Here is a 133078-nt window from a genome sequence, read left to right as displayed (position 1 = left end):
CATCTTGATTGAGGGATTGCATGGTGGTCTCTGTCCCTGCCAGGCTGAGAGGTGGAGGGGCCCCACCCCCTTTTCCGGGGGTGGGTGCGGGTGTGGGGCAGCCTTGGTAAAGCCCTGAAAGCTGATTACCCAATTTGGTAAACGTGCTACTGTTTCAGGTAAGAGAGAGGCCTGCTTTTGGAAGTACGCCTGGTCGTGTTTGGGATAAAGGGGCGTGGGGGCAGTAACGTTGCCTGAAATTCCACACAGACACAGAGAGAGAGCAAAAAATGTCAACCACTGGGGCGTCTGGGTCAAGGACGCCCGGGTCAATAATACCCTTTGTATTATTCTTGAAACTTTTCTGCAAGTTAGAAATTGTTTAAAGTAACAACTTTTGAGCAGCGCTCAAGGGACATTCATCAGGAGAGAGAATGGAGGCATCCATCTTCCCCACTGGCTTCCCCGTCCCTGTTCTGACGGCTTATTCCTGAAAGATTCTTTGAGCAGCTAGAAATGAAGGAAGTTTGATCTAACATGATGGTGACTACCCTCCTGGGGAATAGCTTGGGGAATATCGGAGGTTCTGGGGCTGCAGGGTCCTGGGTCCTGGTCTGGGTATGGGTGACTCAGGGGTCCACGTCAGGCCATTTGAACAGAACTCTGAGGAATTACTGTGTGTTTATATCTCCAAACCAACAAATAAAAAACAAAGTTAAAAAACAAACCCATTCCACAAACTAAAACATATGAATTAAAAAGTGGGGCTTCCCTGGTGGCGCAGTGGTTGAGAGTCCGCCTGCCGATGCAGGGGATGCAGGTTCATGCCCTGGTCCGGGAGGATCCCACATGCCACGGAGCGGCTGGGCCCGTGAGCCATGGCCGCTGAGCCTGCGCGTCCGGAGCCTGTGCTCCGCAACGGGAGAGGCCACAGCAGTGAGAGGCCCGCGTACCGCAAAAAAAACCCCAAAAAAGTGAAAAAAAGGAAAAAGCACAACTCAAAAAGTATCAACAGAAATCAAAATCAAACAAACAAAAAAGCAAATGGGGCTTCCCTGGCGGCGCAGTGGTTAAGAATCTGCCTGCCAATGCAGGGAACACAGGTTCGCACCCTGGTCCGGGAAGATCCCACATGCCGCGGACCAACTAAGCCCGTGCGCTTGCACTCTAGAGCCTGCGAGCCACAACTACTGAAGCCCGCGCACCTAGAGCCTGTGCTCCGCAACAAGAGAAGCCACCGCAATGAGAGGCCTGCGCACCACAACAGAGTAGCCTCCGCTCGCCGCAACTAGAGAAAGCCCGCGTGCAGCAACGAAGACCGAATGCAGCCAAAAATAAATTAATTTTTAAAAAGCAAATGAAAAATAGAAATAAAAAACACAAACCAACAAATATAAAGGAAAAAAGGACATAAGAAAATATTTAAATAAAAGAATAGAAAGCAAACCCCCAAATGCATGAGCAGATAGCAGTGTACTCATACCTGTTGAAATAATGCTTGGTGGAGCGGTGGCCTGCCTGCAAGGTGGGTAACAGCACTGCTTTCTCCAGCTCCAAAGCCTCCAAAGGTCCCTCCCAGAGGCTTGATTTGAACCCAAGTCAGTGACTTGGGCGGGGGGTGTGTGTGACATGGTTCTGTCCTGAGGGGTTACCTCATAATCCACTTTCAAAGACTTTTCAAGAAAATGCTGAGAACCCATCAGGAGGCACCTGTGTCTCACTGCACCCCGCAATCAGAGAGCCCTGGGGTGGCCAGGGCACCCCTCACAAGTCTGTCCCATCAGTGGCAGCAGCAAGGTGGCCACCAGTCACAAATGGATGCCTGAGGCCCAAGAACCTCAGGAACACTGGATCACATGCAGACAGTGGCCCGATTTCTTGAAATCAAATGCCCCAGTCCCAGGGTGACCAGCAGGGCAAGTAGCCCAGACCCAGAGGTCCAATGGTGGAGTCTGCTATATGACCATGTTTGAGCCTCAGTCACCTCATCTGTAAAATGGGAGTCTTCATTTTTCCCACATCATGGTGCTTGTGTGAGGATTAAACTTCAGGCCTGGCACATCCTGAGCTCTTAGTTTTATTATATACAAAACCCCATATTCTTGTTCCCACTGTATCCCCAGCACCCTGTGCAGGCCTGGCGCTGAGGTGCTTTTGAGCACCTACTATATGCAGGGTATTGGCTTCACATATTGGGAGACACCACTGATAACTCCTGGATCCAGGAGTGGCCGTGGCAGGGGGAGAGGGAAGAAGGCACTGGGCAGCCGGGTGCAGCAGGAGATGTGGGCTCCCCCAGGATAGGGTAGGGGCAGCCTCATGAGAAGCAGGTAAAGAGAAGGGAAGGTAGGAATGGCACTCCCAGCAGAGGGCATGACCAGGCAAATGCCCTGAGGTGGGATACAGATTGGCCTACCCATGGGGGCCAATGAGACTGGGCTGGGGAGGGGTGGGAGAGGGGCAGATAAACTCAGGGCAGGCAGCAGGGCCCAGTGAGGAGGTGTTTTGGGTACCCACAGGTGCCCCAAGCCTAATCCAATCTCACAACCCTGAGAGGCAGTTTCTGCCGCCTGCCCAGAGAGGTTAAGCGAGTTGCCCAGGACCACAGAGCCAGTGTGACTTGGTGGGATTTGAACGCATGCCCGCTAACTCCAAGGCCTCTTGGGCAGTACCTCATAAACTTCTGCAGGATGGGGAATGCCCTGGCAGTCTAGTGGTTAGGACTATGTGCTCTCACTGCCGAGGGCCCAGGGTTCAATCCCTGGTTGGGGAGTTAAGACTCCACAAGCTGCGCGGCAAAACAAACAAACAAACAAACAAACAAGAAAACCCACACTAAAAAAACAAACTTCTTTAGGATGAATGAATGAATATATGTCTTCGGTGCGAAAAAAGCCCAGGGCTAGGCATTAACGGCCTGAGGCAAAAGGCCCATCCTGGGGGGCGGGGCAGGGGTGGGTGGGTGTTGCCTGGTTTCCCAGCAACAGGGTTGGGGCGCTCTCTGGTGGTCAGAGCAGGAATGGCTTGGAATCACTGAGCCTTGAGGGGTACAAAATGGTGGCTGGCAGACAAGTCCCTGTTCCTAGTCTCTTGACATTCAAAATCGTTTATACACAGGCTCCAATTTGTAATTCCTTGACACTCGTGCTCCAATGCTCCCTTCAGCAGGAAGCGCAACTCCAACCAACTCCTATTCGTTCTTCAAAGCCCTGGCTCCAATGTCCTCTCCCCTGGGAAGTCCTGTCTGTCTCCCCAGGCTGAACCAAGTCTACTCTAGGGACTCATCCTCCGGCTCAACCTCACGGGGCTGGAGGGTATCTGCAACCAGCTCTGTCTCCTCTAGACATGGAGTACTTCAGAAAACCGCTTTTATTGCCTGTTGAGTCTGTGATTGCCCCTGCTGTGTCCTTGCACCCAGCAAAGGGTCTGGCATACTACAGGAGCTCAATGAAAGTTTGTCGAGTGGATAAAGAAATAAGTGCATGATTGGCCTAGAACTAACCTCAGAAATGACCCTGGCCTGCTGATTAATTTTTTGGGGGGTTTAGGTTTTCTGCCCTCTTCTCACCCGAAGACATCATGGAAACAAGGCCATACCTGGCAGGCCTCAGACTCTCTTATCCCATGTGCCACACTGAGACATGGGAGGGCAGCTCTCCTTGATTCAGGAATGGGTCTCCTGTCTGTATGCATTCAACGAATGTTTATGGATTGCCTGTGTGCCAGGCACTGTTCTGAGTCCAGCTGGGAACAAGATACAAAAATCCCTTCTGTTGTGGCGCTGACCCTACAGTTTATCAGGCGGAAATGAGTGCTATTGCGGAGGGCGCCTCAATAGATGGACATTTGAGCAAAGACTTGAAACGTGTGGGTTAGGAAGCCACGCAGGTGTCTTGGGAACGGTGCACCGGGTAGGGGCACAGCCAGTGCAAAGGCCCGGAGGTGAGAGCGCTCAAGAGCGTCCCAGGTACAGTGAGGACAGAAAGGTAAGAGAAAGGTGGGACTTGGCAATAAGAGCAATAATGAGGGAAGCGGGGACCTTTGTAGATTTGTAGAAGAGGAGGGGCTCGGACCCGCCCAAGACCCGCCTTCGGCCTTCCCCGCAGCCTTCGGCCCCGCCCCCAACCCCACCCCGGGCCCTGATCCAGGTTTGCCAAGGGTACTCGGCCTCGCCCCCTCAGGACCCGCCCCCCTGCCATCCCCACAGCCTGGCCCCGCCCCGGCCCTGCGCCCGCTCCTAGTTTGCCCCTCGGCAGCCACCGTCGCCCGGGCCACCGCCCGCCGCGTGCGCCGCCTGCTCCGCTTCCGCCGCCCTTCCCTGTCTCACGCCGTGCGTGCCCTGCGTGCCTTGCGTGAGCGTGCGCGGGAGCGTCGGCCGGCGAGGGAGCAGCAAACGGCCGGCGGCGGGCGGCGAGTGCCGCGCGGGGGGCGGGCGGCGCGGAGGAGGCGGCGGTGGCCATGGCCGAGGCGTCACCGCAGCCCGGACGGTACTTCTGTCACTGCTGCTCGGTCGAGATCGTGCCGCGCCTGCCGGTGAGGCCCAGGCCAGGCGGGCGGGGGCCTTTGCCTCAGCCCGAGGCGAGCTGGCTCGGACGGGGAAACTGAGGTCCCCGCGGAGGGCCCGGAAGCGGGCGGCCCTGGTGGCGCAGCTGGGCCGGCGGCCGGGAGGGAACGGGGCCGGCCCCGAGCGCGGTCGGCGCCGCGGCCGCCTCGTGGGAGGGAGTCGCCGCTCTCCCGGGCCCGACGGCGGCCCAATCCTGCGTTCTTCTGCCTCCCGGGGGTGGGGGCCTGCACCCAGGTGGGCCCTGCGCCCTCGCCCGGGTGGAGGCCGCGGGAGGGCTGCTCGTGAAAGGCTCGGTTTCCAGACCTCTCAGCCCGGAAGTTCCGAGTCGGTAGGTCCAGGATGGGATCAGTGCCCCAGCTCCCGGCCGACCCTCCCCCGCTGCACGGGTGGAAGACTGAAGGCACGGCGGCCCCGCTCCCGGCATTTGCCGCTCGGCTAGCTCCCGGGGAGCAAGAAGCGGGCGGTGCGGTTGACCAGGGGAAGGAGCTGCAGGTGGCAACGATTGATAGAGTACCAGCTCTCCTTGGTCACCTGGTTGATTTTAGAGCCAGGCTCTTAGTCCTGCCTTTGCAGCTGTGGGCTTTCGTGGGGGAGGCAGGAGGAGTTGGTGGACATAATCCCAGCTTCAGAGGAGACTGAGCTAGAGTCAGGGTTTGGAGGGGAGAGGAGTGCCTGGGCCCAGGAGGAGAGAAAGGGTAGAGGTGGTGTGGCTTCCAGAGGCAAGGGGCTTGGCGGGGGTGCATAAATCGAAACCCTGGGTGCATGAGCAGACTTGAGGAGCTGAGACTTGCCCCACTCCCCCACTCCAGCGTCCCGGAAGAAGTCCTCCTTCTGCGTCTTCCGGCTCCCTGCACGCCCCAGCAATGGGTCTGGTTTCCTCGACTGGCAGGAAGGGGCTGGTCGCAGGACAGTCCCCAGCCTGGAGGAGCTGCACGCAGCCCCTCGCAGCTGTTGTGAGCCCTGGACAGGCCCTGGGTCTCAGGCTTACCCCAGAGTGGCCTGTCCAGAGCCATCGGAAGCCTGGGGCCGAGCAGTCTGTGTTGCTAGCTGTTTTGGCCTCCCCTCCTGGGGCCAGCCTGGGGCCCGGGTCCTGGCCCCGAAGGACCCTGATCTTTTCCGACTGTCACTGGGCTAGCGAGGTTTTTCCTAGTCACAGGATCCAGTGGTGACAAGGTAGCCATGACCTTTGCCCTCCCAGTTTATAGGGAGCCAACGCTGAACAAGCGATTGGCAAATATTTGATCGGGAACTTGGTAAATTCTGTTAAGCGCAAATAATGGCAGGGAGGGGACCGGCGTGGAGTTTGGGACGGGATTGGAAGAGGCCCAGTAGAGTGGGTGTCTGTTTATGAGTAAGGGGCGCACTTGGTGTTCTCGGGGGCAGGAAGGTGGGCTCTTAACGTGGTGACGTTGGAAGTGCCCCACCAGCAATTGCGCTCCCCGCCACCACCACCACCCCTGCCCCCCAGCCCCGGCCGCCCGCCAGCACGGACCTCTGTTCACGGGAAACCGGCCCGAGGTTGGTGTGCAGTGAGACGCTGGCTGGTGTTGAGCTGCTCCTCCTGACCTGCTGTCGCGGCCCTCTGCCTGCAGGCTTCCTCCCAGCAGCCCAGACGCCCTGGGCCTCGGTCTCCTCGCCTGTCAGACGGGTTGGCGGGGGCACCCCTGTGCTTGACGGGCACGCGTGGGCAGGGGGGGCCCGGGAAGCCGGGGAGGGGCTGGTGCCTGCCTGGAGCGGGCGTGTGGGAGCAGGAACCGGACCGGCTGGCCGATCCGGAGGCCTCTGCGCAGGTGCGCAGGCCCAGACTCGATTCCCCCAGGAAACGGGAGCACCAGGGACGAGGTGGACATGGGGCGTCCGCGGGCGGGCCCCGCGGGTGGGCGGACCAGGTGGTGTTTGGGGTTTGGCCCACCACCACGGGTGGCCTTGTTGAGGCCTGCTGTCCTGTGGATGACCCCTGTCTTCCTCTCAGAAGTGTCCCTGAGCAGGGTCGGAGGACGGGGACAGGACCTGGCAGCTGCCTCGGAGGGCCATCAGGGTGAGGAGAGAAGGCCCGTGTGTGTCCCCAGCCTTGTGCACCCGCACCTTGTCCTCCACACAGAGCCGCTGGGGAGCAGGCTGGGCCCCCACCCACCCGGCGTGCTGTGCTGCTGCCGAGGGCGCCCATTTCCCCCGCTGCTGCCGAGGCCCAGGGAGGCTCAGCCCTGCGCCTGGAGTTGAGACCCAGGGGCCCAGAGATGAGGGCTGCCCCACAGGGCGGGAGTCTGGGGGTGCAGCAGGGGGCTGAGCCCCGGAGGGGCGGCTGGACGAGGGGTGCCAGACAGTGCCACACTGTGGGGCTCCCCGGCTGCACCTCCAAGCCTCCCGGCGCCGTTGGAGGCTGAAGTGAGGCGCACCCCCGGCAGGGTGGGCCCATGTGTCACGTCGATGGGCGCTTGCCGGCACTTAGCGGGCCCCAGGTGATGCGAGGCCCCGGGACGGTGCTGCACCCCGGCATTCAGCAGCATGCGTGGGGCTCACGGACGCTGGGGAGGACAGAGGGGCGTGAATGCGCTTTGTGTGGCAGCTGCTAAGACGCAGAAGAGAGTGCTGCGGGGCAGGGGCACTTGCCCACGGGGTCTGGGTGGGCCCAGTGACATCTGAGGAGGGTTGCCCCTGGGGTCTGTGGGCTGGTGAGGTCAGGCTGGGAGCACGAGGGGCTGCAGGGGCGTGGGGAGTCTCGTCAGGTCTGTATCTGGACCTGAGCTCACATACCCCCCGCAGCTCTGCGCCCCAACCCTTTCTGGGGGCCCTGGGCCCGCCGAGGCCAGCATCTCTCCAGCTCCCACCTCAGCGTCCCCGGCTTCACCACACGCGCCTGGCCGGGGACCCTGGGTCTGCACGTGGTGTGAAAGGGCGCGTGAAGGGTGAGGCCTGTCTCTGAGGGCCCCAGCTGGCCGAGCACAGGGAGCAAACGCTCAGTAAACATAGCACTGTAGCACTCGTCTGCCGGTCCGGCGGCTGTTGCCGTGGTGATGATGACTGGATGGCCCTCTTGCCTGCCATCTCCTCAAGATGAGGAGTCTTCGGCTAGGAACAGGTGCTCACGAGCTAGGGTTCTGCGAGGGAGACAGGCCCTGCCCTGTGGGGGGCGAGCACTCCATCCCAGGGTTTCCACCGCTTTTATTACACAGTGATGTAATAAAAATCTCAGGGACACGCCCTTGGAGGAGAGCATTGGAAGATCAGGGTCTGGGCCTTCCCCACCGCCTGCGAGCAGAGCCCGGGGCCCTGCCTGAATCCCTGGGTGCGGGGCGAGCACTGCTCAGCCAGGCCACTCAGTCTCAGGGCGTGGGGCTCTCCAAGGATGGAGGGCGCAGAGCAGGGCCTGACCACAGCCAGCACTGAGCTGCAGGACAGCTGCGGCTGCCGGATTCCAGAGCCTGGGGTTGAGGCCACCCTCCATTTGCAGATGGGGAGACCGAGGCTTGCAGCCGGGAGGTGATGTTTGAGCAGACCCAGCTTCCAAGAGGGAGCAAGCCAGGTAGATATCTGCTCGGATCGAGGGGACACAGGGGACAGGGGATGGCAGAGGCCCAGAGATGGGCGGAGCTGGGAGTGGGCGTGGCCGGGCTGGGTTGTTCTGGGGCTGCAAGGTGAGGTGGGGAGCACTTGGGCTCAGGGAGACACAGGGACTCCAGAGAATGGCGAGGTGACAGGCTCTCAGGCACCCAGGAGCAGTGGCGAGCCTCAAGAGTGGAAGAGGGGGTGCCCGATCTCCAGCAGGGTGTGGCGCCGGCCCCGCCCTGGCTCTTCCAGGCGCACCCTGGGGCAGGGTGCGGGCCTGGGGCAGGCAGGGTCCCCAGGAGAGAGAGAGAGATGCTTCTCACGGAGGTTCTGCCAGGCTCCAGTGAGGTTCTGGACCTGCCTGCTGACCTAGATCAGACCCTGGTGGTGTGGGCAGGCCAGAGTCCTAGCTTGCCTGTGAGCTTGTGTTCAGGGGCCGTCTGGTTCCCAGCTTCCTAACCTCGGTCACCACAGACTCACCTGCAGCCACGTTTGCCTGTGTCCATTGCCCTCCCCCCGGGGGCTGGGCAGAGGGGGTGAGAACCCTGGTCACCCATCACAAAGCCTCCTGTGGCCACGTTTTGCACCCTGTGAAACGTTGAAATAAACAACAGGTTGAAGGCTGGCTGGGGGGCCTTAGGAGGAGCCCCTGAGTGATGTCCCCGCCGGCCCTGGAAATCCCACGCCAGTGACTACTGTCATGGCCACTCACTGTGTAGGGGAGCCTCCCCTGAGCCCCTCGCCCTTGCTCAGGAGGGCAGAGCACTGCCATCCCTGTTGTTTCTGGCTCAGCATTATTGCGATACACCACCCACTTAAAGCATACACGTTGGTGTGTTCAGTCCACTCAGAGTCCTGAAGCCAGCAGTCACCTCTGTCCAAGTCCAGAACATTCCATCACCCCAAACAGAAGCCCTGTGCCCATCAGCTGTCACCACGGCCCCTGACAACCACTAGTCCACTCTCTGTGTCTGTGGATTGGCCTGTTCTGGACGTTTCCCATCAATAGATCACACACTGTGTGTCCTTCTGTGTCTGGCTTCTCTCACTGAGCATCCTGTTGTCAGGGTCCATCCACGTGGTAGTGAGTGTCGAGGCTTCACCCCTTTACGTGGCCGAGTGATGCTCCCGTGTGTGGAGGGACCATGTGGTGTTTGTCCGTCATCCGCTGGTGGACACTTAGGTTGTGTCCACCTTTGGCTGCTGTGGACGTGCGTCTCCGTTGCCTCTGGTGGGCACCTGGCTGTGGAATCAGGGTCGTGGGGTGACTGTGGCTGTTTTCCGAGGACGCTGCCCCGTTTCACGCCCCCACCGGCCATGTAGGGGCTCCGATTCCTCCAGCTCCTCCCCGCACTGGTCCCTGCTGGCTTTGTGGGTCCAGCCGTCCGGGGCGGGTGTGAAGTGTGTCCTGCTGGTTTCGGGTTGCGTTTCCCTGTTGCCTGTGTTGTGTGTCTGTTCTTGGCTTGTTGCCACTTGTCTATCTTGGGAGAAACGTCTGTTCTGATCCTCTGTCCGGTTTTTGTGTTTGTTTTGAAGTTTTGAATTTTATTTTTATTTTTTTATGCAGCAGGTTCCTATCAGTTATCCATTTTATACATGTTAGTGTACGTATGTCAATCCCGATCTTCCAGTTCATCACACTGCCATTCTGTCTGGCCGTTTTTTAACCAGGGTGTTTGTCTTTTCGTTGTTGAATTGTGAGAGTTCTGTAGGTATTCTGGATACAAGTCCCCATCACCTGTGCAGCTCCAGCCGCCCTCCCCGTGGCTCAGACAGCGTCCTCTGATCCTCGACCTTCCTTTGCTTTCTGGAGCGGGGCACGTGGGGGGACACGGTATGCACCGTGATGGTCCCGCCGTCCGCAGGGTGGGCCGTGCCCGCTGCACCCCGGCGTCGCTCCCTGCAGAGGGTGGCAAGGCCAGCGGTGCCCTCTGCCCCCAGGAACCGCGCCTCTCCCCGTGGGTACGCGGCTGGCCTCGGGTGGAAGGAGGCCACGCTCGCGGCTCAGCGCCCTGTTTGCGTGGCTTTGGGACACGTGTGGCCTGGGCCCGGTTCTGGGCCAGAGTGGCGGCTTTGGTGCTCAGACGTCTTGCTGTCCCTGGGGCAGGTCCCCCTCTCCGCTGCCTTGGAACATCATGGTCTCTGCCCGCTGGCTGTCCGGCCTGGGGAAAGCAAGGGCTGGGAGGGCAGGTGGCCGGTGTGGATGGAGTCGAGCTCCAGCCTGGTGTCATGGGCTGCATGCTGGGGCTGCCAGAATGTTCCGCAGGCCGGTCCCTCTGCCTGGGTGGTGCCTCCCGCCCTTGGTGGCCACCTTCCTGGGAGCAGATCTGCTCCGAGGCCCAGATAGTCCTGGAGCCCCGCTAGTCACTCTCCCCGCCCTCCTTTTTGTGCGAGTGTGGGTGAGGGTGTCACAGAACACTCTCGTGTCCCCCAAGTTGGGAGAGTTTGCTGAACCCACGTCAACTAGCTTGTTGATGGATGCGGCTGCCTGGAGGCCCTGAAACTGTGACTTCTGTCACTGTGGGGAGCACCGGCTGATGGACTCGGGGACATGGGAGGTCGAGGAGGCCACCTGCGAGGGGAGCATCGGAGGCCGTAGCCAAGGGCAAGGGCGTCTGTGCGCCAGCCCTGCCCGGGGCGGCCCGGCCGGACCTGGCGGGTTCACACCCAGGGCCTTGAGATGACGCCCATGCTGGCCCTACCACAGCCCAGAGATCACGCTCGCTGCCCTCTCCTCCTGCAGGATTACATCTGCCCAAGATGCGAGTCTGGCTTTATCGAGGAGCTTCCAGAAGAGACCAGGTAAGGCTGCCCCCGGCACAGACCCCTGGCCCGAGGGTGCGCTGGCCGAACCTGGTAGGGGGGACGGGGGGGGGGGGGGCCGTGACGAGGGCCAGCGGCTGGACCTGGGTGGGGGTTGGGCTGGACCTCCGCCCTTAGGTTCCTCAGCCTCCTGCCTCGGGCCCTGGGCAGGGGCTGTGGAAGGCGGCCTGAGGCCCATGGGTAGGGGGGGTCCTGCTTTTGTCCCACTGCTGACGGCGCCTGTCCTCCCAGGAGTGCAGAGAATGGCTCGGCCCCCTCCACAGCCCCCACGGACCAGAGCCGGCAGCCGTTCGAGGTGAGCGGTGAGCAGTGGCCTCTCTCCCTGCCCCCGCCCCCTCCGCGCCCCCATCCACGCGGTCACGGCCCTCCTCTCCGCAGAACGTGGACCAGCCCCTGTTCACGCTGCCGCAGGGCTACGGGCACTTTGCTTTCGGCATCTTTGATGACAGCTTCGAGATTCCCACCTTCCCCCCCGGGGCACAGGCCGACGACGGCAGGGACCCCGAGAGCCGGCGGGAGAGAGAGCAGCACTCCCGGCACCGGTACGGCGCCCGGCAGCCCCGCGCCCGCCTCACCGCGAGGCGGACCACCGGCCGGCACGAAGGCGTCCCCACGCTGGAAGGGTGAGGGGGCCCGGGGGCGGCCGCGGGCGGGACGCTCGGGGCTTCGAGCCCGCCCCACCCCGCTCAGGCAGAGCAGCCAGCTATCCTTCCAGGAGGTTCTGTGGGCACGGAGGTGTGGGTGCTGGCTCAGGGGCTGTCCCCTGGGCAGGGCAGTTCCCCGGTGGGTCCGGCTGGCCCGAGGAGCTGTGTGCCCACTGCCTGCCTGCCCTCCCCCACCGCCCCCGCCCCCAATCGTCCTTCTCAGAGGGGCCTCCGCCCCATGGGCATCTTCATCTGCTGAGATGCGCTGGTCCACGCCCAGACGAGCCCTCCCGGGTGCAGGCGAGCAGTGGTATGCGGTGTCCGGTGTCCCTGCCCCTCCCGCGTGCGGGGTCATGAGGACAGGAGGACCTAGTAGGCCCGTCCCAGCCCTGCAGGAGTCGGGGCTGAGCTTTCGTGGGTCTTTGTAGATGGAACTTGACTGCAGGTAGGCCGAGGCCTGTCCAGCTCAGGACACAGCCTTGGCTCACTGTGACCTCAGCCGGCACGTTTCAGGGCCGCCGCGAACAGCCGGGCTGATCCCACGGTTCCTCAAGCCCCTGGGATCCCCCACGGTGCTTTCCCCAGGTTGCAAAATGAGAGTTGGATGCAGTCGTGCATTGACAGGTGCCATGCAGCCCTCAAGGAGACACTGCCTTTGGGCGCCTTTCGTGTTTGGTTCTTATTATTACCAGTTGAAAAGCCAGCCCCTTGACGCTGGCCCCTCCCTGGGAGGGCGCTAACCTTGGGCCTGGCTGCTCTGTTCCAGGATCATCCAGCAGCTGGTCAACGGCATCATCACCCCGGCCACCATCCCCAACCTGGGCCTGGGCCCCTGGTGAGTAGGTGGGGGGGTCCCCCTGTGCCCTGTCCGGCCCCTCTGCCACTTGAACCCCAGACTTCTTTGCCCAGGGGCGTCCTGCATTCAAACCCAATGGACTACGCCTGGGGGGCCAACGGCCTGGATGCGATCATCACGCAGGTACAGGGGCCTCCCTGGGGCTGGCACTGGGCACGACGACTTTATAGGCCCGTGCTCCCTGGAGGACGGGGTGTCGTCTCCCACGTCCGCGTCCCTGGTGGCACTTGTGAGGTGGGGACGTGACCACCTTGGGGCCTTCCACTGAGCATTTTTGTCACTGGCGCCTGGTCCCCTGGTTGTAGCCGTGCGAGGATTTGGGGAGGTGCCTCGGCCGTGGGAGGTGCCTGCCGGCCCCGGCTGTGAAGTGACGCTCACTAGATGAGAAGAGTGGGCAGAAGCCTGGGGCTGGGCCTCCTGGGGGCAGCTGACCTCTGACCCCTGAGGGGGTCGGGCCAGGACAAACGGGGCCTCGGTGCTTTTGCAGGTAACCCAGACTTGCATTTCAGAGCCCCGTGGGGCGAGGGCCCTGCCCGCCCGCCAACAAGCTCCCGGCACTCTGGCCTCTTGTGTTTCAGCTCCTCAATCAGTTTGAAAACACGGGTCCCCCACCCGCAGACAAAGAGAAAATCCAGGCCCTCCCCACCATCCCCGTGACCGAGGAGCACGTAGGTACGTGCCTGTGCCCAGCCTTCTCAGTGGTCCGGAGGCCAGTGTGCCCTCCATCCCCTGGGACACCTCTGGCGGGGGCTGCAGAGAAGCCCCCCTGAGAGCCCCATGGCCTGCCCGCTCCCACAGGCTCCGGGCTGGAGTGCCCCGTGTGCAAGGACGACTACGGGTTGGGCGAGCGCGTGCGGCAGCTGCCCTGCAACCACCTCTTCCACGACGGCTGCATCGTGCCCTGGCTGGAGCAGGTGAGCGGCGGGCCGGCCCGGGACCCTCCCCGCCCCGCCCACCTCTGAACAGCTCCCCTCTCCCCTCTGTTCCCACAAAGCACGACAGCTGCCCCGTCTGCCGAAAGAGCCTCACAGGACAGAACACGGCCACCGACCCCCCGGGCCTGGCGGGCGTGAGCTTCTCCTCCTCCTCGTCGTCCTCCTCCAGCTCGCCCGGTAACGAGAACCCAGCCAGCAGCTCCTGAGCGTCCCAGCCGACCCCCAGGGCGAGCACCGGGCTGCGGGTCGGGACTGCGGATGCCGCGGACTCCCGCACCCCTCGCGCCCACGGACTGCGGTGCCGCCGGGGGGCCCCCCCCGCGGCACAGGCTTGGAGGACCCGCCCCTCCCGGCTGCTGAGGGAGCCCGGCCTCCCCAGGGCCGGGCGGGCCAGGCTAGGCACATGCCGCCTGGGGCGTCTGACTCCCTTCCTGTTTGTCTCTGACCTCACCCTCTACGTGTTCGACGGCAGAAAGGTTTTTATAATTTTAAATTATTACTGCTTTGAAATAAATGGACGTTTGAGCTCACTCGCGGCCCTGCATGATCTGTGGAGAGACAGGGTGGAGTCGCTCGGCTGGGGTCCCAACCGCGTGGACAGGCCGTTGCGCCCCACTCCAAGCTCGGGGCCCCGGGACCACCAGGATGACCAGCAAAACAAGGACGAAACTGCTCTGACAGACGTTTTTTAAAGGAGAAAATATGTGTATCTTGAAAGCTATTTAAAAATACATCTACTTAGAAAGAAAAGCAGGTGGTTGGCGTGTTACTTGTGTGCGTCGGGGGGCGCAGCCCCGGGCCGGGGAGGTGAGCCGGCCGAGCCCCCGCAGCTGGCGTGTCATCCACAGGCTGTCCCCCATCAGGGTCACACGGCTGCCTCGGCCGGTGAGTGTCCAGCCTGCGCCCTGGGAAGTGCCCCCCATATTGGTCTTCTGTCTCTGAAGTGGAAGCTGGCTGCTGGGAGGGGTGGGAGCCTCCCCTGCACCCTCTTGGCTCCACCCCTGCAACTCGGAGGAAGATCAACCCCCAGGAGGCTGATCACGCCCCATCCCCACCCCAGCCTGTACACCCTGCCGGATCTGAGGGGCTCTGAGGACACTGTGTTCGCGTCTCCAAGGGCAGCTGTGACAACTCACCAAAACTTGGTGACTTAAAACAACACGCTTATCATATCAGTCCTGGGGTCACAATTTGCATCTTAGGGGCTAAATGCAGGCGTGGGCAGGGCTGGTTCCTCCAGAGGCTCCAGGGCAGCATCGGTTCCGCCTTTTCCAGCTTCTAGAGGCGCCGCACCCCTGGCTCGCGGCCCCTCCTGCATCCTCACAGCCAGCAGCGCAGCATCTCCCGTCTCTCTCTGCCTCTGACCCTCCAGCCAGCCTCCCTCTAATAAGGACCCTGGGATGATGCTGGGCCCCTCAGGGAATCCAGGGTCGTCCCCATCTCAGGGGCCTTAACTTAATCCCACCTGCGAAGTCCCCTCTGCCTCATGAGGTGACACGTGCTCGGTGGCCCAGGACCAGGCCCTGCCAGTCTGTGGCGGGTCGGTGTTCCCCAGGCTCCCTCACCTCCTCGCTGCCCCAGGCACCCCAATGAGTTCCCAGGTCCGAGCCTTTGCTTGGCTGTGCCCAGCCTGCAGTGCCCTCCCAGACCCGGCCCCCGCGTGGCCGAGTCCCCGTCTCCCGCCTGGCAGGTGCTTTTGTCGAAGCCTCCCTGACCCCAGCTTGTGACTGGACTCCTATGGCCCCTGCTCAGCTCAGTGTCCCCTCAGACTCAGGGGCTCCCTGAGGGCCGGCCGCGTCTGTGGGGTCCGGCGGTGTCCCCAGTGCCCAGCACAGCAGGCGCTCAACGCATGTGAAACCACTGAGTAACCAGACACGGGCTCGCCCGGATCGGGCCTTCCCCGGCCACGGTCTTCAGCTGCCCGCCCGGCTCGCGCGCCTCCTGGAATCTCGGTCCAGGCGTCACTCATGGATCCTGGGCCTCAGGAGACCAGGACGGGCAGGAAGTGCGTGGACGGGTGGTGTCGCTGCGTGCGGACCCCGCGCCCCGGGGCCCCCCGCCCGTCCAACGCCAGGAACATGGGCCGGCCGCGGTGGCGCCAGGGCACGGACTCGTAGGTGTAGCCCTTCTCCTCGATGCGCTCCCGGAACTTAGCGCAGACCCGCTCACAGCGGCCCTGGCCACGCCCCTGGCCACGCCCCCACTCGGGCGCGCCCCACGCACCCCAGCCCGCCCCGCGCACTTGCACTCACCGACCCGGAGTGGCGGCCGCGGCGGTTCATGGCCACATAAAAGCCGGTGTTCACGGCCTTGAGCGCCACGACGCCCACGCGGATGGAGCGCATCTCGAAGAAGACGCCTGCGGGGAGGGGCTGGGTCAGGGCCCGCCCACCACCCACTTGCCCACCCACCCCGCTCTTCATTCATTCATTCGTGTGGGGAACATTCCCCAAGTACCTACCGTGCTCCTGGTCCTGTGCTGGGCGTGGGGATGCACCAGGGACCACGCAGGTCCGTGGGAGTGGCCGTGGCCGTGGGAGTGACAGGGTGGGGGAGGAAGGACACCAGGCCAGGGGGAAGGCCTGAGGCAGGACTGGCCCTGATGGGTCGGGGGAAGTCATTGGGGAGAGCTCAGGGTTTTCTCTGGAGGGCAACGGGGAGCCCAGGGGAGGGCCCCGTTAGTCAGGGATGAGAAAACCAAGCCAGAGGAGGTGAGTGCCTGCCAGGTGAGCTGCTGCTATCAGATGTAGACCCCCGGCAACGACCCTGACAGCTCGGCTAGCCACGGCCGTGGCCGGTTATGGGGGAGACAATTCCAGACAGGAGGTATGGCCCAGGCAACGGCCTGGGGGTGGGACACAGGGTGTTTAAAGCACAGTGTGTTCGCATCCATGATACCCGCTAACACTGCTTGAGTGCCAACTGTATGCCAGGCATTGTATCCCACCAAGCCCACACAGCAGCCCCTGGAGGGAGGTGTGGACCGTGCCCACAGGGGAAAACTGAGGCCTGAGAAGTGGCAGAGCCAGTTTCTCGGGCCCTGTCTGTGGATGGATGACCCTGGGCGAGCCCTGCCCCATCTGAGCTGATGTTTCCTATCCAGTGAAGCAGAGCTGGGGGACAAGCCCCAGCCCACACTCTCTGAGCCACACCCAGGCACTGGGGCCTAATCTGGAGTCAAGGCCTTGCCCTCTGGTGTTCACTCTGGACTTGGATGCCTCAGGTGACGGGCAGCTCAGCTCATGTCCCACAGGACATTTGCACCTGCTATTTCCTGGGTCAGGCACTCAGCTCCTCTTGTGCATGGCCAGCTCCTTCTTTATGAGGCTCAACTCAAGCCCACCTCCTCATTGTCACCCTTATCGCTGCCCAGATGGGGAAACCGAGGCTCAGAGAGAAGCACTGACTGTCCCAGGTCACCCAGCAGAGCCAGACCTCACCCCCAGCCCGAGGCCACCCTTCCTGGCCAGGCCCAGCACTGAGCAACCGGCCCAGCCACTCCCCCTGACCTTGCCCTCGTCCAGTTAGCCTAATGAGGGCCTTGAGAGCCCCAGATGAAAGCAGGTGGGAAGGGCAGGGGTGATTATCTGCCCTAATGGTGGTGATTCAGGCAGTGGCCGGCAATGGCTCAGCTCCCCCGCTCCCCTGCCCAGCCTCAAAAATGTGGGGAGACTGAGACAAGCCTGGGGTCACCGACCGCCCTGGTCTCCCACTTATCACCAACCTCCTCCTCCTTCTTTGTCCCTTCATCTCCTCTTGCCTCATACATTCCACAAACACTTATTGAGCACCTACTGCTTGCTGGGCAGGGCAGCAGGGATATGACTCCAACTCGATGAGGTTCTGGGCACTTTGGAGCCCTAGCTCCATGCCCCCACCTCCCACCTCAGGCAGGTCATTTGCCCTCTCTGTGCCTCAGTTTCCTCATCTGCCAAATGGGTGTCTAGGAAGACATAGAGGGGTCCCCAACTCTGGCAGGTCCTGAGTTTTGTTTTGCAGGGTGGGGAGTTCAGAGTTCAAACCCAGCTCTGCCCCCATCTCATTATGTACTGGGCCCACGGGGGCCCTTCCGGGAGCCTCAGCTTCCCCTCTGTAAATGGGTCCTGTGACCCCAACGTCAATTATCTCACAGAGACCCTTCTGCTGAGCCAGGACCAGAGCTGGGAGCTTCCCCTGTGACCTTCACCCCAACTGTCCAACCCTCCTTCCAAGTGAGTTGGACCCCATTTTACAGTTGAGGAAACTGAGGCCCCAGTCAGGAAATGACTTGGCTGACGCCACACGGCCAGAGAAGCCTCCGGACCCTCCCTCAAGTGAGAGAGGGCCCAGTTCACTGCTGCTACTACTGCTGCCTTTGCTGTTATTGTCCGCCTATCTGCCCTGTACCCCTGCCCCCGCGCAGCGCCCCCGGCTACTCACTGTCAGGGCTGTCGCGCCAGCGGGTGCCCTGCACGTGGCCGCTGGGGTCCACACACAGGAAGAAGTGGGTGGAAGAGAAGAGGCGCCGTCAGCGCACGTCGCCCTCCAGATGCATGTAGCTGCGTGGTCTCCGCGGACTGTTTGGGGTCCCCGCGGCGCCGGGCGCCCGTGCCAGCAGTAGCCACGCCAGGCCCAGCCACAGGCGGCCGCGTATGGCCCCGCGCCCCGCTCGCCGCCGCCTGGTCTTGACTCCCCGCGCGCGTCCGCGGCTCTGCCATTGCGAGATGGGGGGCAGAGTGCCCGACGGGGCCAATAGGGCGCCTCGGGGGCGGGGCCAGAGCCACAGTGGGTGGGCCAGGATGCGGGGCGGGGCCGTGGTCAGGGCGGCCTGACCGCCCTGCAGAGTCTGGGACAGGCCAATGCGGCTCCTGGGGGGCGGGGCCAGAGCCGCAGGGGGCGGGATGAATCCCCACGGGGGTGGGGCCAGTACAAGGGCGGGGCCCATTCGGGAAAACACTCCGGCCTCCACGCGTGTTTGTTTGCCTTGCGGGGCGGGGAGGGCGGTGCTTGTCCGTGAGTAGCCAGATTGGCCTGCAGGGGCTGCGGGAGTGTGAGAGAGGCGGGCCACAGAGACACGGCGGGAGTCAGAGCCAAAGAGAGGGAGAGACAGAGCCAGAGACAGAGAGATATAAAGACAGAGCCAGTGGGCTTCCCTGGTGGCGCAGTAGTTGAGAGTCCGCCTGCCGATGCAGGGGACACGGCTTCGTGCCCCGGTCCGGGAGGATCCCACACGCCGCGGAGCGGCTGGGCCCGTGAGTCGTGGCCGCGGAGCCTGCGCGTCTGGAGCCTGTGCTCCACAGCGGGAGAGGCCACAACAGTGAGAGGCCCGTGTACCGCAAAAAAAAAAAAAAAAAAAAAAGAGCCAGGTGTACAGCACAGGCCTTGTAATAACCTATAATGGAAAAGAATCCAAAACAGAATAGTATATATGTATAACTGAATCACTTTGCGGTATGCCTGAAACTAACACAACATTGTAAATTAACTACACATCATTTTTTTAAAAGGGTAAAAAAAAAAAAGAGCCAGAAACAGAGAAAGACAGAGACAAGAGACTGAGAGGCAGAGATAGACAGAGACTAAGATGGAGGGACAGAGTCTATGAGACTGCACAGGCAGAGATGGCTGAGACAGAGACAGAGACAGACAGATGTGTGAGAGACAGAGAGACAGGGAGAGACGGAACTGCCCAGGGGTCAGAGGTTGGGATGGAAGTTCTGGCCCGAGTGCCTGTCCTTGCCAGCCAGGCCCCTGAACAGGGAATGCCCCGGGGGGCTTGTCTACCCTTCCAACTAGAGCTTCCTGAGAGCCAGGTCCAGGGGGCATGCGGCTTTGCTGAGGGGTGGGCCTGGGGGAAAGTGTGGGTGGAGGGGCAGGGGAACTGTTGGAGCATATGCTGTGCACACAGGTGTTGGGCAGCAAGGTGGCCGATGGGAGGATGGACAGTTGGGCATGTCCGAGGCCAGCTGATGGGGACCGGGTTGATGACCAAGGCCAGCACCCTGTCCCCAGCATCCGTCCCTGCATGTCCAAGGTGGTAGGAATGGGGCCACCCTGTTACAGACACACCCACCCAGTGCCCTGGGCCCTGCGAGGTGAGTGCAGTAAACCTTCACAGACTCAGAGCCAAGCGACATCATTGACAGGTGGGGGAGCCAAGGCCCAGGAGGGGCAGGGATTTCCCCAAGGCCCCACACAGGACACATCCCAGGCTCCCTGCCTTTTGGCTCCTGGTGGCTCAATTCTACAGCCATGGATACAGGTGGCACCTTTAAGTAACACCGGGGTGAGGACAAGGTGACAACCCTGCCCTGATGGACTGCTGGGGGGCCAATCGGTCCAGCCAGACGGTGTCGCTGGGATGCCTTCCTGGTGGCTCCAGGGATTCCCCGATCCCTCTTCCTGGCCCCAGGAGGGCCACGCAGGGGGTGTGGCAGACATCCAAGCCCAGGACCCCAGGACTGAGATAGGGATCCAGCCCGGACTGTCTCCCCACACTCAGAGCCCTGAGGCCAGCACCCAGGGGACTGGCCTGCAGGCATCACCTCCCCAAGCCTTGCCTCCTCCTGTGGAAAATAGGCCAGGAGAGGGAAGGCTGGAAGGATGCAATGAGATAATCCACAACCTCACTGGGTACTCGGAATAACACCTCCACTCCCACCAGCTAGAAGCTTGGTCTTCCCTTCATAGACTGTCCCCACCCCACCTGCCAGGAGGACAAGATCCAGGGCCCTGTATGACCGGAGGGGACCCACGCCTGAGGAGAGAGCTGCGCCCCAGGTGCTTTTCGCAACAGCTTCACTGAAATATAATTCACATGCCACCCAGTTCACCCAGGAAATTGTGCAATTAATGCTTTCAGTACAGAGTTGTCAATGCTTACCTCTGTCTAGTTCCAGAACATTCCATCACCCCAAAGAGAAGCCCCGTCCCCATCAGCAGTTACCCTCATCCCTTCCCCAGCCCCTGACAACCACGAATCTACTCTCTGTCTCCGTGGATTTGCCTGTTCTGGACGTTTCCCATCAATGGACTCACACCCTTTGTGTCCTTCTGTGTCTGGCTTCTCTCACTGAGCATTGTGTTCAACTTCCATCCACATTGTATCAAGTGTCAATGCTTCACCCCTTCGCATGACTGAGTGATGCTCCCATGTGTGGAGGGACCATATTCTGTTTACCCATCATCCATTGCTGGACACGTGGTTGTTGCTGCCTTTTGGCTGTCGTGAATCATGCTACTGCGGACGTGTACGAGTTTAAGTGTGAACATAAGTCGCCATTTCTCTCATGTATATACCCAAGAGTGGAACTGCTGGGTCACATAGTGATTCTATGGTTGGCTTTTTTTTTTTTTTTTTTTTTTTGCGGTAAGCGGGCCTCTCACTGTTGTGGTCTCTCCCGTTGCGGAGCACAGGCTCCGGATACGCAGGCTCAGTGGCCATGGCTCACGGGCCCAGCCGCTCCGCGGCATGTGGGATCCTCCCGGACCGGGGCACTAACCCGTGTCCCCTGCATCGGCAGGCAGACTCCCAACCACTGTGCCCCAGGGAAGCCCGGTTGGCTTTTTGAGGAGCTGCCAGAACGTCTTCCACAACAGCTGCCCCATCTCACATTCTCACCAGCTGTGCACGAGTGCTCCAGTGTTCCCACCTCTTCACCAGCAGCTGTGATTGGCCATCGTTTTGACTGCAGCCATCCTAGTTGGGTACAGAGGTATCTCCCTGTGGTTTTCTGGAAGACGTCAAGCCTACAGACAAGTTTTGAGAACAGCACAATTAACGCCCTGTTGCGGGAGTCCCCAGTTCTACATATTATTTTTGATTTCTGTCAGCTGGAGGATGGGTAAATACACTGCAGCAAACTCACCGGGGAGTACTATGCAGCCATGAAAAAGAGTAACCCACTGAATACACAACAATGTGGATGACTGAGACAGAATGAGGAGAAGCAGTCAGACACAATAGATGTCCATCTATGGGACATTCTGGAAAACCAACCCATGGTGTGAACTGTCCGATGGGTGTCGCCCTCAGGGGCAATGATAGGAGACATGAGGGGGTTTCAGGGGCTGGGTGTTCTTTGGAACACTCCTGTGTCCTGGAAAATTAATTGAACTGTATTCTTTCTTTCTTTTTTTTTTGGCCGCGCCCACGCGGCCTTGTGGGATCTTAGTTCCCTGACCAGGGATGGAACCGCGCCCCCTGCATTGGATATGCAGAGTCTTAACCACTGGACCGCCAGGGAAGTCCCGTGAACTGTATTCTTGATGTGTGCACTGTTCATGTTCTACCTGAAAAATACACACGTGTGGTCTTTTTATGTATGTGAGTATTTGAGAGGCAGCCTCAGAAATGGTCGGACTAGTTTTTTTTTTTCTTTGGCTGTGCCATGCGGCTGGGGATCACATTTCACCGACCAGGGATCGAACCCGGACCCTTGGCAGTGAAATCGAGGGGTCTTAACCACTGGACCGCCAGGGAATTCCCGGACGAATCTTCTAATGTCAAGGTCCTCCGTCATAGCCAAGCGGCAACCTCATTCCTCATCCACGCTCAAATGCCCCCTCTTGTCACCGTTATGTCCTTGAATACATTTTTTTCTCATGCCAAACCTGGGTAGGGCACATGCAGTGCCTTCTGTTCTCCCTTTGTCTCTGTGATTGGCTGAATAAAGACCCACAAACATGTGTCCACGTTCTAATCCCCAGAACCTGTGAATCTGACCTTATTTGGATAAAGAGTCTTGGCAGCGGCCATTACATTAAGATTTTCAAATGAGATCATCCTAGGGGCCCTAAATGCAGTCACAAGTACCCTTATGAGAGACACAGACACGGAGGAGAGGCCACGTGAAGGCGAAGGCAGAGACGGGAGGGACATGGCCACAAGCCCAGGACGCCTGGAGCCCCAGAAGCTGGAAGAGGCAGTAAGGACCCTCCCTGGGAGCCTCCAGATGGGGCACGGCTCTGTGCACACCCTGATTTCATCCTAGTGATACTAATTTTGGATGTCTTGTCTCCAGAAATATGAGAGGATTAATTTCTGTTGTTAGGCACCAAGTTTGTGGTCGTTTGTTACGGCGGCCCCCAGAATCTGATGCCGTGTCTTTCCATTTAGAGAGCATTCCTTGCCTTCCTCAACACGTCTCCTTTTTTTTATTATTATTAATTTTTTCTTGGAGTATAATTGATTTACAATGCTGTGTTAGTTTCAGGTGTAGAGCAAACTGAATCAGCTATACATATATATATATCCACTCTTTTCTAGATTCTTTTCCCGTATAGGTCATTACAGAGTACTGAGTAGAGTTCCCTGTGCTACATGGTAGGTCCTTACTAGTTTTCTGTTTTATGTATGGTAGTGTGTGTATGTCCATCCCAGTCTCCCAGTTTATCCCTCCCCTCCCCCCAACATTTCTGAAGTCTCACAGAATGTCTAAGTTCACCCGATCGTCTCTTGGTTCAATTTGGGTGAAAAGTTTTGGGGAAGAACCCAGCACACGCGAACAGCTTCTGAAACACAGTCTTGCCCAAACCCCAACGTCTCGATGCCATGACCCCCTCTTAAGGACATCTGTCTCCACTTGTCTCGTGTGTTATTCGTATTTTCATGCTTAAGTTTTACAAGGAAATTTGATATCCCCATCAGGAGTGGAAAACCAGTGCCATACGTTGACACATTGACAATAAGCTGCAAGAAGAAATACAAAGAGAAGAGACCATGTGACAAAAGTCTCCGATTGGCAGGACCCCAGCCCGGGAGCTGAAACGGGGTAACACGCAGGTGGCACCAATTGAGACCGCCTGTGTTTGAGCAGGGACTGAAAGGAGAATGGCTTCCTCACCGTCAAGATCCAGGATCCAGCTCTTGGGAGATACTGGTTTAGGGAATCTGATGTCCCAGAGAGTAAAAGAGGAAACTGAGGCAAAAGAATTCAGAAGTCTTGGCTTCCAGTCCAGGCTCCTGGCTCCGCCAGACTGCAGGGATACGAGGGGATGTCTCTAGGTCTTGGGGGAGCCAGGGCCAGCTGATTCAGTGACCCCCTCCCCCACCAGGAAGGAAACCCTAGATATGAGCCAGGTCTGAGGTCACGGCCCCCCGGGGCATCTTGGGGTGGATTGGGGCGGTTTCGGGAGGATGCTGCTGTCTGTTGAAAACATTCCCAGCTCGTGGCATCACAGTGCACAGGCCCGCGTGGGCAGCTGCATCTGGAATGTGCTGGCGAGAGGCGTCCAGACCTAGGAGTCTGGCCCTTCCAGAGTACAGGTCCGGCCTCCACTCTGGGTAGTGGGGAGACTGAAGTCTGAGCAACTGGGGACAGGTGGCAGCTTGAGCTGAGGCCCCTAAGGCCCGCCGTGGTCTGGCCCCTGAGCACCCTTCCACCTTTGTCTCTGCTTCCTCTCTCCCAAACACTGCTCCAATTCCAACTTTCCTGTCTCTCAGGCCTTTGTACTCACTTTGATTGCTGCCTGGAGCGCAGTTACATCATGCGTGCCTATTCTCACCCTTCACATACCAGCCGATCCCAGAGAAGACGCTCCCTCCCCTGACCTCAGTTTCCCCAACTGAACGATAAGGTGAGGCATGCCTTCCAGGTCTGATTCTAAAGTTCTGGCCCTGCTTACTCCTGAGTGGGATCTCCCTGGAGACCAGGGCTGAGATGCTCCAGGCATTATTTCATTCCATTTGTCATCAAGTCAACTTAGTTAGAGGTGAGTCTTCGCTCTCTGCCCCACTCCGTCCCTGGCCTTGGGAACTAGTGGGTAAACTGAGGCCAGAAAGAGTGAATGAGGGAAATGTCCAGGAAACACAATGATCCAGCTGACCGTTGGCTCTGCGGCTTTGAGTCAGACGGATGTGGGCCTTCATTCCAGTCTCTCTGACATTCGTGCTGTGTGTCTTTGGGGAACCTGATTGACCTCTCTGAACCTCAGCTTCCTCCACAATAAACCGGAGATAGTAATAGTTCCCTCCCCAGAGCTATCTTTGGATCAATGAAGATCGCGGATAGGAATCTCTAAATTGCAGAACGCTGTCCTAATTATTTGGCGACTATTCCTTAAACAACAACAACAACAAAACCCAGGTTCCGGGTCCTCCCAAAGATGGCTTAGATTCTCGCAGTGTTGCCCAAGCAACGGCTCTGTCCCGCCCCACCTCGACAGGGAACAGCCAATCAACGGGCACCACCGGCGCATGCCTCCCGCCTCCGGCGCCCCGATGCCCCCTGGGAATTGTGGTTCCTCCTGCGCTCTCCAGGCGCGTGGTCCCTTCGCGGCCGCCGTAGGCCATAGGACTACAACTCCCGGCGGGCGCGGGCGGCGCATGTGCGTTGCGGCGGCGCGGTGGTTCCGCGTGCTGGCGGCATGTCAGCTGTACGCTGGGGCCGCGGCGCGGCGGGGTTCGGGAGGGCCCTGTGGCCGGCGGGAACCCCCGGCCTCCTGGCCGAGGAAGGTAATGAAGGGGAGTCCCGGAACCGCTGCCCTGCCCCCCCCACCCGCGGCCGTGACCTCTGGCTTCTCGACCCTCGGGATCCAGCTTCCTCCGACACTTGCCCTTTGATCTTGGGAGTTCTGGGGAACCCAGTGACTCGACCCCGCTTTCACGCGCCCTTGGCCCACTCTCCGGACAGGGGTCGGCGGGGCACTTTGATCTTCGACCCTTGATTTCTTTTGGAGCCCCATGACCCATTATTTACGGTTTAGGGTTTTTAACCTTTGAATTGTCTGTGCCTTAGTTCGACGAACCTTTTATCCTCTACCCCACGCCCCACTTTTCTTTTTTCCTTTGCCCGTGGTGTCCCCTTCACTTTTGTCCTGTTAGTTTCTTTCCAGTGTGAGACCGGTGACCACTGACAGTTCCCACTGCCTTTAGGGTTCCTTTGCCCCTGTCAGGGCCCTCCCTCCCCCACCCCTGATGCCCGCCTCCTTCAGCCTCCCTGGTCTCTCCTGCAGGGGCTCTTGGTGGCGTCTGGGGCCGTAAGAGGAGCTCGACTGCCAGCCCTTGTGAGCAGGACCGCCGGAAGGACTGGGGCCATGCCGAGCTGCTGGAGGGTGAGCCTGACCCCCGAGGTTTGGGGCCTGAAGCCCCTTCCTCGCTGTCCCCCCGTCGGCAGCGCTGCTGGGAGCCGCCTCCCTGGTTCCCCACAGGGACCCCGGTGAGAAGGGATGTCAGTCTGTAAGGTGGGGTGACTCATGGGGTCCCGCTCTCTGGTGGTCCGAGGGCTCCCACGGTGAAGCGAGTGCTGTACACAGCGAGCTCTTGTAGTTCCCTCGTCCCAGCAGGGGCTCCCCCTTTCCAGATGAGACAGTCGAGGCCCAGATCTGTGGCTGGAGAGACTGGCTCAAGGCCACCCACCACTGCACGTGCAGAGCTGGGCTTTGAGCTGTGACATGACCAAGCTCAGTGGTCCTGGCTCAGCTTCCTGGGCTTGGGCGCACGATGGGGTCTACTCGTGGTCCTTGTCACCTGGGATGGACAGCCAGGTCCTGGCGGCCTCTGTAGCAAGTGGGGGGGCATCTGTCCTTCTCGCCGCCTCACTGTCCTCTCCCTCCCAGACGTCCAGTGCCTCCTGCTTCCCCTCCTGTCCCTTGTCCAGTGTGTGTCCAGCAGCCAGGAGTGGGGTGGGGGAGGCTTTGAAAAACAACACCTAATTTCAGAAAACCCCAAACATGCAGATCTGAAGCCACAGGTCCCATGGGCTTCAAGAGCAACCTTCTTTCGTTTCTCACCCATCTCATTATTTTAAAGCTAAGCCCAGGGTCTGGAAATCTGAATCACTTCACCTCACTCCCCAGCCTTGAACCATCCAACTGTTTCCTCTCTCACAGAATAATCTCCAGACCCCCACTGAGGGCCGTAGACCTCCAGGCCTTTGCCTACCTCCTCGGCTTCTGGCATCAGGAGCTTTGCACCTGCCTGTCCTGGGTCAGCCCCCAGGTGGCTTGGATGCGGCCGCCTCCAAGGGAAACCTGTGCCCACATCCTGCTTCTGCCTCGTGTCCTGCCCGACGCTTTGCCGCCGGCCACTGTCCCACACGTGCAGAAAGGGTCTGCTGAGTCTCCGGACACGGAGGCTAGGGCTGCGCCTGTGTTTCTGCTCTGGGCCAGCTCTCTCTGGGGCCGATGTTGTAGTGAGACAGGTGCAGGCAGGAGATGGATACCCTTGGTCCTCACATTCGCGGATTCTGTGTTTGCAAAGTCTCCTACCAGCTGAACTTGTAACCCCAAAGCCGATGCACACCTTCCCAGCTGAGGTGGAGCCGGGCGAAGCCCTGTCAACAGGCATCCTTTTCAGGGTGTATCTGGTGCCACGTTTTTGCATTTTGTGCTGTTCGTTGGTGTTTCTGCAGTTTAAAATGGCCCCAGACCTGGTGCTGGGGTGCTGTCTAGTTTCCTCAGCTCAACGGGGCTGTGACGTGCCTTTTGTAGAAAATCTGCATGTTCGACAAGCTTTGTTGAGGGGTGAGATGTAGGAGTGTTGGCTGTGAGTTCAATGTTAGTGAATTAGCAATACATAGGAAATAAGATATCTCAGATGAGAACTCACAAAACAGTGTTATGTGTGGACCTGTTGGTGGAAATATGACCACGGGCTCTCAGGAGCCCCGTGTTTGCCTGGGAGTGGTGGTTCCCTGTTCACCAGCTCAGTGGCCTGAAACTCTGTAGAACAGAACTGCCCCAGGTCCTGAGAGCTGACTGTCCTTGAAGTGGCGCAGGGCGGCGGCGGGCTGTGAATTGTCTGTGTGTGGGGTGGTGGGGTGTGGGGGTAATGGCACGTGCAAAGGCCTGAGGCCATTACGGATGGAGTGGGGGTGGGAGGGGCAGGGAGGCGCCGGCACCCGGGTGGATTTTGAAGGCAGAGCCCTGAGGAGGCGCTCACGGGCTGCATGTAGAGGGGGAGAGTCACAGACGACCTGTGACTTTTGTTCAGGCTGGGAAGGACAGAGCTTGGCGGGGGTGGGGGATGACGCAGAGAGGCAGGTTGTGGGCAACACCGGGAGCCTGTTCCGGACGTTGGGTTTGAGTGGCTCGGGTGGATGGGTGCTGGTTGGGTGGGTGGGGCGTGCGTGGCCAACGAGGTAAGTCTAGGGACGTTGTCGGTGGTCAGCAGACACACGGGGCTGAGGTCTGTCGCCTCCTGGGCAGCGGGGTCCCCTGACGTCTCGCCCTCTGCCCCACAGTGCTCAAGGCGCGGGTGCGGCAGCTGCAGGCCGAGGGCATGGCAGAGGTGACGGTGAAGAGGGTGGCCAAGAGGGTGGCCGTGGCTCGAGCCCCGGAGGCTGGCGGCGCCCAGCCACCCAGGCAGGCCCCGGCCGGGGCCAAGGGGGCCGGGGCCAAGGGCGCCGCCGCCACACTCAGCAGCCGCTGGGCGCAGAAACTGGACAGCGATCAGCAGCTGATGGAGAAGCGCAAGCAGCGGCTGGAGGGGAAGCTGCAGAAGCGTGTGGAGAAGGGGGCCTGGCAAAAGCAGCTGCGCCTGGAGCCCCGGCTGCTGAGCAGGAAGCTGGCGAGCCAGCTGCAGCACTGGGAGCAGGGGGCACCCCGGAGCCCGTGGGAGGAGCAGCTGGCACAGCTGCTGCAGGAGGCCCCACACAGGCTGAGCAGCGAGGCGGCGGCGGCTCCGGCGGACAGAGGCCCCGAGTCGCGGCTGGAGGGCCAGCAGCAGAGGCTCCTGTCCTTCTTTGAGTGCTGCCTGCTCACGGGCCACCTGCCCCTGGCCCACCACGTGCTGGTCACCCACCACAGCAAGTCCCAGCAGCAGCGGCTGCTCACGCTCTCCATGTACAACATGGTCATGCTCGGCTGGGCTCGCCAGGTGAGTGACTGGGCCCAGGGAGCGAGTGCCCCAGGGTCGGAGGCAGAAGCCAACTTGAGGGCACTTAGATTCGAACCCTTGTCTTTTAGCTCCAGGGCTCAGGCCTTTGTCTTTTATTGTTTTAATAATTCTTTAGGCTTGTTGATTATGAGTCACACGTGGCCTTCAAAGCAAAGTGTGAAAATGACCAAAAGGGCAGGAAGAAGCTGTGCTCTGGTTCAGAGCATTTCCTTCTGGTTACTTGACCACGGCTCTAGTGCGAGGGGCGCTGCAGACCCTCCCTGGGGCTGCGACCTCAGTGCTTTCCATCTGGCTTGTTCTCGTCTCGAGTTTCCTAGGTGGGCTCCTTCTTTTTAATGCAGACATTCACAGCTATGAATTTCCCTCTGCGAACAACTTTAGCTGCTTCCTTCTCCCACGTCTTCTGTTTTCACCTGCGACTTCTCCTCTGACCTGTGGCTGCTTAGGAGTGTTGCTTAAGCGCCCTTGCTGTGAAAACTTCCCCAACGCCCTCCCTCCCGTGGGTCTGCGACCTCATTTGAGGAGCAGCAGGGAAAGCGTTAGTGCCGGGCAATCAAGGGAAACAGTTGTGTGGAGACACAGGTGCAACTCACTAAGGCAGGTTGGCGGCAGGGACTTCGCTGTGCTGACTCACGCACAGAACGCGGCCCAGAGCTGCCTGATAGCGCTGGGAGGCTCCCAAGGCCTCCACAGCGACAGTCACGGGGGGCTTCTTGCCTGCATTGTCTTTGCAGGAGGGCACTCAGTTCCAGGAGTTAGTCTGCCTTCCCAGGTCTCTGGCCTCTGCCGTCCCCCCCACAAAGCGTCCTGTTACAGCAGCATATTTCTGATTAGATGAGCTTCCTGGGGCTGCCGAACAAATGAACAAACTGGGAGGCTTAAAGTAGCAGAAGTTTGTTTTCTTTTAGTCCCAGCGGCCAGACGTCCGAGGTCAGGGCGTGGCAGGGCCCCACTCCCTCTGGAGGCTCCAGGGGAGGGCGCTTCGTGCCTCTGCCAGCTCCTGGGTCTGCGATGTCCCTTGGGCTGTGACCGCGTCCCTCTGATCTCTGCCTCAGTGCTCACACGGCCTCCTCCAGTGTGACCTCATCCTAACTGCACCTGACCTCATCTAACTGACCTCATCCTAACTGCACCCTGCACCTGCAGGGACCTGGCTTCCAAATAAGGCCCTTTTCTGAGGTTCCAGGTGGATGTGAGTTTGGGGGGCCCTAGGCAGCCAGCCTATGTCGGGCAGGCCTGGCTGCCACCCAGACCTGAGTTTAGTCCCGTTCTGCCACGTGCTCCCTGTGGCCACACCCCCCCCTTCCCTCTGAGCCTTGGGTTTCCCATCTTGGGAGGAGTGAGGGCTGTAATCCAGGGCTCCAACCTCATGTATGTGTGTGCTTAACACTGTGAAGGTTCGAATGCATGTTTTCATGGTGGTGGTGACGTTACTGTGAGTTTTTTTCTTTTTTTTAATAAAAGTTGTTTCCACTTTTTATTTATTTATTGGGCTGCATCAGGTCTTAGTTGTGGCTTGCGGGATCTAGAGCGCAGGCTCAGTAGTTGTGGTGCACAGGCTTAGTTGCTCCGCGGCACGTGGGATCCTCTCGGACCAGGGCTCGAACCCATGTCCCCTGCGTTGGCAGGAGGATCCTTAACCACTGCGCCACCAGGGAAGTCCTCCTACTGTGAGCGTTTAGAGGTAGGATAGATGGGCTGAATCTGGACCAGCAGCGTCCGGTAGGCCTTTCTGTGACTTTGCCAGTGTTCCTCACCTGCTCCAGCGTCCTGTCGCTGCTGAAGCGAGTGTTTAATTTAAACTAAGCTAAGTGGCCGCTGTGGTTGGTGACTACCGGACTGAGCAGCCCCCGCTTCCTGCCCCCCACCCCGGGCCGTGCAGGCAGGCACCTAGGACCCAGTTGCTGGCACGTGGTCTGGGCTGGCAGCACCTGTCAGACAGGGTGCAGGACACATGGCGGGGTGCTGGGAATGCCTCTCTCTGGAAGGGTCTGTGCCATCTCTCCTGAGCCACCGGTGGGCTGGAGGAGAAACCACAGGGGAAGTTAGCGGCGAGGCCTGTGTGGGGGGAGGCCCGGTCGCCGGGAAACTGGGTAGAGGAGTGGGCGGGCGGCAGGGAGCACTGTGGGCCGAGCTGGGGCCTCCCTTCTGTCCACACCCGGCCCCCCCGCAGGCCCTCACCCCGCTTGGTTCCCCCAGGGCTCCTTCAAAGAGCTGACGTACGTGTTCTTCATGCTGAAAGACGCCGGCCTCGCCCCGGACCTGCAGTCCTACGCGGCTGCCCTGCAGTGCATGGGGCGCCTGGACCAGGATGCTGGTACCATCCGAAGGTGGGTGGATCGGTGTAGGGTGGCCTGGCTGAGCTGGGGGCTGGGATCCCTGGGGCTCCCCGGGCACTGGCGCTGTGAGCCGGGTGTGTGTGCCCTGCAGGTGCCTGAAGCAGATGGCGCAGGACGGGCTACAGCTGCAGGGGCTCTTCACGGCTGTGCCGCTGAGCGCCGAGGAGCGGGCTGAGCTCCTGCGGGCCGTGCGCAAGGCCAAGCCCGCCTTCACCCCCCCGCGGCCGCCCGTGCCCCCGCCCCAGGTCAACACCTCGCCGCTGCTCCGGGAGATATACGCCAAGGTGAGCTGGGGCCTGTGGCCTGGCACCTGCCGGGGGCGGGGGGCGGGGGGGGGGTTGTCATCTCCGGGTGCCTTGGCCCCTTCCCGTCTCTCCTGGCGGGATCGGCCCCACCCACCCCCATGCTGGCGGGAGGGAGGCTGCTGTGGGGGGCCCATGCCGCACCGTCCTCGGTTTCCACGTGGCGATGCAGCTGTGGGCCGAGTGTCGGGGTGTCGCAGGGCCTGTGTGCCCTCTCTAAGACTGGACAGCTACCTCCGCAGGCGGCAGGCAGCGGGCAAGGCCACACCTACCTCCCAGGGTGGAGTAGGGCATGACATCTTGAGGCACTGGGTTTTTTATTTTTACTGGGACATAGTTCTCCTATTCTACAGTTCACCTTTTAAAGTGTAATTCAGTATTTTTTTTTTTTTTACTATATTGATCTCTATGTAATTCCAGAACATTCCATTATCCCAAAAGGAAGCCCGTCCCCATCAGCAGTCAGTGCCCATTCCCCCCGCCAACCCCTGACAACCACTAACCACTAACTCTCTGTGGATCGGCCTGTTCTGGACGTTTCCCATCAGTGGAATCACACACCGTATGTCCTTCTGTGTCTGGCTTCTCTCACTGAGCATCGTGTTCTCAGGGTCCGTCCACGCTGTAGCGAGTGTCAGGGCTTTCACCCCTTCTCAGGGTTGAGTGATGTTCCCGTGTGTGGAGGGACCACATTGTGTTTATCTATCATCTGTTGACGGACACTTTGGTCGTTTCTAGCTTTTAAGCATCGTGAACCGCGTTGCTGTGGCTGTGGACAGGTCTTTGTGCAGATGTATGTTTTGGATTCTCAGTGTGTGTGTTGGGTTTCGCTATTTTTAATTTGTCTATTTTGGGAAGGGTCACACGCTCACACAGTGGCGAGTTTACAGAGAAAACGGCAGCACCCGGGGACTCGCACTGGCTTCCTGGGCACCCTGCCCGCCTGGCAAGGCCAGCAGATGCTGTTACACCAGCATCGTTGTCTTACTGTCCTGGGCCCTGCTCCCCCCGCAGCGTTAAGGATGGATGGTTTTCAGAAGACTTGGGAAAATGACTGTGATTCTGCCGGGGGGGCGGGCGGGGTCCTGGCATGTGTACGGTGGACAGCTGCTCTTCTTGACCTCGGGTGTGGATGGAACCCTGGGGGACTCAGGTCGAGAGGTCAGGCACCGGCACCTCACCACCAGCCTGTTGCCACCAGCAGGATCCCGCTGTGTCCTACCCGAGGCTGCACTTGTCCCTGAAGGAGCTGCAGGGCCTCTTCCAACAGCAGCTTCGCGTGGAGATGGCCACCACCATCACCGTGGAGTCCGTGGAGAAGGTTCCACTGCTGACCAAGGAGGTCCTGCATGCGGTAAGGGGCTGGGGGGTGGTCCGCTCCGGCTGAGCTGGGCGTCCCCTGCCTGGGCAGGGTCGCGTGGGGGAGGCCGGCTGCACGGCAACCACCCCCCCCACCCCCCCACTGAGCCAGGCACTGCCAGGCATAGGGCTGGGGCCTCGCGGGCTGCAGGGTTGGGTGGGCACGGTGATGACTCCTTGTGTACCCCCTCCCCCCAGCGGAAGACCCTGGCAGGCCTGCGCACCCGATGGAGGACGGCGCTGTACCGGGAGCTGCAAGAGACCAAGGAGAGCGAGGCCCACGCTGCTCGAGAAGGCCGCCTCTCACTCTTCCCGTACCTGTGCCTGCTCAGTGAGAAGGAGGTTGTGAGGATGCTGCTGCAGGTGCGCGCGGGGCCGGGGGGAGGGGCTGCTGCGGGTGTGCCTGCGGGTTCCACACGGAGCGCGGGGCTCATGGCGCTCGCTGCCCTCCAGACCCTCCAGGCGCTGCCCGCGCAGGGAGAGTCACTTCTCTTCTTGGCACACGAGCTGGGTCTGCGTGTCTTCAAGAGGAAGCAGCTCAGAAACGAGGTGCAGGAACTGGAGCAGCGCTACTCCAAGTACCTGCACCTGCTGGCCTCCGACACCCAGGTGAGGCCCAGGGAGCCCGGGTGGGGAAACCCAGGCGTTGAGCGGAGGTCCCCTCCCCTCTCTCCTCTCCCCTTTCCTGAGGCGGCTGGATTTGCCCCCAGTCTCCACCTCATTTTCCTCACCTAACCCTGGGATAGCAGTCAGCTCACCCCTCCCTGGGGGTGGGTGGGGGTCTCCAGCTCTGCACCCAGACTCTCCTCCCCCTGAGCCACCCTCCCGCTCGCAGGTGGCGGAACCGTGCCTGCCACGGCAGCATTGGGAGGCACTGGGGGTGCCTGAGGCCCCCCACGAGCAGCCCTGGCCCATGTCAGTGGTGGTGCAGCTGGGCAAGCAGCTGGCGGAGGTGCTGGTGCGGGCCGCGCAGATGCCCAGCAGCCTGGCAGCGCCCCGGAGCCCCGGCACGCTCATCCCTGTGCTCTACCATGTGTACTCCTTCCGCAGCTTCCGCCAGGTGGGCCACTGTGGGGACGGGCGTGCGAGGAGGCCGTGGGCTCTGGGTGGTGCAGGGCCCCTGGGCCACGGTGGGATCCTGCCAGAATTGTGCTGTGGCCCCAGACCTGGTCTCAGGGTCAGGGCGTCTGAGGGGACCCCGGGGCCCTCCTCCACGGCCTTTGGGGCAGCCCCCTGACCTTCTCTGCCTGCCCCGCCCCCAGATCGGCATCCTGAAGCCTCACCCCGCCTTCACGCAGCTGCTGGAGACGGCGGCAGAGCGCACACTGACCTTTGAGTCGACGGACGTGCCCATGCTGTGCCCACCGCTGCCCTGGACGTCGCCCCACTCGGGCGCGTTTCTGCTGAGCCCCACCAAGATGATGCGCTCAGTGGAGGGCAGCCAGCAGCACCAGCTCCTGCTGGAGCGCTGCCCGCCTGCCGAGCTGCACGGTGCCCTGGATGCCCTCACCCAGCTGGGCAACTGTGCCTGGCGGGTCAACGGGCGCGTGCTGGACCTGGTGCTGCAGCTCTTCGCTGACAAGGGCTGCCCTCGCCTGGGTGTGCCCGCCCCGCCCTCCGAGGCCCCCCGGCCACCCGAGGGCCGTCGGGCTCCCAACCGCTGCTTGCTGCCCGAGGTCTCGCCTGCTGAAAAGGCTGAGATGCGGCGGGAGCTGGCCCGGCGCCTCAAGGTGGCACGGGAGATGCAGAGCCTGCGCGCCGATGCGCTGTACCGCCTGTCGCTGGCCCGGCACCTGCGGCACCGTGTCTTCTGGCTGCCGCACAACATGGACTTCCGCGGCCGGACCTATCCCTGCTCACCGCATTTCAACCACCTGGGCAGCGACCTGGCCCGCGCACTGCTGGAGTTCGCCCAGGGCCGCCCGCTCGGCCCGCACGGCCTCAACTGGCTCAAGATCCATCTGGTCAACCTCACGGGGCTCAAGAAGCGCGAGTCGCTGCAGGCACGCCGGGACTATGCGGACGAGCTGATGGAGGACATCCTGGACTCGGCGGACCGGCCCATGACGGTGGGTGGCGTGGGGAGGACAGCAGCTGGGCCCTGACCCCTGACCCCTGACCGTCTGGCTCTCCTGGCCGCCGCGGCACCCACCTCAGACCCATGCAGGCACCCCCCGCCCCCTACTTCTTCCCAGGCACCCCTCTGCTTGTCTTTCCCTCTGTCCTGGGCCATCAGCAGCCTCCCATGCCGCAATAGGCCTCCCTCCAGGCTGGCCCCTCCCTGGTCTGTCACTCCTGTTCTCTGTCCACACCTGTCCCCACGACACCTGGACCCGCCCGGGAGGTGCCCCCAGGCTGGCTCTGACCCCGCCGGGGCTGGCCTCACCCAGCCCGCTGCTTCCTGCAGGGCCGCAAGTGGTGGATGGAGGCGGATGAGCCCTGGCAAGCCCTGGCCTGCTGCATGGAGGTCGCCCGGGCGGTGCGCGCCCCCGACCCCGCCGCCTACGTCTCCCACTTCCCAGTTCACCAGGTGAGCCAGGGGACTCTGGTGTGGAGCACCCTGCCCTTGCGGGCCCCTGCCCGGGCTGAGGCACCGCGGGGTGGCCCGGGTGTCTGGCACCTGGCCATCCCACTGCACAGGCTGGTGCTCCCACGGCGAGCGGCTTGTGCAGGCACGCCGCCCCCCTTCTGCGCCTCGGTTCCGCTTTGTGGGAGGTCCAGGGAGCTCGCCGTGAGCGGAGCTGGGGAAGCCTGGAGCTCGCCGTGCCCCGCCCCTCGCTCCCTGCGCCTCACTCTTCCCCCCTCGCCCAGGACGGCTCCTGTAACGGCCTGCAGCACTACGCCGCCCTGGGCCGGGACAGCGTGGGGGCCGCCTCCGTCAACCTGTTGCCCTCGGACCTGCCGCAGGACGTGTACAGTGAGGTGGCGGCACAGGTGCGCACCCACCCCGACCCCGCTTGCTCTTATCCCCCAGCCCCACCCGGGTCTGTCTGTCTGTCGAACATCTGGGTGCTGTGGACCCCACTGCCACGGCCGCCAACTGTCAGGTGACCCGGCAGTCAGGCAGGGTTCCTGGGGGACGTGTCAGAGGGGGCAATGGTGAGGTCCAGGGGAAGAGAAGGAGCCTCGGGGTGGGAGGCTTCTGGGTGGGCAGGGCCCCGCCCACTGATGCCCCGCCCACTGACCCCTGCTCCAACAGGTGGAGGTGTTCCGCAGGCAGGACGCCAAACAGGGTGTGCAGGTGGCCCAGGTGCTGGAGGGTTTCATCAGCCGCAAGGTGGTCAAGCAGACGGTGATGACTGTAGTGTACGGGGTCACCCGCTACGGGGGCCGCCTGCAGATCGAGAAGCGCCTCCGGGAGATCCACGACTTCCCCCAGGTGCGCGGGGCCGAGACTCCAGATCCTGCCGGCCACTGTCCTGTAGCAGGTGGCCGCTGGGCAGCAGGCGGTCCTGACACAGGGTCTTGTCTCTGCCCACCGTGGGGTCCTCCAGCGGGGCCCATGGGAGCGAGCCCACCCCCTCAAGAGTGCGCGAGGTCACTGGCCCAGGGCCATCAGGCGTTGTAGAGGGAACCTGGGCCCCGCCCACGCCCTCCCCTCACCCTCTCCCCAGGACTTCGTGTGGGAGGCTTCTCACTACCTCGTGCGCCAGGTGTTCAACAGCCTGCAGGAGATGTTCTCGGGCACCCGGTCCATCCAGGTGAGGCCTCATCCTCCCCTTGCCCCCCGTCGGCCGTGGCTCCCCAGACCCGGCCCCCCTGAGCCCGGTGTCCGTCCCTGCAGCGCTGGCTGACCGAGAGCGCCCGGCTCATCTCCCACACGGGCTCGGCCGTGGAGTGGGTCACGCCCCTGGGCATCCCCATCATCCAGCCCTACCACCGTGACTCCAAGGTCATGGTATGTGCAGCCCCCCCGCCCCCCTCGCCCCCCGCCGCTGCCGCGCCAGGCAGGACTCAACGCCCCTGCCCCTACCGCCCCTACCCTGCAGATCAAAGGCGGGCTCCAGAGCCTCACCTTCAGCAGCAGCGTGGACACCAGCCAGTGAGTGCACAGGGTGGGGGGGCGGGGCCGGGGCGCCTGGGCCGGGAGGCCACTGGGGTTGGGCCGGGCCGGGCTGAGGCTCCAGAGTCCCCCACCTTGCACCCCGCCCCCAGGAAGCCCAACACGCTGAAGCAGAAGAACGGCTTCCCGCCCAACTTCATCCACTCACTGGACTCCTCGCACATGATGCTCACGGCCCTGCACTGCTACAGGTGCACCAGGGCTGGGGACGCCGCGGTGGGTGCCGCCCGCTGGGGATGGGGTCAGGCGAGGACCGAAGCTGTGGGGGTCTGGGGGACCTGGTGCCCCAGAGGCGACAGGCCTCGAGGCAGGGAGGGGTTGGGATGTGGCTGACTGGGCAGGGGAGGGACTCCAAGTGTGCAGCTGGCCGTCGGAGGGTCCGCGGGCCCAGCCTGCTGTGTGGCCTGCTCTTGACGTGTGTGCACCTGCCAGGGCAGGCAGAGGGTGTCTAGTTTCTCACGGTTCTGTTAGAAACGGCTGCTCCTGTGGGGGGGGGGGGTGTGTGTGGCCGCACTGAGCCAGACTGCTGTGGGAATTCTGTGTTCTTCCTGTGTCCCCCTGGGGTGGCTCGGGGACCCCTGGGATGGAGCCCTGTGGTGGAAGGGGGCCCAGCCTCAGCCATCCCCTACAGGAAGCTGAGAATCAGTTGGGTGGCAGCTGGGGGTAGGGTGGCAAAGAGGCTTCTTCCTAAGAGGAGAACTTGTCACTTGCCTGCTGAGGGGCACGTGTGGCGCACAGACAGCTGCTGGAGTGTGCGGGGGTGAGGGGCGAGAGGAGAGTGGGCGTCACTGGACAGTGGGCCCCCCGGCTGAGCGGTGGGGAGGGGCTTGAGGTGAGAGCTGGGCCAGTGCTGGGCAGCGGTGGGGTGTGGATTGTGAGGGAGGGGACCTCAAGGCGTGGCCTCTCCACGGGGGCCCCTCACTGCTGCCGCAGGAAGGGCCTGACCTTCGTCTCGGTGCACGACTGCTTCTGGACCCACGCCGCTGACGTTGCGGTCATGAACCAGGTGCAGGCCCACCCCCACTAGGGCGGACACCCCCGGCTCTCGCGCCCCCGACCTCATCCCCTCCTGACCTGGGAAGCCCGGTCCCCCTGCCCCTTGGGCCTGGCTCCTGGCTGCTGACGCCCCCCCACCTCCCCCACCCATCGCAGGTCTGTCGCGAGCAGTTCGTCCGTCTGCACAGCCAGCCCATTCTCCACAACCTGTCCAGGTTCCTGATTGAGCGGTTCTGCTCCGACCCCAGGTGACGCACCCCCCAGCCCAGCACCGCAGAGGCCGCTCCCTCCCCAGGCCGCCCCAGCCTTACCCCCACCCGGCCTTTGCCCTCAGGACCTCCAAGAGCATCTGGGTCTCCAGGCTGATGGACACACTGCTGTCTGTGCCCAAGACAGGTGAGGCCCAGGGCTGGACGGCCCCTCACCGGGCTGGGGCGGGGCCTTCCCCAGGGCCCGCCCCCAGCCTTCTGCTCTGCTCCGCAGGGACATTCAACCTGGAGCAGGTGAAGCACTCCACGTACTTCTTCAGCTGACGGCCCGTGCTGCCTCCCTGTACCTTAGTGTGAATAAAGGTCTGTCACCACGTGGGGGCCGCTTGCCTCGGGGAGGGGCGGGCTGCGCGCTGGGTCCAGGCAGAGCGATCATACGCGGCAGGCTGGGCGCCAATGCTGTCGTTTATTGCGCGGAATGGGGGCGTGGGGCTTAGTGGGGCGTGGGGGGCGCAGTGGGCGCTGCTGCCTCGGCTCGTCAGTACATTCACCATGACGGCAGGGACCCCCCCCCCCAGCCTCGCCCCTACGCTGGGGTGCTGGAGGGAGTGGTATGTGCCCACTCCGGGGCGGTCACCGCGGACGCACGTGGACAGGGACCAGGCTGGTTATTGCGTGAGCGCGATGGGGGCAGCGGGAAGCCGGCGGGCTAAGTATTGCACTTAAAAACAGATCCTCATTGGAGGGCGAGGGCGGGCGCGGGCGGGGCTCCACGGCCCTCTTCCCCTTGGCCCCGGCCGGCCTGTCCCCGCTTCACAGTTGGGGGAACTGAGGCACCGAGGTGAAGGGAGCCCCCTCGCCCGCGCGTGCGCGGGGCCGCCGGGGGCAGGGGCAATGTGGGTGGGCTCAGGGCGATGGGTGGCTTGGCGGGGGTGTCCCGCCGGCCCGGGTCGCCCGTCCGACTACGACTACCTACGTCTCCTCTATGGCTTCTGGGGCGGGCGGCCCGGGCTGCGCAATGGCATGGCTTTGGTCTGAGTGACAGCCCCGCCCCGGCCTGGCTGGGCCACAGGGCGGCGCGCAAGGGTCACAAGTTGGACGAGAGACGTGAGCGCGCGGAGTCCAGCGGGTCGGGTCCGCCGGTGGCGCCAGGTGAGGGTGAGGGCGAGGCCGAGTCCCTGCGGTCCGGGCTGGGCCCTGCGGCCCGGGCGGCGGGCGCAGGCCCCAGGCGCGGCGTGGAGCTGCTGGCCGGGCGCACCGAGGCTCCGGGGCCGGGGCCAGGGCCGGGTGCGCCGTGGGGCAGCGAGGGCTGCGAGGCGGACAGCGGGCGCGAGGCGCGGCTCAGGCGGCGCGCGGGCAGCGCGGGCCCGGCGCAGGGCGCAGCAGGTGAGCCAGGCACGCCGCCATAGGGCGAGGTCCGCGGTGCCCGGGGGCTGGAGGGCGCGCCCGGGGGGCTGGCAGCAGGCCCGGGCCCGGGCGAGGCGGCCGTGGGCGCTGGCCCGGGGGGCAAGCGGTGCACGAGGCGCGGCGAACCGAGCGCCAGGGGCCCGACGAGCGGGTGCGCCACCTGCGGGCAGAAGCTCATGGCCACGGCCTGCTGCAGCGTGGCAATGGCCGAGGCGCCCTGCGGCGGCGGCGGCGGCGGCGGTGGCGGGAAGAGGCCGACGCGCTGGCCCAGCTCGGCCTGCTGCACCATCTCGCGGTCGTACTTGACGATCTCCTGGATGATGGCGTTCTCCTGGTTGTTGAACACGCCCGAGTTGAGGTCGTGCTGCACCTTGTGCAGCAGGATCGAGTTCTTCTTGCCTGGTTTAGGGGAGGGGGGCGCGTCAGAGTTGCCTGCTGCCGTGCGCTGCACACACGTGTGGAGCGCCTTCTGCGTGCAGTAGGCCTGCATCTGAGTGCCTGCCCTGAACAGCCAGCACGAATGGAGCCCCTCCTGCACACAGCAAACATGCCAAGTGTCTGCTGTGTATAGGAAGCTGAACTAGTACACCTACCGTATACAGCAAGCATGAATCAAGCACCTTTGTGTGTAGCAAACAAACACGTCAAGCACCTGCTTCACACACAAAGCAAGTATGAGACACCCGAATCCTGCTGGCATGCAGGGAGCACTTCCTGTATACAGCAAGCATGTATCGTGCACCTGCTGTGTACACCACGCAGGTATCAGACACTTACTGTGCACAGCAGCCCACGCAGACTCCTGCCTGTACACGGCCGGCATGCTGAATGCCTGCCGTGTACGTAGCAAGCATGGGTTGAGTGCTTACTGTATATAGCAAACACATCGAGCAAATACTGTACAGAGCAAAAATTGAAGCGCCTCTTATAACATAAACACGTTGAGTGCTTTCTGCGTACTGGGAAGTCTTAACAACTCTTCCCTACCGCACCCCATTTTGCTTCTACAGCCGTTCGCTGTCTTTATTCCCACACATAGCACCAAGGGCCTCTACCTCTCTGAATCCTGCTCTAGTCTTCAGCAAGTCCTTGGCCATTTCTAAGGTTCCCCCTGCCCGGCCACCTCTCCCTTTACCCAAAGCCACCCCCCCACACACACACAGGCCAGGCCACCAGATTCCTCCATATGCCCACCCTCATAAAGTGCACAGGTCCTGATCAGGTCCTCCCCTGCCTGGGATCATCCATGGCTCCCCAATGCTTCTGACCTACAGCCCAAGCGCCTTCCTCTACAGCCCTGTGGCCTCATGTGCCTGGTGCCCGCCTCCCTCCCAGCTTCCCTGAGTCCCTGGACTCCAGGCCTCTTTCCCACCTCAGGGCCTTGGCACATGCTGTCTCCACTCCCAGAACATGCCTCTGTCTTTCTACCGGCAACGCCTACCCATCTGGGTCTCCACTTGGAGTCACAAGGACATCCCCTCCTCTGTGACGAGCCTGAGGGCAGCCACCCCGTCAGCCTCATGGGCCACATCTACACCTCCCGGCACACAGCAGGTGCTCAAACATTTGCCTAGGGAGCAGAAACACCCATTTCCCCATCCTTGGGAAACCGGGGCCGTGTCTGGCCAAGGGAGAGAGTGGGTCAAGGAATCTGGTCCGGGGGTCAGAAGGGGCCCTGAGGGTCAGCTGGGCCATGCCACCCCACTCCTCAGGCGGCCCCCCGACAGCCACTGAGGCTGACCGCTGGGCCCACTCACCGATGCGGTCCAGGCGGTCGATGGCGACCGTCTCGAAGGCCCGCCGCATCATGGGGTACTCCTCCAGCACCTCGTTGAAGTTGTCCACGCTCAGCGAGTAGAGGCGGCAGTAGGTGTCAGCCCGCACGCTCGCCGTGCGCCGGCCCCGCGTCAGCAGGCAGATCTCTGCGTGCAGCCGGGGCAGCGTCCTCACTGCTGGGCCACACCCAGCGGCCCAAGCCAGCTGTCCCCAGGGCCCTCCCAGCCAGCAGAGCAGTCCAGCCCCGCCCCCCACCGCCCCAGGGCCTTCCTGCTGCTCGGGTTCCCCACCCTGACCTCCGTCCGCCGCCAGCGCCCCTGCCCACAGACACTCACCCCCGAAGTAGGAGCCGTCGGACAGCTTCATCTCCTTGTTGCCCTTGGTGAGCACACTGACCACCCCATGCTGGATGAAGTACATCTTCTTGCCAACGGTGCCCTCACGGATGATGTAGTCACCCGGCTGGAAGACCTCGAACTTGAGCTTGGTCAGCATGGCCGTGACGAAGTTGGGGTCGGCGTTGGCAAACAGCGGCATCGAGGCCACCAGCTTCCGGCAGTTGAAGTTGACGATCTCCTGTAGGGGTGGGAGGCGGGGGTGACGGCAGGGCGCACACCCGATCCTCCATCGCACCCTACCTTTGGGACCGTTGCACCTCTCAGACCTTCGGTTTGTGAAAGGGATTTAACACGTTAGCCTGAAAGCCAGCATCTTAATAGGCAAACACTGGAGGTTTTGCCACCAAAGACAGGATCAAGAAAAGATTCCCAAGATCCTCTACTGTTGAACTCTGTGTTGGCAATACTGGCCGATGCAGTTAGACACGAAGAGCATTCAGAGACGTAAGAATTGGAAAGGAAAAAGTAAAACTATCTCTTTACTATCTGTATTAATGGGATTGCCTGAAAAACCCGGAAGAGTCAACGGAAAACTGTAACAAGGGAAATTTGTCAAAATAGCAAGTGGTTAAAAAAACCAACATGAAAACCAAGAGCCTTAAAACGAATCCACGGGGGTAGAAGTCAGGATGACGGTTATCCTTGGCAAAGAAGCCTCTGCGGGATGGAAATGCTCCGTATTTGATCTGGGTGGGGGTCATGGGCGGATTTCACCTGACGGAGCATCCATCGGGTGTGCCCTAATGACGGGGCACTTTGCTTACCTTACAAAGAAAATCGGGCTTCCCTGATGGCGCAGTGGTTAAGAGTCCGCTTGCCAATGCAGGGGACACGGGTTCGTGCCCCGGTCCGGGAGGATCCCACATGCCGCGGAGCAGCTAAGCCCGTGCGCCACAACTACTGAGCCTGTGCGCTAGAGCCCGCGAGCCACAACTACTGAGCCCGCATGCCACAACTACTGAAGCCTGCGCGCCCTAGAGCCCATGCTCCGCAACAAGAGAAGCCACTGCAATGAGAAGCCTGCGCACTGCACAGAGTAGACCCCGCTTGCCTCAACTAGAGAAAGTCCGCGTGCAGCAACAAAGACCCAACACAGCCAAAAATAATTAATTAAAAAAAAAATCCACAGCTTTTGTACAGGCAAACGAAAGGCACTTCGAAGAAGACGTAATGGATGAGAAGACCCCATTTCCACCCACATAAAGAGCTAAGTGAGATGCCATGGCACGAGTTTACCAAGACATGGCCAAATCTATATGAGGAAACGTTGAAAACCCTCCCAGAGGCACAGAAGAGCCTTGAACACATTGCGTCCTTAGAGAGCGCTGCTCACCATCTTCGAGACGGAAGACACCCGTTCTCCCCGGGCAGGGATACAGGACACAGAGCCCTGTGGAAATGCCGCCCGGCTCGCTTCTCGATAACCGGGGCTAGTCAAGTGCATTTAGAACAAATGAGCAGAAGTAGCAGGAAGCCCGTGACAAAAGACAAGCAGGGAGGGGGAACTCACCCTCTAAGACACCGAAGCACATCGCAAACCTCTGCGATGCAGAGTGGGTTTGGCGCGCACAGAGCAGACAGGCCGATGGGACAGATGAAAAGTCCAGAAATAGACCCAAGCAGGAGGGAACTTCAGCCTAAGGTGCCCCTCGCCCACCAAGTCTCGGGGCAGAGCCAGATGGTTCAGCCCCACACAGCAGATAAGACTGGATCCCTTCCTCACGCCAGATTCCACGATAAATTCCAAAGGCATAGGGGGTCTACATGCCAATAATGAAACCCTACAAGTATGAGAAGAAAACGTGGGCAAATTCCTCTAAAGCCTGGGTGTGTACAGCAAGCAGGTATTGGGCACCTGCTGTATACAGCGAGCATGTATTGTGTGCCTGATGTCTGCAGAGAGTAGATATTGACCTACTGTGTACAGCAGTCAGGTGTTGAGCACCTGCTGCGTACAGAAGGCAAACACTGAACACTGTAACACTCGCTCTGTTACACAAGCACACATTGAACACTTACTGTGTACAGCAAGCATACATGCAGCACCTGACGTACAGGGCATAAAAATTCCACACGTGGGGGAATAAAACCACAGTAAGCAAGTTTTAAAGATAAAATGGCCAGGGACCTCCCTGGTGGTGCAGTCGTTAAGAGTCCGCCTGCCAATGCAGGGGACACGGGTTCGAGCCCTGGTCCGGCAAGATCCCACAGGCCACGGAGCAGCTAAACCCGAGAGCCACAACTACTGAAGCCCGCGTGCCTAGAGCCCATGCTCTGCAACAAGAGAAGCCACTGCAAGGAGAAGCCCGCGCACCGCAACGAAGAGCAGCCCCCCGCTCGCCGCAACTAGAGAAAGTCCGCATGCAGCATCGAAGACCCAACGCAGCCAAAAATAAATAAATGAATAAATAAATAAATAAATCGCTCCCAATTTTCAAAAAATAATAAAAACAACAAAAAGACCAAAAGTTCTGTAGGAAAACAAGCAAAAGTTATAAACAGTTTACAGAAAGAAATGCAAATAAGCCCCTGATGGCAGGAAAATAAGAGAATCGCACCTGAGGGGTGCACCTCTCACCTGGGCGTTTTGGGACCGTCTCCCTCGTGGCGCCCTCGGAGGGGAATCTGGACAGACCGGCAGGGCCCCGACCCCACCCTCGCCTCTGCCCTGTGCCGCGAGCTCCTCCCACAAAGCATAACAGGACCCAGAGAGGGAGCGCCAGGCACGGACACCCCGGAGGCCTGCCCGCCTTTGTTTTGTTAAAAAGGCAGAAAATGGACGGAGAGAGCAGGAGGAAACCGGGCAGAGGGACAGGACAGAAGACGGCCATTTTCTGAATATATCTGGTTTTGTAAATTTGACTTTATGTAAACACCTAAGTAATGATCAAACACAGGTCGCCAGGGGCTGGCGGGAGGGGAATGGGGAGTGAGGGCCGGGTGTCCTGAGCAGCCGGGGAGGCCAGGCCGCGGGATTAGGCGGCAGTGGTGGCACCACTCTGAATACACTCGACACGGCATTTCATGCATGTTGTGGTCTGTGACGTGTTTGTCTGTAAATGAGTGAATGAATGAAAATAATTACCCAGCGAATATTTTCATTGCAGGTAGCCACAGTGCTTGCCTGCTGGGAGGCACCTCCACCCTCGGGAGAAATCCTAGCGCCCGTTCCTGTCCCTCCTCAGGGCCACGCAGGCTCACACTTGCCTCTGTGAGTCGCCCCAAGCCCCTCCCCACTCCGTCCCTCCCAGAGCTTCCCCTCTGGCACCACCTCCCTGGAAACAGGGCAGGGTACACGGCTGGCGCCCAGTAACTGCTTGCTGAGGGTCACGGGTTGAACTGTCCGCCCACGACCGTCATACGCTGAAGTCCTGAGCCCTGGTACGTGTGAACGGGGCCAGATGTGGAAACAGGGTCTTTGCAGGTGTGATTGGTTAAGATGAGGTCGTGCTGAACCCAGTGGCTGGTGTCCTTACAGAGGAGGGGACACAGAGACACAGGAACAGGCCACGTGAAGATGAAGGAAGAGGCCAGGGTGACGTGTCCACAAGCCAAGGACACCGAGAACCATGGGCCACAACAGGAGCTGGGAGGGGCAGGAAGGACCCTCCCTGGAGCCTCTGGAGTGGGCACCCCGCCCCTCACCTCCTGCAGGGGCCCGTGGGGCTCCCCCAGGACCCTCCTCCGCACGCGGACCCCCACCTCACCTCCCGCAGGGGCCCATTGAGCTCGCCCAGGATGCTGTCCTCGTCGAACATCTTGCCCTGGTAGCGGTGCTCGTAGTAGTCATGGATCTTCTGGCGGAAGTCAGCAGGCAGCTTGTGGAAGGACATGTACTGCTCCACCTGCTTGTACTGTAACAGGGCAGGGGGGGACCCGGGTCAGTGGCCGCCGCTCCCGAGCCCCCGCCCCGAGTGGGCCTCGACTTAACAGTAACACAATACGAGATGCCCAGGGCGATCTGAACTTCAGATAAACGACCAAAATGCCCCAGATAAGGATATCCTGGGCAGGGGACTTCCCTGGTGGTGCAGTGGTCAAGAATCCGCCTGCCAGTGCAGGGGACACGGGTTCGAGCCCTGGTCCTGGAAGATCCCATGTGCCGTGGAGCAGCTAAGCCTGGGGCAGCTAAGCCTGTGCGCCACAACTACTGAGCCTGTGCTCTAGAGCCCGTGCGCCACAACTACTGAGCCCGCGCTGCACAGCAAGAGAAGCCACTGCAATGAGAAGCCCACGCACCGCAACTAGAGAAAGCCCACGCGTAGCAGCGAAGACCCAACGCAGCCAGAAATGAATGAATGAATTAAAAAAAAAAAGTTATTGCTATGTCCTGAATTTCCTTTTTTTTGGCCATACCACACGGCATGCAGAACTTCCCCTACCAGGGGTGGAACCCGTGTCCCCTACAGTGGCAGTGTGGAGTCCCTGGACCACTGGGGAGTCCCGTCCTGAATTTCATCTGGCAACCCTTTCCCGCCACCAGCACCCCACCCCCAGCCCTTAGAGGGGGCTGTACTGGCCCCCGCCCCAGAGGTCCCAGACCCTTTGGTGGCCCTGGCTCCCCTCCCCAATGATCTTTCTAGAAATCAGCCCAGCCCCGCCTGGCCACAGCTGCCCTGAGCTCAGCGGAACCCGTGACGGCAGGCGGGTGGCGGCACCAGTTCATGTTTGGGTAGGAGGCTGGTGGCTTCCGGACAGCCGGGGTGCCTGGCACCAGGCCCAGCTGACCCAGCCGACCCGACTGCTGGGCACTGCTTGGGGGCTTGCAGCTGCCTGGCCAGGGCCAGCCACCGGATAGCAGTGCAGGGCCAATGGGGCGATGTCCCAGGGACCAGGCCCCCCTTGGCCTTAGGGAGGGGAGACTGAGGCTGACCTCCAGAAAGGGCTGGCCTGTGGGGTCGCACCCGCCCTCTCTCGGTCCTTCCCGGCCCACAGCCCTTGGATTGGCTCCACGGAGGCTCCCCCACCAAGGCCAAGTGCCAGGACATCCTTGCTCCCCCAGAGGCTTCCCCCGTGTCCTTGAGCGACCCTAGGACCCCAGCCCCTCCCGAGACGGCCCAGAGACCTTCCCCCCCGCCTGGAGCCCCCTGATGCCCCTTGGACTGGCCCTGTCCTGTTCGGACCCCTCTGGCTCCCGTCCCCTCCCTTGGCCTGTGTCTCCCTCAACCCCTCCTGCCCTGTCCCCCTCCAGGCTCCAGACTTCCTTCCTCCACAGAGCTGGGGGGATGTGGGGTGCCGCCCCCTCTCACCTTCTCCTGGTACTGGCGCCGCGAGGAGTCCAGCGACTGAATGAGGGCAGTGGCGTGGCCGATGAACATGGCGTAGCAGGTGGCGCCCACGATCATGCTCAGCATCGTCAGCCAGATGTCCGTCATGCTCTCCGGTGCCTGCCGCCCGTACCCGATGCACAGCATGTGGCTCATGGCCTTGAAGAGCGCGAAGGAGTAGAGCTCACTCCACGAGTGGTTCTGCAAGGCCACGGGTGGGGGGGCGGGTGGGTGGGCGCTCGTGGCCCCCAGGGAGCCCCTTGACGCACACCACCCCCCCAGGGCCCCGCCTGCCCGTCCTCCCCCAGGCATCCAGGTGGTGAGCTCCGTGTCTTCCAGAGGTAACCAAGGGACACTGAGACTCAGGCAGCTGACATGGCTGTGCGCACACGTCACAGCCACTCAGCAGCAGGTGCGGGTCTGAAGCCGCCTCCCCACTTCAGTCCTGGGAAACTGAGGCTCGGAGGGGCCAGAGTCTAGCCTTGGGGGCTCAGGAGCCCCCACCACTTTTCAGCCTCTGATGAGAGTGTCTGTGAGGCCAAGAGAATGGGAAAGTTCCGGGGACCCCGGAGACAGTGAGTTGGGGACACTGGCATCTGATCAGAGGGGCGGAGAGGGGGGAGGCATCAGGCAGGACCAGGAGCCCTTCCCAGTCCTCAGCTGACCCGGCTAGGGGAGGGGGCAGCGGGCCCCGTTCAGGAAACAGGACCACATGCCTGGGTGTCCGGCCAGACAGTGAGCTGCCTCAGCCAGGCAGCTGTGCCAGGCGCCGGCTGGGCACCCACGGGTTTTCCCTCCGCTGCTCCCGCCCGTCAATGCCCACCTGCCCTGTGCCCCACGTGCAGGAGGAAAGCTTTTAACACTCAGCGTCTCAGCCAGGAAGTAATAGGTGCTTGTGAGTCTCCAATTTTTATCTCTCACGGCCCATGATACCACTTTTCCATTTGAGGACTATGATATAAAACTGTCTTTTAAATACATGTATGCAAATTAAAAAGTGGAATGCATCGCAAAGCACAGTAAGCAGATGATGCGATCCCTGGGGGGCAGAAACTATCCTATAGCCCTCAAACGGTCAAAGATCTCCATGGTCCCGGGGTCTGCAAGGCAAGGCTCGAAGTCGGATAGCAGCCCACAGGGGCGCTCACCCCCAGAGGAGTGTTTCAGGCGCCGTGCGCTCCGGGAGCGGATGTGGGGCGGGGGGCTCGGGGCTCACCACCATGCCGTTGATGGAGACCCAGCAGTTGCGCGGGAAGTCCTGCAGCATCGGCACTAGGAACTGCAGGCAGCCGTCCCAGTGGCACAGGAGCAGCATCATGCTGATGAGGTTGCAGATGCGCATGACCGCGCTGGCCAGGTCATAGGTCATGTGGAAGATCTGGCGGGTGGGGCGGCGTCCGTGAGAGTCCCGCAGACGGTGTGCGAGGGAGAGGCCTCCGCCCACGGCCTCTTGCGACCCGGGCAGTGGGAGGACGAAGCCCTCCGCAGGGCCCACTCCCCTTGGGAGCCGCCCCACCTCACCACGCCCCCCACGCGGCCGGTGGGGCCCCCGCTCCTGTGAGACCCGTTGCCTTTCAAGGTAATGCAGCACCCTAGACTAGAGCACATGGCCCCCTGCTCGGCCTGCCGCCCCGGGCGCCCAAATCTCTCTGCCTGGTCGCCTGCCCACTGCCCTCTCCCAGGACCACGGCCTCGTTCCGCAGCCTTGTCCCCACCCACTCCCCGCCTCGGAGCCTAGCTGCTGTCCTGGACAGTGGCGGCGACTCTGAGCCCGCGTGGTGGCCGCGGGCTTCAGGAATCAGGTCACACTCAGTCCAGAGGCGGGTCTGAACTTGGGGGAGAGGGGCGTGATTTCGCTTCTCGGAGCCTCAGTTTCCCCGTTGCCACCGGGGCTGTGGAGTATGCCTCTTACAGGGTAGAAGGAAGGAGAGCGGTGCGGATGCGTTAAGCGTCCATGCTGCGCTCCCTGTGACCCCCCGACCCTCCACCGGGTACAAGCTCCTGTGACCGCGCCCCGTGCCCCCCGCCCCCGCCCAGAGGCCCAGGTTCCACCCCTAAGGTTCCTAGGCCCCTCACTGCAGTCCCTGTAACTCCGCCCAGTGCCCCACCCAATGACCCCGCTCGTTTGCCTGTATCCCCACCTGTCCTCTCACTGTGACCATGTCCCTGGACCCCGGTAGCCCCGCCCAGAGTCTCCCATCATGGCCCCGCCTTTTTGTTCCTGGTGCCTCCTTGCCCCCCTCCTGCAGCCAATGGCCGGGTCCCATCACGGCATCCTCACCCATCACCACCCCCTCGCTCATCACAACCCCGCGCCCCTACATCCTAGCCCCGCTCCAGCCCATCACGACCCCACAGACCCCACGCCTGCATCCGCATCACCACTCCTCCTCGCTCATCACGACCCTGCCCACGCCCATGACCCCGCCCCTGCGCCAACGTGCAGCCGTGCTCACCTCCTCCCATTGGTGGATGTAGCGGATGAGGCGCGACAGGCGGAGCAGGCGCAGCAGGCTGAGGATCTTGGTGAAGCGCACGATGCGCAGGGCGCGCGCCGTCTTGTAGACCTCGGAGTCGATGCCCTTCTCTACGATGAGGAAGATGTAGTCCACGGGGATGGAGGACACGAAGTCTACCACGAACCACGTGCGCAGGTACTTCTTCTTGATCTTCTCGGGGTCCAGGATGATCTCCGTGTTGTCCTCGATCACGATGCCCGTGCGGAAGTTCAGCACCAGGTCCATGAGGAAGAATGTGTCCGAGACCACGTTGAACACAATCCACGGGGCCGTGGTCTCGTCCTTGAAGAAGGTGATGCCCACGGGGATGATGATGAGGTTTCCCACCATGAAGAGCAGCATGGTGAAGTCCCAGTAGAACCTGGGGGCGAGGTGCAGCCGGTCACGCGGTCACACCTCCACCTTTGCGCGGGGCCCTGCGCGGGGCCCTCCGCGGAGCCTGCCTGCCCCACCACACGCGCATGCGCCTTTGAAGACCAGCCCAGCGCTCGCCTCCTCCGGCAAAGCTGAGACTTTGGCCCCGGCTACTGTGGACCCCGCCTCCAGGAAGCCCTCCCAAGCCCCAGACAGCACTGCTGGGCTCCCCCAGCCCAGGTCCCTCTCTCTGGCCCAGCCTGACCTTCTCTCCTTGAAGAAGCCGGAGACCTGGAAGAGTCCAAGAGGCCGCTCAAAAATTGACTAAATGTTTCCCAGGACCAAGAAGGCCCAACGTGCCTGGCACAAGGCTGCCGTCCAAAAAGCACTAGGGCCGAGCCAGGAGGGGAAGACAGACAAGCGGAGGAGCTGGAGGGGCGGGGGGGTGGGGGGTGGGAACTGCAGCCAGGAGGGTTGAGTGGCTGGGCGGCCGGGGGCTGCAGGTGCCGGGTGGGCACCGGACACCCACAGTTTGACATCCAGGTGCAGGACCCCCACCCTGGCCAGACTTCCCAGTGGGGCACCGGAAGGCTGAACAGGGGGCACTGGCTGTCCATCCATTTCAGGTAGCAGCCGGGGGGGCTGGGGACCGGACAGAGGCCAGGGTGCCAGGCCGTCTGGGAAAAAAGGAGAAGCCAAGGCCTGCCCGGCAGAGCGCAGGGCCAGGTGGCAGAAGAGCCTGAGGGACGGGACTTGGCCACGGCTCGGATGTTTCATGTGATAAGTACACCTGAAAAAGGGATGACTGGCCAAACATGCCCAGGACCGATACAAGTCCTGGAGGTCCATTCCAAAACTCCACCCGGGAATTCTGTGCTCCCAGAAAAAGGCCCGTCCATCTGAGGAATATTAACGGCCAGGCACAGTGTCCTGAGTCCAGCATTTACCCACGAGGACAGACAGATGCAGCAAAGGCCACATGGAGAGATGCCCAGCCCTGCGGCAATCGACAAAATAGGAAAGAAAACCACTCCAAGAGAAACCTGTTGGTTCCTGAGAAAGTTAGAGTCACCATGTGGCCCCGCAATTCCACTCCTGGGCCTTCACCCAAGGACTCAAAAGCAGGGACTCAAAGAGACACTTGTGCACCAGTGTCCACGGCAGCACGATTCACAATGGCCAGAGTGTGGGAGCAACCCGAGTGTCCACCAGCGGATGGACACACAAACACATGTGTCCCTCCACACACAGGGCGTCACGCAGCCACGGAAAGGAGAGAAGCCCCGACACCCGCTACCACGTCGGTGGACCCTGAGACCACGATGCTCAGTGAGAGAAGCCGCACACAGAAGGACCCACGGTGTGTGACTCCACGGATGGGAAACGTCCAGGACAGGCCGATCCACAGACACAGAGTGGGTTTGTGGCTGTAGGGGCTGGGGAGTTTCTGTTTGGGAAGATGAAGCAGCTCTGGTGAGTGATAAGGGGGATGGATGGCTGCACCACGCTGTGAACGTACTTAATGTCACTTGGCGGTACACTTTTAAATGGTTAAAGGCTAACTGTTATGTTATATTTCTGTTAACACGTATACATAAAGAGAAAACCTCGGAGGCCCGGGGTCTCAGTGATGAGTAGATGCCCCAGATGGGGGTCTAAGCCCACAGCCCCTGTCTAGATTCGCACGAAGGAGGGTCTCAAATTCTGAACAGAGTCATGCGTCTGATTTTGCCCCTCACGGTGCAGGGAGAAACGCCCACCCCGCGGTGGGTTTCCAGGGCTCTCCCGTAGGCCCGGCGCCCTCCCCATCATGGCCGGAGTCCCCATGTCCTCTTGGAGAAGGCTCTAGCATGTGTAGGCAGGACAGGCCTGGGGGACCCTCAAAGCCTTCCACTCTCTGGGCTCCTCCTGGATGGATAGAAGAAGAGACTGAGGTTCCCAAGGGCTGGAGGGACTCTCCCAAATTAGCAGAAAGCCTGGCCGCACTGGGCTCCCTGTTTTGGGACTCACTGTGAATTGGCTCTGTTCTGAGCAGCCCCCCGAGGGAAGAGCTACAGCACCGCGCCTGCCGGGTGACCCAGGCCTTCCACTTCGGGGAACTGATCCCAAGGAAATCATCCAAGAGGAAGAGAAAACAATTAAAAAGTGATTTGTAACAAGATGTTCACAGCAGCTTGGTCTTCCAGAGCCAAGGTTGGAAGGGACCCAATGTCTAAGACCGTGGTGACAGCAGCCAGACCTGGGCTCCCGCCCACTGGCAGGTGTGACCTTGGGCAAGTCCCTGCAGCCCCTGGGAACCTCAGTCTCCTGTCTGTCCGGGAGGAGCCCAGGGAGTGGCAGGCTTTGAGGTTCTCCCCCACCCCCGGCTCTGTCCGCCCACATGTACTGGAGCCTTCTCCCAGTGGCCATGGGGACTCCAACCATGATGGGGAGAGCCCGGGAAACCCATCTCGGTGTGCGGATGGAGACCTCGAGAGCTGAAAGGGTTGACATGATCTGGGGTGAGTGTTAAGGGCAAAACCCAAATGACTGCTCCAAATTCAAGACCTTCCTTTGCCTGAATCCAGACAAGGTGTTGGGCATCTACTCATCCTCAAGACCCCCAGGGGCCCAGCCCCAACCTGACTGAGGGGCCGCACCCGCCTAGTCCCCATTTCCACCACCAGAGCTTCCACGGCAGTGGACGCTCACGCCCAGGGACAAAGCAAGCAGGAAGGCCAGGGGCACGAGCCTAGAAACCACGGAGGGGGTGGTTAGAAACCATCTAAATCGGGGGGCCTAGAAACTACCAGGGTCGGGTAGCCACAGCGTAAACGGCCAGGATGAAGACGGCCTCCTCCTTCACAGGCGACTCGTCCTAGACGTTCCCTCCTTTTGTTCTGGGGGTGGGGGTGGGGGTGCAGGCACCACACTTCCCCACTGACAGACCAGAGAGGTGGCCCAGCCAGGGAGGGGTGCAAAGACCTGAAAGCCAGCCTGCCGCCCCCAGGCCTGTGGCCCTTGGTCCTCCTGGAATTGGGTAGGAGGAGGGGAAACTGAGGGCTGGGGCAGAGGATCCAGGTCCCTCTCCCCAGCACCCCCTTTCCTCGCCCTGCCCGCCCCCTTGGGCTGTGCATCCCAGGGCTAATCACTGTCCTTCTCTGAGCCACAATGCTTCCTCTGCCCAACTTTGGCAGCCCCTCCCGCATCAGGCTGCCCCAGAGACCCCTGGGACCCAGAGACCCCTGGGACCCAGAGACCCCTGGGACGGGGTCGGGGCCTGCAGGGGCCTGAGTCAGCCCTCAGCCACCCAGGGCCTTCAGGGACAGTAATTAAACCTCGTATTGAAAAGTCCTTCCTAACAAACAACGGGCCCCGTCGGGAAACACTCAGATCCCGCTTCCTGCCTGTGCCAGGACAGGAGCTGGGCCCTGAGAGACCAGCAAGGCCGGGGCTCCCGGTGGGGTGCGGGGGCTCAGCGGCAACGACCCCCAGCGCCCTGTGGACAGGAGAGCCTGGAACCCTCTCCCGGGCGCCACACCCACATGGCTCTGATGTCAGCGGGGCCCCCACTGTGGGCCCAGCTCCCGCTCCAGCAGCTGCCCCGACCCTTCTCTCTGCGCAGACGGAGAAACCCAGGTGGGAAGTGGTGAAATGACGGAACCCAGGCGGCCAGACCTCCAGGCCACAGCTCAGGACCATGCTGTCACCCTCCCGTCTCCAGCACTTGGGGCCCCTCCAATTCCAGAAGCTGACAAGCAGCCCTATTCTTCCAGGACCGGGCAGGGCAGGGCCGGACGAGGGGCAGGGGCGTCCCGGGAGCTTGAAGTGGCTGCTCAGGGACGCTGTTAACAAGGGTAGCGGCTCCCTCCCTTCAGGGTCAGAGAACCAAGAACCAGGCTGGAAGCAGTCCAGGAATTACCTATCGGATCGGGCAAATCCTAGGGGATTAGGGGCCGGGAAGGGAGGGGGGGTCAGGGATTAAGGATGAGCTAGGGATGGATTATTAGGACCTGAGCCCTCGGATGTGAGTTACGGATCCCAGGCAGGTGTCAGGGATTGGGAAACTGAGACTCCTGCAGGGGAAGATTCCTGAGCAATCCCAAGACAGGGCAGGCTGTGGGGCTGACTGTGTGCAGGCCTGGGGGACATGTGGTGACCAGACAGACCCGGCCCTCCCTCAGGGCCCCCAGCCCAGGGGGGAGACAGGCGTTCCACACAGACAGATAAATGAGTGGGAGGCTTCAGAGGGGCCACTTTAGCCAGGGTGGGCTGGGACGGCTTCTCAGAGGAAGTGACGCGTGGGTGGATAATGGAGAAGGGCCGCTAGGCAGAGTGCGGGCACTGCACCCTGGGCGGATGAAACGGCAAGTGCAAAGGTCCCGTGGCTGCGTGGAGTTTGCCTTCCGGGGAGGCCGGGAGGCCTGGGGCTGGAGCAGGGGTGTGAAGGGAGGTGAGAAGGGGTGAGAGGGGGTGGGAGCCGGGCTCTGCAGGGCCGTGGAGGCCACGGCCATGGAAGGTTTTAAGTGAGAAGGACGAACATGAATCTTGAGATGCCCCTGCCGGCAGCCGGAAGGCAAGGAATGGGCAGAGGGCGGCGCCCAGGGAGGAAGTGGGGTAGCCTGTGCTCTTTGCATGTGGGTTGGGCTTGCTGATGGGGGAAGGAGGCAGGGTCTGTCCTGAGCAAGTGGGTGGCTAAGGAAGGCCCCCCAGTGTCCCCCTGAACCCCCAGGTCATGGATGTTGAAACAGGGGGTGTGGGGGTGTGACGTTTTTAAAGCAGTTAATTCAGGGGCCAGAAACCCCAAATTCTGGCAGGAAACCAATGGAGAGAGGAGAGGGGCCTCGGCCACCTCAGGCCCCTGACCCCTCACAGGGACCATGGAGCGTCCTTCCTCCCAGCCGGGTGGGCCCTGGGCCTCAATCCTCCCACCTGGGAAATGGGCATGTCCACCAACCCCCCACTCTGAGTGTCTTCATGCTGGATTCAGAACCGGGGAAACCCTGGCCCCCGCCCCTCACCACCGCCCCAACTTGGGATCATTCAGGGTTTATTCTCATGAGCTGATGCATCCTGATCTCGCGCTAATCCGTAGGGCCATCTGGGGCAGGAGAAGTCCTCCAGCCCCGTTGGCTCTTCAGGCCAGCCCCTCCACCACCCCAGGCCCTCAGGGACCCCACAGGATGTCACACAGATACAGGTCAGCATCCACCTGTCCTGGCTTTGTCTAACCTCCGCTGAGGGCCAGGAAAAGGACCCACTTATCTTTTCCCCACAAACCAGGCCTCCCGGTGGTACACAATTCGGGAACATTGAACTGAGATTCGGCAGCAGCAGCAGGAGAGACTCAGGTCAGACCTCAGAAGCACTTACAGACTCGGGAACGGGAAGAAAGGCCGTGGGAAGCCACTTGCCCACACTGTCTCTAGGGAGATGAAGCCTCTACCCCCCCCCCGACCTGCCCACGCGCCCACACGGCCACGGCTGCCTTGACCACCAAGTGACCACCAACTAAGGAGGTGTTGGAAGTGGCAGAAGAAGCGGACTGTCCAGAACGGGCGGTGGGGAGTTGCAGCCGGGCCCTAGCTGCCTGGGGCACCACCACCCACACCCTCCCCTCTGAGCTCTCCTCCTTTCCGCGAAGCCCTCTCTCTGGCCTCTAGAGCCCGGGGTGGCCAGGTGAAAGAGTTAACTGTATTTCTTCGTCATACATTTTTGGGGGCAGGGGCAGAAGATCCTGCCAGGGCCCCAGGACCTCCGGGAGGCAGTGGCCCAGGCTGTGACCCTCCATGCTGGCCCCTTGGCCGCTCTCCCTGCTTTGCTCTGGGGTGGTCTTCATGCTTGTTCTGACTCAGAAATGGACCTCAGGGTGCAAAGAAGGAAAAGCAACCCTCCTGAACCTGAATCCTTCCTGCTGTCCCTCGAACACGCTTCTCCCCTCCCCCACCCCCACAGAAGCTCCTAGAACATCTGTATCCGGGCGCCAGCTGCAGTGCTACTCATGGCCCCATGAAGAAGTGAAGACATGCCTCAGAAAGGGCTGGGGCTCACGACCTGACTGGCCTTGCCGGGTACCCATGTGTGCCCCTCGGCAGGTTCCCAAAACCATCCTGGGCCCCGCCCCCGCAACGTGCCAGGCCCCAGGACGCCACGGAGGTGGGGGGGAGAGGCAGGTAAGCGTATCAAGGAAAAAAGGCCGCTTCTGAACGCACGGACCGTGCAGACATCGACCGGAACGAGAGAAATGGGGTGCACCACACATTTGGGGAAACCGAGGCAGGGAAGCCCGGAGAGGACTCCAGGCCATGCACAGCGGGCGCAGGCCTCGCTGCAGACTGCCGCAGCCCCTCTGCAGCCCGCTCCTCCGGCCTCGGTCCAGTCACCTTCCTCAAGAGCCCCCCTCCCCGAGGACTGTGCAGACGCCTGCCCTCCCTGGAAGCCCATGTGGCCCGAGGAGCTAGGCGTGACCAAGGCTGTCCCAGTTGACCAAACATGAATTGCTCTGTGCTCCATGCCAGATGGGTGCCGTGCCAATCTGAGCAAAGCTGCAGCTCAAGAAAGTGGAGATGCCATGGCCCTGGGCAGGACCTGGGGCTGGGGGAGAAGCCTTGGTCTCACGGCCCAGTTTCCCTTTTAAGTCATGTCCAGGGCTTACCCGGGCACCAGCGGGGATGGTGTCTGCACCGTCAGGTCATGAGGACAAACGGAGCCAAGTGTGGACAAGCAGACCCAGAAAGGCCTCTCCCTACTGCTCCACAAATGGGTCTTAAAACTAACACCCACACGAACACAGAGATGACCCACGGCTCCCCCTGGGCAGCCCCCTTATCTTGAACAATCCCCAGGATGCCTTTCTCCTCCCACTTCTTCTTGGCCTGGACAGGACATGGCCAGGGGCCAGCTTGCCTGACAGTCCAAAAGTGGAGACTCAGGGGCCAGCCTGCCCAGGAATGAATCCCTGCTCTGCCGGGGACTAGCTGTGTGGCTTTGGGCGAGTGACTTTACCTCTCCGTGACCCCCTCTCCTCGCATGTAAATTTGGGGTAGCTGCGGCAGCCACCTCACATCTGACATGAGGATTGGATCTATATTCTTAAGGTGCTGTGGCCCAAGAGGGGCTCAGGAAGCACTTCTCCGATCATGTGCTTGGGGGGTCTGTCTCCATATTGAATCCGAGGGGTCTAGAAGGGTTCCCAAAACGTGTGGGGGGTTGTAGAGGCCCCGCAGCACCCCAGCTTGGCAGGGTCTTAAGGTTTTTACTTTGACTGGCTCACCTAGTCCCAGCTACAGGCCCCACTCATCCCTCCCTCACCCCCATCCCGTTGCTCACCCCCAGTTTACAGTGTATCTGCCCAGGGACCCACGGGCAACTGTGCTGGACGCGCACAAGGCTGGGGACGCCCAGCTCCTTCTCCCAGCAGCCCCCACCCCTTCTGTAGCTGAGAGGAAGCCCAGGGCCACCCACAGCCCTGGATGCTACAGGCGGATGTGCTGGAGGGGACAGAGGAATGGCTACTTTCTGCAGCCACCTCCCCCTGCCCACATGGCCCCCACGTCCCTTTCCAGCCAGCTGACTTTAGCCCCCATTCACAGAGGGGCCAGGTGGGCCAGGGAGCCCTGGAAGTCAAGTTCATCCCCATTTCACAGACTGGAACCATCTGCAGGGGTGCTGAGCCCCCATGCCGGTCGGGCCCATCCAGAGGCACCCCATCTGGGCCCCCGGCCTCTCCCAAAGCCGCCGGTCAAGGCTGCATTCACCTCCCAGGACGGTCTGAGGGTGAGGAGCTGGACTCCTGGACATTCTTCCACCCTCCGTTCCTGAGTTGTGTGCCCCTGGGCCTCCGTTTCCCCAGTTGTCAGGCACAGGGGATATGGAGGGCCAGGGAAAGGCAGAGTCCCACAGCTCCGCTTTCCCAGCTCTGGGGATCCAGGAATCCGACCTCAGGCCTGAGGGAGGCGAGACCCGCGGCGTCATAGGATTCGGAGGCCGCTGGACTGCTGTCCGTGGTGCTGAAACCGTGCCTACCCTGAGATCGTGGCCCGGAGGCCTGGGGAGACCCTCTGCACCCCAACTCACACACCCCAGTCACGGACACATCACCTCACACACACACCATGCACACACCTCACACCCACTGCCCGCTGATGCGCACACACTCCCTCTCTCCCCAACACACACCAGTGATCCGCCATGCAGACACACCCCCCAGAGCACTCGGCCCCTACCCGCCGCAGTCACATGTTCGTGATCACACACACGGCCTGCAATGATGTGCATCGTTCACACTCCCAGGCCACACAGCGCTCACCCGGGGAACGGAACTGCAAACATACGCGGCGGCGTGACACTGCTCCAGCCTTGCTCCGAGGCTTTCCACGCACCAACTGGCTTAATTCACATCAGCATCTACACAACTACTGACACCTGGGCACACCACAAACACACGCGGCTGAGCCTGCTCCGGGCCTTGCTCTGAGCCTTTCCACGGATCAGCCAGCTGAATTCACATCAACATCACCACCACTGACACCTGGGCACACCACCCAGCCGCTGGAGCTGATGCGGCTCAGAGTAGACACAGCCGGGGGACACCAGCACGAACAGTGTCCCCTCCTTGCGCAATACCGAGGCCCAGGGACCCGGAACGCGCCTCCCTGCGGCGTGGGACGCAGGTGGAGACCCTGGGACCCGGCGTGTCCGCTTAACCCTTTCTCCGCCAGCCTCTACGGGGTGCGTCCTTCCCGGGCGCCCTTCCTTCCTCCTTCCTTCCGCTCCGCTGCCTCGCCGGCGCCCACGTTCCCCTCTATTCGTCCTCTCCGCCCCTCCGCGCTCAGACCTTGGTCCTGCGGCCCGTGACGTGCGCCCACCCGAAGGGCGGGGAATGTCAGGCTGCGTGGGAGGGGGCGCGCGCCTCCCAGTGTCCCTCCAAGGGCGGCGCCTCGAGCGCCCAGGTCATTCCGGGGCGGGTCCCGGACGCGCCCGAGGTCACCGAGGGGCCCCGAGGTCACCCGCGGGGCACACCGCCCCGCCCTCTCCACAGCGCTCCCAGGACGACCCTTGTGCGCGTCCGCTGGCCGTGCCCCTCCGCGCTGGCCGGCCGGCCCTCCGGGCGGCTGTACCTGAAGTCGCTATACGGGTGGATGATCCAGGCCCCCGCCGACTTGACGCGCTCCTGCTCCCGCTCCACGGCCTTCTGGCTGCCGAACATCCGCAGCGAGAACTTGTTGACACCCGGCTGCAGGAGCGCGCCGAACTGGCGCTGCATGAAGCTGGCCTGGCTGCCGCGCGACTCCCCCGCCGGGCCCGCCTCCTCGCTGCCCGCCTCGTCCGCCGGCCCCGACCCCGCGCCCGGCTCCGGCGCGGGCCCCGCGGCCGCCCCGCGACACGAGAACGACACCTTAGGCCCCCGCGCCGGGCCCTCGGGCCCCGCGGGGCTGCACTGCGGCTCTCCGCGCCCGCACTCGCCGTTCGGGCTGCCCTTGGCCGTGCTCGCCGCGCCCGGGGTGCCCGGGCGGCCGCACGAGCTGTCTCGGCTGCGGAGTCGGGCCCGCTGGCCGCCCTCGTCCGCCGCCTCCGGGGGCGCCGCCTCGGTCCGGGGCGCCTGCTGAGGGGGCGCCGGCCCGGGGCCCGGAGGGGGCGCGGGCGGCGGCGGCTGCTGCTGCGGGGGCGCGGGCGGCGGCGGCGGCGGCGGCGGCGGCGGCCCCGGCGCGGGGGTCGCGCCCGGGCTTTCCCCTGGCCGCCCGCCGCCCCCGCGCGCGTCCATGGCGAGGCGGCGCCGGGCAGTGCGGAGCGGAGCCGCCGCCGCCGCCGCCGGCCCGAGCCCGAGGGAGGGGGGAGGCGGGGGTAGGGCGGGGCGGAGCCGCGAGGGGCGGAGCCGGGGCCGCGGGGGAGGGGAGGGGGCGGGAGCCCCACCTCTGCCCGCGCACACTCCCGGCGCGCCCCGCACGGGTCCCGCGCCCGGGAAACTGAGGGCGCTGGCTCTGGGACGGCCCAAGGTCACGCGGCTCGAGGCCTCGGAGATCCGATCAAGCCTAGTCCCAGAAGGGGAAACTGAGGCCCGCGAAAAAGAGGCACGCGCCCAAGGTCATCGCCGCCGCGCGCGACCTTGACGAGGGGCCTTCTCCTGGCGCTTCAGTTCGCCTCTGTCCAGAGGACACAGCGGGGCGGTAACCACTGAAGCTGGGGCTCGGAGAAGTGGAGCCGCCCCCATACTAGCCTCCATCCTTTCTATAGGTTTGAGAATTTCCATAATAAAAGGCCACACGAGCCCTTGCTTTGTCACTTGAGCCCCCGGACAAAGACGTGTTGTGTGGGGAGCGGCAAAGTGGGGTCAGGCCAGGAGTGTCCAGGTCCCACTGTGGTCCCCTCTCCCCCACCTCCTGCATATGAGGAAACTGAGGCCGAATTGGGCCAATAGGAAGAGCCACCCAAGGGTTCTGAGGATCCCCACCTTCAAACAAGGCCCTAAAGTACAGTGGGGGGCGGGGGGGGGCTCTCCCAAAAGGTTGGTGGGCTTTAAAGTGGGGAAGTGCCCAGGGTCACAGGGGGACCCAGGGTCTGCCACCCCTTCCCACCGGATGCCCACATGTGAGCCCCATTGGGCTACCCCATTTCTCTGCCCCTTGGGCTCAGGCTCCAGCCAGCCCCCGCCCCATAGGCCCCCAGATCTGGAAAAACACTCGAGGCTCTGCTTCTGGGGCTAGAGCCAGGCTGGGGAGTGATTCCTGGCGTCAGGTGACATAGGCCACAGGCCCAGGATTCTTCCCAGCCTCCACTCCCCACCCCAGCTCAACCAGCGCATCCTGCACAAAGGAGAGATGGGGAGCAGAGATAAGGAAAGGCCTGGAGATACAGGGAGAGGGATGGAAGACCACCGCTGGCCTCCAGGGACCCTCTGGCCTTCTTAGCGCTTTCAGGCCTGACATCATATTGGGTGACTTCACCCACCTGGAGGTCAGGACCATGAGGGTGGAGATGTGACATGTCCCTGTGCACAGTAGGTGGGACTCAAGGGCATTGAGGGATGGGCCCATCTGAACAATGGGTGGGCTGAGCCGGGCCATCTCCTGTCCCCCTGCAGGCTGTCCTGAGCCCTGGGGGTCCTTCCAGCGGCCACCTCTGCTGTGTCTTCAGTCAGACCCTGCCAGACCCACAGCCAGATGGGTGGACAGGCTGGGCCGCCGTCTGCCCTGAGTCTGCGAGAGAGAGAGAGAGAGAGAGAGAGAGAGAGAGAGAGAGGCTGGGCAAGCAGCAGAGTCGGCAGTGCCAGGCTGTGGCCCGCCCAGGCAGCTGTGTGTTCCAGCTGAAGGGGGATCTTTCATGCTCGCCCTGGGAAGATGTCAGTCCAGGCAGGCCGCCAGAGCCCCAGGGCTCTCGGCTGAGAGCAGGGAGGTGCACCCGCAGCCCAGCCCAAGGACCCACCAGGCCTGGAGAGGCAGAATGGCATCCCTCCCCCAGGGACCTGGCCTGGACCTTCAAGTCACAGAGGAGGAGAGGGTCCCAGCCCCTCTCCTGAAGACTCCTCCCCAACACACGGGCTCCACCCTGGGCCAGGCGGCCACCAGCCTCTGTCCCTCCCACCCCGTCTCACCACTTGCCCTGGGCCAGAGCATTCTTAGCATTCATTCATTCATTCACTAAATACTTATGAGGCACCTGATGGGGGCTGGGATTCAGAAGTGAACCTCTCAGGCCGCCCCCACCCTGGTGGGGTGACAGTCAACACAGCACGTGTGATGTTTAGCAGACGTTGTAGTGTCCGTTAGAAGGGGGTGAGCTCAACCTGAGCCAGGACAGGGGATGAGGTGTTGGGGGGATGTCTGAGCCTCGCAGAGTGGGTGGTGTCAGAGCCAGGACCTGAGGGGAGGATGGAGCCCAGAGCGGCCGGCAGGTGTCGTGGCCTGTGCAAAGGTCCTCAGGCAGGACGGTGCCTGGTTGGTGTGAGGAGAAGGGATACTGAGGACCTGGCGGGTGGGGGGTGTAGGAGATGAAGACCCAGAGGTGGTGGGGGTGGGGTGGGCTGGGGACAAGCCTGGGCAAACAGGAATAAAACCCCAAGTCAGTTCACAGTGAGTGGTTTGTTACCCAAAGCTGCTGGACTCCCACTTCCCGTGGAAGGAAGCCCCAGTCCCTCCCCACCCAGTTTGCCCCACCTCTTCCTCCCCAGCGCTGGGCTCTGGGCACAGGGGCTTCCAGCAGGCCCAGCTGGCCTGGGCCCGAGGCCTTTGCCCTGCTGTCCCGCCCGCAGCTCCCCTCCCCAGCCTCTCAGCACCTCAACACATGGCCCGTGTTTCCTGCTCAGCTGGGGCGGGTCCAGGTCCAAAGCCCTGGAGCCCACAGTTTGGAGGCCCTCTGACGGCGAAATAGTTAAGAGGCCAGGGAGACAAAGCCAGGCCAGGGTCTTGGCAGGCCCCGGGCCAGGGAGGGTTCTCAGAGCTTAAGCACCACCGCCAGACTCGAGCAATGCTGACTGTCCCCTCAGCCTTGTGTGGCGGCCCGAGTGCCCACATGCGCTGCTGACTTCGGAAGGGGGATGACATCTCCCAGTCTGGGCTGCCCGCATGAGCGCTGTTGTACCAGGCAGCGCCCCCGTGTCCAGCCCCGACTGGAGAGTGACCTTACGTAGGGAGCCCCTCACCCAGGCCTGAGTTCCCTGGCATCTGTGCGATGAGGGTGGGGTCCTCGGCGGACCTGGGACTTCCTTTCCCTGTGGACCTCACTCCCTCTGGGACCCCCACACCTCTGGCCCATTCCTCCTCACCTCTGCCCCCTGCTGCCAGGCGAGACCCCTAAATTCGTCTCTCGCTGCCAGCCACCATGGGACCTTGGGGTGCCCCCGGTGTACAACAGAGATGCTCTTCGTCAGGGCCCCAGAGTGGGGGAGGAACGAGGCTGGGGCTTGGGAGGCGCCCCCCCCCCCGATGCCTTCAGCGCAGGCCCCATCCCCGTCCTCGAAGGGCTCCCAGTCTGGAGGGCGGTGGGCCCAGGGAAGGGGTGGGCAGCCTGTGCCCCAGAAGGAAGGCACGCCCAGCCCTGCCCCTCTGCCTCAGCGACTGGGACCCCGAGACAGACCCCGGGTCCTGAGCCTCCAGGCGTTTGCCAAAGATGATATCACTGGATCCGGTGACTTCCTGTCCTGCCCCTGGGGAAACTGAGGCAGCTCCAGCGGCTGCAACCAAGAACAGCCCCCAGGGGCACAGGGGGCCGAAGACTTGCCAGTGCTCATCAAATGCTCGGGGAGGGAGACATGCAGAGCCGTCTGCCCAGCGGCCCTGTTTGCTGGTCGGGCTTCTCCTAAAAGCACATGTGGGCAGCGTCCCTCGCTGGGGGCCTGGTCCCCTCTCCACACCACATGCCACCCCCTCCTGTCCCCCAAGGCGCTGCCTGCGGACAATCCCGCACTTTCTGTCTAGACAAAGAAACCAGCAGTCGTTCCCGAGCCCCAAGTGTGTGGGCGCCAGGGGTGCAGCAGGAAGGTGGGCGGAGCCCCAGCTGGGGTGCGGGTGGGGACACACACAGACCCCGAGCAGGGGACACCCTCACGTGCCCTCCAACATCAGGCCCCAGCCTCAGCAGCGTCCCCGGAGAGGAACCAGCCTCGTTGTCACCTTCTTCTGTGCTGGCAGAACCCCCGGACCCATGTACACTGTCAGTGACAACCACATGGCCCAGTGAACAAGCAGGGATGTACATCCTTTGGACCAGAGAAGTTTAGATGGGTGCCCAGGACCGAGGGCCCAGCGTGTCCAGCTAGGGGGCACGAAGGACAGGCAGGGTATCCCAAGACCTCTGTAGACAGGGGCTCCCCTGACTTCCTGGGCCCCAGTGCCCTCAGGGGTGTGCACGTGGTGCCCTCTGGTGGTGGCTGGAGGGAATGGCTGGCCAGCCGCAGCCCCTAGCCCCAGCCCCAGGGCTTCGGGGCCCAGCGGCCTCAGTTCCTGTGAACTGGGAGGCACCTCCTCCAGGTTATGCGGTGCAAGGTCCCCCTAAAGGAACCCCTACTCTCCCCGTGGGTGCTCAGGGAAACCAGACCTGCGGGTGACTCCGGGGACACACCTGGTCAGCGGACAGGGGGCAGCCTGGTCCACCCCACCCCCGCCCCTCCCCAGCCCCCAGCCCCTGTCCCGGGGCTGTGGGACTTGCAGGGAAGAGGCCCTCTCCGTCCCCCCTCAGAACCCACTGGGCCTCGAGCCGGTGGCCAGTGGGCCAAGTCTGAAATCTGTCAATTCTTGAGGCTTTGGTACGTTGGGATTTGTTTTCGCCAACGTTGAAAAACGCAGACTTCACACGCGGGCCCAGATTTCTGGCTTCTCTGGAGAGTTAGGAAGAGCTGGCCCAACACTCTGAGACCCCTGCCTCCCCCGAACAGCAGGTGGCTTGAGACCCTCACCCAGACCTGCAGGTCTTGCAGGGCTCCAGGGGGGGGACATGGGGTGACCACAGCCCCTGGGTGTGGGAAAAGGGTCACCCTGGACAAGCCCTTTCCCCTCTGGCACTGTCTCCCCAGGTGTGCCCAGTGGGAGGCCTAGGTGGTACTTACCGAGTCCCAGGGCTCCGCCCCACCTCCTAGGACTTCCTGTTCCACCCCCACCCCCACCCCCACCCCGCTTCAACCCCACCTACGCTCCCCCATTCGGCCCAGCTACTGGGATGCAGGCTGGGTAAGCAGGCAACCCCCTTCTCCCCGCAGGGGCTGGTGCACAGCTGCTCCTGGGGTTCTCTGGGCTGCCTCCCACCCCCAGCTAGGGTCCCAAGAGGGGCAGCCGCGCCCCCACCCCAGATGTGCCTCGGGACAGACTCCCAGCTCCAGAGGGAGGCCCCAGCTGCTCACCTGCCCCTCAGGCCCCCAAAGGCCCCGGGAGCGTTCTGACCAGGACAGCCGGGTGCCTGGCGGCGGTGGCTGATGGCCGCCCATCCCGACCTGGGGGTCCGCGGAAAGGATGCCCTGGTTTTGTCCAGATACCCTTTGAAGGGCAGAAGCAGGCTTAGAAGAACTGGAGAGCCGGACCACTTCTGTTGCAGTGGTCCGTACACCACTCCCGGCTTTACCCGTCACCCAGCCCCCGTGCACCCTAACCTCGTTACGCCTCACCGGCTGAACCCCCCCCCCCGAGCTTTCTTGGTGAGACCCAGGCTCGGCGCAGACAGGAGCCGGGAGAGTATGAGGGGTCAGACTTTATTGGGGAGTAGGAAGGTGGGGTGGGGAGAGAGGCCCATCACAGCGGCTCCTGCTCTGAGAAGAGCAGCTGACACCCTCTTCCCAGGGCGGCCACGTGCTCAGACCTGCAGTGACCCCACAGCACTGGCTTCTCACGGCAGGATGCTTGGCACCGCGGCTCCACCTGGACCTTCTGCAAAGGGCAGGGACTTGGCTCCGGCCCCACACAGCCGAGCAGTCTCAGGAGGTGGACCTGGGGCGGGAGCCTCAGAACAAGGGCCGTCTGGCCTCCACACCCAGACCAGGAGACCAACAGCCCAGGGGACGCGAGGGGACGGATGGTGGGGGTGGCAGGGGCCTCACACAAACCTCACGACTCCCCTGGGGGGCTCACGAGATGGTTAAAAAAGAAAAGCAAAGCCCTAAGGGACAGAATTCTACACACAGAAAACCCTAGTTTCGTTTTTCTTTAAAAAGGTGAGAAAACGTGTGATTTGAATGCACAACACGGTTTGCTTTTGTCAGGTGGGTTTCCGTGGGGTTGTGCAAACGCTGGGATGGGCGCCTACAGACTCGTCCTGGGGGTGGGGGGGAGAGGGGCGGGGCGCTTGGACCAGCCTCAGGAGCAGGAGCCCCGCGCCCTCGGCCGGCCCGCCCTCCCCCCCTCACCTCTCAGCTGGAGTTCCTCTGGCGAACGTTCTTGTCTTTGTCGTTCACGTGGTGCCCGCTGCTCTTCCTGGTGACAGGAGGACCAGACAGCTGCCCCTCACGCCTCCCAGCTCTGCCCAGTGACCCGCCCACCCCCAGCAAGGCAGGGACTTACAGTGGAGCAGAGCCGGCGTCCTCATCTGTGCAGGTGCACAGCCACATGCAAGAGAGGAGGACGGGCTGTCAGCGGCGGTCTGCACACCAGGCCATGCACGGGGTGGCCCCATCCCACGGGGCGCCGCCCTCAGCCTCCCCGACTGCAATGTGGGGGCTAGCCCGCCCCAGGACACGCACCCTCACGTGAGCTGTCTAGGGTCTCAGTGTGAGAGGCACCTGGGGGCCCTGCCTGGCCCCCAGCCCCGCACCCCAGTGGCCCCATCACACAAGGCCAGGGGTTTACTTGGTGCCACAGCCCTGGGCCCAAAGCAGTCTCCACAGGCGGAGACCAAGCCCATGGAGGAGCACTGACCGCAGAGGACGCCCGCTGGCAGCCCAGTGAGGAAAGAGGGGCAGGTGAGGCCGTAAGGGCTGACACACACCCCCAGCCAGGGAAAGGGGCGGGTGCCCCAGGGAGGCCCCGGGACACGGTGGCCAAGGGGGCTAACCCTCAGGCCCACACTCCCGGACAGCGGCCCCGGCCCCAGGGGTCCCCCCGCCGGGAGGGGAGCAGAGGGCGTGTGGGGCCGGCTCACCGTCTAGGACCTCGTCCGGCTTCCGCCGCTTCTCGTAGATGAAGATGATGGTGACCAGCACGAGCACCTCGGCCACGATGCCCAGGAAGGGCCAGAGGGCGGCGAAGCGGTTGCGCACGCGCAGCGTGATGACCGCCTGGCCAGAGCCCTCTGAGCTGGTGCCGTTGCACACGTACTTGCCGGGGTCTGAGCTCAGGTCCAGGTCTGGGATATGCAGCTCCGTCCTGGTCTCCGAGGAGACCACGAAGAACTTGTGCTGGGAGCTGTTAGTGATGGCCTGGTCCCCAGAGTCGGTCATCTTGGACCACTGCCAGTTTGCGACGGGCGGGAAGGAGTCTGACTTGCAGGCCAGCACCACAGTCTCCCCCTCGGTGGCGTGCTCCGACTTCTTCACCGCCTTGACGCTGGGGGGCCCTGCCGGGAGGAGGGCGGGCTGGAGCCTGACCCTGGGGCAGCGGGGCCGGAGATGGAGCTGCCCTGCCCGCCTCCACCCCAGCCCCTCAGGCCCGGGGCCCCCAGGAGCCCACCCTTCACTTGCAGGTCGCTGCGGCCCGCATGTTCTGGAAGGAAGATGCAGGAGTACTGGCCCGAGCGGTCGTCCGAGTCCACGCTGCAGGCAGAGGCCGTGAGCGGGGTGTGAGCCGAGAAGCTTCTGTCCAAACCCTGCCGGGCGGGGGCGGGAACGGGGGGGTGCCTCCCCGGGGAGGAGGGACCAGGAGGTGCAGGGACGGCAGGCAGCTTACCCCACAGCCACATCCAGGAGCCCTGGGCTTCCAGAGCCGCTCCTCCCCCCAGACAAGGCTCCGCAGTGGCCCCGGCGGTGCTCAGAACCCAGCGAGCCAGGGACCGGGGTCCCCAACGCGCCGGAAGGAGGGCCGGGTCTTGGAGGTGGTCACGTCTGGCAGCCACTGGACCCTCCCTGCATCCCGGGCCTCAGCTGTCTCCAAACCCCCGTCTGAGCCAGTTCCCAACTTCTGTCCAGAGCCAGCCCACCGACTACAACCTCCGTACTCGCTGACCAGAGGCCCTTGGAGACCAGGCAGGCCCCGCCTTTTGCTGCTGGGGCAGCCTCACTCACTCGTACTCCGTCCTCAGGCCGGGCAGCGCGTCCTCCTTCAGCACCTTGCCCCCCTTCACCCAGCGGTGGCCCACGATCTCGGTGGCGCTGTGATTCAAGGCGCATGTGAGGCGGGTTCTGGAGCCATCATCATCGATGGAAGTCAAGATCGTGCTCCCTGGGCAGCCAGAGGAGAGAAGAGAACAGTGTCAGGGGAGAACCCAAGGAGCCTGCCACTTCTCCCAACCCCAGCTCCCCAGAGGGAGAGAAGCCAGGGCTGGTACCCAGAGTGCAGAACCGCATGGGGCTCCTGGAAGGCCCTCCCCTCGGGGTCTGGGGCAGGATTCTGCCAGGAATTGTCCTAACTGGCTGGGCCTTGGGCGTGGGAACAGCAGCAGCGCCCACCCCGGCCCCAGAACAAGGACCAGGGCAGCGACTGCCGGGTCCAGCCCCGCAGCCCCGAAAGGCCTTTTCGGAAAGTTGAAGTCCATCACCGCCCAGGTCACCACCCCCGCTCTGGGTAGTCTTGCATGCTCCCCCTCTCTCCCACAACCAAGGCAAGGCCACCGGGGTGGGTGGGACAGGTGTGCTCAGGCCACGGGGGCCAGGGGGCTGCAGCGGCCCCGTCCTGGAGGTGCCTGCTTCTCAGAAGGCCGCATGTGCCCCAAACCTCCACACAAATGACAGGCTGCCCTCCTGCCTGGGGCGCTGGGGCGACTCCCCGCAGCCCTTCCTCTCAATTTCCAACCAGGCAAGGCTCCCCATTCATTACGACCTTCTCTTGAGGAACCGAAACGTGAAGCCGGTTAGAAGCAGACAGTGAGAAGCACGCTGACAGTTCTGGAGATGGGAGACTGGGCTCGAGCTGGGGAGGGCTCCTCTCCAGGGACCAGGGGCAGGAGACCCCAGACCTCTGGGCGTTCAGGGAGGGGGCCGGGACGGCAGACCAGAATGAGGACCCCTTTGCTGGGGGTCAGGCCGCACCTCCAGGTGCTGACCTTCAGTGAACGTCCACACCAGAGCCCTATCCCAGGGCTGGGAGCAGGTGTCCTGGGGATACTCCTGTCAAACCACCCGGGATCCCGGGGCAGCTGTCCTTGGGGACAGTGGGGACTTTATAAAGTCGCGTCCAAGACACAGTGGTGTCTACCAGGAAGCGCCTGTTTCTCCAGAACCGTCACCCACACCCACGCACCCGAGGCAACCCTTGGAGAAGGCCACGCCCACAGGACTTGGGCACAGAGGGTGCAGGCCCAGAGGCCTCTGGCATAAAATCAGGCGAAAGCAGAATCAGGACTGCGCTGGAACGGTTCAGCCAGTAGGGACGCAGCCAGGCCGCGGGGCCCCAGCGCCCACCAGGCAGGCCGCCACCCTGGACCCCCGCTCCCTCACTGGGGTCACACGGTGACTTCCGACGGCACAACTGCGTGAGCACAGACTAAGCACGTGAAGCCGAGCAGAACGACCGCAGGTCACGACCCCCGGCTGGACCTGGCGGCAGGAGCCCTCCGGCTGACGCCCAGTGATCCAAACCGGGCTCCCCCGTCCTCACGGACTCCTCAGCCGCTAAGAAAAGTAAAGCTCAAATCCCAGGACAGACTTCACAGCTGGGCCGCTTTCTGGAACGACTGCGGGCAGAGCGCACATCTCCTTGGGCGTCTGAGATCCCGCCTGGGCCTGTGTGTTAGGTCCTGGGTGGGCTGGCCACACGCAGGCCCCTGCGCCCCGGCGGCATTCGGGTCCAGAGGACGCCAGCCTCCTTCGGGTGGAAGAGGCAGGACCCAAGGCCAGCCCGTGCACAGAACACGTGCAGGGCCCGGTGGGGCCTCTTCCTGAGCCGCCAGTCCTCACCACCCCGCCTCTGGCCACCTGCTGGCCACCTGCTGGCTCTTCCTTTAAAAGGGGACAGGACGTCTCAGAAGTCCGGGCCAGCAGGGACTGAAGCAAAGGAGGCCCCTCTGCAGCTCCAGGTGCTCCCCGCTCCTGGGAGCACAGCCGCGGCAGTGCCGCACGTGTGCACGGACACAGACGGACCTTCACGTCCACCCACTGGCCACTCAGGCCTCAGGCCAGGCGGTTACAGGCAGACAGGGGCGTGAGGATGGACCTCTGCGTCACTTTCACCAAAGGCCTCCAGAAACCCGCATTTCTCCGTCAAGATTTCCCAAGACTGCAGAACCAGCAGCTCCGTACAGAGCTGGGAGGTGAGTCAGGGCAGAAAGTAAGGCCAGAGGCGGCGCTTTGCCCAGACAGGGCCTGCCTCTGCACCCTAGAGCCTCGGACAGGGGTGCTCAGGCAGGTCTTACCCAGGCCCCACCCTGCCTCCTGGAGGAGAGACGAGTGCCCGCAGGACTCCTCCAGGTGGCACCAGGGCGGGGTGCCTCAGCTCTCAGAGAGGGGCAGAGGTGGGCCCCAACTCCACCCATCCCAGGTGTCTGCAGAGGCCAACGGGCTGGCCAGCCTCGCCCAGGAGAGCCCTCCCTGCCTGAGGCCCCGCAGGCCGACACCCCTGTCCTGGCCAGAGGGACACACGCAGCAAGGGAGCCAGCCCATCCGCCCCAGTGACCTGCCACATGCCGGTCACCCATCCTCAACAGGCCAGGTCACTCCAAGTGGGGTGCCGGGTTGTGGCCCCCAGGGCCACCACAGAGACTGCTGCCACAGGGGACGTAACATCTGTGACACTGACAGGTCACTGGGACAGGGCCATTAGAAAGAATGCCTCAAAATGCTCCTCAGGGGGCAGTGATGGAAAGAGGGTGAAAAGCCCACCCTCCAGAACCCCCAGCCACGCCCAGTGCCCAGGAGGCCCGGGGCAGCACCCCAAGAACTCACAGGGGCCCCGGCCGTGCACAGGCAGGCCCTCCCAGAGCCCTGGGAACCCGAGAGTGCCTGACCCTCCTTCCCGACCACGTGACTGCAACCCATGTTCTCAAGTAAAGTCACCTTCATCTAAAAACAGCCACCCCTCCTCTGTGCCCACTCGGCAGCCGGGCTGGGCAGGGCGCAGGGCCAGGCAGGCCTCGGGTACACATCCTGGGGGGAGCTCTCGGGACGAGGCGGTGGCCAGGAGAGACCGCCTCTGGGAGGCCAGCCCCGGGCTGCTCACCGCTCTAATCCTGCGGGCGGGGGGCTCCGGCCCCTCACCCGAGGCTCAGAGAGGGAACCAGCTAGCAAGCCCATGTCTGCCCGCCAGCCCCGCCAGGACCACAGGGCCCTGCATGGCCTGGAGAGCAGGGCTCTCCCAGGAGGAGGGACATCCTGGGGCCTCAGGCGATGGGGCCCCCCCCACGAAGACACCTGCCCCAGCAGAGTTGCCCGAGGCAGGTTTCTGGAGAGCTGACCTGGCCAGGAAAGGCGAACTCACTCACCCCAGGCAGAAAAAGGACACGAGACCCAGACTTTCAGGTCTTTCCCAGAGTCCCTGGGAAAGGTGGAAAGTGAAAAAGGGAGGAGAAGGCACAGATATAGCCCCAGGGGGATTCAGACTCAGCATAAATAAACCAGGACCGCCCACGGCACACACCCACGTGGTGTGAGTGTGTAAGAGCAACCCCACAGACAAGGGTGATGGATCGGAGCTGTGCCCCCAGCAGAACACCGGGGGCCATCCTTCCCCGCTGGCTGGCGAGGGCTGCGTCTAAAGGGCTCACGCTGCCGGGCACTCACCTCGCCTGCCAGGGGCCCTGTCCAGAGGGCGGTCAATAAATGGCCGTTTTGATTATGAGGCAAAAGAAAGAGGCGAACTGAGATCTAAAAGTAGGTCAGCAGTAAGCCGGTGAAGCTTCTCTAAGGGGCAGCCCCTCCCACGCCCTAGGGCAGCTGCCACCCCTCTCAGAGCCCACCTCCTCCTGCCCCCAAGGTCTGCACTTTGTTCTCTACACGCTGGTCACTATAAATCGTTAACCCAGAACCAAACGGGAAGTCGTGCTCCATACAGGAAAAAAAAAATCTCTCTTTCAGGCAAAAGAGAGGCTGCCCTGCTTTCTCCCAGAAAAGCACGCCTTAACCCATTTTGCTGTGAGCATTCTCTAAACCACGTCTGCCCACCCAACAGGCTGCCCCTCCCGTGAGGAGCTCCGTTTGAGAGTCTGTAAAAACAGTCCCCCCACAGTTCCTGCTCTGAGCCGGGGGGGCTCACGGTGACCTTAGAACACCTCCCCTCCCGGCCGGGGCCTCTTTCCACCCCTGTAAAAACAGGAGGGCGGACCAGCCTCCACCTTCTTCTGGGCCCCGAAATCAGACAAAAACGAAGGAAGAAGAGTGTATGCCTCCCCACAAGGGTTTAAGTGTTCGGGCGACTCCAGGGACAAGTGCAGAGCCAGAGCGAGACACGGGACCTAAATCCCGGGAAGAAGGACAATCCCTCCGGCCGGAAAGCCGACCCGGCTCAGGGGCCGTCACGTGCCTGGGTGCCCGCGCCCCCGTGAGGACAAGAGCCCACCTCCCGGATGACAGCCAGGGCCTGGGCGCCCGGGGGCTCCCCTGCGGCCCCCGCCCAAGCATTCCGAGCAGGAAAGTCCCTCCTAAGCTGCCTCGCTTAGGTCGGCTTCAGCTCGGAGTCTCCCTCCCCACCACCCCCCGGGCTGGGCCTCCCTCCACCGGCCGGGCTCTCCTCCCTCTCGCCCGGGCTGGGGTCTCCCCTGGAGCAGAGGGCGGGCCGCCCCCAGCCAGGCCAGACCACCAGCAGGCTTCGCGCCCCCACCCCAAGGTCCTCACCTGCCCCGAAGCCGCCCTGAGCGCTCAGCAGCACAAGCCCCAGCATGAGCCGCACAGCCGCCATGTCCCACCGTCCCGCCGTCCCGCCGTCCCCACGCAACCGCCGCCCGCGGCGCTATAAGAACCGGACAGCCGCCGGGCGCGCGCACGCAGGCGGCGTCGCGGGGGGGGGGGGCGCACGGTGAGTCGGCCACCACCTGCGCACGCGCGCGGACGCATGTACGCACGCGCGGACCCGGCTGACTCGCGCTACGGAAGCTGAATGGGCGGCGCCACGTGAGAACCCGGGTGGGCCGCGCGCTGCGGCCAGGGGCGAGGCTACGTTGCTAGGAAACGGGGCGGGGCCTGCGAGACCGGGCGGGGGCCAGCTGTCCTTCCTAGTTTGACTTAAGACCTTAACTTTACGCTCAAAGTGTAAATTTCTCAACTTACGTGTAGTTTGCCATAGTGCAAAAAATTTAAAAAGAATCGAGGGAGGAAAAAAAAAAGAATCGAGGGAGGCGATGGGGATCCCCGTGAACAGGTGGGATGTGTCCCCTGGGGTGAGGCTGCCAGATTTAGCAAATAAAAATAGCTGGACAGCAGTTAAGTTTGAGTTTCAGGCAGAGAATGAATAATTTCTTAGTGTAAGTGTCCCGTGCAGTGTTTGAACACAGTTTTGCAAGGAAAGTATCACCATTTACCTGATTCAAATGTAACTGGCCGTCCTGTATTTGGCTGGAACACCTACGCTGAGGTCCCCGTGTTTTACAACAAATACTTCTAAAAATGACAAAATACTTTCAAACAAAACCAGGGTATGCAGTCTTTGTGACCTTGGATTAGGCAATGGTATCTTACACATGTCACCAAAAGCACAGGCAACAGCAACAAAAAATCAGATACATTGGAATTCATCAAAAATTAAAAACTTCTGTGCTTCAGAGAAGAAAGTGATAAGACAACCCAAGGAATGGGAGAAAATACTGGTAAATCATGTATCTGATAAGGGACTTGTATCTAGAATGTATAAAGAACACTTACAACTCAACTTTTTTTATAACTCAAGTTAAAAAAATATATATTTATTTGGCTCCAGCATGGGGATCTTCGTTGCTGCGCGTGAGGTCTTCGGTGCGGCGTGCAGGATCTTTTTTTTTTTATTGCGGCTTGCTGGCTCTTCACTGTCGCATGTGTGCTCTTAGTTGTGGCATGAGGGATCTAGTTCCCTGACCAGGGATGGAACCCGGCCCCCCCTGCATTGGGAGCGTAGAGTCTTAACCACTGGCATACCAGGGAAGTCCCTTAACTCTTAAAAAGGACAAATAACCCAATTAAAAAATGGACAAAGGATCTGAAAACACATTTCTCCAGAGAAGACATGCAGATAACATTAGCACATGAGAAGTTGCTCAGGGGAAGGTAGGCAGAAACCACAGTGAGACACCACTTCGCACCCACCACGATGGCCCTCATCAGAAGGGCAGAAAATAACAGGATGAGGAAGTGGAACCCTGGGCGGGGCTGGTGAGGAGGTGAAACGGTGCAGCCGCTCCTCAAAAGGTTAAACGGAGTGACCACCTGACCCAGCAATGCCAGTCCTAGGTGTGTGCCGCAGAGAACTGAAAACTCACGTCCATACAGGAACTTCCACTGCAATGTTCACAGCAGCACAACAGCCAAAAAGTGGAACAGCCCAAATGCCCATCAATGGGTGAATGAATAAGGAACATGTGGTCCCTCCACACACGGGAACGTCACTCAGCCAGGAAAAGGGGTGAAGCCCTGACCTTGCTGCCACGTGGATGGACCCTGAGAACACGATGCTCAGTGAGAGAAGCCAGGCACAGAAGGACCCACGGTGTGTGATTCCATTGATGGGAAACGTCCAGAACTGGTAGATGCACAGGGACAGACAGTGGGCTCGTGGTTGTCGGGGCTGGGGAGGGGGAGGGGGGGACTGCTCATGGCGATGGGGTTGCTTTCTAGGGTGATGAAATGTTCTAAAACTGATTGTCATGCTGAGTGCTCAACTCTGGGAATGTACCAGAACTGTTTACGCTTTCATGGGTGAATTGTGTGGTATGTGAATCATCTCAATTAAAAAATGGGGTGATGTCGATCAGGAGGCACCGCTTTAGATGAGGGGCCAGGTGGCCTCTTGGAGGTGACGACATTGGAGGTGACACGTGTATGAGGAGGGGCAGCGGCCCCTGGAGGGCTGAGCTGTGAGTCCAGGAGCAGCTTGTCAGGGGCAGGGGGAGGCAGCTGGAGGAGGAGCCTGGGCAGAGCCGGCAGAGCCCTCTCTGCGAGGCCGGGGATCCTGGAGGAAAAGGCTAGAAGGGTGTGACAGAGGGGCCAGGACAGAGGCCTCTCCTCCTGCAGATGCACTGGCAGGCTCAGCAAGGCTGCACGGAGCGGGGTCGAGAGGGACGCGTGGGAGGAGGGGGGCAAGCGGGCAGCTGGCCTCAAAGCACCTCCGGGCTTGGGCGGATCTCTGTGCCCCCGTTGGCCCAGAGCCGGGCTGAGGGCGGGACTCGTGGGAAATCGTGGGGCTGCCAGAACACAGTGGTGCCTCCCTGCCCCCTCCCTCCTCAGCTGGGTCCTGGCCCCAGCCGGGTCAGGAGGGTCCCATGTCCCCTTCTGCTTCTAAGAAGAGGCCTTTCAGGATGAGCCCAGGCAAGGGTGGCCAGATTCAGCAAGTAAAAACACATGACACCCAGTTACACTTGAATTTCAGATTTGCAAAAGGCACTAATTATTTAGTATAATATATCCCACACACTATCTGCTATATACTTACACTAAAAACGATCTGTTGTCTGTCTGAAATTCAGATGTCACTGGTTGTCCTGCAGCCCTGTGTTCCACGGGGCACCTCTGACCCCGCCTGTCGAAAGCAGCCAATCCGGTCACCCTTAACTCTCCTCTTCGCCCCCCCAACTCTCTGTCCTTGCGTGCACCCCGTGCACACCCCGTGCTCCTTGCCGGCTGTGCGTGCGGGCAGGGACACGCACAGCCGGCAAGGCCTGGGCTTGCGGGCGCCCCTAATTGGCCGTGGGAGAGCCAGGATCCTCCCTGGGTCTCCCCCTCTGAGGCCTGCGGGGGCCCTGGGAGCGGTCCAGAGATCCACAAACAGAAGAGCAAGGAAAGCGCTTCCCGGCTCTGCTGTTGGCACAGACAGGCCACCGCTAGCTCTAGCCAGGCAGGAGGAAGGAAGAGCCGAACTCCCCGCTGGGGCCTCAGCGCCCTCACCTCCCCCGCGCTTGGCTCCAGCCTTGCTGGCACTGTCCCTGCCCCGAGCCTTTGCCTGGCTGTGCCTGTCACCGGGCACGCCTTCCCGGGTCTCCGACCGACCCTTCCCACCTGGCCCTGGCTGCACCCGAGCCGTCCTTTCTCCGGGCCTCATACTCAGGACACCAGCCACTGTCCCGTCTCTGGCTGTGTGGTTTGCTTTCTACTTCTTCCTATGAAACGTTTTGAACGCAAAGATAAGGGGAGAGAAAACATGAGGGTTTTATTCTCTGTCACACCCATCTGTGCATTGCTAAAATGTTCCAACTTAAGGTTTCTGTTTTTTAAAAATTTTATTTATTTGTGGCTGTGTTGGGTCTTTGTTGCTGCCTGCTGGCTTTCTCTAGTTGTGGCGAGTGAGGGCTACTCTTCCTTGTGGTGCGCGGGCTTCTCATTGTGGTGGCTTCTCTTTGTTGCAGAGCACGGGCTTCAGTCGTTGTGGCTCGCGGGCTTCAGTAGTTGTGGCTCGCGGGCTCCAGAGCGCAGGCTCCGTAGTTGTGGCTCACTGGCTTACTCGCTCCGTGGCATGTGGGATCTTCCCGGACCAGGGCGCTGGCTCGAACCCGTGTGCCCTGCATTGGCAGGCGGATTCTTAACCACTGCGCCACCAGAGAAGCCCCCAGCTTCAGGTTTTCAGTGCATTTTTCTGAAAGGGTGGAGTTTGAAATCCAGCCCTTCCCCAGGTGGTGACTGGTGGTGAGGGTGTGGATTTTATGCTGAGGAGCCCTGGGAGGGATCCGAGCGAGGGCGGGTCTTAGTCTTCTATCTTCCGTGTGTTGTAGACAGGTCCGGGGCTGTGGGGAGAGGGTCCTGGGCAGGGAAGGCGTGGGACTGGGGGGACAGGATGGTGCAGCGGTTGCTTCCAGACCTGAGAATGGGGCCTTCCTTATTTGGAAAAAACGTCTTTGCAGATATAACTAAATTAAGGGTCTTGACATGAGCTCATCCTGGATGAGGACGGCCTTGAATCCAATGACCTTATAAGAGACAGACACAGGGACTTCCCTGGTAGTACAGCGGTAGAGACTCCACCTTCCAATGCAGGGGGTGTGGGTTTGATCCCTGGTCAGGGCACTAAGATCCCACATGCCTCTGGGCCAAAAAACCAAAACGTAAAACAGAGGCCATATTGTAACAAATTCAATAAAGACTTTAAAAATGGTCCGTATCAAAAAAAATCTTTAAAAAATCAAAATAAAATAAAAAATCGGAGACAGAGGATGGGGTGATGGGACCACAGGCCCAGGACACCAAGGACCGTGGGCCACACCAGGAGCTGGGAGGGGCGGGAAGGACCCCCCCCCCCCCACGGAGTGAGCACAGCCCTGCCGACACCCCGTCTCAGACTTGTGGCCTTCAGAACCGTGAGAACATAATTTCTGCTATGTAAGCAGCCTAGCTTGTGGCGCTCTGCTGCAGCGGCCCCAGGAGATGGTACAGAGGGTCGGGTGGTTGGTTCCTTCAGCGCTGGGGTTGACTGACGTGGCCGGTGGCAGTAGGGTGGTCAGGGCAGACGCCAAGCTGGGAGCCAGGGAGGCTCCCTGCAGGCGGGGGGGCCCCGGGACTCACCCGCCAGTCCAGCTCCTGCTTCAAGGGCAGACGTGCCCGGAAGGGATTTACAGAAGCAGCTGCCCTCTGACCTCCTTTGGCTTCTCCTTCTTAACTACTGCTCTCCCTGGAAAAGTGACAGGCGGTTCCCCCAGATGAACGTGGCCGGGGGCTGGTGATCTTTCCTAGCGAACAAGTCCGATAGGTAAAAACAGGACAAAACAAAACAAAACAAAGCATCTGAAAGTGAGAGATGATCCAGCCTCTCCTCAGCCTCCCCCGCTGAGATGGCAGAGAATTCAAGAGATTCTTCCCCTGCACAGTTGTGATGCACAGTGTCCTGAACACCTGGGGGGCTGCTGTCAACGGAAACCCTCCCTGGGCCTCGTGGGGGCTGAGCTTTAAGGTGTCCTGGCGTTTCAAGGTTTCCTCACCCTGTTGCCGATGTCTTTGTCCTGGTGGAACAAGGGGAGGGTTCTTTGTTTCTCAACAGTTTATTTTGAGAAGTCCTCAAACCTACAGAGGCACCCTGGGGACAGCAGCCCCCTGCACCTGGATTCTCGGCCAGGGGCCTTGGCCACGTTTGTGACCCAACCCCTTCCTCTGTCTCTGTCTCTCTCTGTCTCTGTCCCTCTCTCTCTGTCTCTCCATCTCTGTCTCTGCGTTTCCCTCTCACATTTTCCAGAACCATTTGCGTGTGAGGGCACCACCGCCTTCAAGCTAAGACGCCACACGAAGGCTGGGATCCGAAGACGCGTCTGAGGTCTTCCTGTAAATTAATGTTGGATCATCCCTGCGGTCCAGTCTCCCTGAAGGCCCCAATCTCAGCCCTTATGGAAAGTTTTTCCCAGGCCCTGGGGACACTGAATTGAGCTGTCATGTTGCTCTCCTGGCCCTTATTCCAGGACACAACACAGTTGCTCTGAGCGGCCAGGTGTAGGGTTGGTTTTGGGAAACGCATTCCCTGCAGGGTCCCTCTCCCACCATCCCCCGACCCCCTGCTGGCCAGCTGAAACCGGCAGAGACCAGAGCCCCCGCCCAGCCCTGACACTCGGTCGTGCCCTTTGACCCCCTGTGGCGGTGCCCTGGTGCCCCGAGTCCCCCAGCCTGTCCTGCTGTCAGTGCCTCACTCTGTCCCTTTAAGGCTCTCAGGGTCCTGCTCACCTGGGCGTGGGGTGGGGCTCAGCTGGGCAGAGGCGACAGCTGTGGACGCAGATAAGCTTCCCCCTCCAGGGCCTCAGGCCTCCAAACACCGCCAGGCCTCCACTGATCTCCGTCCAGCTGGAGCCACCCGGCCCTCCCCCTCCCAATCAGGGACTTACTGGAGGATGGCACAGATAAAACTGCAGCGTCCGGTGGCGCTGCTGGAGGTGTGATGCCGAAATCCTTCCGCAGCTGAACCGCGGGAAGGCGGCGGCCAGAGGGCAGCTGTGCACCCTCAGCAGCCGAGGGCGCCGGGACAGCCCATGTGTCCCTCGACGGATAAATGGACAAATGCCATGTGGTCTCTCCACACATGGGAACGTCACTCAGCCTGAAAAGGAGAGAAGCCCTGACACTCGCCACCACGTGGACGGACCTTGAGAACAGGATGCTCAGTGAGAGAAGCCAGACACAGAAGGACACACAGGGTGTGACTCCATGGATGGGAAACGTCCAGAACAGGCAGGGAATGTGCAAAGCGCCAACCTGCCAGCTCTGGAGGTGGGGCATACCGCCGCCCTCTGCAGGCTGGAAGATGCACAGCTTTTCTGCAGGCTGGGGTGCGCCCGGTGGGGTCAGGTGCTCAGCCCTCTCCCTCTGCTGGGAGTGCGGTGAGTGCGGCGCTGGCTTCGTGAGGCCCCAGGCCTTCAGAGACAAGCCTAGGTCCCTCCATCGGGGCTCCCCAACCCCGCCTGCTGCCATGGGGGGCTCACCGTCTGTGGGGCATCCTGGGCACCATGGGGTGTGGAGCGGCCTCCCCGGCCCCATGTGCTCAACGCTGGAGCCCCCAAGTCCTAGGGACCACAGACATCCCCAGTTGTGGCCCCGTGTCCCTGGGACAGAATTGCCCCAGGTGAGACCCCCGGGTCTACAGGAGCGTGGAAATATGAGCGGGGTGCCCGATGGGACACCCCATGGGAATGGTGTGGGTGGCCAGGCGGGAGGACTGTCGCACTTGAGGGAAGGCCCCGGGCACAGAGCAGTATCCTCGGGGACGCACAGGCAGGCAGGACCCATCTCGGGGATGGGAACCCAGAGGCAGGAACCTTGCTGGGGAGGAGGCTTGTGGAGCTTCTGCTCTGTCTGTCGACCTAGGCGCTGGTTACACAGGGGTGTTTGCCTGGGGTGTTTGTCAAGCACCCAGCAGTCCTCCAATGCCCAGAGGATGCCATCCTGAAGATTTAACTCAGTTCTGACCCTCTCTGCCCAGAGTCGGTCAGACCCCCAGGTTACAGGCCAGCCCCACATGTCTGCCCCCACCCCACACATCCATCCCAAGTCCACCATGTCCCCTGAGCTTCTGACTGACCAGCTATCGGGGTTCCTGCCACCCATCTCCTCAGGTTTGATTAACTTGCTAGAGCAAACAAATGGGACCTGATTAAACTTAAGAGCTTTTGCACAGCAAAGGAAACCATCAGAAAAACGAAAAGACAGCCCACAGAATGGGAGAAAATATGTGCAAACGAAGCGACCCACAAGGGATTAATCTCCAAAATATACAAGCAGCTCATGTGGCTCAAAATAAAACAAACAAACAACCCAATCGAAAAATGGGCAGAAGATCTAAATAGACATGTCTCCAAAGAAGACATACAGATGGCCAAGAAGCACATGAAAAGATGCTCAACATTGCTAATTATTAGGGAGATGCAAATCAAAACTACAATGAGGTATCACCTCACACCGGTCAGAATGGCCATCATCAAAAAGTCTATAAATAGTAAATGCTGGAGAGGGTGTGGAGAGAAAGGAACCCTCTTGCACTGCTGGTGGGAATGTAAATTGGTGCAGCCACTATGGAGAGCAGTATGGAGGTTCCTTAAAAAACTAAAAATAGGGCTTCCCTGGTGGCGCAGTGGTTGAGTTCGCCTGCCGATGCAGGGGACGCGGGTTCGTGCCCCGGTCCGGGAGGATCCCACATGCCGCGGAGCGGCTGGGCCCGTGAGCCGTGGTCGCTGAGCCTGCGCGTCCGGAGCCTGTGCTCCGCAACGGGAGAGGCCACAACAGTGAGAGGCCCGCGTACTGCCAAAATAAAAAAAAAAACTGTTCTAAAAAAGTAAAGTCTATTAAAAAAAAAAAAGATAAAGAAGCTTTAGCAGTTTGGAAAAGAAAAAAGAGAGAGAGAGAGAAGGTGGGTGGTCTCCGTCCTCCGCCTCCTTTTCATCCTTCCTTCTCTCTGGCTCTGGAATAAAGATGGCAAGGGTTTCCTAAAGCATCTTAACACTTTGCAGGAGGCCTGGAACTCAGTCTGTGCTCAGCAGACAAGAAATTCTGCTGCCATCACCAAAGGGGAAAAGCCCTTGCCTTCTGATGGGCAAACTCCACTTCTGGGCCCATAGCCCAGACAAGCGGATACAGGCGGCAGGTGGGGGCCGGGAGCTGCTCCCTGGCCTGGGCTGAGGCAGTGCCAGGCTGGCTGCCTGAGCAGTGGCCTTTCCTGCTTAGAAAACCCTCAGATGAGGACGGAAGGCACCAGAGGCACTTACTTCCTGGGAAAAAGGTTATCGGTGGATGACGTGGGGCACTTCTTTCCCTTGGCGGGTTTTGTCCTTTTAACTTCTCGCCCATGTGCTGTAGTCACTATGCAAAAGCCCCATTCACGACAAGCCTGTGAGGGGCTGAGCGACCTTCTGGGGTCAGGGATGTGCATGTTGCAGGGCTTGTGTTGTTCACATCTGTCCTTGCTGTCGGAGCAGCAGATCCTTGAGTGACACCTGTGCGTTCCGCCGCGTAGGAGGGAGAGACAGGGCGCTAAATAAGTCCTGCAATCCCGGCCGTGTCCCCACAGGGCAGTGTCTGTCTGCTGGGAGATGCAACAAAGCCAGATGGACGGACAGACGGACAGTGGACCAAGAAGCAGGCACATCACCTGCTCCTGGCAGAACCTGCATGGTGGGCACCTAGGTGTTCAGTGTGCAGTTATTTCAACGTGGCTGTGTGTTTGAGGTTTTCAGAGGAAAAGTAAAAGACTCTGCTGGAAAACAGCAGTTCCACAAACTGTTCAACAGAAAGTCACCACGTGGCCCAGCAAGCCCTCCCTCGTCGGCGCAGGCCCGGGAGAACTGAAAACACACATCCACACACGCGCCTGTGCGCCCATGGCCACAGCAGCCAGGGTGGAAACAGCCCAAGTGTCCACGGACAGGTGAGCAGATACACACACATGTCCCTCCACACCCAGGAACGTCACTCGGTAGCCCCGACACTCGCTACAACGTGGACAGACCTTGAGAACACGATGCTCCGTGAGAGAAGCCAGACGTGGACACACAGGGTGTGATTCCATTGACGGGAAGCATCCGGAACAGGCAAATCCACAGACACAGAGGGTGGATTCCTGGTCGTCAGGGGCTGGGGGAGGGGCTGGGGTTGCTTTTGGGGTGATGGAATGTTCTGGAACTGGACAGAGGGGCTGGTGGCACAACCCGGGTAATGTACCGAAAACCACTGCATTACACACTTTTCAAAAGGGTGAATTGTATGGCGTGTGAATTATATCTCAATAAAGGCGGCACCAAAATAAAAAAGAGAGGGGGAAGAAGATCCCTGGCTGCTTTCTCCGTGTCTCCCTCTGGCTTCCCAGTGCCCAGCCCACCCCCTGCCAGAGGGAATCTGGCTTCGGAACCCAGTGGCCAGCGCTGCCCCCTGCCAGGCACCCTCGGGGCCCTCGCCAGCTGCTGGGCCGCCTGGGAAGCCTCAAACCTGCAACCTCTGTTTTGTAAATGGGGAGCTCTCATTCCCCCTGCCCCCCCACCCCCGCATGGGGCAGAATCCAGGCCGGCTCATGCCATTTCCTTATTAGAGTTTATTGGTCCCCTGACACATGCAGGCCCCCGGCCGCCCCTCCCTGCAATCCTGCTGGCGCACAGAAGGGGAGTCGGGCCACCTCTGGAGGGTCGGGTTAGGGAAGCGGGCCGCTAGTGGCCGATGACCTTCTCGATCCAGGACTTATAGGGGGCCACGGCGGTGGCCACGGGGGGTTTGAAGATGTCGGTGCAGTTCTTAGAGCTGAAGGACAGGATTCCAGCCACTTGGCCTCTGCTGCATATCACGGGTCCTCCCGAGTCCCCCTGCCGAGGAAACAGAGCACCGGTCACCTTGCTGCCCACTGCGGGAGGTGGGGGGCAGGAGGCTGATTCCAGGGCAGAGACCCCTGCCCCCCTCTCCCTGCACCCTCCGTCCCCCGACCTCCTTCATTCCCTCCTCCCTTCCTTTCCTTTTAACTCTCTTTGCTCCTTCTTCCCACCGCAGGGCCTTTGCACATGCTCTATCTATGCCCTGATCTTCCTGGGTGCTGGAGTTCATGCCCCAGCTCTGCTGCTGGCTATGTGACCATGGGCAACCTCTCTGTGCCTCAGTTTCTGCACCTGAGAAATGGGCTCACGCTCGTGCCAACCTTCAGGACCCCCAGGGAATGGAGGGAGCAGGGCCTGGGGAGAGTTGGGGCTTGCCTGGGTGCCCAGCTGCTGGCCGATGAGGCGCCCCCCACCCCAGCGCCCTCACCTTGCAGGGGGCCTGGTTCTTGGAGTAGGCTGCCAGGCAGATCATGCGGGGGCTGATGTCACCCTGCCAAAACCGACTGTTGTTGCACATCCTGGCGTCCAGCACGTGCATATCTAGCTCCTGCAGTGCCCTGGCCAGTTGCCCACTCTGGTGGGTCACACCCCAGCCGGCCATGCTGCACCGCGCTCCTGCGGCCACTGCCTGGCGTCCTCGCGGCAAGGCCAGGGGCCGGATGGTCTTGCTGCGTTTCACCTTCCCATCCAGCTACAGGGAACAGAAAGGGGCAGGTGAGTGCAGGAGGGGACCTTGGGGGAGGGGAACACTGGGGGAGGGGCGATGAGGGAGGGGTTCCTGGGGGAGGGACAGTGGGGAGGGGACCCTGGGGGAGGGGAACACCACACTGAGGGAGGGGACCTGGAACTACCATTTCTCCCACTGGCAGCACCTTAAGCAGCGCGAGGTCATTCTTCAGATGGGGGGCTGGCTTGTATTCGGGGTGCAGGACCACCTCCCTGATGTGGCAGGTAAGGGCAGGGTCTCCGAGCACGTGGAGCCCCAGCACCAGCCTCAGCAGCTGTGTCCTGGGGGCACAAGATCAGGGTGTGGGCGGCAGCCCTGCAGCCTCAGGGGCACTCGGTGTCCCGCACCCCCTCACCCAGCCTCTCTCTGGGGTCCTTCCCCTGCTACTGCTCAGCCCGTTCTTCTCCCCACCTCCTCCAGTAAGCCTTCCCTGCTCCCACCCCTCCCCAGACTCCGCCCGGCCAGGGGCTTGTGCTGTGTGTGTCTTAAAAATGCTGACCCTCCCTGCCCCCACCACCAGCCTGGGGCTCCAGACAGCGCGTACGTTATGCCTCAACATCAGTGATTTGTTCAGAGGCTGGCAGTGACCTAGCTGGGCCCATCGGGACCTATCCTCATAAACTTGCCCAAACTAGAGAGGAAGAAGCTCTTTTTACAGGACTTAAGGGGGCCCATCCTTGCCACCATGGGAGAGAGCCTGCCTGATAATGTGGCCAGGGGGCAAGACAGCAGAGTTGAGACACAGGCAAGCTTTTGAGCCCCTCATGGGAGCACCTGGATCAAGCCATGCCTGAAGGCTGCCTCCTCTTGGCGTTTTCAGTTACATGAACCAACAGGTCCCTTTTGGTTATTTCACCCAGTTTGATCTGTGGTCTTTGTTACTGGCCAGACCAGAGGTAGGGCAGCTCTGGGATGGGTTGATTTGGTGGCTTCACAATGGCATCAGGGACCCAGGTTCCTCTCTGTGTTGGCCCTGCCAGCCTCATAGACCAGCTCTGTCCACATGGCCACAGGTGAGAGATATACTCCTGGGTGTCACAAGGGGCCTGACTCTGTCCACTTGGAAGGTGCTTTGTTGTAGCAGATAAACCATCCCCAGGAATCCTCACGGCCTAATGTCGCATACACACGCCTAAGGTCAGTGTCACATACGCACGCCTCAGCAATCACTGCAGAGGGCAAGGGGACCCCCCCCCTACAATGCTACAATTGGCTTAAATCTCTCAGGTGAGAGTGGGGATGACAGGATAGATTTGGGGACAGCTGGGGGGATGGGGGTGGGGCAGGGCAGGGTCACTCACGGATGGATCAGGCAGTGGGCAGCTGTCAACACCCACTGCCGGTTCACGAGGACCCCCCCACACAGGTGGGAGCCGGATTTCTGCAGCGAAACCATGTATGGGTGTGAGTTGCGGGCAGCCTCTCGACCCCCAATGATGTGGGTCTCAAACGTGTTGCCTCCTGGGGATGGGGAGAGAAAAAGCCAGGTTAGGGCTGGGTGCCCCACCCCTGCCATGACCCTGCAACTCCAGCTCTGCAGCCCTGGATGGAATGTTCTGGAATTAGACTATGGGGTTGGTTGCACAGCTCTGAATGCGCTGAAATTCTCTGAATTGTATCCTTTAAATGGGCAAATTGTACAGTATGTGAATGACATCTCAATAAAGCTGCTATAAAAACTGTTCTAAAACCAATCATGAATTAAAAGGATAAAAAAGTGCTCTAATGTGAATCAGCTCAAAATCTTCCTGGGATTCCCCATCGTGCTTTAAACATCTAAACTCCTCATGAGCCACGAGACACGCATCAGCTGACCCTGCTTCCTTCACACTCGCCCTCACCCACTCCAGCACTTGGGTCTCCCTGCCGCTCCTCCAGGGCACTGCCCTTGTTCCCACCTCAGGGCCTTTGCATGTACTGTTCTGGAAGCCTGGAGTGCATTTCCCCCAGACCTTCCGATGTCTGGCTGTCTCACTGGTCTCGGCCCAAAAGTCTTCTCCTCAGAGACCTCTTCCTCTTCCTCTTCCTCTGTTCTCTTCCAAGCACTCACCCCACCCTGGTGTTGTATCCCACACACTTCCGCTTTGCCTGTCTATTCCCACTAGCCTATGAGTGATGCAAGGACAGGCTCTGTGCCAGTCTTGTTTACAACAGGTCTAATACAATATATGGTCAGCAAATAAGGAAGGAAGCATGAGTGGATGGATAGATGGATGATGGATGGATGCTGGGTGATGGGTGATGGATGGATAGAACGAAGGAAGGAAAGAAGGGAGGGAGAAAGGATAGGGGTGGATGGTTGGGTTCCTACCCTGCTGGGTCACCAACTGATCACAGAACTATTGCCATCCAGCCAGGCCAGAAGAGTGGGATGCCCACCACGGCTGTCCTTCCATTTCACGCCTCCAGGTGCCGGTTCTAGCCGCGCATTCGTGATTTGGGAAGTCCGGCAGCCGGGGCTCCAATTCCAGCTCCGTCACTCCCTTCTGGGCAACCCAAGCTAGGCTGCCTCACTCTCTGGGCTGTGGTCTCCTGCCCCCGCAAGCTGGCGTCGTGTATAAACATACTAGCGCACCCTGCCTCCTGCGTGCTGCTGGGGGGCAAACAGCCTGCATCTGCCCCACATCCTGTGAATCCAGCTCGAGGGTGAGGTGTGAGGAGTACGCTCTACCCTCAGAGTCCCCCCTCAAGACAACTACAAGGGGAAATGCTTGATTTCACTTTGGAGAAGCCCGGCCAACCTCAGCTTCTCCAAGTGGTCGAACGGATCCACCAGGACAGGGAGAACACAGCCCCCCTCCGTGGGTCCTGTGGAAACTGCACCACCGGAGCCCAGTCTGGGAACGCAGCTGACAGGCCCACAGTGGCCAGAGGACCCGGGGGACATAGAGACGCTTCCAGAGCGCAGGGACCGAGGTCAGCAGGACGACGCAGTGACCCACAGAGGACCCCGTGGCGACAGTTGGAATAAGGTCTGTAGGTGAGCGGATAGGAAGGATGCTGAGAATCTACCAGTCACATAAGGGGCTGTCTTGGTTCTCAGAAGACTCACTGGAGCGCTTAGGGGTGAGGGGCAGCACGTCTGCAGCCCACTCTCAAAGGGCTCAGAAAAAGAATGATAAACATACCTATTTATATTTTACACGCACACCCAGGGTCGGGATGTGAGTGGAAGAGGGGATGACAAAGCAACTGGAGCCAGATGTTTACGACTGAGGAATTTAGGGAAGAGAAGATGGAAGTTATCTGCATGATTCCCTTGACTTGTCTGAAAAAGCAGAATTAAGTCAAAAGGAAAAGAATGTAAAATATCTGTCCTGATGGGGCCTCTCCTCTGCCCCAAGGCCTCGCCTCGCCCTCAGGCTTCACTTAGAAGAAGTCCTAACAGCTACTGTAGATAAAACTCACAGACCCTCAATCCACCTGCTAAACTCTCCGAGCCTCCACTGCACTGAGCTGTGAGATGATCTCCTCAGGAAGGGATCATGTGCCCTTAGCAGCCCTCTTCACACTTTTTTTTTTTTTTTGCGGTACGCGGGCCTCTCACTGCTGTGGCCTCTCCCGTTGCAGAGCACAGGCTCCGGACGCGCAGGCTCAGCGGCCATGGCTCACGGGCCCAGCCGCTCCGCGGCATGTGGGATCTTCCCGGACCGGGGCACGAACCCGCGTCCCCTGCATCGGCAGGCGGACTCTCAACCACTGCGCCACCAGGGAGGCCCCACACTTTTTTTTTTTTTAAATGCTTTTTTTGGGTCTCACTTTTTAAAAAAATTGAACTATAGTTGAGTTACAATGTTGTGTTAGTTTCAGGTGTACAGCAAAGTCATTCAGTTATAGATATATATTCTTTTTCAGTTTCTTTTCCGATTTTAGGTTATTATAAGATATTGGATACAGTTCCCTGTGCTAAACAGTGGGACCTTGTTGTTCATCTCTTTTATGTATAGTACTGTCTATCTGTTAATCCCAAACTCCTGATTTATGCCCCCCCATTTTTTTTCCCCCCACGCCTTGAAGCTTGTGGGATCTTAGTTCCCCCACCAGGCATTGAACCCAGACCCCGGCAGTGACAGCGCCAAGTCCGAGCCATTGGACTGCCAGGGAAGTCCCACATCCCTCCCATTTAAAAAAATTTATATTATCTTCTCACTAGGTCATCCACGTGCCCCGCACCAAACTGTTGGGGGAAAGTGAAACTCCTTCCCTCCCTCCGTGCCTCCCAGCTCTGGAGCCTCCTTCCAGAAATATTCCAGCAAAAGGGAATGGATTCTCACATACTGTCAGAAAAGAAACCCCCAGGACGGCGGGCATCCTCGGCCTTTTGCCCTTTGCTTAACCCACCATCTATTTTCAAGGCTGTTTCAAGGAAAGCCGCCTTGTGCTTTTGGGGCAGCCAACATGTCTTCAGCGGGGTCCCTTCTGAGGACGGGGGAGTTGTTTCCAGTCTCTGTTCTGATGCCCCGTGCCCTGTCTCCCACCCCCAGACCCCAGGTGCCACAGCTCTGGGCCTCAGTCTCCCCACCGCGCTCACCTGCCCACAGGGCTCCCAGGACCGCCAGCAGCAGCAGCATCGGGGATCGCGGGGCCTCCATGATGCTGGCCCCGGGCCCCCAGCGCCACCCACACCCACCCTTCCTGTGGGGGAGGTGACATTCACAGCTCTGGCTGTTCCACCTCTAAAAGATACAGACTCTCTGAAGACAAAACCCCGTCACCATGATCACACCTGACAAGCTGACGAGAAACCTTCATTAGCATCTACTGTCCCATCACGTTCAAGCTCCCATCTCACACATGGTGTTTTGTGGTTTCAGTGGTATTATCTCCTTGCCCTGTTGTCTTATTTTTGCAAAATACACACACCATAATTCACCATTTTAACCATTTTTAAGCGCACAGCTCGGCGGCACTAAGCACCTTCACATTGTCGTGCAGCCAGCCCATCATCATCTCTAGAACTTTCTCAATTTCCCAAACTGAAACTCTGTCCCCATGAAACACTGACTCCCCAGCCCTCCCCCAGCCCCTGGCCCCCACCATCTACTTCCTGTCTCTGTGGATCTGACTCCCCCAGGAACCCTCTGTGAGTGGAATCAGACACCATGTGTCCTTCTGTGTCTGGCTTCTCTCACTGAGCATCATGTCCTCAAGGTTCATCCCTGTGGTAGTAGGTGTCAGAATCTCCTGCCTTTTTAAGGCTCAATAATATTCCACTGCCTGGGTGGACCACACTGTTTAGTTTCTTTTTTTGTTTTTCTTTTGGCCATGCCATGGGGCTGGCGGGACCTTAGTTCCCCGACCAGGGATTGAACCCAGGTCCTCAGCAGTGAAAGCTCAGTGTCCTAACCACTGGACCACCAGGGAATTCCCCGGACCACATTGTGTTTATCCATCATCTGTCCATGGACATCTGGGGTCTTCAAGATTTTGGCAATTTTGAAGAAAGATGCTATGAACACTCGTGTGTTATGAGTACCTGGGGGGCTCCTGCAAATCCGAGGGTCCTAGCCAGGCTCAGCTAGGTCCTCCCTCCTTCGGTCCACCCCTCTCCTTGCTGCTCCCCGACACCACGTGACCCCGACCAGCCAATCAGAGCACACCCCGTACCCCCTGGCCACAGGGTTCGGTTCAGGGTAGAGGACCACCTTAAGCCCTAAAGCAGCTCAGTGAAGACTGTGGCCCGCATTTCTTCTGGAACTTTTCAGACGGCCCTTACTCTCTGCTGGACTTGGAAAGATGTCACCCTGGGTGTGGGTGGGCCCAAGGCGAGAGGCGTCCACCTGAGAATGAGGCCCACACAGAGGAAGCTGACCACACGCTCAGTGCCTGAAACCACAGTTCTGGAGGCTGCAAGCAGGAAATGGGCTTCATGGGGCAAAGGTCCAGGTGTGGGCCGGCCTGGTTCCTCTGGGGCTACAGGGGAGAATTATTTCCTGCCTTTTCCAGCATCTAGAGACAGAGATGCGGGGATTCGGGCATGGACGTTTTCAGAGCTGTTATTCTGCCGACCACAGGTAGGGGGAGACAAGAGTCAGGGCACAGCCAGCACCTGGCTCCAGCTGTGCCTGAAACCCCCGCCCTGTCAGTCACGGAAGCCAGTGAAATTCTCCTGCACTTGAGTCAGTGTGATGAGTCAAGCGTTCTTCCCTGTGATGCTGAAAGGGTTGTGATAAATAAAGAAGACTCGGATGAAAAATGGGTCACAGAGGAGGATGAGATCGCCCCGATGCTGGGGCTCTGAGGCCAGATGCAAACCGTCCACCTCTCCTCTGACTGCGTCTGGCACACGAGGCTAAGGTTGTCTTCACCCAGGAGGGCTTGTGAGGCCAGGGTTCAGTTTAAGAAAAATGAGTATTTATAGGGTGTTCACGTGTCCTACCTTGTTTAATCTTTCTAATAACCCCAGGAAGTAGGTTTCATTGGTATTGGGGGGCAGGGGAGGGCGCCATATTTTGGCAACTAAGAAGAGACGAATTTCAGATACACGACAAGTAACTTTTTGGTATGATTACATCCCAAACATTACATGGGATGATCTGAGAGTAAAAACAGTTTGTTTACCTGAAATCCACGTTGAACCAGGCAAACCCAACGCTGAGGCCCCCGGGGGGGAGCACAGGATCCCGAGGCCCCGGGGCGAGGCAACTGCGTGCACAAGCTCCTTTGGATCTGGGGACAAGAGCTGGGCGTTTACACCCCGGCTTCCATCCTCAGACGCTCCCTAGAGGGTGGGTCCTCGACCCCTCCCCTTGGGTCTGGGGGCTCACGCCTGTTCCCATCTGTCCTGTGCAGGGCAAGAGGCACCGCGTGACCCTAGGGCTGGTGGGCACTGGCCTGGCCCCTGGGCCCTCATCCTCCCGGCCCTGAGGCTCCGGTCATCTAGGCGGTGGGGCAGTGACATGCACCCCTCCCTCCCCACACCCACGTGACCCCGACCCACACAAGCCGAGCGTGATGAAGGGTGAGCACCGAGTCTGGATCTGTTTGTTACAGAATCCCGGGGAAGGGGAGAAGGGGTCCCAGGGGAGCAGAGGGGCTGGACCCACAGGCCCAAGGGTGGTGGCAGGTGGGATAACCTTTCCCGTAAACGCCCAGACGGTATTTCTGGCTTTTGGCCCAGACGCTAGGTTGCAATCACTCCGTTCTAAAGCAGGGGAAGAAATGGGTGTGACTTTGTTCCAATAAAACTTTATTTTTGCCCAGGAGCTGGGGCTTCGGACCCCCGGGGCCACCCCTCAGCCCCAAGAACACACCCCAGGCCCCCGCCTGGCCAGACCCTGGTCTCTGCGGCCCCTCCCCCCAAATCAGCAAACCTGACAGGAGACCCCTGGGGAGCTTCCAGGTTCGGAGGGGCGGCTGCCGCCTGCCTGTCTCGGGTCACATGCATGGCACCAGGGCCTGCGTCCCCGCCTGGGCCCCGTTGGCCTCACGGCCAAGGAGAGGTTGGTCCTCGGGCTTCTCATAAAGTCGCTTTATTTAGATTCCAAACAACCGCAAGCAGAGAGAAGAGGTGACCCCGAGTCAATCTGTCCGCTCTCAAGCCGGGACCCCGAGTCTCTGGCTCCAGCTGGTGGGTGGGGCGGGCGGGCCAGGGTCCCCGAGCGGCGTCCGGCCCAGGCGGGGCCGCGAGCGCAGCGGCCTCCCCGGAGGCGGAGGGGACAGGGCGGACGCAGTGTCCGGAGGTAGTGGCGGCGGCAGAGAGTGGGCGGCTGAGGTAAAATCTGTCAGTTTATTTGCGGAAACGCGGGGTCAGGACTCCTCGGTGCCCGAGTCGTCCTCGTCCCCGAAGCAGCTGTCGGCCTCGGCCTCGGCCTCGGCATCCTCGTAGTAGTCGTCGTAGAAGAGGTCCGAGCCCTCGTCAGGCGCTGGGGCCTTGGTCTTCACACAGTACTCGGCCAGCGTGGTGGGCACCTTCACGCCGTCCCGCTCCGCGTCCACCTTGGTCCCCAGGACCTGCTTCCTGCGGAGAGAAGCGGGGTCTGCCTCATTGCGGCCGGCAGCCCTGGGGCCCCCGCGCTCGCTCCCGTGAAACAACACAGGACAACCGGGGCGACGGCCGGGCCATGGGGGCCAGCGACAGGATGGCCGGGGCAGAGCAGACGGGCCCAACCACTCATGGCCCCCGCGTGTGCACGGGCCTCTGATCACACACGCGCGCACAGACACGAGCACACACGTGTGGGAGGCGGTGGAACGCGGGCTCTGAACCAGGATGAGGGCTGTGCAGACACAGGGAGGGTGTCGGCTCATCAGGAAGAGAAGCGCATTTCGGCCCTGGCCGCTGAGGTCAGGCGAGGTGGGAGCAGCCACGGCGCTGGGCTGGGTCAGTGGGCGAGGGGCAGGGTGGAGGGTGGCGGGTCGGGTGGGCGGGGTCGCTCAGCAGCCCCAGGGGAAGGGCCAGCCACTGGGAGGCACCCGTGGCGGGACTCGGCACACCCCCACCAGGCCGGGGTCCCGGGTCCTCTCCTCTCTGTACTTGAGCGTCTTCCTGTCACCAGCACCGTGTCTCCTGCACGCGCTTTCCGTCCGGAGCTTTATCCGACTGACGGTAGCCGGCAGGAGCTCTGACCGCACCTGCTGCGCCTGGGGTCCCACCACCCGACAGGGCCGGTGGGCTTTCTGGAGCTCCCACCATGGGGTCGTGCGGCCGGCCCATGGGCACAGGTCCCCACAGCTGCGTGGACACGGTGGGTGAGCATGCGCCTGGATGCGGGTGAGGACGAGAACTGTTTCCCCGGGTGAATGCTGGGCCTGGGGGGGGGCCTGGGTCGTCATGGAGACGTGTCTGACCTACTCCCTTTTCCAAGGAGCAAATGACAGACTAAAAACCTCTTTGGAGGAGACTTAGTGAAGCGTTTAGTTTGTCATGAAACAAGTCACAGACCCCAGGGGCTCCTAGAGCAGCTCACGGGACACAACAAACACAACAGGGCAGAGCGCGCAGGCCCCTGGGGAATGTTTCACACAGACTCCCCTGCGAGGCCGGGCACCTGCCTGTTCACGGGGAAAAACAGAAAACAACAGAAATGAGAGGAGTTCATCCTGGCAAACTCCTAAGCGATGCGCTGCTTTTATAACCAGGAGAAACTGAGTTTTCGTAAAAGAAGTTACCTCCTAAACATGCTCGTACCACACGGCTTTGCTGCCTTTAGAGAGTAACTCCAAGTCTCAAAATTGCGACATTCGCTCCCGTTAGGTGAAATGATAGAACACCCCGCACAGCACGGTCCCGGAGGAGACCGCGTGGGGAAAAGCACGGGGCCACGCACACGCGTGCACGCCCCAGCACGCAGGGTCCGCGTACACGGGGGATGGGGGGTACCAGTGGGATCGCTGACCTTACAGTGTCAAAGCAGAAGGATGTGGCAAGACCCTGCTAGATCCTGGCGGACGCCAGGCCGTTTCTCTCTGTGTGAGGTGCATGTACCCACACGCCACGCACACGAGACACACACACACACGCCACGTCCACACACGATAGTACATATGTGGGCCACACGCTTCACGAGAGAAAGACCCCAGCTTTTCCGGCAAGAGGGGGAGGGCTCAGGAGGGCCACCCTGCCTCCCCAGGCCCCAGGCCCACTCACCGGATGATGTCCGTATACTCGCGGTCCTTGCCTTTGCTTTCTTTCCACTTCCTGTACATCACGGAAGCGTCCACGTTGGCCGGTGAGAAGGTGTTGGGCTCGTTGAGGAGGGAGATGACGCTCAGGAGGATGGTCCTAGGGGAGGCGGCAGGAGTCGGCGTGGGGGGTCCACGGCCCAGGGGCTGCCTGCCCGGGAGCCTCATGCCCCGAGCCGGCCCGCCACCCTCCACCTGCCCTCTGCGGCGTGCCAGGCTCCTGGGACGGGACATGGTGGACAGCCAAGGCCAGGACCATCTTCCCTCCGTTGGAGCAGGCCTGTCCCCTCCCTGGGGCATCCTGCCTGGAGAGTGGGTCCCCTGTGCCACTCATTCCCGCTCCAGCCTGGGGAGGAGGAGAGTGCCCGGGCCGCTCAGGGTGAGCACAGCACCAGGGGATGGAAGGGCTGTGCTCCCTGGGGCTCGAGGAAGGAGGGGGGACCCCAGGGGCACGCAGACACGGCCACAGGAGTCCCAGAGACCATTCCTGAAGGTGGGTGGGGCAGGGATGGCAGGAAATGGAGGAGAGGCCGGCAGGGACGGGGGCTCTGGCGGGAGGTGGCTCCCACAGACGCTGCCACCCCACAGGGAGCTGCATCCTCCCGTGTCCACGTCCCCAGGGCTGGCCTGCCCGACGCCGACTGCCTCACCTGACGTTCTGCGTGGGGTTCCACCGCTCCGAGGGCAGCTCCCCGCTCTGGGGGTCATCGACGGGGGGGTGGAGGATGGAGATGCACACGTCCCCAGTCTGTGTGGCATGGGGGGGTTCAGCACCCATGAGGCTCCCGTCCACACGCCCCCTGCCCCACCCCGCCCCCTGGAGGAGCAGGCTCACCTCGTAGATGTTGGGGTGCCACATCTTGGTCAGGAAGCGAAAGGCCGGCGGAGAGTAGGGGTAGTCAATGGGGAACTTGAGGCGCGCCTGGTGGGGGAGAGCAGAGGCTCAGCCAGGGCCGGGTCAGGCCGCCCAAGACCACACACAGCGGTCAGCCTGGGACTCGCCTGCCTCCGGCGCCCCTCACGGGCCAGGGGCTTTTCGGGGTCACCGAGCTGAGCTGACGACCCCGGTCCCTGCCCTGCTGTCAGTGGCTGGGGGTGGGGGGGGAGTGTGTGGGCACTCGCCGGGGTGCAGCTCCAGGCCCGTCCCAGCCCAGGCCTCTGGGGGGACCAGAGCCCTGGCCCCAGGGAGCGTGGTGGGCCCAGTCCTGGGAGCCGGGTGCCCGAGCACCGCGCTGGGCTCCCAGCCTTAGTCTCCAACCTGTGGGGAGGATTAAAATAGATGGGTGTTCACTGGGCAGGCGCCGGGGGCGGAGATGAGTCAGCACCAGGCGGACAGGCTCTTTGCCCGCAGGTGTCAGTCCTGGGGGGTCAGGAAGGCAACCGGGAAGGTCACGGGCAGACGGGGGAGGGCTGCGAGGGAGAGTTATGCCCCGGCCTCGCCTGTTTACGCCCCAGTCCTGGGATCCTGATGGTGCTTCAGGCTCTAGGGGCCAACGTGGGACAAGAGGGGGCTGCAGGCCCCCCCATCTTTGGAGAATCGTCCTCCTGGGCAGGGGGCGCTGGGGGCACTCGGGGGAGGGCCCTCTGTTCTGGAGTGAACGTGTTGAGGCCTGAAGTCAGTCTGGAACTTGGGCCTCAGACCCTGCCCCTTGGTCCCGCCAAGCCCAGGGCTGCGTTTCTAAGTGAAGACAGAGACCAGCTGAGGCCTCCTTAGCGGAGGAGGGGGACAGGCCTCCCCTCACCAAACACCCATCAAGTCCCAGAGATGCCTTGACTGCTGTGCCAACTGAGGCTCAGAGAAGGAGAGCACCTTGCCTGAGGGCACACAGAATGCAGCTGTGGAGGGGCTCCCCAACCCAGGTCTCTGGGGCAGCCCTCAGCACACGCTGCCCGGAGCCCCTCTGGCTTGTAAGGGGGAGGGGGTGAGGCTGGGCGGGCTGAGAGGAAGGTGCTGGAAAGCGATGGTGCCCCCCCCGGGCACTTCCAGCCCCTGTATTTCCACATATTTCCCCCCACTCCCCAGCCAACCACATCAGAACAGGAGGATGTGAGGGTGGCAGAACCACTGTGGGTCCCACGCTGCCTTCCTCGAGGTCAGACTCTCGCGGCAAACGCGATCAGATTTGTGGCGCCCCTCCCTAGCCCAGGTTTCTAGAATAACAGGATCATCCCCCCAAAGCCAGCCTGGAAGGTCCTACCCACAATCCCTTGCAAACAGTGGGCAGTAGCCAGAAACCCACGTCCTTTCCTTTCCTTCCAGTCCAGCACCCTTGCTCAGAGTCCCGGCCTGGCCTCAGGGTGGGACTCATGCTATTCCAGCTCTGAGTGGGGCCCTTATCCTCACAGCCAACAGCTCCCAGATGCAGACAAAAGAGGCTCAGGGACGAGGGTTGGTTAAACCATTTGGGGACCAGCCCCCAATCCATGTCCTGCACGGGGAAGACGGATTCCACATCAGAACTCAGCCCAGGGCTGTCCACGCTCATCCCCCCATCCCACCCCAGCAACAAGGGAATCTCAACTCAAGAATCACCCCAGCAGGCCAGCCTGCCCCCTCCCGGCCCCTGAGCAGGCGTGGCTAAAATGTTAGCCAAAACTGCAAACACAGACATCTGTCCGGGCAGTGCCAGCCCCACCCCACCACCGCCCGGGCCTCCCAGCCTGGCCGCTGGGCTCTTGGCAGGCGGCATTGGGGGTGTTCCAGCTGAGGGCCCAGGCTCCGCTTCTCTTACAAGGAGACCCCCTGTCTTGTCCGTCTGGCTCGAGGAGCAAAGTTCTTTGATCTGGGAGGGGTCCTGCCAACACCACATCTGGACTCATATCCTGTCCAGGTACTGGCCTGGGTCCTCGTCACACTTGTCAGAAACACAGCCGGTCCCCGGGACAGCCCTGGCCTCCCCGCTCACAGAGCGCCCAGAAGCGACCCAGGGCAGGAGACGTGGGGCCCAAGAAGCCGCCTGCTCAGAGGAACCTGAGAAAGGCCAGCCGGGGCACAGAAGAGCCTAAGCTTCTGAGGCCGGGCCTGGGTGGGCTCTGTGCTGTGGCTCCCGGGGACAGGGCTGAGGGTGGGAGCGACGGCCGGACAGAACACGTTACATAAGGCTCAGGATGAAGCCCAGAGGGCTTGGCCCACTGCTATCGGCCAGGGTGGCCGCTTTCCAAGCAGGTCCCGGCTGCCAGCCCCATCCGGGCCTTTGTTGGAACCCGAGCCAGTGGCCGAGCCAGCCCCCAGGCGGGGGGCCTCCCTCCCTCCCAACAGTGCTGGCTGGTTCTGGGGAGGCCTCTTTGTCCGCTCCGGGCAGCGGGCAGGGCCAGGAGGAGGGGGACGGGCACCAGAGGCTGGGGGAAGCAAAGGCCCCGCACCCAGAGAAACAGGGAGGGTCCCGGGCCTCCCCTCTGGGGACATGAAGCGGCCTTAGAGGGAAGAGGCGCTTCTCGGGGACTCCTAGGGCCAGAGGGGTTGACCGAGGGCCCCTAGCTCGCCAGAGGCGGTCAGGCAGCGGGGCAGAAGGAAGGGGCCCCGGGAGGAGGAGGGACAGAGGATGGGGGCCCCGCGAGGAGAAGACGGAGAGGGAAGGAACCCCGTGAGTAGGAGAGACAGTGAGAACGGGTCCCACCAGGGGAGAGGACGGGGGCAGGGGGCAGAGGTGGGGGAGGGGCCCCGAGGAGCCGGAGGAGGGGGTCGCCGCCCCCTGACCCCGCCGCTCACCTTGAAGTAGCCGCCCTCGTAGTAGGTGTTGGGGGGCCCGAAGATGGCCACCTCCCAGTTGTACAGGTCGCCCTCGTCCACCAGGGTCACCCGGAAGCCCTCCACCGGCTCCTCCTGCAGCCCCTTGAGCTCCAGAAGCAGGGCCTTCTGTGAGCTGGGCACCAGCGGCCGGGCCATGGCGGCGGCGGACGGGGCCGGGGCCGGGGGCGCTTGGGGCCGCGGGGCCGTGGGGGCACGGGACGGGCAGGGGCCGGGGCCTCCTTCTTCGTCCACCGCCCGGAGCCGCCGGGCGCTCCAGTAGCTCTGCACCGCCGCCCGGCGCTCACCTCAGCCTCCGCGCCCCGCCCCCGCCGCCCGCGCTTGCGCTCCGCCCGCCCTGACCGCGCCTGCGCGCCCCTCCGCGGGGCACGCCGGGAAGCGATCCCTGCCACTGCCGCCGAGCGCGCCGCCGGGAGCCGGGGGCTGCGCCCGTAGGCCCTTTGCCGTTCCCGACACCCTGGGAGGCCGCCGCTGCCGCCCCAGCTCGGACGAGCGGCCGGGACCCCTGTGCGCGGGGCCGCGGGCAGGGCTGCGCTGCGCCGCCGGGCTCGGCCCGCCGCGCTTTTGTGGCCTTTTTGTGACGTCTCGTCGCGGGGCGGGGCCGGGTCGGAGCTGTCCGGAGCCTCAGTTTCCCCGGGGGCGCTGGAGCCAGGAGGGTCCCGCCGCTCGCAGCCCCTCCCCACTTGGCACGCCTCTGCAGCGTGGACTCGGCACCCGTCCTGGCCGAACCCCAGACCAGAGCCCTGACCCTCCCTGGCTGTGCCCGCGTCTCAGGCCGACCTTTGACCCCACCCTGGGCTTCACCCGGACCCTGCCAGAGTGCTGACCTGGCCGCGCCCCGGGCCCAGACACCCGTACAGCTCTGGGTCGGAGAGTTGGGATGGGGCCTGGCTTCCATCCCTGCACGTCCGCAGGTGACAGCTCCCCATGAGGGTGGGCGTGGCACTCGAGGCCTGTGGTGGCCTTGCTGGCAGGTGACCCGGGCAGCCAACAGTTGCACCAACACCTCGGGCTGAGCTGAGCTGATTTCCTCCCCCGGCTGCCCCGACACCTGGCCCTGGGCTGGTCCCCCGCTGAGGACAGACAGGTAAACCCGTCTGGGGAAGGAAAATAATATATCATCTGTGGGGATGGAAGAAGGAGTCTGAGAAAGCCCTGGGCATAGCAGCAGCTTCATCAGTAAGGGGGCTCTGCCCTGCACCCCGAGGGACCTGGAGGGGCCCGTCATCTATAAAGTGGATTGCACACCCGTTTGTCCACTGTTCCAAGCGTTCTCTGTCCGTCATTTTCTGCCCCTCATTCTCTGTCCATAGCACCAGTGTCATAGCCTCGGCCTGTGGCCACTTGTTGACGAATAATAATTAGAATTAATTATGATTCTTCCAGAGAAGTTTCCCAAGATGTCGTGTGCCAGCTTGTTGATGAATAATAATTAGAATTAATTATGATTCTTCCAGAGAAGTTTCCCAAGATGTTGTGTGGCAGCTTGTTGATGAATAATAGTTAGAATTAATTATGATTCTTCCAGAGAAGTGTCCCAAGATGTCTCCCTGCGTACACCCCACAGGAGTTATCGCAGGAGTTATTGGGTGAGTGGGGGCAGCCCTGGAAATGTAAAGAGAGGTACCAGGTTTGTGGCCCCTCCAGCTGGTCCCACATGAGGCCTTGTCCCCCAGGAAAGCCTGCACCTCAGGCTCTGAAACATCCTGAGGTGGTGGACGTCTGGGGTTTCTACCTGCCCATTTTCTGGCCAAAGCACCTCCATTTTCCCATGGGGCTACCACTCTTAGTCTGCAAGGTTCCAGTTGGACTGATCGTCAAGCCCTGGCTGCAGGCATGGCTCCTCCAATCAGAGTACCCTAGGCCCCCTGGTTGGTTCAGGAATAGCACGTGACTTGGCCTTTTTCTGGGGACACGATGCTGCTGAGATGTCTGAGCTGGGAGAACCTGGACCTGGAGCTATAGGACCATCTCGTCACCACAAGGCCTGTGAACAAAGTTGGCGCTCAGGAAAGCTGAGCCAACTGATGAGAAAGTGCTGAAGACCCTGTTTGTGCTCCTGGATCCAGCCACGCCTGGCCTCCCCTTGCAATGGTGCAAGTCAATAAATTACTTCTTTTCTTATTAAGCCAGTTGGAGTTGAGCCTTCCATCACGTGCGACAGAAGAGCCCTCAATTCAAATCTAGGTCTGCCATGAACTTGGAAATGGTCCTCAAATGTAGACTTGTAAGATAATGAACTTGTGTTGTCGTGGGGTTTTCTGAGGTTTTTTTTGTTGTTGTTGTTTTGTGTTGTTTTGTTTTTGCAGTGGTTTGTTATGACAGCTACAGGAACTGAATACCCTCGCTTCTATGAGCGTCAGAGTCTTCCTCTGGAAAATTGATTAATTAATTCATGGCCTTCCACAGACAAATCTAGGTGCTGGGGGTACAGCAGTGAATAAGATATGTAAAAATCCCTCCCCTTGGGGAGACAGGGAGAAAGGACATAAGTAAGCAACTTCTGATAGCAATAATTGAAGAAAAGTAAAGGACAGTGAGGCATTAGCAACGGGAGTGGAGCCGGAGAGTTATCTCGGATAGGGGCTCAGGGGAGGCGCCTCTCAGGAGGTGGCATCTGAGTGGGGACCAGAATGGGGTGAGCCCCTTGGGTGTGGAGGAGCAGTGTTACAGGGAAAGGGAACAGCGCGTGCAAAGGCCTGAGGTAGGGACAAGCCGGACCAGCTAGAGACCAGTGTGCCTGGGGCAGAGTGAGGGGACAGAGTCAAGGAAAAAATCTGGGGAGAGTCTCTCTGCTCAGCTTTCCTGAGTGCTCACTGTGTTCACAGGCCTTGTGGTGACCAGATGGCTCCAGGATCCAGGCCCAGGTCCTCCCAGCTCAGTCACCCCAGAAAAAGTCCCAGGGCTGCATCTCATTGGCCAGCTGGGAGTCACGTGCTGTTCCAAGCACTGAGGCCAGGGTGCCTGGAGCACTCCTACTGGCTGGTGGGGTCGCCCAGGGCAGTGAGGATGAGGGCTGGACCAGTGTGGGGAGGCGCGGGCAGGATGAAGCTATGATGTGCAACCTACAGGATGCAGAGAAGGGCCAGCTGGGGGGACAGGGGAGGCATCCAGGCTGAGCCCTGGTCCTGGGTGGACTGGGGGCTTCCTCGGAGACCACAGACTCCAGAGGAGCCCCAGGGTCAGGGGGGCTGACCGGAGGCTCCGTCCTGGATGTGGCAGGCCTGGGATGTCCTTGGGGTGTCCCTGAGGAGACGCCCAGCAAGTGGTTGGCTCCCCAGGGCTGGAGCAGAGCAGGGCTGGGCCTGAGATGTGAATTTGAGACTCCTTGGTGACCAGGCAGTAATGGAAGCCATGGCCTGGATGAGATGCCAAGTGAGGAGGAAGCATGAGGAAAGGAGAGGAGAGGTCCCTGACACAGAAGGAGGACGCCTTTCCCCAGGGAAGCTGGGGAACAGGAGCCTTCGGGGTGCTGTGGAGTGAACGCTATGGGGGCGCGGGGTTTGGAAGGCAGGGAGGCCGAGCGTCCACACTGCTGTGAGGCCAGATAAGCAGAACAGCTCCGCCCCTCCAGGCTGTGCCTGTGAAGGGCAAACCAGGAATTCAGGATCCAAGACCAGGCATGATGGTGACTCAGGGGTGGCAGTGAGGGAAGGTGGTGGGGCAGGGAAGGTGAGCCCAGATGGAGCTGGCCTCAGCCTGATCTGGGGGGGACCCTGGAATGTGAGTTAGCGTCCCGTGAGGCAAGCGGACCAGCTCTTGGATCCCCTGGTGGTCATTGGCCACTCCTGCCCCACATGGGGGGATGAGGCCTCCTGGGCCACATGGCTTGGTCTCTGGTGGGGCAGCTGTGAGCCTCGGCAGATGGGAAGGGGATCTGGTGGCACCAGTGACACCTGCTACACGCTGCCTAGTCCAGGGGACCACAGAGCTGACCGGAGGCTGCCGGAGCCCGTGAGTCCACCTGCACCGCGCATTTCACGCAGATGCCCTGCCCGGCCGCAAGCCCCATGCCGCAGGGGCCTCAGCACAGCTTGCTCCCCGAGGCCGTCCAGCCCCTAAGGGTCTCAGCCTGCTGACACGCCGGCCCATTTCCTGTGTGCGGTGTCAGTAACAGCTAATGCTGAGGGAGGGGGGCACCTTTGTGAAGCTACTGGTTGTGTAACAAATGACCCACAAACTTCGTGGCTTGAAATAGTAACATTCATTCATTGAGCTGCAAAGCAGGAGTCTCCAGTCAGGAACCTCTGTGTGGCCTGTGCTTCTTCAGGCTACTGCGTGGCCACCGCATCCCCTGGAAGCCAAGTACTGTCACAAAAGCCACCAAGTGCAGGGAGAGGGGATGCAGATTCCACCTCTTACCTGCCTCTTTAGGGGGCTGGGAGATTCAAGAAGAGCAAACGGGAACAGAAAGGAAGCCCTGGCGGCTTTTGGAAAACACAGCGCAACTCACTGGTTTATCGATTACCAGCCAAGGGCAGGTGCTGGGAAATGGGAGGCAAGGTGGTCCCTGCCATTGGTAGCTCGAAAAAGGCTTTAGATTCTGTCCCCGTGTGATCTCCCTCAATCAAAATCGGGGTGCCCTGGGTCCCATTTAACAGAGGAGGAAACTGAGGCCGAGAGTGAAGTTACCCGTCTGCAACTGTCCTGGGCTGGGAATCTGCTTCCTGCGGAATCCTCCGTCCAGGATGTGCTCCTGCTGGCGGAAAGGGGGACACCCAGGGTGCTTGGTGACTCTAACGGGTGTGCCTGGATCCCGGACGGGCCCCGTGGCGGTGGTGAAGGGGCTGTGGCTCTGGGTTACAGAGCGCGGGCCCGGGTTCGGATCCCTGCTGGCCCCTTGCTGGTGCTGCGACCTTCACTCCTCTGGGCTTGGTTTCTCCATCTGCCAAATGCGGGCAGTGGATTACCTTCCGTATAGGGCGGCGGTGAGTCAAGACATTGTCAGGTCTCAGACGTGTTAGCTGTTTCAATCGTCACCATCACGACTACCTGCCCAGCTGACCTCTCCCTTTGGCGGTTGGGGAAGCCGAGGTCCAGGGAGGAACTGCTGGGGCGGGGCGCTCGTGGAGGGCAGGCTGGGGGCCAGCCATGCCTCCCAGGTCTCGGGGCTGTGCCTCCAGGGCACCTCGCTGGGTGCCCCAATGCCCTCTGCTCTCATAAAGCTGAGTCCAGGGGCTCCCTGGGGTTTCTGAGCAGTGGTGGGACCCGCTGGGGCTGGCCAGGGTGCGCCCGAGTGGAGAGCGTTTCCAGAGAAGCGTGCTGGGGGCTGGACACGGGTGCGCGCGCGGGCGCGCGCACACACACACACACACACACACACACACACACACGTCAGCCTGGGGAACAGATTTTTATTTCTGCTGAGGAGAGGGGCCTGGGCAGGCGGGCGGGAAGGGATCCTTGGCCTCCCCCCGAAGGGGGCTTGGGCATCATTCCAGGCGGGAAGCTGGGTGAGGGGGCTCCCTACACCCCTGGCATGCAGGGACACCCCAGTCCTGGCCCCGGTGAGCCGGACCCCGAGGGCCCCAGGTAACCGGGTGGAGGAAGCGGCGGCCGAGGGAAGGGCTCAGCCCACGGGCTTGACCTTGGCGATGAAGAGGGCGGCCGCCTTCTCCAGGAACTCCTCCCGGGTCATGGGGGTGCTGGGCCGCCGGGCCACCAGCGCGCGGTCCATGGCCAGCGCCAGGCTGTCGGGCCCCAGGCGCGAGCCGGCCTCCAGGTAGCGCGCGGGCGTAGTGTCGTCGCTGGCCTGCAGGGCCCCCTCCAGCGTGTCCAGCACGGCCTGGCCCACGTGGCGGTCAGCCACGGCCAGGCCCGGGTCCTCCAACAGCCGGTAGAGGGCGCCGGCGCGCGCCACGAACTCCAGCAGCACGAAGCAGGTGAGCATCCCCGCGCGGAACACGGCCAGCGGCACGGCCTCGTGGTCCCGGCACTGGATCTTGCGCAACAGCGGCGCCACCACCTCCTCGGGGGCCTCCCCGTCCCGGCAGATGCGCTTCAGCAGCTCGCTGTACGTGCGCCCGTCCAGCCCCGGCTTCTTCTTGCGCCCGCTGGCGCTCAGGCACTCGTAGGCCACGCCGACGTTGTTGTTGAAGGCGGTCCTGCGGGCGGAGGGGCCGTCGGGCCGCGCCAGAGCCCCGCCCCTGCCCCCCGGCCCCTCCCCCAACGCGCCGGCTCGTCCAGCCTCAGGGCCTTTGCGCCAGCGGCGCCCTGGCCCGGAGCGCCCTCCCCCACATCTCCCCACGGCTTTGAGCCTTTGCTCAATGTTACCTTATGGGGGGGACCCTCCCTGACCCCCTAACCCCTTCCTGTACTTCTCTTTGTGGTGTCCTCACGAGTTCCCTCTCTCCCACCAGCTCAGCCCAGGGGCCTATGTCAGGGAGTTTATTTGTTGTTACAGCCCCAGCGCCCAGAACACTGCCCAGGAGCCCCAGAAACGTCTGCTGACCCCGACGATGGGCATCCGCCCATGGACTCTCCGTTCCATCGATGATGTGTGTGCCCACGGGGTGTCACCGTGGCAGGACACATCCCTACCTTTTAACCTGGGTTGTCTCTTTTCACCCCTGCAGGCCCAGAGGCAGTAACCCACACTGTGGCTCAAAGCCGCTGCCGCCTGTCTTCGTGGGTAAAGATTTATCCGCAGGCGGCCACGTCAAGCCAGACACGCTGCCCTTCTGCTGCAACAGCAGACCCGACGGTCACGTCAGGGACCAGCCACGGCGCTGACATTACTTACCGCCTGCCCCATGAGGACCCTGATGTCCCGCCATGAGCCCTGGCCATGCTGGAGCCTCACAAGTGGTTAAGTGAGTGGGCTGGGGTGAGCCTGGGCATCTAGATAACCCGGGTCTCATTCCCATCCTTCTCTCAACAGCTGGCGGCCAGCCGAGGCCCAGTTCCATCTCCACTAAAGCAAAGGGGAAGTGAGGCTCAGGGCAGCGGCCAGGCCAAGGGCCCCACAGAGGAAGGGGCACCCCCAGGGCTCACATTCGCCTTTTCTGGGAGCCCAGCTCCACTCTTATCTGTGGGACCTGTACGGGTCAGCGTGGGTGCGAGCCCGGTCCACGCTGGGCCGGAGCACGGCAGGTGCCCGGGGATGGACATGCTCACCCAGTGAGCTCCGTGGGTCAAGGCCCTTTACAGAGGAGGAACTGAGGCCCAGAGGGGAGGGCGGAGGACCTGGGGTCTCGCCCATCTGGGATTCACTTCTCACTTCTTGGGTCCTTAGGATGTGCTGGTGCTTTAGGGCCAGTGAGATCACTCCGTGAAGCGCTGGGGGTGCCAGACGCGGCGTCATGCTCCCGTTCCCAGGACTGGCACCGTGTTAGCTGCTGCCGCCTCACAATAACCCCTTGCAGGAGGTTTTGTTATCAACTCCTTTCACCAGGACGAGTGGGTCCGGGGGACCTGGCAGTGATGATGCCCGTGTCAACTCTGTGGCCGCGTGGCAGTTACCCCCACACCTAGATCACGTCGCAGCCTGAGTCAGGAACTGGGAATGGCTTGGCTTGGTGGTCCCGGCTCAGTCTTCAACCAGGACCCTGGCAGGGCTGCTGTCCCCTGAAGGCTCCCTGCGGAGGCCTCTCCCCACGGGGCAGTGTGAGTGTGCTAAGGTCACGGCACTGGCCCCTGGAGCGGGTGACCGGCAGGGTGGCAACGCAGGCAGCTGCCCGAGGGTGTGAATACGGGGGGGGGGTGGTGGATCTCGGGAGTGTCTTGAAGGCAGGCCGCCCCACCCCCACGAGAGCATGGCCCACTTCCCGTGGAGGGTCCACTCCCCGCAAGGCTGAGTGAGCAGAGCCCCTGCCAACCCAACAGCAGCCACGTGAGGCCACTGAGGTCTCGGGTGTGTCCCTGTGGCCTGATGGCTCGTCCTGATGGGGCCTGAGCGTCCACCATCCGCCCAGCTCTGCCTGATGCCTCCCCAAGGAACCTGGTCGACCCACTAGTTGTCTTGAGCTGAATCAATCCCCCCGGAGGCAGTGGCGTGTGAGGACCCCTGAGCACCCTGTGTGCTCAGAGCTGTTCCTGGCTGGCCCAGACCTGCACCGGTTCTAGCCACTGCGCCCTGCTTCCCTCCTCTGGAGAATAAGGGTTCTCGTCCTTGCGTCTCAGGATTCTTGGGAGGACAGAGGGTAGATTTTGTGCTCGGCGTGTGGCAGGGGACCGCGTGCACCTGTCATTAGCTGTCACCAGCTGCCACTCAGCGCTGTCCAGGTTCTGTTTACCATGGACCTCGCAGGCAGGAAGACGCACAGGGGGGCAGTTACGGTCCAGTGAGATGAGAGCGTCAGGCAAGAAGCCAGAGGAAGGCCACACCCCATCTCGAGGCCGCCCTCCTGGGGGCTCCCAGTCATGAGGGAGCACCCACACCGCCTGCCGTCCTGGGCTCTGGTCCTCAGGCTCTGCCTGTGTCAGCTCCCACACAGAGCAGTTTGCAAAGCACGTGGGCATTTGTTAAAAAAGAACCTATTTACGGGTCTTGTCACAGAGACATGGAGACTTCCAAGGTAGACCGGGGGCTCTCAACAGGGTGACTCTGCCCCCAAGGGACACTGGTGACTCTGGGGACAGTTATGGTTGCCACCACTGGGTGGGTGGAGACCCAGGAGGCTGCCCAACACTTGCAGGGCCCAGGACGGCCCAGCACAGAGTGACCGCGCTCCCCCTGTGTTAGCAGTGCTGAGGAGTGACTCTGGTTAATTGTTTGGAAAGAAATTGGGTCCTCTCCCTGCTCACACCAGAGGCCTGCATACATTCCCACTGAGTCAGGCGGTGTGAACCAGGGTGGCCCCCAGTGTCTGTGGGTCAGCTCCCCTCCCTCCCACTCAGGTGTGTATTTAAATGTGTGCAGCATCCCAGACCTCAGAGGTCAGACGGTCACGGGACGTAGTCTCCTGGGGGGTCCGTGGGATCCCATAATCTGGGGGGGTCTTGTCTGGGAAGATTCTGCCCCCAGGGGACACTGGGTGATGTCTGAGGACGTCTGTGCTTGTCACAATGGGGAGGGCTCCCGGCATCGCGTGGGTGGGGGCAGGGAGGCCGCTCCACACCCCACAGAGCCCGGGACACCCCACAGAGGATGCTCGGAGCCGAGGAGACTGGCTCAGACCCTTTGGTGCCTTTGCATGTTTTCTGGGGCCACGGGGACCTGCAGCGGTTGGCACTCTTGCTGTTCCTATTAGCACGTGGTGGCTTAGAAGGCGGCCCTGGGCCACCATGCCGGGTCTGCTGTGTTTGTGCTCTGAGGGCTGTCACCAGTCCTAGCAGCCAGCACGTGTGATTTCGAGACAACAGCAGAGGGGATTTTGGTTGAGTTCTCCCCAAATCTTTCGTGCTGAGGTCGCTCTCAAGAGCAGCCCCGGAATTCCCCAGCCCACCCCTCAGCATAGGGACGAAGCTGCCCAGCCTCGGGGGGACCCGCCTGGCCTGGCTTCTGCTTCTGACCCAGCAGCCGAGGTGATGGGGCTCCTGACTGGGAACGTATCTCTTGAGTTCAGCACCAGCCCCGCCTCGGGGAGACCAGGTGTGCCACCAGCACCGGCCACTCACTCTGCTCCTCCTGAGAACCGCTCCAACACCCCTTCAGTATGGTGAACAGTGTCCCCCCAGGTGCACGTCCACCCGGAACCTGTGAGTGGGACCTTATTTGGAAATAGCGTCTTTGAAAGATGTAATTAGTTCAGGGTCTGAAGGTGGGGTGAGGTAGCCTTAAAACCAACGCCAAGTGTCCTTTTGAGAGAGTGACACAGAAGAGAAGCCACGGGAAGACAAGGCAGAGGCTGAGAGGATGCGGCCACAAGCCAAGGATGCTTGGAGCTTCCAGAAGCTGGAGGAGGCAGGAAGGACCTTCCCCTACAGCCTCCAGAGACGGCACAGCCCTGCTGCCCCCGGACTTTGGACTTTGGCCTCCAGAACTGTGGGAGAATAAATTTCTGTTGTTTTAAGTCACCAAGTTTGTGGTAATTGGTTACAGCAGCCCCAGGACACTCAAATGGCCCCCTTGGTTCTAAATCCAACAGACACTTCTCAGCCCTCATCTCTAGGGCCATTGGACGCAGGGCCGCCGCCAGCCCACAAGGTGCCTTTGCATAAACTAGGCAAAGCTCTGCAAAAAGCCTTCACATAAAGGTCCTCGTCTGTGACGTCTAAGGAGTGAACGGCTTGTGCAGTGCTTGACCTGCACGACTGCACGTGGTGACCCTGCCGCTGACTCTTCTCCTCCTTGGAAGATGTCCTGGTTCCCTGTCTTCTGGTTCCCTCCTTCATGTCTGTTCTGCCTTCTCACGCTTTCCTGTGGGTTCGCTGAGGCTGTGGCTCCTCAGAATCGGGTCCTGGGCTCTTCTCAGCTCCCCTGAGGCCTTCACAACCACCCCGCCCCCCACCACCAGGTGACAACCACCCTGCACCGTCACGCATCTCAGCTGCCGACCCAACTGTCCACCTTCCTGCTTCGAGGTTTTCCCAGCTCCCAACTTAACGGTCCGCAAGTCACTCTGGAAACTTCCCCCAAACCAGTGACCTCCCATCTCATGGACCACCTGGGGCTGTTCCTGCACAACCCCCTGCAGACCCAGCAGAACCCATGGATGCCCACCAGCCCGCTCCCTGCCAGGTCCCCATCTCAGGGGTGGCCCCGGCCGTTCCCTTTTCTGGCTGTCACTTTGGACAACTCGCTTGCCCTTCCCCTGCGGTGGAGACTGGGTGCTCCGAATGGGATGCCCGTTCTCCACACCCCTTCCGGCTCCCTCCCAGCCTCTCTGTGCTCCCCTGCTTGGGGTCCGCACCTTGACTCTCTCGGGAGGGCTGCCCCCAGGCAGGAGGGTGCTGGGGTCAGGCTGAAACGCTCCCTTGCTTGGCTTCCTCCTCCTTCCTGGGCTCTCTGGGGACCACCCCCATCCAAGACCCAGCCCACCCACATCCAGCGCCCACCTTGTCTGGTTGATGCTGCGCGTCAAACAGCTCCTCCCCAGCCACCGGACACGGACCATTCCCTCACCCGCTTCTAAGGGGGTGGGGGGGCAGGCGCCATCCCCTCCACCCCTCCATGCTTCAGCCCTGCGAAGGCTCCCGGCCTCCCCCTCTCCCGTGGGTCGCACACTGCAGCCCCACAGCCTCCAGGCCAGTGCAGCCGGTGGCCTCGTGCCTGCAACACCTTTCCCTGTGTGTCAATGCAGGCCCCTTACTGGACGTCTCTCCTGCCCGCGCGGGACCTGGATTGCTCTCTATCTCCACGGCCCAGCCCTGTAAATATTCATTTTCTGGCTGAATGGACGGGGATGCTACCACGCTGGGAACGAGGCAGCTAGGAGGGACCTGGCTCGGAGGACTGGCTCTGAGATCTTGGCCAAGTCCTGTCTGGGCTCCATGATTTTCAAAAGTGAGATAGATGCAAGGGGGACCTCAGCACCTGCAAAGAGGCATCACCAAAGCCCAAGTCTGCCAGAGCTACCGGTGCCAGCACTCGGGTGGCCCCGCCGGGGCCCTGCAGCCCGGAGCAATCCGCGCCCCTCCCGCGCCAGGCAGAGCGGACTACAGTTCCCACCATGGCCCGCGCTCGAGAGCCGGCGCCGGGGGCGGGGAGCCGCGCGGAACCCGCTGGGAGTTGAAGTCCGACCGCAGCCCCTACCCACCCAGGCCCGGCCCAGCCCCGCACCTCTGGGAGTGGTGAGCCAGGCGAAGGTGCCACAGCGCGCGGCCCAGGCGCTGCTGCTGCAGCAGGAGCTGGCCCGGGGGCTCCCCGGCGCCGCCGTTTGCAGGAGACCGCAGGTCCATGTTCTCGAAGTAGTGCGCCAAGAAGGCGATGGGCTCCTCAGGTCGCGCCTCCAGCACCTTCAGCAGGGCCGCGCGCAGCATCTCCGTCACTCCGACCTGCCGCAGGAAGTCCTCCTCACTCTCGGCCGTCGCCGCTGCTCGGGACACCCCCGGCCGGCCGCTGCCTGTGAAATTGGCCGCCTGGGCCACAGGCAGCCGCCGCTTCTCCACTGCCGCCATCTTCGCTGAGGGCAGCGGGACCGGAAGGACGTCCATATTTCACAGTGCGCTGGCACCTCGGGACGGCCATTTTTGTTGAGGGCAGAGGGCGCTTGGATCCCGCGGGGAGACTCTGGGAAATAACCAGCGCAGGCCACCCTTTTCCCTAGGTTTTCATTGCCACTTACTCTCTCTCCGTTTTCCTCTTTAGGTGTGCTGGTTGGCTTTCCTGGCTTAGGCTCGGAACTTAAATTTTGCCAGACTCCAAAATGGATCCCTAGGAAGGGCTTGGTTTCTGGTATGAAGCCGGATTGCTTGCCATCTTGGTAGTGGGCGAGTCCTTCATTAGCATGGTCCCCTAGCAACCGGTCTCATTGGTTACCAGGGAAGCCCTGCTGAGAGCGGGCGGGATGGTTCCACCCCAACTCCGGGACTAAGCGCCGCTCCCGCCCCCTTTTCTGATTTTCAACTCAGAGCCTTTGTGCTCGGCTTGGTCTTCAGCCTAACTCAATCTCCGTGCGAGTTTGTAGCTCACCTCGTGGGGAAAGGCCCCCTCTCCCCACCAGGCTGGGTTAGGGGTCTGGTCTGCGCTTCCGCGGCCCCTAGTCCGCTGTACGGGTTCACAGAGCGAGTGGACCACCCACGGTCCCCAGTTCCCCGTCCCACGCTGTTACCTTTCCTTACCACTAGAGGGAACTTTCTCACCCCGCATCCTCTATAGCTCTAAACTCTCCCATAGCTCCTCGGTTCCACAAGGCTGACGACCCTGGCATCTACAGCCCTTCATCTGCCGGTATCATTTCCAGCCTCTCCCTCGCCTCTCCCCACGCTTTAGCCTCCAGCCACCCCAAAAGAGATGCAATTTCCCTTATCAAGCCACCTCTCTTCTGTGTCTTTGCCCGTGCTGTCCTCCAACAAATACTTTTCTCCGCTTCTTTTGAGGACTCCTAGTTACTCATTAAGCGCCAGTGTCCCCATATGCAGGGAAAGGCACCAGGAAGAGCACACGCCTCTTACCCCCACCCCTGGCCACGTGGGCCTGGGGTGTCCTGTCCTTTCTTGTCTGTCTGGGGAGTCACCTAGAGCAGAGGATGGTTGGAGCTGTGCCGGGGATTCCCCGTGTCCTCAGACCGCGACAGGAACCACCGAGGTCAGACCAGATGCTCTTTATTCTCCAGCTCTGCACCGTGGGGGTGGGTGGGGGTGGCGGCTCCCCAGGGTCCCCACTGAAGGGAAGCCCAGCCAGCTGGGGAGCCTGGATGTGCTGGCCATCAGGGTAAGGGGTGCACGGTCAGCCCCCCTGCTGTCCAGAACCCTGCAAACATCCTCTGGTCGCAACTGAGTGGAAGGAAAATCCCCCTCCGTGTGGTCCAGGCGGGGCAGGGGCCCAGGTCATCTGGTGGGCCGGCAGCGTTTCCACAGGCGGTAGGTCAGGAACACCAGGAGAAGCAGCCCCAGAACAAAGCTGCCCGTCCACAGGTATGCAGACGTTAGCGGGGAGCCTGGAGAGAGAGGCATACGGTGTCTTGCACCTCTCTGCAGGTTTGGGGAGCAGCCCAGCAGAGTCGGCTAAGGGCTCCCGGACTGACCGAGTTCCCTGAAATTTTACAAAGGACCTCAAGGTTTAAAACGCCTTCTGAGATGTATAAAAATCACTGGACTATCCAGCTATTTTTAGAGTGAGTCTTTTGAAAGGTACATAGGACCTTGTAGTTAGAAGTGAGCTGTCCAGTGAGGGACCACTCACCACAGCTGCATTTGAAATGTGATCAGTCTGAGTGGACAGCGCTGTCTTTGTAAAACACACATTGCATTCTGAAGGCTTAGTTTGGAAAAAAAAAATCTCATTCATGCTTCTTTATAGATTACATGTTGAAATGATAACGTTTGAGATATATTGGTTTCAATGAAATATATTGTCAAACTTATTTTTACCTTTTTATTCCTGAATGTGGCTACCAGAAAAACGGAAATTACCAAAGTGGCTGTATTCTACTTTTTTTTCTTTTTTGGCCACGCCACACAGATCTTAGTTTCCAGACCAGGGATCAAACCTGCGCCCCCTGCAGTGGAAGCACGGAGTCTTAACTGCTGGACCGCCAGGGAATTCCCTTCTATTTCTGTTTCTATTCCACCGGCTGTCTTAGTCCATAGAGTGCTGTGACACCTACACGGTCCCTGAAACTTAGTTATCGCCATGCAGGCAGTTGTGATGTTATAGGGTCACGGAAGTCCACTGGACAGCTGGGGACACAGGCTGGCAGGGCCCCCCTTGTCTAAGGCCAGACTCAAGGCTCCCCTCCCTCTCAGGCTCCCCCAGTGCCCGCCCCAGCCCCTGAACTCACAGATTTCTGAGGCCACGTACAGGTTGGCCGTCTGGCCCCCTGGGTCCAGGCCACACTGGAACCAGCCCTCACCGTGGCATCTGGCCCACAGCACGCTTCCGCCGCTCAGCCAAGCCCGGGCCCCCACCTCCTGCGTCTCGTAGGCCGCCAGCCCGCCAGGGGCCCGGGTCCAGCGCACCGCCACGCCTGGGCCGCAGACCACCTCACACAGCAGCTCCAAGCTCCCTGCTGCTGACAGCTGGTGGATCTCCGGGAGGCAGGGCCTGGTGGAGCTGTTCCGGGGCACGGGGCCAGGACTCCTGGGGCTGCGGGTGGAGGCCTGCTCTGGGGTGGCCTCGGGGGAGGTGGTGATGGGGGGCTTCAGGGATGTCGTGACGGGGGGCTCCGGGGACTCTGTGGTGCTGGGCTCTGGGGGGGTCATGACGGGGGGGTCCAGGGAGGTCAGGCCCTGCAGGACTGGAAAACATGGCAGCCATCTGTTCTTGCTGCTGCCCAGCCCCTTCTCCTCCCTCCCTCTCTCCACCCGGACTACATGGTTGGACCAGAACCACTCCAAGCCCCGTCCATTCACTTGGGTGAATCGCAGGGTATACCAGTGGGCAGGAGCCGTCTCGGGGTCTGTCATGCCCCCCCCCCCCCGCAGCGAGCATCCAAATCTCTGTGTCTCACTTTCCTCAACTGGAAAGCAGGGTGAGAGGCCCCCACCCCAGGGTCTGGCGTGCAGAGTGACACGGGTGTTGGATCTTATTATTATGGGGCTGAGGGGTGGGGAGAGGGAAGGGGTGCCCCGCCCCCTTGCGGTGCAGATGAGCGACTGAGGTCCCTAGAGGGGATCTGTCCGTCCTGCTGTGTGACGGCTCTCAAATCCGGAGGACTCTGTGCACACCCTCCCAGCACACCCCTGCCTCCCCCCGACACCCCTGCTTCCACTTGAGCCAAACCTTTCCCGGCCCCCAGGCCCCAGCCATTAACATGAGTATCGGGGTGCCCTCTCAGAGAACGAATCTGTGCTTCCTTAGTGAGAGGCTGCCAGAAGCTTAGTGATGCGGTCGGGGCCTGTCCCAGATGAGACTAACTAATAACATCTGACATGAACTGAGCACCTACTGTGTGCTAGGCCCCACGTTAAATGTTGCCATTCGTTAGTTCATTCAGCAAGCATTTCTTGTGCACCTACTATGCGCCAGGCTCCGTGATAACAGTTATTGATTAATTCATTCAGGATGTATCTATTGGACACCTACTGTGCGCTGAGCACTGTTTTAGCCACTGGGGGGACAGCCATGAAAGAGAGTGACACATTCCTATCTGGATGAAACCAATGGCAGGGGAGACAGATAATGGGGAAAAAAATAAAGAGAGCACACAGGAGTCAGATGTTGATAAAAGGTGTCAACAAACATTCAACAGGAGAAGAGAAAAGGCCTGAGTGTGTGTGTATGTGTGTGTGTGTGTGTGTGTGTGTGTGGTGGGGGTGGGAGTGGGGTTTGACCCCTTGGACAGAGAGGTCAGGGCAAGTCTCACTGGGAAGGAGACACGAGGGAGGTGAGGGAGATGTGGGGAAGAGCGTTCCGGTGGAGGGCACAGCAGTGCAAAGGCCCTGGGGCAGGACTGCACCTAGGGTGTCGGAGGGACAGCACACGGAGTGAGGGGGAGAGAGGAAGTGAGGCAGGGGGTGGGGGTGGGGGATGGGCAAGCAGGTCAGGCTCTGTAGGGCTCCGTGGGCACGAGGAGCTTGGGTTTTCACCCAAAGGGAGGTGGGAGCCCTGGAGAGCTGTGGGCAGAGGAAGGGCAGCACCTCATGGGACCTGGCTCAGGGTAGGTGCTCAGCGAATCTGCTGAATGAATGAACGAGTGAGAAGTAGCCTCTGGCTGCCACGAAGGGACAGACTAAAGATCGAATGCAGGGACTTCCCTGGCGGCGCAGAGGTTAAGAATCCGCCTGCCAACGCAGGGAACAGGGGTTCGAGCCCTGGCCGGAGAGGATGCCACATGCCGCGGAGCAACTAAGCCCGTGCGCCACAACTACTGAGCCCGCGCTCCTCGAGCCCGTGCTCCTCAAGAAGAGAAGCCACTGCAATGAGAAACCTGCGCACCACAACGGGAGTAGCCCCCGCTCGCTGCAACCAAAGAAAGCCCGCGCACAGCAACAAAGACCCAACACAGCCAAAAATAATTAAATAATTAATTTTAAAATAAAATAAAATAAAATAAAGATCGAATGCAATTTTTCCTCGTCTGTGGTACTGTGACCTGCCCAGGTGGCGACACAGCAGGGGAGGGGCTTAACCAGGATTCCATAAGAGCCGCTGGGCACCGCTCATCAAGGCTCACAGGCGCTGGGTGGTGTGACCTCACCCACTTCCTGGGGGACACTGAGGCACAGGCTCACCTGGAATGGGCCGGCGGCGGCTCAGCTCCAAGCCGGGCAGCCTCATGGTCGCCTGGCAGTGGAGGGAGGGTGGGGCGGGTGTCCCCAAGGTGGGCAGCAGCCAGCGCTGTGTCACTTGGAACAGCGGGTCCTCGCCCTCCTGGGGCTCCTCCATCACATCCCGGAGGGCCTCCACCCCCTCCAGTTCCTGATCTCCCAGGAGCAGGGACATGGAGAGGGTGTCAGGGCCAGCAGGCGTGACGCTGTGGGCTGTGCAGGACACCTCCTGGTCCGGCCCAGCCACCAGGGCCTCTGGGGCCACAGTCAGTTGGTCCGGGAAGGCTGTGGAGGGAGTGGAGGAAGGGGGTGGGCAGAGCTCCGAGGGTCAGGGCTGGGCCCTGAGGAGGGGGCGTGGGGACTGCTGGTGCCCGGGGACAGGGAAGACCCAGTGCCCCACCCGCAGAAAGGGCAAGGGGGTCAGGTACAGGAGGTTTGGGGGTGGATTGGGGGAGAGGGGATGCGGGGAGGAGGGAGCGGACTGCAGATCGACCCAGGAGGACCTGCGAGGCCGGCTTTGAGCTGGGGCGGGCTGGGCAATCCGGGAAGCCTCCCAGGCAGAGGTGGCACAAGGATAGAGGGAAAGCAGGGCCGCTGGCTGGGCCCCCACGTGTGCCACGACGGCGGGAGGGGCGGGGGCTCACCGAACACCAGGAGCCGCACGATGTGCTGGAAGGCGACGTCCCCGCAGGAGCCCACGCACACGCGGGGCCCCGCAGCCGACAGCGAGGCGTTGAGCACGGAGAGGACGCTGCTACCCGCGCCCGACTGCACGGCGCCCAGGCTGGTGTCCAGGCCCCGCCACCGCACAGAGGCCGCCCTGCCGTCCTCGCAGGCCAGGCGGCAGGTGAACTGTAGCGACTCGCCCACGGCCACCGCCACCTCGGGCTCGGGGGGCTCCACCTCCAGCGGCCCACCTGCGGGCGACGGCGCTCTCAGCCCCGCCCCGCGCCCCCAGCCCCAGCCCCCTCCTCCGAGCCCCTCCTCTCTCCCAACCCCTTCCCGGCTCGGAGACCCCTGCCCCGCTCACCGCGGCCCAGCTGCAGCAGCCCCAGAAAGAGGGGAAGCAGGAGGGCGAGTCCCTGCTCCATGCTCGGTCCCCGGCTCTGTCCCCTGCCCGCGGGGTAGGCGGCTTAAATACTGGCGCCCCGGGCTCCTTCTCCCCCCGCCCCCGGCCCCGCGACCCCGCTTCCCCTCCCCCTCCTCCAGCTGCTCCCCGGGGGTTTCCCGAGGGGGTTTCCCACCCTGACCCCCGACCCTGGAGGCGACAGAGAGGCAGGGACTGGGGGCCAGAGATGGGGGCGGGGGAGGCCGAGGTCAGAACCCGCGGGCGGAGGGTCTGGGCCGATTCCAGGTTTCACTTTTAGAGACTGAAGATCGGAAGATGGAGGCGGGAGAGGGCTGACTGTCGAGGTTAATTGAATGGAAATCGGAGCCAGGCCCAGGGCTGGCGCCGGGCTCGCCCAGTCGCGGGAGTCTCAGCCCTCGCTGCCCGGAGCGGCCGCGCGGGGGCGGTGGGGAGCAGTCTCCCCCGATAGCTTGGGCGGCCGTGCAGCAGGTCTCCCGCGGTGGACCGCCCCCGAGCAATCCGCTTGGAAGATGGGTCCCGTCAGGGGTGAGGATGCTGTAGGGTGTAGAGCCGAGGCCCACCCACCTCTGAGCTTGTCTCCTGTCCGCCAAACGGGCAGGCGTGATGGGACCCTGGGACACCGGACATGGGGCCTCAGTGCTCTGTTCCACACAGCGACTTGGGTCTGGGCTCCCCACGAGAAGCCTGGGGGAGGGGACCCACAGCGGGCATCGGCGAGGCCTGAGAACCTCATCTTCCCAACGCTGGAATCCATCCACGCTTTCCTCTGGGCCCCTCAGCCTGGCCCCAGTTTCCTTCACAGCCGTTCACCACCCAGCACCCAGAGTGGACTTAGAAACACCCTCTCAGCACGTGGACACCCCACGGCTTCCGCTGGCAGAGGGAAAAATCCCAACTCCTGGCCGTGGCTGGAGCCTATGAGACCGAGCAGCCTCCGGACCAGGCAGCCTCAGGACCTTAGCATGAGCCTCCCCTGCTCCGTCTCTGCCCAGATGCCGCCTCCTGAGTGGGAAGCTCCCCAGCCAGCTTCCCCCCAACCTGACTTCCTCGCAGTCCTTAACGAGGTCAAGTGGCTGATGTCACATCCGCCTTGTACTGGGAATGGGGGGATCTCGTCCGCTGTGACCCCAGACCCCGTGTGCAGCGGGCATGCAGGAGGAAAAGGATGGAGAGTCCTGGCTGTCCCCCCACCCCCGCCTGACTCTGCCTCAGTTTCCCTGACTTCAGTGTAAGAGAGGAGTCGCCAGGCCATGCTGTTTCTAAGCACCACCAGCCCTGCCCGTCTGTCTTCTCAACATCTTAATTGTCAGAGGTAGAAACTGGGGCCTAAGAGCAGGGGCCGGTGGGCAGGGGAGGGGAGCTGAGTGGGGGGCTGGGGTGCCGCTGGGGGCAGGGGAGGGGAGCGGAGACTCAGGGGGCCCCAAGTGTGCGAACCCAGCGTCTAACTTCCTTGGTCCCATCCCCCTCCTACCTCGGTGCCGGGAAAGGCCGCACAGGAAGGCAGCTCCAAGGTGCCGCCCCTCCCCAGGCCGGAGGTGTGGGCCCTTCTCGGGAAGCTGGGCCCTTAACCCGGGTGGGGGGCAGCAGGCCTGGTGAATGGGTCTCTTCCCAGGCCCTGACCCGGCTTCCTGGCACCCTGGCAGCCGAGGACCTTGCAGGGTGTGGACTTGCCCCTCCCCTGCCATCGCTGGCCCCTCCAGCTCCAAGCCTCTGCTTGCGTGAACGAGGAGGGTTAATGACACCCGCGTCTTAAGAGGACAGTGCTAAGGGGAACACGATGACCGCAGCATCAGCAGAGGCCACCCCGAGGAAGGGACAGGTGGGCTCAACAGAGGAAGAAGGTTCCGGGCAGAGGTGGAAGAAGAAAAGGGGGGTGGGGAGACAGAGAGAGACAGAGGAAGGGGTGGGGGGAGAAGAGAGGGATGGGGCAGGTGACTGGAGGGGGTCTGGATGGACCCCAGGAGGGGCAGGGCCAGCACCAGCGGGGTAGGGGGGGCGGGGGGGACTGAACCGCACTTCCCACCTGCCCCAGGGACATCTGCTCTTGTTCCTACGTGACTGAGCCCACGGGAGCCGCCTGGGTGGGGGCTGAGGTCCTGGCTGTATCCCCCCAGCCTGGGCTTCCTGCTCTTGGTCCCCGCTTCCCAGCATCGGTCCCCCACCCCACCGGGAGGAAGTCCTCAGTGGCCTGTGTAGGAAGCCTCCTTCCCATGGAGGTCCCGGCCGCCACCCAAGCCCAACATCCTGGCTTCCTCCCCACCTTCCCAGGATGGCATTGGGGCTCTGCAGGGCACTCGGGGCCAAGGAGGGTGTCCAGAGAGGCCAGCGCCCCAGCCTTGGGAGATTCCCGTTCCCCCAGGACCCCTGCACCGCGGCTGGCCAGCTCCCCTCGCTAACATCACTGGTCACTTGGGGGCCTCACGGATTTCCTTTGGGGTGAGCTGGAGCCCTGAGGGCAGGGCTGGGTCATTTGGGGCCCCTGTCAGGTGCCCCACCCAGCTCTGGCGTTGAAGCACCCCAGACTTTAGCCTGAGCCCCCTCACTGGGTGGCTCCCTGCCTCGGTGGTCTCAGGGAGGCTGGGGGAGGGGAGAGAGGCTCCTCAGCGAGGGGTCGCCTGTTACACAGCCAGCTCTAGGGCCGGACAGGAGCTGTCCCAGCAGGCCTTCGACGTCCCTGCTGGCCCCTGAAGTCCCCTGGCCAAGCTGGGCTGAGGGGGTGAGGATGGCTGACTGGTGGACGACTTGGGAGCCTCGGGGCGCCCTGCCTGTAGAGGGGGAGGGGTTGGGCTGGGGTCACCGTCAGCGCCCAGAGCAGACCCCTCAGGACAGGCCCAGACTGACTTTAGCAGGTGTGGGCAGACCAGGGTGGAGCTCAGATCAGAGGTCTGCTCGCCCACCACCCACCCACCTGTCCCTCTGGCCACTTGTCGGCCAGCTGTCCACCCACCCATGTATCCATCCACCCCCAGCTGAACACCCTCCCCCCTCTACACCACCCCACGCATCCACTTTGGCAGTCCTGGTGTGGGGACCAGCTCTGTTTGAGGAGGAAGCCGACCCAGTGCTGTGATGGCGGTATGGGTGTTCCCTGAGGAGCGGAAGGGCCACCCGCAGGGCAGAAGTGCTGCAGTGAAGGCAAACAGTTGACGAGGAACTGCCGTGGGTCACTAGGGCCAGCGCTGGGCCAGCTGTGTGAAATTCCAACCTTGCCGTAGGCCAGCTGGCTGCAGCCCAGCTGATCCATTCCAGGGCCCGGCTGGGGAGGTGACAAGGTTGGGGCACAGGACAAACTCAGGCCTGGGCAGAGCTGCCAGCCAGGCACGGCTACTCACCCCCTGAAATGTAATTTTTAATTTAAATACCAACCTAAAAACAGACGTTTGATCCACTTATTGGAAAACTTTTAAGTACATTTGGGACAATTTGGGTTTATGAATCTCCTTTTTCATCTACGATTTTATTATTTTTTATTGTTTTGGGCTGTGCCGCGGGGCTCGCGGGATCTTAGTTCCCTGACCAGGGATCGAACCTGTGCTCCCTGCGGTGTAAGCGCAGAGTCCTAACTACTGGACCGCCAGGGAAGTCCCTCATCTACAGTTTTAGGAAATCTTATATACAGATGAAATACTTCCAATGAAAATTAAGCAGAAAATACAGGTAAGGGTAAAATACACGCTGGACTTAGAGAATTTAGTATGAGTGCAGAATGTAAAAATCTCAGCATTTATTGAGTATTTCATGTTGAAATGATAATATTTTGGATATACCTGGTTAAATAAAGCATTTTTAAAAATTATTTATTTACTTTTTGGCTGTGTTGGGTCTTCATTGCTGCGTGCGAGCTTTCTCTAGTTGCGGCAAGCGGGGGGGGGGAGGGGGCGGCGGCTACTGTTTGTTGCGGTGCGCGGGCTTCTCATTGCGGTGGCTTCTCTTCGTTGCGGAGCACGAGCTCTAGGCGCACAGGATTCAGGAGTTGTGGTATGTGGGCTCAGTAGCTGTGGCTCATGGGCTGTAGAGCGCAGGCTCAGTAGTTGTGGTGCACGGGCTTAGTTGCTCCATGGCATGTGGGATCTTCTTGGACCAGGGCTTGAACCTGTGTCCCCTGCATTGGCAGGCAGATTCTTAACCACCGTGCCACAGGGAAGTCCTTTTTTTTTTTTTTTTTTAATTTATTGAATTTTGGCTGCGTTGGGTCTTCGTTGCTGCACGCGGGCTTTCTCTAGTTGCCGTGAGCGGGGACTACTCTTCGTTGCGGTGCGCAGGCTTCTCACTGACGTGGCTTCTCTTGTTGTGGAGCACGGGATCTAGGCTCGTGGGCTTCAGTAGTTGTGGCACGTGGGCTCAGTAGTTGCGGCTCGCGGGCTCTAGAGCGCAGGCTCAGTAGCTGTGGCACACGGGCTTAGCTGCTCCGCGGCATGTGGGATCTTCCCCAACCAGGTGTTCGAACCTGTGTCCCCTGCATTGGCAGGTGGATTCTTAACCACTGCGCCACCAGGGAAGCCCTAAAGCACCTTTTAAAAACTGATTTTCTGTTTACTGATGGCACCAGTTTCTCTTTCCGTTTTTTCTGTGTGGCCATTGGCACTCTCTCCAGTGTTGGCGGGGGCAGGGGGGGCTTGCATTGGCTTTGTGTCTGTGAGCACAGAATGGAAATGTTGGGGTCCTCCACCGGACCCCAGGCTGAGCCCTGGGACCCCTACTGTGCTGAGGGGTTAGGACAGTGGTTGTCACACTGTGGAGGCTCCCCGCATTGAGAGGCTGGGGCCAGGGAGCCACTCCACCCTCCACAGCTCCCGGAGAACCATTGCACCCCAGTGCCAGCAGTGCTGGGAACCTCAGAGGTTGGGAAACCCTGGGTGGCAGGCTGCTGATGGACGACTTGGGAGCCTCGGGGCGCCCTGCCTGGAGAGGGGGAGTGGTTGGGCTGGGGCCACCATCGGCGCCCAGTGCGCAGACCCCTCAGGAAAGTTCTCTGCCCAAGGGGCCTGTTTCAAGCGCAGGGTCTGTACCTGTGACATGAGTGGGACCAGGAGGATCCGAGCCTTGCAGCGAGGTCTGGGTGATGGGGGGGGGGGTGTAAGTTCAGAGCCCAGTCAAGGTGGGGTTGGGGGTGGTTCTGCAGGGAGGGTGGGAAACTGGGGTGGTAGGGCTGCGCCTGGGTGTCTGGGGCAGGGCTCTGTGGGTGCTGGGTAGGGAATGGGGCCAAGGTCCAACATCCAAGGCTGAGACTGATCCAGGTAAGCTGGGTGCCCAGCAGGGTGAGGGTCAGGGTGGGGGCTGAGATCAAGGTCCTGCTGGGGCCAGGGGTCAGGGTCCTGCCGGGGCTGAGGGTCAGGGGTCGGGGCTGAGGGTCAGGGATCGGGGCTGAGGGTCAGGGTCCTTCCGGGGCTGAGGATCAGAGTCCTGCCGGGGCCGAAGGTTACGGGTCGGGGCTGAAGGTCAGGGTCGGGCCGGGGTTGAGGGTCAGTGTCGGGCCGGACTGGTGCACCCACCGCGCCGCCGTCCCTGATGACGAGCTCCTCGGCCAGCAGGCCGCGGCGGTTCAGCTCGGCTCGGCCCCGGGAGGCGCCGCATCCTGCAGCCACTAAGGCAGGAGCGCCCGGGTCCCGGCTCCCGCCACCCGCGCGTACCGGCGTCTTCTGCGGCCGCCACGCGCTGCCGGACTACAAGTCCGGCCATGCCCCGGGCGCCAGGGTGGCGGTCCGGGGCGCGTTTCCCACAAGGCCGCGCGCAGCGCAGGGGCTCTCTAGCCCCGACTGGCCAACGAGGTGGCGCGGCCCTCGGGCCCGACTTGGAGGCTGGGGAGGGGGTGTCCGTCTGCGCGTAATTTAGGGCGAATGACAGCGGCGTTGTGCCTCTTAAAGGTCCCGCCCCCAGTGCCCCTGCTGCGCTGGCATCGCCCGGGACCTGGACGGGGAGGTACGGGACGGAAGCCCCTGAGGCGGTTTCGGGTGGGTTCGGGGAAGCGGCGAGGCCGGGGGTCCTGTCCTCCACCCCGAACCGGAAGGCGCCGGCCCCGAGGAACGTACAGAGGAGCGTGGCCGGGCCTGGAGCCGCCCCTGCACCGCCGCGGCTGGGCCGTGGCGTCGGGGCTGCGGGGGCGTCTCAGCGGCCGGGGTGGGGTCGTGACGAGGGTCGTGTGTTGTGATGGAGTCCGTGCCAGGCGGCCAGAGTCCTGTTGCCCGGCCCAGGGTCACGGTGCTGGGGCCCTGAGTGTGTTCTCTAGCGCTGGGAGGATGGCTGAGGGTGGTTTTGTCTCAGGGGCCCTGATGAGGGTCACTCATTAAGACACAAATAGTTATTGAGCGCCCACCAGTTGCCAAATACTGTTCTCGGTGCCCGGGTGACAGCAGAGAGCAGAGTGGGCCGACCCTGCCCCGAGGGGCTTCCATTCTTATGGATGCGGGGCGGGGGCGGGAGCCAGGAGGCGTAAACATTAAGTATGATAAACAGGCGCAGTGTGCCTATAAATGTTGGACAGCTGGCACTTTAGGGCAAAAAGTCCTGCTCCGTAGCTTTTTTCATGCTGATTCCTGGGTGTAAATACTCCCACCGTGGCTGATGGGAGCTGCCAGCATGACATCAACTTGCTAAGTCAGCTCTCATGAGCTCCAGCCCATCACTGTGCTCGGGACAAATGCTACGCTATGTTAGTGGGTGATAAATGCTGTGGGAAAAAGAAGAAGATGGAAGGGGGATTGGCAGTGTGGACATGGGGCAAGTTGTAGGATGAAGTTGGGTGGGCAGATGCGGAGGTTTGAGCGAAGACTTGGGGGAAGTGAAGAGAATTAGGAAGCCTCTGTGTGGGAAGGAGTGTACCAGGTAGAAGGTACAGTGAGTGCAAAGGCCCTGGAGCTGGGAGGCCAGAGGGGCGGCCCTGGAGGGATGGATAAAGCCAGAGAGGGGAGAAAGGACCTGGTCGTGCTCGGGTAGGACTTTGTGGGCTCCAGGAAAGCCTGCTGAGACGCTCTCCAGCCCCCCCCCCCCCGATTCGAGCCCTTCCTTCCTCTGGACCTCGTGTGCTCATCCTCATAATGGGGACTCGGGCGGGCATGCAGCGGGGTACCCAGCAGAACAGGAGAGCTGCTGCCTCCCTGCTTGGCCTGGTCCCACGTGGAGAGCCGCTGCCGGCTCTTTCCCGGAGGGAGGCAGGAGGGAAGCTGGCAGGTTCTCTGAGTCCTGATCCCTGGAAGAACAAGTCTTCCTTGTTAGCACCTCCGCCCCCGGAACAAAGGGGCAGGCGGCCACCGAGGCACGTGAGTCTGAGTCAGGCCCGGATAAGGGACAATTGCGAGGGCCCTGGGAGGTGGGAAGGGACAGATCTCAGGCCAGGAGGGCAGGGGGAAAGCTGGCACTGCATGGGGTGGTGGCCCCGCAAACACCTGGCCTGTGGCCCCCCCATGCCAGGGACAGAACAGCAGGCCATCCAGTAACCCAGCTTCCTGGGGTGCAAACTCACTTTTAGCTCCCGGATGGTTTTAGAGACGGGTGGGAGACCTCGGCTCAGCGCAGCAGTGTCAACAACCCCTCACCCCTTTCTTTTAAGGGTATTTGTGAGCCTGCTTTAGACTGGTGATGTGCTGGACCCCAGGACAGGACACGCACAGCCTCCGCCTCTTCCTCTGCGCGTGTGTGTCAGGAGGGAGCAGGGCAGAATCGGACAGTAAACAACTAAGGAAAGCAACTGGAGCCCTCTTCTCAGTTGAGGTCAACTTCCTTCAGGAGACTCAGGTCGAAGCCATTCTTGACACCTCCCTTTCTCTTAATACTGACCACTGCTTCAAACCCTCCGGGGCTCCCACCTCCCTCGGGGTAAAAGGCAAGGTGCCTCTGAACCCACAGGGCCCATAGATAACCAACAACCCACCCTGTCAGCTGGCTGACCAGGTGTCTCTGTGCATGTCCCACGGAGTCCCAAGCCCACAATCCCAAGACTGAACTCATGGTCTTGTAAACCCTGCCCCCCCTGCCTCTGCGACCTCCCAGGTACCTGCAGCTCCGTTCTTTGAGGTGAGCAGACCAAATCCTGGAGGCTCGTGGCTCCCTCCCTGCCTCCATCAAATCTGCCTGCAAACCCTGTTGGTTCTAGTTTTAAAGTAGACCCAGGGCTTCCCTGGTGGCGCAGCGGTTAAGAATCTGCCTGCCAATGCAGGGGACACGGATTCGAGCCCTGGTCTGGGAAGATCCCACATGCTGTGGAGCAGCTAAGCCCGTGCACCACAACTATTGAAGCCCGCGCGCCTAGAGCCCGTGCTCTGCAACAAGAGAAGCCACCGCAATGAGAAGCCCGACCACCGCAACAAAGAGTAGCTCCCACTCGCTGCAACGAGGACCCAAGGCGGCCACACACACACACACAAAAGTAGACCCAGAACTCACCTGCTTCTCGCTCCCTCCTGCTCCATCCCAGCTAAGCTGGCCCCACAGTTCCTCGGCCCGCAATTCCCCACTATCCTCCCTGACAACCCCCGTCCCTCCCCCGCATCTCCCCACCCCACCCTTCCCAGACCCCCGCAGTCCCCTCCGCCCCGGCTCCCGGTGCCGCCCACGGCCTGTTCTCCCCGAAGCCGCCAGAGGGCGCCTGTGAGCAGCGAGTCAGCGTCCCTGCTCTGCCCGCCGCCCTGGGCGGGGGGGGGTCCCGCGTCCCTCCGGGTGAGAGCCGAGCTCTCCGCGCCCCCGGGTCCTGCACCACCCGACCCACCCCGTTCCCTCCTGCCCTCACCTCCTTCCTCTCCCCCTCGCTCATTCCATTCCAACCGCCACGGGCCTCCCCGCGGTCCCTCCCACACGCCGGGCGCAATGCTGTCCCAGGGCCTTTGTTCCGGCGGTGACCCTGCCAGGTGCGCCCTCTCCCCAGGTCTCCCCTGCTCTCTCCTCCAGTGACACCTGCTCAGTGAGGCTTCCCCAGCTGCACTCCCCACACCTCCGGCCCCTCCTTGCTATTTGCCGTTAACACCTGCAGACTTACTTGCCTGCCTCTCTCCATAAAAAGGGGAGGAAAGGAGTTTATGGTTTTTGTTCACCCCTGTTTCCCCAGTACCTGAAAGTGCCTGACGCACAGCTGAATCCTGGTTGAAGCAGTAACTGTGATAAGGGCTGAAACTGGTGGAGCGCCGGCTGTATCCAGGCATCGGCTCGGCTCTGCAGTCTTCCCCAGACACTGCCCGCACCTCGGCCTTGTGGCTGGGCCTGAGCCCTGCTCTCACGCCCAGCTAGGCTTCCTTCTACTAGTTCTGTGATTTGCCCTCTGCTGCCCCTGTGTCAGTTCGGATTAAAACACGGCTCTTTGCATCTGCTTTGAGCTAACTGGCATCTCAGCTCACCTGGTGGAGTGAAGATTTCTGGGCTGGAGTTGCAGAGACAAGTGAGCCAGTAGTGGGGGGGGCCGGTGGGCTGGGGTTGCCGAGTTCAGGCGGGGAGGGGGCTGGGCCTGGAGGTCCCCAGAGCACCCTTCCCAGCTCAGGTTGCTGGTCCAGTCTATCCCTCCCACCCCGCACTCCGTGTTAGCCCCTGGTTCTTTCCTAGGGCACAGAGGGGAAATGGAATCTGAATGTAGGGTCTCATCTCTGGGACTGTAACACAGAGAGGAAACAGTGGGGGCCGAATCCTGACTGGAACCAGTGTCTCTAGCTGTCTTCACTCCAGGGCTGGCTCATGGAGCCTGGGCTGGGGGCCCCAGGCATGGGGAGGGCTGGGGTCCTTCCTCTGCCTGCCCTGGGCCCCAGAGGCTGACCTCAGTGGGGTGTCCCTGGGCTCCTGCAAGTCTGGCCAGTGTGGGTCAATGGGAGGTGCTAACAGGCAGAAGGAGAGGGAGGTGGGGTATTTATCCCCCATCTCCCTCCTCAGCGCCCGCTTCTGTCCATGGCTCTGGAGTTTGTGAGCTTCTGGAAAGAAGCGCGTAGCTTGTCCAGTGTTGGGGCCCACAGGTGACTGAGGATGGAGCTGGCTGTGGGCTGATCTGCAGAACGTGCATCCCAGGGAGAGGGTGGGCAGGTAGAGTCCCAGAGGTTCCCACCCAAGGAGCAGGAAGCCGGCTGATGTGGCCACAGGGGTGTGGACCAGGGCTGAGTAGTAGGAGTCCGGGGCAGGTGGAAGTGGGGGTGAGACCGTGCGGGGCCTTGTGTGACAGGGAGGGCTTGGATTTTATCCTTAGGGCGACGGGAATCCAGAGGATTTCAGCACTTCCAGAAAGCTGAGCGGGAATTAGAACCCGGGAGAAGCCCTTGACCCTAAGCTTTGCTCTAAAACCCGAGTCAAGGGTCCGTGCCTGTCGCTCTCCCTGCCGAGCGTCATCTCCCCTCCTGTGACCACAGAGGGGTCAGCATCAGTACCTCTTACGAGATGCTGGGTTAATTAAACACGATGATGCCGGCGCAGAAAGCGCCTCAGGTGCCTCTCAGCAAAGGGCCTTTTTCTGGCTTCACACGGACCGCGTTACCCCTGCCCGTCCTCCGTTCCCAATGTTGGGATTGGTTCACCTCGTTGGTTTCTTGATCAGTCCAGCTGGAGCCTTATCAAATTTGTTGATCCTTTCAAAGAGCCAGCTTTTTTGGTAGGGGGCTTTGTGAATTCTTTCTACAGTTTTCTAGGTCATTGGTTTTAAGATCTTCTTTTCCAATATACGTTTTATGACCTTTGACACAGACTATGACTTTTTGATTAAAAAGTTAAAAAATTACAGAATGCATGAAAAATACGTTGTGGAATGAATGGTACGGTATGTGAATTGTAACTCAATACAGCTGGTAACACATGGCAGTGCTAAAGGGGCTGACAACACAACAACAAACCAGGATGCCAGGAAGAGACAGGAATGTGAATTCTCTTCAGACAGGTTTCCCCGAGCCCCGTCTTGGAGCCTGACACAGTGGTAGCCCTCGGTGCCGCCAAGGAAATAAACTCTGCATTAGGATGGAGTAAATCCCTGTTGGCTTCTGGAAGGCAGGGGCCTGTCCCGGAGGACCACTGCCGCCTCCTTGCCGTCCTAGCTCCTGCCCGGGGCCTCGGCACAGCCCTTCCCTATCCTGAAATGCTGTTCCCTCACCTTCTCACCGCAGTGACCTCTCATCCTGCCCCTGCCCTGCTGTATATTTGCAGGACATTTAGCCTTCGAACATACGGTGTGCTCATTTATACATTTATCGCTTATTTCCTCTCTCCCCTCGCGAAAACATCAACTCCTCGTCGGCCTGTTTCCATTGTGTCCCACCAACCCAAACAGAAACTAGTACACGGTAGGCGCCCAATAAGTCCTTCCTGGATGAAGGAAGGAGGGGAGGAAGCAGCTCCCAGAGTGGCGACCTTGGACCGTGCCTCAGTTTCCTTAGCTGTAGAAATGGGGCCAGGCCGCCCATGACCTCACCTGTCCCTCCTGCCACCAGGCTGTGGGTGTCCTGTTTGCAGCTCCGGCTCCCCAGGGCCTGCTCTGGCCTGGGCTGCCCAGCTCAGCTGGCTCCCGGGGGACTGGCTCTGCTGACACCGGATTCTTTCCTGGACCATCCAGCTACCTGGCCGACACTCGATCCTGGCCCCACTTCCAGGCCAGTGACCGCTGGCCAGCCTGCTCGGGCCAGGGCCCCAGACTCCCTGCCGACAGACAAGGGGCCGTCTGTGCCGTCTGGAGGGTGTGGTTGCCCGGGGCTCTGCGAACCCCGCAGAAGCCGCCAGGATCCGGGAAGGTGTCGGCACCTGTAGCCCAGAGCTGCGTGGCCAAGAAGCTGACACCAGGAGCCCCGGACCCGCCCCTGCCCACCATGGGGACCCTCCCCTGCGACCCTGCTCCACGGCTGACTCCGGTGGCCCTGGGCCGGCGGACCACCGACTGCCAAATCCCAGAGACTGGTCTGAGGAGGACCTGCGGGGTAGCCCCCTTGGAGAACGGTAGGTGGGCGAGGGGACCGTGGTGGTGGGACCCTTCCCTGCTCCAGTGCCCCCCACTGGGGTGTCTGGAATGTGTGGGAGCCTGGCTGGAGCAGGCAGTCTCTAGGCCCCTGTGCTTCCCCGAACCTCAGTTTTCCTTCCCGCAGTATGGGTGTGAATGTGGCATTCCTGAGGGCCCGTGAGTTGAGTGTCTTAAAGGCCAGGCACCTTTCCCGGTGCTGAGGGTACAGTGGTCAAGAGAGCAGCAGAGGCCCCGTGGGCGGACGGACACGAGGAAAAACAAGCAAAAAGCCTTTGCAGTGTATTCACTGGTGATAATTGTCTCAGAGAGAGCAGCAGAACCTGGGAGCCTGTGCAGCGGTCCGTGGGGGAGCTGAGCCTCCCTAACTCTGACACTGACCCTGGGATCTCCGTTCCGCCTCAGCCCTGCCACAGTTTCTCCATCTGTAGCAAAGCCGCTGGAGTCAGATTCCGTGGCCTATGTAGCACGGACATTCTTGCAGAGGCCACCAAACGTTGCCACTGTGACAGTGTATCTCTGTGTCCAGGGGTCAGTTTCCCCACCTGTGACTGCGTATCTCTGCGTCTGGGGCTCAGTTTCCCACCTGTGACTGTGTATCTGTGTGTCTGGGCCTCAGCGGTCCCAGGGTGCCCCAGCCCTGCAGCCCCGCCCTCCTGTAACTCCTGTGACTCACAAAGCCCCTGCCACTCCCCCCACCACCCCGGCAACTGCTACTCCCACACCCCTGCTGTGGAGACTGGCTGGGAGGCCAGGTGGGGGCTCAGGGGCTGGTCCCCTGTCTCCTCCCATCTCTTAGGGTGCATGGCCCCAGGCCGTGATCCTCAGGCTTTGGTCGCAGGCTCCGGGCCAGGCTTGTACGCCCTGCCGTCCACCGTCGGCTACATCAACCACGACTGCACCAGGGTGGCTGGTCCTGCCTACTCGCTCTTCCGGAGGCCCAGCGAGGGTAAGGCCGGTGTGGGAGAGGTGGGCCTCCAATCTCCCACCCAGAGTATTTCCTCACCCCCTTAGATCCAAGCTCTCATTCAGTCAGGCAGGAAGCCGGGACAGTGTGCAACGTAACCCCCGCTGTGTGTCCTCAGGAAACCTGCTGTGCTTCTCTGGTCCCTTGTTTCCTTATGGAAGGGGAGTAGTGTGTGGTTTTGCAGGGCATTTGCAAATTCCTTGCTGCTTGACTTGGGCAAGCTGTGTCTGTTTCCCCCTCTGTAAACAATGACGGTACAGTCCTTACCGAGTTGCGGTCAGGATTAAATACACCTTGGATGTCTGGAGACGTTCATTAAGTGAGGATTGGATGCCTTCAAAGTGGCTACAGCAGTGCCTGGTCTCCAGTCAGAGCTCCACAAAGAAGGGTTGTGGGTGTGAGTGCCGCCTCAGGTCCTCAGTCAGCGGGATGGGGGCTCCTGGGCCGTGATGTCCCACGGGGCGCGGGGAGGGTGGAAGGAGAATCCTTCGTGTTTGGACAGGAAAGGTTGGTGAGACAGCAGGCTGTGCGGCTGGCCTGGTCCGTGGGCCACCCCGCCTCTGTGATGGCCACTTTCCTCCTGGCCAGAAGGAGTGCGACAGGGTGTCAGTGAGCATTGGATGCAGTGATGGGGCGGACACAGGGCCCCAGCTATAGCCAGCGGCCCATTGTGTGGATGGCGTCACTGCCATGTACCCACAAGCCTGTGCCTTCATGGCGTTGCCCACCCGCTCCTTCACCCACTTGCTAGAGCGCTCGGGGTCCCGAGTGGGCTGGGCTGGGGGCTGGAAGGGTCCTTGCTCTGTGGGGACTTTGCTTCCTGTGGACAGAGGCTTGTTGGGAGGTGCGGCGCCAGCAGCCTCTTCTCAGCCTTCAGAATCAGCAACAATCCCAAACCAAAGTGAGAGAAAACTCAGGAAGCTGCGAGTGGCCCCAGAAGGCAAAGGAGGGAATCAGCGTCACATCTGTCACTAGGAAGGATCAAGAACCGAGCCTATGGCCCAGAGCAACCTGGGTTGCCAGGTTCTAATCCCAGTTACAGGACCCATCCTGGGACAGAGAGACAGATAGGCTGGGGAGTCGGGGGTAGTGGTGGTTACTGTAGACTTTGCCGAGTGCCCAGGGAAGACTTCTGGGAGGTGGAGGCATGGGATCTGGGCTTTGTAGGATGAGTAGGAGTTTGGTGGAGTCCCCTGCAGAAGAAGGGGACTCCAGGCAGAGCTTGCAGCATAGGCATCGAGGTGGGAAATGCCATGAGTTGGACTGTGCTCATTTGCCATGAACATGCTTCACGTGTGTGTACCGCGTCATGTGTGCACACATACGCATAGTACTTAAACCAGTTGATCCTTGTCAGACCTACTGCTCTTAGGTGCATGTGCATTTATCCTGGAGTGGGCTTGTAGACAGTAACAATGGCAATCATAGTAACTGGTCCCAATTTTTTTTTTTTTTTTGAACGCGTTGGGTGTTCATTGCTGTGCGCGGGCTTTCTCTAGTTGCAGCGAGCGGGGGCTACTCTTCATTGCGGTGCGTGGGCTTCTCATTGCGGTGGCTTCTCTTGTTGCAGAGCACGGGCTCTAGGCGCGCAGGCTTCAGTAGTTGTGGCACGAGGGCTCAGTAGTTGTGGCTCGTGGGCTCTAGAGCACAGGCTGAGTAGTTGTGGCACACGGACTTAGTTGCTCTGCAGCATGTGGGATCTTCCCGGATGAGGGATCGAACCCATGTCCCCTGCATTGGCAGGTGGATTCTTAACCACTGCACCACCAGGGAAGTCCCATTTTTTTTTTTTTAAGTCGGTGCATGTTTTCCACTTTCTTTTTTTAAAAAAAAATCGATTTATTTATTTATTTATTACTTATTTGGCTGTGCCGGGTCTTAGTTGCAGCACTTGGGATCTCTGTTGTGGCATGCAGGATCCTTTAGTTGTGGCGTGCGGGATCTACTTCCCTGAGCAGGGATGGAACCCGGGCCCCCTGCATTGGGAGTGTGGAGTCTTAGCCACCGGACCACCATGGAAGTCCCGTGCCAATTATTAAGCACCCGGCGCCGGACCACCCCCTTCCGTGGACCATCTCAGTGTCCATCTTCACATCCTGCTAGCGTGAAGAGGAGGCTGACTGGGCGAAGAGCTTCCCCAGGACCTGGCTCTCAGAGCCCGACACAAGCCCCTCCCTCAGGTTGGCCACCCGCAGGCTAAGCCCAGGCCCTGCAAGGGCTCTCCTTGGACCCTTACTCGGGCCTGGTTCTCTCCCTCTACACAGAATTCTAATGGTCCAGGAGCTGGTCCCCTAGCCCCTGGCAGAGGACAGGTCGGGGGTGGGGCACAGCAAACGGGACAGCTTTGACTACAGGCACACAGACGGTCAGCAAGACCCAGGCCCCCAGGTCAGGGCAACCATACCTCAGCGGACTGAGTCCCTGCCCTCCAAGATGGGGCCAGGGGCCTCGGGGGGCGGGAGTGCCTCGGGGTTAAGCAGGGCACCGAGTAGGCGGTGGGGTCATTGGAGGCGCCCTTAGGACCCTGGGCTCCTCTCCCCAGCATCTCCACAGGAGACCAGCCCCGGGCCGGTCTACTTCCTGGACCCGAAAGTCACCCGTTTTGGCCGCAGCTGCACCCCTGCCTACTCCATGCAGGGCCGGGGCAAGTCTCGGGGTGAGTATCTGACCTGTGCTGCCCTACCAGGACCCTGCCCCTTCAGGCCCTCAGTGAATCTCGTGCCTCCGTACTCTTCTCCCCTCCCACCCCCGAGTTCTCAGACCTTCAGTGTCTTTGGAATGACAAAATCCAGTGGACTCAGAAGAGGGGCCAGGGGCCCTGAGAGAACCTGAATGGGTGAAGTGGCCCAGGGTGATGTGATCTTGGGCACATATGGCCAAGGGTGCCACAAGGGCAGCTGGAGCTCACCCTCGGCATCAGGAGACAATAGGGTACAGTGGGGACTGTGGCAAATGCAACCATCCCCTTCGCGGGCTCCAGACAGCTCCCTCTCACCTAGAGCGCATCTCCCATCCACCCACCCTTTCATCTTTGACCTACCACACAGCTACTTGTCCACCACTGATCCATCGATCCATCCATTCATACATTCGCCCATCTATCTACTCACCAACCTACCCACCCATCCACCTATTCATTATCTAATCCACCCACCCACCCACCCACCCATGATCCACCCATCCACGCACCCACCCATCCACCCATCCACGACCCACTCGTCCGTCCACCCACCCATCCACCCATCCACGATCCACTCATCCAACCACCCATCCACCCTCCCTCCCACCCACCCACCCATCCACATCCACTAATTCATCCACCCACCCGCCCAACCATCCACCCATGATCCACTCGTCCATCCACCCATCCATCCACAAGCTATCGATCCAGCTACAACTCCCTGAATCCATCATCTACTCATTCACCCCTCATCCACCCACTCACTACCCACCCTTCTACTCACCCATCCACTCCAACATGTACTAAGCCCATTGCTGAGAGTTGAAGTAGATTTGACACGTCCTTGCTTTTTGTGAGACCCCAGCCTGGTGTGGTTAGATCCAGGTGGGGACCATCTCACCTCAGTGTGGCCATGTCTGGAGAGGCGGAGAGACCCACCCCAGGGGGATCTCAGGAAGGGCCGTGAGGGCTCTGCTTAGGAGGGTGCGGGGAAGGCAGCAGGGAGGAGGGGCCTTTCGCACTGTCTTGGAGGAGGGAAAGCAACTCCTGGGCGGTGGGAATGGGGAATGGGAGGCATTCCTGGCAGAGGGTTGAGCTTGGGCAAAGGCCAGAGGCTTGAAAGAGAACAGAGGGAGGTTGGACTCTGTGAGCTCCATGACGCATGTGGCGACGGGGAGCCACGCCAGGTCCTTGAGGAGCTGAGGACCCTGTCCATTGCCAACCTTCCTGCCCCATTCTTACAGATCTGGAGGTGACGCCCGGCCCTGGGGCCTACAGCCCAGAGAAGGTGGCCCCCACGCGCCAGCGGACACCCCCAGCTTTCACCCTGGGCTCCCGCATCCGCCCGCGGCCCCTGGACACCTCAGTCCCTGCCCCCAACACCTACACCCTGCCTTCCCTCTGGGGCTCCCAGATCTTCACCAAGCCCAGCAGCCCAAGCTACACGGCAGCAGGCCGCACGCCCCCCGTCCGACCCCCGCAGGACCCCACTGAGATACCGGGTCCAGGCCAGTATGATAGCCCGGACCCCAACGCCTACCGTCAGCGCCGGCCGGCCTTCACCATGCTGGGGCGGCCCCGAGCCCCGCGCCCCCCGGATGAGACGCCTGGCCCCGGCACCCACAGCCCCGAGCAGGTCACCATGACCAAGGCCAGGGCCCCGGCATTCACCATGGGCATCCGCCACTCCAAACGGGCCACCACCATGGCCGTGGACACCGCACCCTGATGCCCTTGGGGGACAGGACGCCTGGCCTGGGCTGAGCCTCAGTTTCCCATGCTGTGAAGTGGGGTGTGGGCAGGTGGTGGGCATGCCTAGAAGCCAGGGTGGGGGGAAGGTGCCTCCTTTCTTCCTGTTCTCTGAACCGTCTGAGGTCCTTCTAGGCCACCTGCTTTCTCCAGTCCCGGGGGGGCTGTGACCCCGTGGTCCCGACAGGGAGAGCCTCCTTCCAGCGTCCCAGTTTCTTCTCTCCGGGTCACACCAGGCCAGGTCAGGCCAGGCCAGGTGGAAAAAGGGACACTCTGGTCCTCTCGAGCTGTTGGCTGGAGGCACGGCTTCCTGTGTCCTAGAACTCAGTGTCTGCCCGCTAGGGCCTGGGTCCCCAGCACAGCTTGGGTTTCTGCCAAACTTGGGCTCATTCCTGCTACTCATGGAAGCACTGAATTCAGCCCCGAATCAGGCTGGAAACAGCCCTGCTGCCCCTTCACACCCTCTAGCTGCTTGCCAATAAATCCCCGTGGCACCAGGAGCTGTCCGCATCACACACACGTTGTCTGTTCATGTCACGGGAAGGAAACCCAAACACTGCTCTCGAGATCCAGACCCCCAACTCTGCAGCCCCTGGGGATCTGGATGGGACCAGAGACAGGATCCAGGGGTACAGGAAGCGAGAGGTGGGGCCACGGCTTTGAGTGGGGGGAGCTAGCCAGGTAGGCTTCTTGGAAGAAGGGACACTGAAGCTGGGCTTTGAAGGACGCATAGGAATTTGATGGAGTCTAACATTTGCCATCAGTAGGTTCCTACCGTGTTCCAGATATCGATAAGATCATCTCACAGTGACTCAGGAGGCAGGTCATGTTTACCAAGGGGAAACAGGGCTTCAGGGAGTTTGGACACTTGTCTGAGGGCACTGAGAGTGTGTGTCCTTCTGATGCCAGGATGTAAATCCTGCCCTTTGGGCTCTGTTCCTGCCGCTCTTTCCCAGGGACGGGAAGGAAACACGTGGATGGAGTCCTATAACCGAACCCTCCATGGGATGACACGTTATAAACCCCAGCCCAGAAAGACCCTAACCCAGGAGCTTGGGAGGGACACAGACTGCATGCACCTCGACTCCCTGGAGGAGAAGACACGGAGCGGGGGGTGGGGTGGGGTGGGGTGGGGGTGGGCGCAGTAGGCAGGACCTAGAGGGCTCCTGGAGTGGGGGTCAGCTCTCTCCCCCCAGCCTGGGGTGCCAAACTTGAACACACACCCTTCACCCAACTAGGTGGACACATACCAGGACCCCCTACACACACACCTGGGCGGGAACCCAGACTCCCTTCTCTCTCTCCCTCTCCCCGCCCCCCACACCTGGACACACACACGGTCACATCCGCACACAATATACATACAACCCAACCCTCACACAGCCCACAAGTTTGTGGTCCACAACAGACACAGAGCGCACAGAGTCCAGGTGGGGGCTCCAGACCCCGCCAAACGTCACCCCCCGACACCGACCCAAGGCCACACTGTCCCCGCCCGCTCCTCGCGGACCGCAGGCGCACAATGGCTCCCTAGGCGAGAGGCTCGGGCCTCGGGCATCGCAGCCCCCGGTCCAGCCCGCCGGCCAATGACGGCCGCGCGCGCCCCTCCCGCCAGCCCCCATCGCCGCCTCCTCCCCAGCCCGCGGGAGGCGGCCGCGCGGTGATCTCACCGCTCTGATTTATCGATCCGACCCCTAGCGGCCTCGCCCCTCCTTCCCTTCCATTGCCACCTGCCCCGGCCCCGGCCCCTCCCTTTGTTTCCCGGCAGCCGGCCCTGCCTGGGGCGGGGTTGGAGGGGGAGGGGAGGGGATCGGCCAGCCCCGGGCTGGGAGGCTGGGTCCTGGGGTGACCGAGACCGTCCGCTCCCCGGTGCAGAGGCGGCAACCCTTGAGGCCTTGGCGGACGGACAAGCCGGCAGGCCTGGGAGGCTCAGGCCCTGGAGTTCAGTTGAGTTGATGCCGGACGGGGCCCCCCAGAAATGGAGGAGGAGCCCGTGACCCTCCGGCCCGCGCCCCTGGCTTACAGCCGGGGAAAGTGAGGCCCAGGGCAAGGCAGCGTAGGGCCCGAGTCTGCGCTGCGTGTCCTCGGGCGCACACCCCGTCCCCTCTCGGAGCCTCAGTTCCCCTGTCAGGAAATAAAGCAGGGCCTGATTTTCAAGTACTTCCGGCAGGAACAGAGGGGCTAAGCTTAGGGGCTGGGGCGCTCTCCTTCCTTGACCGCGCCTCCGCCCCTCTCCAGACCTCAGTTTCCCGACGGCGAGAAGGGAAGACAGG

The 133078-nt window shown here is 61.3% G+C and overlaps 10 protein-coding genes and 1 long non-coding RNA gene across 19 annotated transcripts; 4 read left to right on the top strand and 7 right to left on the bottom strand.

Moving 5' to 3' along the window:
- Nucleotides 1-4338: 4338 nt before the first annotated feature.
- Nucleotides 4339-14115, top strand: RNF126 (ring finger protein 126). 3 transcript variants are annotated; one of them, XM_060007230.1, is made up of 9 exons: nt 4339-4512; nt 10833-10891; nt 11144-11207; nt 11291-11454; nt 12323-12391; nt 12466-12535; nt 12991-13084; nt 13211-13326; nt 13407-14115. In XM_060007230.1, the coding sequence occupies exons 1-9, from the start codon at nt 4438-4440 to the stop codon at nt 13551-13553; spliced, it is 858 nt and encodes a 285-aa protein (XP_059863213.1). In that variant the 5' UTR covers nt 4339-4437; the 3' UTR covers nt 13554-14115. The 3 variants fall into 3 exon arrangements, with proteins under 3 accessions (XP_059863213.1, XP_059863211.1, XP_059863216.1); XM_060007228.1 differs by having other exon boundaries at nt 11291-11535; nt 13407-14114; XM_060007233.1 differs by lacking the exons at nt 4339-4512; nt 13407-14115 and adding exons at nt 6269-6581; nt 7995-8066 and having other exon boundaries at nt 11362-11535; nt 13211-13348.
- Nucleotides 14116-15328: 1213 nt separating this feature from the next.
- FGF22 (fibroblast growth factor 22) lies at nt 15329-18271 on the bottom strand. The gene is given in 3 exon segments (XM_060006448.1): nt 15329-15511; nt 15600-15706; nt 17767-18271. Coding segments are annotated over 3 exon segments (795 nt in total).
- Nucleotides 18272-24681: 6410 nt separating this feature from the next.
- Nucleotides 24682-44730, top strand: POLRMT (RNA polymerase mitochondrial). 5 transcript variants are annotated; one of them, XR_011246392.1, is made up of 23 exons: nt 24682-24781; nt 25282-25380; nt 27510-28144; nt 30365-30495; nt 30596-30788; nt 32008-32160; nt 32364-32528; nt 32619-32774; nt 33001-33225; nt 33428-34234; nt 34573-34695; nt 34977-35099; nt 35365-35544; nt 35780-35866; nt 35950-36063; nt 36155-36207; nt 36321-36419; nt 37162-37234; nt 37381-37472; nt 37559-37620; nt 37708-37796; nt 44122-44225; nt 44493-44730. XR_011246392.1 is itself a non-coding variant. In XM_069540537.1 (22 exons), exons 1-21 carry the CDS (start codon nt 24694-24696, stop codon nt 37755-37757), a joined length of 3705 nt encoding a protein of 1234 aa, XP_069396638.1. In that variant the 5' UTR covers nt 24682-24693; the 3' UTR covers nt 37758-37796; nt 44122-44730. The 5 variants fall into 5 exon arrangements, 2 of the variants coding, with proteins under 2 accessions (XP_069396638.1, XP_069396637.1); XR_011246391.1 differs by having other exon boundaries at nt 44122-44395; XM_069540537.1 differs by having other exon boundaries at nt 32011-32160; nt 44122-44730.
- On the bottom strand, nt 37887-58896 carry HCN2 (hyperpolarization activated cyclic nucleotide gated potassium and sodium channel 2). Its single transcript, XM_060007227.1, has 8 exons — nt 58253-58896; nt 48738-49161; nt 47498-47659; nt 46264-46482; nt 44722-44868; nt 40952-41192; nt 40598-40762; nt 37887-39239 (listed from the first exon to the last, which is right to left on the bottom strand). The coding sequence occupies exons 1-8, from the start codon at nt 58894-58896 to the stop codon at nt 38521-38523; spliced, it is 2721 nt and encodes a 906-aa protein (XP_059863210.1). The 3' UTR covers nt 37887-38520.
- A 5396-nt stretch (nt 58897-64292) lies between these two features.
- On the bottom strand, nt 64293-71624 carry BSG (basigin (Ok blood group)). 2 transcript variants are annotated; one of them, XM_060007222.1, is made up of 7 exons: nt 71467-71624; nt 66769-66925; nt 66218-66300; nt 65691-66104; nt 65114-65138; nt 64960-65026; nt 64293-64556 (listed from the first exon to the last, which is right to left on the bottom strand). In XM_060007222.1, exons 1-6 carry the CDS (start codon nt 71528-71530, stop codon nt 64963-64965), a joined length of 807 nt encoding a protein of 268 aa, XP_059863205.1. In that variant the 5' UTR covers nt 71531-71624; the 3' UTR covers nt 64293-64556; nt 64960-64962. The 2 variants fall into 2 exon arrangements, with proteins under 2 accessions (XP_059863205.1, XP_059863204.1); XM_060007221.1 differs by having other exon boundaries at nt 64293-64483.
- Nucleotides 71625-81302: 9678 nt separating this feature from the next.
- Nucleotides 81303-88979, bottom strand: GZMM (granzyme M). Of its 2 annotated transcripts, none has more exons than XM_060006500.1 (5): nt 88858-88979; nt 83598-83757; nt 82442-82577; nt 81997-82260; nt 81303-81563 (listed from the first exon to the last, which is right to left on the bottom strand). In XM_060006500.1, exons 2-5 carry the CDS (start codon nt 83690-83692, stop codon nt 81411-81413), a joined length of 648 nt encoding a protein of 215 aa, XP_059862483.1. In that variant the 5' UTR covers nt 83693-83757; nt 88858-88979; the 3' UTR covers nt 81303-81410. The 2 variants fall into 2 exon arrangements, with proteins under 2 accessions (XP_059862483.1, XP_059862482.1); XM_060006499.1 differs by lacking the exon at nt 88858-88979 and adding an exon at nt 86828-86934.
- Nucleotides 88980-89464: 485 nt separating this feature from the next.
- CDC34 (cell division cycle 34, ubiqiutin conjugating enzyme) lies at nt 89465-95944 on the bottom strand. Its single transcript, XM_060007220.1, has 5 exons — nt 95630-95944; nt 92756-92842; nt 92571-92668; nt 91886-92020; nt 89465-90256 (listed from the first exon to the last, which is right to left on the bottom strand). Exons 1-5 carry the CDS (start codon nt 95804-95806, stop codon nt 90046-90048), a joined length of 708 nt encoding a protein of 235 aa, XP_059863203.1. The 5' UTR covers nt 95807-95944; the 3' UTR covers nt 89465-90045.
- A 5060-nt stretch (nt 95945-101004) lies between these two features.
- Nucleotides 101005-107692, bottom strand: TPGS1 (tubulin polyglutamylase complex subunit 1). The gene is made up of 2 exons (XM_060007218.1): nt 107331-107692; nt 101005-101772 (listed from the first exon to the last, which is right to left on the bottom strand). The coding sequence occupies exons 1-2, from the start codon at nt 107666-107668 to the stop codon at nt 101238-101240; spliced, it is 873 nt and encodes a 290-aa protein (XP_059863201.1). The 5' UTR covers nt 107669-107692; the 3' UTR covers nt 101005-101237.
- A 1168-nt stretch (nt 107693-108860) lies between these two features.
- MADCAM1 (mucosal vascular addressin cell adhesion molecule 1) lies at nt 108861-113553 on the bottom strand. The gene is made up of 5 exons (XM_060006498.1): nt 113451-113553; nt 113065-113337; nt 112385-112705; nt 109993-110448; nt 108861-109149 (listed from the first exon to the last, which is right to left on the bottom strand). The coding sequence occupies exons 1-5, from the start codon at nt 113509-113511 to the stop codon at nt 109040-109042; spliced, it is 1221 nt and encodes a 406-aa protein (XP_059862481.1). The 5' UTR covers nt 113512-113553; the 3' UTR covers nt 108861-109039.
- Nucleotides 113554-119278: 5725 nt separating this feature from the next.
- LOC132421697 (uncharacterized) lies at nt 119279-122869 on the top strand. The gene is made up of 3 exons (XR_009518758.1): nt 119279-119429; nt 121057-121241; nt 121663-122869. It is a non-coding gene; the product is annotated as an uncharacterized lncRNA (long non-coding RNA).
- Nucleotides 122870-125263: 2394 nt separating this feature from the next.
- On the top strand, nt 125264-130785 carry CIMAP1D (CIMAP1 family member D). Its single transcript, XM_060006447.1, has 4 exons — nt 125264-125390; nt 126251-126358; nt 128919-129032; nt 130301-130785. Exons 1-4 carry the CDS (start codon nt 125264-125266, stop codon nt 130783-130785), a joined length of 834 nt encoding a protein of 277 aa, XP_059862430.1.
- Nucleotides 130786-133078: the final 2293 nt, after the last annotated feature.

This window comes from Delphinus delphis, chromosome 3 (genome assembly GCF_949987515.2).
Source record: "Delphinus delphis chromosome 3, mDelDel1.2, whole genome shotgun sequence".
NCBI lineage: Eukaryota > Metazoa > Chordata > Mammalia > Artiodactyla > Delphinidae > Delphinus > Delphinus delphis.
This window is presented reverse-complemented; position numbering and strand designations above follow the sequence as displayed.

What these genes read in the sequence shown, in the direction of transcription:
- RNF126 (XM_060007228.1), top strand. Translation starts at nt 4,438, where the DNA reads ATGGCCGAGGCGTCACCGCAGCCCGGACGGTACTTCTGTCACTGCTGC. An exon ending in AGAGCCGGCAGCCGTTCGAG is followed by an intron (nt 11,208 to 11,290) that starts GTGAGCGGTGAG and finishes TCCTCTCCGCAG; the next exon opens with AACGTGGACCAGCCCCTGTT. An exon ending in CGTGACCGAGGAGCACGTAG is followed by an intron (nt 13,085 to 13,210) that starts GTACGTGCCTGT and finishes CCGCTCCCACAG; the next exon opens with GCTCCGGGCTGGAGTGCCCC.
- POLRMT (XM_069540536.1), top strand. Translation starts at nt 24,694, where the DNA reads ATGTCAGCTGTACGCTGGGGCCGCGGCGCGGCGGGGTTCGGGAGGGCC. An exon ending in ACGTTGCGGTCATGAACCAG is followed by an intron (nt 37,235 to 37,380) that starts GTGCAGGCCCAC and finishes CACCCATCGCAG; the next exon opens with GTCTGTCGCGAGCAGTTCGT. An exon ending in CGGTTCTGCTCCGACCCCAG is followed by an intron (nt 37,473 to 37,558) that starts GTGACGCACCCC and finishes CTTTGCCCTCAG; the next exon opens with GACCTCCAAGAGCATCTGGG.
- HCN2 (XM_060007227.1), bottom strand. Translation starts at nt 58,896, where the DNA reads ATGGACGCGCGCGGGGGCGGCGGGCGGCCAGGGGAAAGCCCGGGCGCG. An exon ending in ACATCCACCAATGGGAGGAG is followed by an intron (nt 47,660 to 48,737) that starts GTGAGCACGGCT and finishes CCCACCCGCCAG; the next exon opens with ATCTTCCACATGACCTATGA. An exon ending in TCTCCATCAACGGCATGGTG is followed by an intron (nt 46,483 to 47,497) that starts GTGAGCCCCGAG and finishes GTGGCCTTGCAG; the next exon opens with AACCACTCGTGGAGTGAGCT.
- BSG (XM_060007222.1), bottom strand. Translation starts at nt 71,530, where the DNA reads ATGGCGGCTGTGCGGCTCATGCTGGGGCTTGTGCTGCTGAGCGCTCAG. An exon ending in CAGCGACCTGCAAGTGAAGG is followed by an intron (nt 66,105 to 66,217) that starts GTGGGCTCCTGG and finishes TCCTCCCGGCAG; the next exon opens with GGCCCCCCAGCGTCAAGGCG. An exon ending in GACGCCGGCTCTGCTCCACT is followed by an intron (nt 65,027 to 65,113) that starts GTAAGTCCCTGC and finishes TCCTGTCACCAG; the next exon opens with GAAGAGCAGCGGGCACCACG.
- GZMM (XM_060006499.1), bottom strand. Translation starts at nt 86,888, where the DNA reads ATGGAGGCCCCGCGATCCCCGATGCTGCTGCTGCTGGCGGTCCTGGGA. An exon ending in ATGACCTCGCGCTGCTTAAG is followed by an intron (nt 82,261 to 82,441) that starts GTGCTGCCAGTG and finishes TGTTCCCTGTAG; the next exon opens with CTGGATGGGAAGGTGAAACG. An exon ending in AGAACCAGGCCCCCTGCAAG is followed by an intron (nt 81,564 to 81,996) that starts GTGAGGGCGCTG and finishes TTTCCTCGGCAG; the next exon opens with GGGGACTCGGGAGGACCCGT.
- CDC34 (XM_060007220.1), bottom strand. Translation starts at nt 95,806, where the DNA reads ATGGCCCGGCCGCTGGTGCCCAGCTCACAGAAGGCCCTGCTTCTGGAG. An exon ending in ACGAGGGCGGCTACTTCAAG is followed by an intron (nt 92,843 to 95,629) that starts GTGAGCGGCGGG and finishes CTCCCCCACCAG; the next exon opens with GCGCGCCTCAAGTTCCCCAT. An exon ending in AACCCCACGCAGAACGTCAG is followed by an intron (nt 92,021 to 92,570) that starts GTGAGGCAGTCG and finishes CGCCTCCCCTAG; the next exon opens with GACCATCCTCCTGAGCGTCA.
- TPGS1 (XM_060007218.1), bottom strand. Translation starts at nt 107,668, where the DNA reads ATGGCGGCAGTGGAGAAGCGGCGGCTGCCTGTGGCCCAGGCGGCCAAT. An exon ending in CTGGCTCACCACTCCCAGAG is followed by an intron (nt 101,773 to 107,330) that starts GTGCGGGGCTGG and finishes CTCCGCCCGCAG; the next exon opens with GACCGCCTTCAACAACAACG.
- MADCAM1 (XM_060006498.1), bottom strand. Translation starts at nt 113,511, where the DNA reads ATGGAGCAGGGACTCGCCCTCCTGCTTCCCCTCTTTCTGGGGCTGCTG. An exon ending in CCGCCGCCGGCCCATTCCAG is followed by an intron (nt 110,449 to 112,384) that starts GTGAGCCTGTGC and finishes CATGTTTTCCAG; the next exon opens with TCCTGCAGGGCCTGACCTCC. An exon ending in GTACGTGGCCTCAGAAATCT is followed by an intron (nt 109,150 to 109,992) that starts GTGAGTTCAGGG and finishes CTCTCTCTCCAG; the next exon opens with GCTCCCCGCTAACGTCTGCA.
- CIMAP1D (XM_060006447.1), top strand. Translation starts at nt 125,264, where the DNA reads ATGGGGACCCTCCCCTGCGACCCTGCTCCACGGCTGACTCCGGTGGCC. An exon ending in GGTAGCCCCCTTGGAGAACG is followed by an intron (nt 125,391 to 126,250) that starts GTAGGTGGGCGA and finishes CTTTGGTCGCAG; the next exon opens with GCTCCGGGCCAGGCTTGTAC. An exon ending in CTTCCGGAGGCCCAGCGAGG is followed by an intron (nt 126,359 to 128,918) that starts GTAAGGCCGGTG and finishes TCCTCTCCCCAG; the next exon opens with CATCTCCACAGGAGACCAGC.